Genomic DNA, 144,179 nt, shown 5'->3' with positions numbered 1-144,179 from the left:
ACAGAGTTTTTAACGGCAAAGCAGCATTCACATTGCCGATTCTAAAAAATCTGGTTGGCAGTCGGTTAAGCCCTATTCCTGGTACAGAGCGGAAAACGAGTTGTACCAACCCAGAATAACGCCTAACTAGAGTATAAGCATGAGATAGCTTAACCTGAAATGTCGGACCATTTAGCGAGTTTAAATGCAGACTAAGTTTTCACGATGGCACGAATAGTGATCAGTCAGACAGTGCTGATGAGATTTTGTCAGAATTATTTGTCGGAATGATACACCACCTCAATTACTTTAAAGAATATGACGATTCCGAGTTGATTTTTAGATCTCGTCTGTTCAAAGAAGACATAATTCGTCTTCTCGATCTCGTATAGTACATGGCAAACTGAAGCATATAATCAACAAGTGAGACCATTTCTGTTTTTCCTAGCGAATATTGTTTAATTGTAGTAATACATGTATGATATAAGTAATTCATGAATGATATACTGCCATTGCTATTACCATTACTATTACTAAGTCAACATCATTCACAGACCAGTACCGGACAGATTCTGTCACGTCTTAGCGATTATATAAAACTACAACTAAAAGTAAAATAACGGACAAAAAGCATTTCACAACACTAATATTACAAACACTGATAATAAACAACACTTTACAGCTATTAAGAGTTCCCAGTTTGTGGTTTCACATGTGATGGCATCTTGATGGTTAGTCTACAATTCCACTTGTAGAGGAAAATTCATTTACAGAATATAGTGCTGTTGCTTGTGCGCATATATCAGTCTACCACTGTAAATCCTCAGTGACAATGTTTGAACATCCAGTATTTGAATATCTACAGGGCTGCCGTGGGAAAGCTGTCCAGTGTTTTGCGCAGGTGACAGCTTAGAATATCAATGTTGGCCTAATTTCGTGTGTTGTAGTTGTGAATCTCTTTCTCCTTGCAAAAGGACCCTTGATTTTCTTTTATACAGACTAGAGAGTTGAAAACATACTTGCTAAATATTGTCATTGTTCTCAGTTACTTTTAGATGGCTCTACAGTGCTCAAATTTCTTGCTGGAAGATATTGCTCTTACGGTCATTTTTTCTAGGAGCAATAGGTTTCACTTACAAATAGAACTCCACAGCAGCAATCCATATGTCTTGCTGTTGTGAAATAGTGCGTGATACAATGTTAATAAGTACTGATCTGTAATCACACATTTGAGCTTCCAGGGATCTGAAACTATGAACATTTGCCATGAGTCTATAGTCACCAAGACAGCATAATATTTTCTGCATTTTATCTTCATTTAATTTATTTTGGTTTGCACTGAGGCACTTTTTGGTTGTTATTGTGGTCTACAGTCCTGAGACTGGTTTGGTGCAGCTCTCCACGCTACAATATCCTGTGCAAGCTTCTTCATCTCCGAGTACCTACTGCAACCTACATCTTTCTGAATCTGCGTAGTGTATTCATCTCTTGGTCTCCCTCTACGATTTTTACTCTCCACGCTGCGCTTCAATACTAAATTGGTGATCCCTTGATTACTCAGAACATGTCCTACCAACCGATCCCTTCTTCTAGTCAAGTTGTGCCACAAACTCCTCTTCTCCCCAATTCTATTCAATACCTCCTCATTAGTTGTGTGATCTACCCATCTAATCTTCAGCATTCTTCTGTAGCACCACATTTCGAAAGCTTCTATTCTCGTTTTGCCTAATCTATTTATCATCCATGTTTCACTTCCATACATGGCTACGCTCCATACAAATACTTTCAGAAACGACTTCCTGAACCTTAAATCTATACTCGATGTTAACATATTTCTCTTCTTCAGAAACGCTTTCCTTGCCATTGCCAGTCTACATTTTATATCCTCTCTAGTTCGACCATCATCAGGTATTTTGCTCCCCAAATAGCAAAACTCCTTTACTACTTTAAGTGTCTCATTTCCTAATCTAATTCCCTCAGCATCACCCGACTTAATTCGTTTACATTCCATTATCCTCGTTTTGCTTTTGTTGATGTTCATCTTATATCCTCCCTTCAAGACACCATCCATTCCGTTCAACTGCTCTTCCAAGTCCTTTGCTGTCTCTGACAGAATTACAATGTCATCCGCAAACCTCAAAGTTTTTATTTCTTCTCTATGGTTTTTAATACCTGCACCGAATTTTTCTTTTGTTTCCTTTACTGCTTGCTCAATATACAGATTGACTAACGTCAGGGAGAGGCTACAACCCTGTCTCACTCCCTTCACAACCACTGCTTCTCTTTCATGTCCCTTGATTCTTATAACTGCCATCTGGTTTCTGTACAAATTGTAAACAGCCTTTCACTCCCTGTATTTTATCCCTGCCACCTTCAGGATTTGAAAGAGAGTATTCCAGTCAAGGTTGTCAAACACTTTCTCTAAGTCTACAAATGCTATAAACATAGGTTTTATTTTTCTTAATCTATCTTTTAAGGTAAGTTGTAGGGTCAGTATTGCCTCACGTGTTCCAACATTTCTATGGAATCCAAACTGATCTTCCCTGAGGTCGGCTTCTACCAGTTTTTCCATTCGTCTGTATGGAATTTGTTGTAATATTTTGTAGCAGTGGCTTATTAAACTGATAGTCCGTTAATTTTCACATCTGTCAACACCTGCTTTCTTTGGGATTGGAATTATTATATTCTTCTTGAAGTTTGAGGGTACTTCTCCTGTCTCATACATCTTGCTCACCAAATGGTAGAGTTTTGTCAGGACTGGCTCTCCCAAGGCTGTCAGTAGTTCTAATGGAATGTTGTCTACTCCGGGGGCCTTGTTTCGACTCAGGACTTTCAGTGCTCTGTCAAACTCTTCATGCAGTATCGTATCTCCCATTTCATCTTCATCTACATACTCTTCCATTTCCATAATATTGTCCTCAAGTACATCGCCCTTGTATAGACCCTCTATATACTCCTTCCACCTTTCTGCTTCCCTTTCTTTAAGTTATTTCAAACAAAGTATTAGCATCCTTTAGTACATAAGCCGAATTTCTACCCTTAGTCATTAATGTCGGAATTAATGTCATTAATGTCCATCACAGCTTGGGCCATCAAGAAATTCATCATGTTATTTATGCAAACTGGGTGTTTGAAAACCATAATTCATGTCAAAGTAGTCTTATTTATCTAGTTCATTGGTTGTCAAACTGTGGCCTGCTGGACACATGCAGCCCAAATCAAGTATTCACGCAGCCCACAGTTCTCAGGTGTATTTCACAATAATACTAGCGACCTGCCCTGACTTCGCACAGGTAGAATGACTTGTCTGTCATAGCGCTAATTTTGTTGGCAGAGCACTGTGTAGAGTTATGATCAAAACTTGGAGAAGAAGATTAGGTACCTGAGTATTATAACTTTCATGCAAATAAACGATTTAAACAGCAAACACCAGTTGCCGGCGTACTATACTGCCTATAAATGCGTGAATAAACTGCCTGACCACAACTCCCAAACAATGTGAGCTGCACAACAAACATACATGGCCGCTCACTTGCTCGCAGGGCGGTCCCGCCAATTTGCCACGAGTATCAAGGATCCTACAATAGTTCCTGAGATTAGCCCCTCCGTTCAGACAGCAGTGAGCAGGTACGTTAATAATAATCTATTGCAGTTCTTTCAGTTGGACAGCACTTTGGCGACTTGCGTCGCCCTATCCAGTTGTGAACTAGGAAAAGGTGACCTACCGCTGAATGCAGAATCTGAAGCATGTTTCGTTTGTAGCGAATCTCCACCATGATTGAGAGGAGTTTGCTAGATTACAAAATAGAGATAGGAGTCTGTCGTTCAACCAGGATTCAATTCTATGACATTTTGGTTGTTAGACATGCCCTAAGCCAACAGACCTGACTCAGAAACTGCTCTAGCCTTGCTGTTATCTGGAGTTATGGCAGCTGTACCACTAGGTGGCAAAGCCAACTTTTTCACAGTGGCAGTGGAATTTAATTCATCATAGTTTAGCCAATTTCCATGAAATGCACTGATGGGAAAAAAATAGCAACACTAAAAAGCACTTGGTAGGCACATTTCTACATCTGAAACATAATGGCTGCTCGCATAACAGTGGTTGGTTGGTTAATTCGCTAGAGGGGACCAAACAGTGAGGTCATCAGTCCCATCGGACTAGGGAAGTATGGGGAAAAAGGTCGGCTGTGCCCTTTGAAGGGAACCATCTCGGCATTTGCCTGAAGCGATTTCGGGAAATCACAGAAAACCTAAATCAGGATGGCCGGATGCGGGTTTGAACCATCATCCTTCTGAAAGTGAGTCCAGTGTGTTAACCACTGCACCGCCTCGCTTGGTGCATAAGAGTGGTGCTAGTAACGCCACTGTGAGAAAGCAAATCAGATTTGCTTTTAATACATACTATAACGGTTGTGGGCGTTAGTTACCATTGAGATTGGATGTGGTGAGCTGATGTTAGTCAAGAATGCCATTCAAGGGACGAAGGCGCCATTATTATCACCACCTCACTAAGTTTGAATGAGGTCATGTTATAAGGCTAAGAGAAACTGGATGTTCATTCTATGATATTGCAGTAAGACCTGTCAGCAATTTAGCCATTGCACATATTTGCTGGCAGCATTGGTCACTAGAATGTATGCTTGCAAGAAGAATGTGCTCCAGATGGCCATGGGGCACTACCGAGAGGAAGATCATCGCATTCAGTATATGGTTCTGGGGCATCATACTGCATCTGCAGCAGCAATTTGAGCAGCAGTTGGCAGCACAGTGACACAAGGAACTGTTGGAAATGGGTTACCTCAAGGACAGCTCTGAGCAGGATGCCTTGTAGTCCTGTAACGTGCATTCAATTGATCCCAAACCTCCACCATTTACGACTTCAGTGGTGTCAAGTGAGAACTCATTGGAGGGAAGGGTGGAAGTCTGTTGTGTTTTCTGATGAAAGCCGGGTCTGTCTCAGTGCCAGTGATGGCTTGACTATATGTTGGTTAGGAGGAGGCCAGTTGAGGGTCTCCAATCAACCTGTCTGCGTCCTATACACACTGAACCTACTCATGGAGTTATGGTCTTTGGAGTGATTTTGTATGACAGCAGGAGCACTCTCGTGGTTATCTCACACACTCTGACAGAAAATCTGTATGTCAGTTTGGTGATTCGATGTGTTGTGCTGCCATTCATGAACAACATTCCAGGGGGTGTTTCCGAAAATGATAACGCCCACTCGCTACCGGTGTTGTAACCCAACATGCTCTAGAGAGTGTTGGCATGTTCTCTTGACCAGTTCAATCATCGGATCTGTCTCCAGTCGAGCACATATGGGACATCATTGGACGACAATCCAGCATCATCGACAGACAGCATTAACCACCCTTATATTGACTGAATAGGTCTAACAGGCATGAAACTGCACCCCACAAACTGACATCCACCACCTGTACAACACAGTGCATGCATATTTTCATGCTTGCATACAACATATTGACAGTTACACCAGTTAGTACCATACCAGCATTTCACAAATGCAATGGCTTATATCCTATTTGCATTAATCTGTGCTCTTGCAATGTAAATCACTTAAATATATTACCTAGAAAAATGTGTTCCTGAAATTTTACTACTCCACATTATTCTTTTTTTGAGGTTGTCATTATTTTTCCGTTAGCGTATTTGAAATTAATATACACGAACCCTGCTCATGAATCAATCTATTATTTGTCAAAACTGGATCAACATTTCTACTGTAGTTTCTGCAATTAGCCCATATGTACAGACAGAATCCAAAAACTTCAACCACGTCAAGATCTTCCTGCTCGGTTACAAATGTTTTAAGGTATGCTTAATTTTAAATGGCATTGCTGAATTTGGTCAGGAGCTAAGCAAAGCTATCCATTTAGCTCAGAGGCAGTGGGATTAGTAGTGTGAGGTGGGGTTAGAGGATATGAGAGGGGAATGGTTTTATTGTTTGCCTCCCCGTGCTGACAATTCATGGGCATGCTTGATCCATACCAGTCAGCTGCTGCAGTATAGATTTTCACACAGATGTAACATAGATTCATGAATGCACATTACAGAGATAGTATTTTGCAAGTTCAGTACCTACTGAAATGTGTCAGGCTGTAACCAGCCTCATGTTTCACTCGCCCTTTTACATAACACATTTAATCCATCAACAAGACATGTCTAATTAATCAATAAATTCCAATGTATATAAAAAAGGGAAGTATTACCATGGGAGTAGGTAGCGACTGTAGATGATTTCGCTTAATATTTCTTAATTTTAAATTGCATGCTAAATTAATTCTGGTTGTTAGCGGGGACTGAAAACTTGGCCTTAAGGTTTCCGCTCACCTTAGCCTGTCCTCAGCGGGTGACTCGACATGGGTATTACTGGCCACGTGAGTCTGGTGCACAGCCGCCTTGTTGCATTCACCACATCATAGGTTGGTGCGTGTCTCAGATAAAATTAATCGCACTTGGGAAGGAATGCACTTGTGTGCTGAGTTCAGCGAACTCACACTGTCCTCACCAGCTGGCGAATATAAGTCTAGATAGGTCGGAGTTTGGGATCTTCCTAAAGGCAACACAAAACGTCCTGAACAAATTTGTTGGAAGGTTTCACATTGGCGAAATAATGCACACTGTCTCAGATTGGTCCAAATGGCAGTTTTGGCAGGGTCATACCGAGTAAAAGCAGGGGAGAAAAGTATCAGGCAGTTCTTCGCTGGGAGCTGTAGTAAACACTTTTTCGCCAGGCACCTTAGGAGACGGGCTTGGTCCTCGCAAGGTGCTGAGAATGGTCTTTTTCACTGTGAGAGAAGAAGGCAATTTACGAGAGGATGGCCCGCATTACGCTAGCGTACGACCCCACCTACAACCTCATTGTTCCTCATCTCATGCATATCATTTAAATGTCGTAGCAACAGCGTACGAAATTGGTACAGAATGATAGGCGCATTGGTTCAGATTGGTCAATCAGTCACTGTGAAGTGACCCTTCAGCTACGATTTTACTCTTTGGGGTTCTGTTTTCTATACTCACTAACCTCGCCATGCCATTATCACTAATACTTCAATTCCGCCATTTACAGTCAGTTAAGAAGATTTCTTGTTCATTCGGTCTATTTTATAACTTTTCCAGTTGGTTCCCTCTGTAGATCCAAAATTATCACACGATCATTTGTGTACATGCACTCATTCTCTTGTGACGAATATTTGATCCTTATTTGTTCTGAGCAGTCTGTAAAGTCATAACAAGAAATGTACGTAATTTGTAAGCGTTTTTCCATTATAGTAGTTGACTGTCCCCACCACTTCTTAGTAATCATTGATGTTTAATCAGGGAACACAAGTACAGTGCCCATGTTAGGGCCAACTCTTTCCTTTCGTTTCCGCGCGTATCTGAGTGGATGCTCAGTGCACGTCAGTGGCAAAACAGATTGGCTATAACACTACCCCAGTGACGCCTTGTATTATTTGTAGCAAGTGACATTAAATTAACAGAGGCTGTTGTGATACAATGGAGAGAGCAAAGAAAACTGACATTTAAATCATTTATCAAACTTTTGTGATGGTGTCCGGCATTCACGAGTGTATTTAAATACTACAGATACCATTATTAAGCGTCATTCGCATACATGGTAAAACCAACAGCACTTCACTACACAACTACAGTGTCACAACTGTTGGATTGCTGTAGTTGGTAGCAATCAATCTGAGATCTGCAAAGCACATCGTAACTTAAATACACTCTAATGAGAATACTGTCTTATATGGTAGTCAAAGGTTCCACACACCGATCGAGGTGGCGCAGTGGTTAGACACTGGACTCGCATTCGGGAGGACGACGGTTCAATCCTGCGTCCGACCATCCTGATTTAGGTTTTCCGTGATTTCCCTAAATCGCTCCAGGCAAATGCCAGGATGGTTCCTTTCAAAGGGCATGGCCGACTTCCTTCACCGTCCTTCCCTAATCCGATGAGACCGATGGCCTCGCTGTCTGGTCTCCTTCCCCCCCCCCCCCCCCAAAAAAAACCAAACCATAGGTTCCACACTTAGAAGACACAGCTAGGATTATATGTAAGTGAGCAGGCGCAAAGACGGACGAGATAGCCAAGAAGTATATCACAGTAAACGTGTAGCTATTTTTACATAGCTCTTCACAATTGATGGGTATGGGAGCAGAATTTGGCCCTCATCTTCTTGGCATTTTCACTTGTAACTGCTTGGGTCATATTACTGAGGAAACTAAGGGCATGTCCCTATTTTTTGTAGAACTTAGTCCATTACTGACTATTGTCACGCTGACAAATTCGAATTCAGGGTTTCTCCTTATACTTCTTTCCCTTCATTTGTTTCTACTTTCATTAAAAAAATCATTCTCCAGTTGCGGAATATACTTTAGAAATTTTTTAAATATATCTACAACAATGCCAAAATATATGTGAATTGTTATGTTCCTTCATTCTTGCTGTTTTCGTTTCTTTCGTTAACTGCTCACATGAAGTATCTAATTCGAAACTTGAAGTCTGAATGCAAGCTTCCTCCATTATATAATTCTTAATCAGAGAACTTATTACCATTTTTATGAAGAACTACCCTAAAGCGACAGAAGTCATCAGAAAGTGATATGCACATATACAGATATCGGTAGTATCCTGTACACAAGGTATAAAAGGGCATTGCACTGACGGAGCTGTCATTTGTACTCAGGCATTCCATGTAAAAATGTTTCCGACGTGATTACAACTACACGACGGGAATTACCAGACGTTGAACACAGAATGGTAGTTGGAGCTAGGCGCATGGGACATTCCATTTAGAAAATTGTAAGGGAATTCAGTATTCTGAGATCCACAATGTCAAGAGTGTGTCGAGAATACCAAATTTCAGGCACTACCTCTCAGCACGGACAGTACAGTGGTCAATGGCCTTCACTTAAAGACCGAGAGTAGCGGCTTTTGCGTAGAGTTGTCAGTGCTACCAGACAAACAGCAGTCAGTGAGATGACCACAGAATGAATGTGAGATGTACGACGATCATATCCATTTGAACAGTGTAGTGAAATTTGGCATAATGGGCAATGACATCAGACGACCATAGCTTTGCTAACATAGTGACATCACATGCAGCGCCTGCCCTTGGCTCGTGACCATATCGGATGGATCCTAGATAAGGGGAAAACTGTGGTCCAGTCAGATGAGTCCCGATTTCAGTTGGTATGAGCTGATGGTAGAGTTCGAGTGTGGTGCTGGGCCCACGAAGCCGTGGAACGAGGCTGTCAGTAAGGCATTGTGTAAGCTGGTGGTTGTTCCATAATGGTGTGGACTGTGTTTACATGGAATGCACTGAGTTAGTAAAGGCCATTGGCCACTAAGCTGTCCGTGGTGAGAGGTAGTGCCTGAAATGTAGTATTCTCGGCACACTCTTGACATTGTGAATCTAGGAATACTGAATTCACTTACAATTTTCTGGGTTAGGCTAGTTGGACACCATTTGCAGCCACTCATGTACTTCATGTTCCCAAACAATGATGGAATTTGTATGGATGTCAATGCGCCATGTCACTGCACCACAACTATTCGTGATTGGTTGGAAGAACATTCTGGACACTTCGAGCGAAAAATTTGGCCACTCAGATTATCAAGCATGAATCCCATTGAACATTTATGAGATATAATCAAGAGGTCAGTTCGTGCACAAGATCCTGTACCAGTACACTTCCGCAATTATGGGTGGCTAAAGAGGCAGCGTGGCTCAATATCTCTGCAGGGGACTTCCTAGGACTTGTTGAGTCCATGCTATATTTAGTGCACTACGCCAGACAAAATGATGATGATGTTTGGTTTGTGGGACACTCAACAGCATGGTCATCAGCACCCATATAAAGTCTTAATTTTTATGCAATCCTATTTTTTTTACACAATCCTACCTAACCACTGTCACGAATGATGATGATGATGATGATGATAATGATGATGATGATGATGATGATGAAATAATGAGGACAACACAAACACCCGGTCTCTGGAGATTGTCGGACAAAATGAACTTCAACAGGATGTTAAGAGGTATCCCACGACTTTTTTCACCTCGGTGTAAATAGTTTGGAAGGTAGCTCTTCCAATTTTTCGAACAACAGGAGAGCTCTTAATGTTGCAAAAGTGCTCTGAGTGACAAAACCTGAGTTCAAATCACCACCACAGAAACTCGTTAACATCACAGGCATACCTTTAGAGAAGTGCGCAAGGGAAACGCCAAGGAAGGGGATCCATGTGCCTGACTCTCCACCACCTCAGATTTGTCATGTCGGTCATTGCCAATCGTGCACAAAGCTTTGGTTCTCCTGACCATTTGTCATGTTGTATATGTGCACCTATTTGTGGTGTGACTATATTGGAATAAATAATATGGTGTAGTATCTAAATTAGAGTCTAAGAGGAAGATAAGAGAACAGAAGTTTCCAAGAAATATGGGAAGAAAGATTTTGTTTTATAACTGGACACAAACAAAGTAGTGCTATTTGCTTAATATGTCAGGAAATGCTTGTGGATACAAAAGGATACAATTTATGTCACCACTACACAAGTAAGTATAATTCATTTACAGTAGCTTTTCCTTTACATTCAAGTGAAAGAAGGAAAAAATTGCTGATCTCAAATCAATAATTCATTGTTAACAAAACGTTATGTTAGCAATAGTTGGGCCAAACTTACACTTTAAAATCTACCTGTCGCTGGCTCATAGAAAATATTTCGAACTATATGTTTGATGAGGTAATTAATACACTAAAAACTTTCTAACAGGCTTCGAAAGGCCCAATGACATCGACTGACCGCCATGTCATCCTCAACTTTGCAACACTGGATGCAGATCTTGAAGGGCAAGTGGTTAGCACACTGCTCTCCCAGCCATTGTTAGTTGTCGTGACTGGATCAACTACTTCTCAGTCAGGTAGCTTCTCAATTGGCCTGACCAGAGCATCCTGTTTGCCAACAGCACTTGGCAGAGCCACACAGTCACACATCCAAGTGCTAGCCAAGCCTGACAGTTAAGTTCGGTGATATGGTGGGAACCGGTGTTACCTCTGTAACAAGGCTATTGGCATAATTAAAAAAAATTAAATCAACTTCATGAACAAAGTACACTGACCTCACACTCTTTTTTGTTAGTGATTCAAAATTATCACATTTATAATTTGTCCCTGCCTTTCCTGCACCCCTCATATGTACCAGTCAAGAGACATGAACATTATAAGACTACGCATGTCAAGTGAACTTTATTTTTAAAGGGATATGGTGTACTAAACTCAATTAGATGGGCGCACAGTATTCTTTGTTTTAATATGTTGAAAACTGAGCTGCAGCATTTTATGTTATTTTCTATACTTGTAGACATGGTGCAGTCAATCTGTGAAATTCTGTCTGTGGCGAATCTTGTCATTGGCTCATGCTACCACAGCCAGCATTACACATGCCTCCCACGAATACTCAGTAAACTTGTGATTGTTTTTAAAATTCCATGTGTCAGCTGCTGACTTCGATGAATACATTCCTCAAATCTGCGTATGGTGATTTAAAATTCTTATGCACTGCATTGTAGGATTTTAATATCATGAATATGGCTGATCACTGTCAGCAACTGCACAATAATTTAATTCAATGAAGGAATCACGTACAGCAAATGGTAAGTGCGTATTTATTCTTCGCCAGTTTCGAAAATACCTTTCTATTTGCTATAGGTGCTAGCATTTAGTACCTTCTTGAGAAGGTTAACTGATTCATATCAAAATCTGGTAAAGAATAATTAATACTTACCATTTTCAACTGTTGACTGTACCTGTCAGTTTAATAAAATGAAAAATATACAGGAGGAATTGCAGTAGACGAGTGGAAAGCTGTCTTATCGCCTCAGGGGCGAAACTTAGTACTGGGACAAATAGGTTTATCATTCCATGGTAAGGGGACATGATAGGGGAAATGTTTTCTTGTTTGTATTCCAATGGTGGCAACTCATGGAGGTGTGTGCCTTGTACCAATCACCTGCAGTGGTATAAAACTTTAATGAAAGTAATATCGATTAATGAACATGCATTATAGAGAAGATCACTTTCACATGCACTACTTAATTGTAGCAAAGAATATAAAATAAAGTTAAGGCTATTGTAGTACAACGCAATGAGTAGTAGAAGAATGACATTCAAAACATTCAGTAAATATTTGTGATGCTACATTTAAATGTAAGTACAATTACTGTTTAATCAATTAATCATCCTTTCACAAAGACAACAAAACACTACTTCATCAGTCAATTACAGTTTCATAATATTGGGGTTGGTGAGGTGGGTAGTAACCTGAAATACTGAACAGTTAACATGAAGTGTTCCGAATGGTGTCAACTTTTAACAATTATTACTTGGAGGACAGCGCCAAACTTGTCGCTCTCTTACTACAACTAGTCTACTGTTGGCTCATAACTCTCTAATTCTTATGGTTACATGTTAATGATAAGATAGGTATGTATCAGACCTGAAGTGCCACTCCACAATGTTAGTATTTGCTCATGAGCAAAAAAGTTTCACAGCCACTTATCTAGTGTGTATTACCATAGCTGCAATATTAGAAGAAACTACTTTGTTTCATTTAGCAAACAGTGCCAAAATAGACCTAACCAAATACAAAAACCGCACCAATCTAAGGTGTTGTATCTATTAACACCTTCTTCAGTATTAGACAACAACATAACGAATTTTAATGTAATAATAAGTTTGATAGTACACTAATGTCCCGAGTTCATTCGCCAACATTTTGTCGATAGCAGAAAAAACGTTTACCTCCCATTGGGGCATCATCCATTGTTTAGTGGAAATATTAGGACCACAGGCCTATTAATGCGTCAAACCAACAAAATTGTCTCCCACATAGCTTCATTGTTATAAACATACATAGTATTTGTGCTAACCCAAGGCAAGTTTAACACAGTAATGTTAACAGTAATGTCAGTATTTTTTAAGTTGTAAAATATAGTTGTTGTCTTGGTTATTAGTATTATCCACATAAGCACATCCATATTTATCATAACATAATAGTTATCTATGTGTTATAAGAGCATAGGTATTTGTTATTCAGCTAACAGGAATCTTTAGCTATTGAATCTACATAATCATAATAGAGGAAGGTGTGGCTGGCAAATTATATTTTTAAATTTCTGTTCAGTTGTCAAACAAATTGTCTCATTCAATTCTTTTCGTTATTTCAGAAATGACTCTGTCACATCAGTGAACTCACAACTACTTGCACCCAGATGCGTTGCCTCTGGTGATTTATTTCTGTCCCTAGGTGGCTTCATTGGTATCGACAAGGGAACAGCCAGCAGGATAATTGAAAAGATGTGTATACAAATATGGAATTCGCTCAAGAGAGAGTTTTGTTAATTACTTCAGTTCTCTGTTGTAATTATATGAAAATAAAATAAATTTTATTCTGAAGGCATTTGTTTTAACTTTCCTTTTGTAGTTCTAATATAGAGCTTCATGCTCCTTTTTAAAGTGTCACATCCACCCCTCTCTGGTTCTCCTTACACTACTTTTGAAGCAACAATATCTGCAACTCTGCTACTTGTTTCATATTTGGGAGCTGATATTTTTATTCTCAAAACGAAATTGACAGTTTTAAGCTGAAATGGTTGTAGAAAAGAAGGAAGAGCACAGTGAAGGTGTCTCATTTGCAGTTACTTCCACTTCCCTCTCAGATTACTTGTAGCTGCTAGAGTTTATTGCAAAAGCCAAAACTTTGTGTAAATATTTACTGTTTCTCAAACATTTAGCATGACATACGATAACAACAGGCTCTAGTTTGGATGTGTACCATAGGTACATTTCTACTCCATCAATACAAAAAAAAAATGTTTGCACACTGAGACGTGTTAATTCAGTAGCTGAATTAACACCTCTCAGAATTGACAGTTGATGTCTGTTAGGTGACAGTTTGTTGGATACTCTGAAAACACAAACTATTTCACAAAGCAGAGTGCATTTCACAGTTGCCACTTTAATGAAGTGACAAAAGGCATCAGCTCGATGTGGCATGGACTCAACAAGTTGCTGGAAATTCTCTCCAGAAATATTGAGCCATGTTGCCTCTACAGCTGTCCATAATTGCGAAAGTATTGTTAATGCACGATTTCGTGCACTTACTGAACTCTCTATTATGTTCCATAAATTTTTGATGGGATTCATGTAGGCGATCTGGTTGGCCAAATCATTCGCTCAAACTCTCTGGAATGTTCTTCAAACCAATCGCAAACAGATGTGGTCTGGTGATATGGCGCATTCTCATCCATAAAAATTCCATCGCTATTTGGGACCATGAAGTCCAGGAATGGCTGAAAATGGTCAATAATTGGCTCAGTTGGACCAGAGGATCCAGTCTATTCTATGCAAACGCAGCCTACTCCATTATTGAGCCACCTCTAGCTTGCACAGTGCCCTGTTGACAGCTTGGGTCCATGGCCTCGTGACGTCTGCGCCACACTCAAACGATTCCATCAGCTCTTACCAACTGGAAATGGGATTCAGTTTTCCAATCTTCTAGGATCCAATTGCCATACCCATGCAAGAGAGGCACTGCAGGTGAACTCGTTCTGTTGGCAAGGGCAGTCACATGAGTCATCAGCAACCATAGCCATTAACACCAAATTTCTCCGCATTGTCCTAATGGATACGTTCCTTGTATGTCCCACATCGATCGCTGCAGTTATTACATGCAGTTCACTTGTATGTTAGCCCTGACTACTCCATGCAAACACCAGTACTCAATGATTAAGTGAAGGCCTCGGCCACTGAGTTGTATCTGATGAAGAATAATGTCTGAAATTTCATGATTTCGGCACATTCTTGTTACTGTGGATCTCGGCGGAATATTGAATTCCTTAACGATTTTCGAAATGGAATATCCCACATGTCTAGCTCCAACCACCATTCCTCATTCAAAGCCTGTTAATTCCCATTGTGCAGTCACAGTCTCCTAGGAAACCTTTCCACACGAATCACCTGAGGGTGCAAACGACAGCTCCACCGATGAAATGCCCTTTTATACCTTGGGAACGTAATACACCATTATCTGTCTAAATGCATTTTGCTACACCACGACTTTTGTCATCTCTGTGTATATTAGGTGCTTCCTTAACAGTTCATCGTCTACCATCAAGCTATGTCTAAAGGAATATAATCTTGCCTAGAAATGTTGCATCTGAACTGAATTGACTGTGGTGTCCGTCTCTTGACAACTTTATCAGAGTGTTTGACAACTTTATCAAATTGTGTATTTTCTTGTACTCAATTGAGAACTTATATTCCACACAAGGGCAACAGTTAATCTGCAGCCTATGCTAAAATTTCTTGGCATAATATTTATGTGTTTCTTTCTTAAACAAAAAAAATCTTACGTTTGTTGTAGCTGCTCTATCAATGTATGTGAAGTTGTCTGTGAATTGAAACTTGCATATTTTTACCCTATGCATTATTTGGAAGTTTATAAAGGTCTCTTACTGCTCAAACTAAAAATACCTCATACTTTAATTAATTTCAAGATAGATTGTTATGTTATACATACAAATACCTTACGAGCATTGTTAAATTTTTAGCACCAATCTTGTCATTGCATGAGACTGTATCAATTTCAGTGTTTTCTCCTGGGCTCTTGAACTTTATTACAGCATTTATCTGTCTCAAAGTTTCCTAAAGCGAATAGTTTTGCAATCTTGAATGCTTTTAGACAAAGTTAAACACACTGTTTCTGCAGGTGACGATTAAGTAATTATGAAATGATGAATGTGTAAGTACCAAGCATACTCTTCAATTATTGTCAACTTCACTGGACAGGAACACTATTTCAGGAATAGCTGAGTGGGGAATAAAATTGTGTCATACAATGCACACTCCAAATTAACTCATGATCAGCCTACTCCTACGTTAGCTACCCCTAGGTTAATACCAAGATTGTATACCCGGTCCATAATGTATGTTTTTGACAATACTGTTGTGATATATTTTCCATAATGCTGAGAATGAAAATTTAGAAAGATGTGACTTCCATACATTTTATTACATAAAGTTTATTTATGCAAGAGTTTATTTACATACAAACACAACAAAATACAGTTAGAAGGTCATATATATATATGATTTTTACCTAATTCACTGTGGTATTTCTTTCTAAGCTTCAAATAACTCACAAAATAACCTATTTTTTCATTCAATTGAGCTAAATTTTCATTGGTAAAAAAGATTTTTCGCCCAAAACAGTTTTATCAATTTATGTTCTCATTAATGCATGGTCACACGCTATTTCTTTAAAAAATTATTTTTCGCTTTGAGATGTTTAACCTCGTTTGTGGAACATAGAATGATGGTAGGTGTGCTTTTAGGCCCTTACTTGTAGCCAGACAAGCTGGATGGAAGTTTGTATAGTAAGATTCTTTGCAATGCTTTGTCTGACGCATTAGAGAACGTTCCACTTTGTGTTTGGCAGCAGCTATTGTTTCAGCATGTTGGTGCACAGCCACACTTTAGAATTAATGTGCATAACTATTCAAACGAACCGTTTCCAGGAAATGGATTGGTTGTGGAGGACCAATGTTTTGGCCTTCACATTCCCTGAACCTTAACCATTAGATTTGTGGGAACACATAAAGAAACCAGTTTATAGTACTCCACCTGTGGATGTACATGCATGCTACTTTGGCAATGGTGGATGCAAGTGTGTTGTGTAGTGTCCACCAAAGTATGATCCAGAGAGTGATGAGGTGTATGCAAATGCATGGTGGTCCCTTTGAACATCTTCTTGAAAGTGAACATTATTTGTACGTGTAGATACAGTGAAGATAAGCCTGGATGTCAAGTGTTGAGAATGTAAATATTGTACCTAGCATAATGTGCAATCTACGAGTAGTGTACCTATCTATTGGGTTTTTTGTACCTCAGTGGATACAGACGCTGTTACTGTATCCACCATTATTTTCTATTGGCTTTATTTGTGTAATGGACGAAACAAAGTGGTCACCTACATCTGTAAGAATGTCATACGTAATAATTTTTAAATACAGCTAACAGTAACAGGAAGAAATACACTAGATACCGTACTGTGCAGGTGTAAAGTGGATACAATTTGATGCTTTAACTGAAAAAACAAGTTTGGCGTCAGTGTTACTCAAACATTGGCGAGTCTGCACGTCTATTTCCGATGGCATTGCCTCGTCCAACTCAGTAATGGAACAGCTCCAGCATAGTACAGAGTTCATGCTACTTCTTCTTAGACACCATGTACTTAGTTACTGCACTGCCAGAAAGTAATTTTTAAATCACTTTTCTATTAAACTTGTTGGTGGGACTAGATTTTGCTAGACTGACTTGAATTGGGGTGAAGAATCACATGCCGACATCAAAATTGGGCATTTTTCTTCTTCTTGTATAGGAATATGTATATATATAGGAGAACACTATGTATATTATTTTAAAAGACAAATAAGTTCTCTAATTATGCAGATCGATGGAACAGGCATGAAAAGGTGTCACAAATGGAAAATGTTGACAATAAAATCGCAATATTCTGCAAGTTGAAGTCAGATATAGTGAAAGTTTGTGAAGTGCAGAGCCATGAAGAACAGCACTTTTGATGTGATGAGTGCAGGGATGTAAATATAAAACCAATAGTGCTAATCCAGGAGTGTAACTAATAATGAATAAGAAAATAGTGGTTAGTTGTTATCAACAACAATGTGAATGCCTTATCATAGTCAAGATAAACGTGAAGCCAACATCCACAACAGTAATACAAGTTTATATACTAATCAGTTCCTCAGATGATGGATAGATTGAAAAAATATATGATGAGATATTCGAAATTATTCAGCTAGTTAAGGGAGACAAAAATTTAATCATGGTATTATTTATTTGTTGTTTATTACTATTCACAATTCTGACACCTAACATCTGGAATCTAATGCAGGTCATATTTTCACATATCTTCAGAAAGTTGCATACAACTATTGTTAACATTCACTTCAAGAATTGCAATTTTAATCATGTTTAATAATTAGTGAAATTAATTGGAAAGGAAATAGTATTTTTTTAAAAAATATGTTAAATGAAAAGGAAAAACTTCCAAAACCTTTAAACCATGATACTAGATTTGCTAATCACCTACACTACAATCAAAGCAGATTTAAGTGTGACAAGGGACTAAAATTTCTAGTAGGAAAAGGAATAGAAGCAAAAATAGTAGGAGAAAAGGGAATGGGGGGAAAATGGAAAAGGAGGCCAATTAGTATAATTCTGCACAGAACATAATTTAATCATTGCTAACACGTGGTTTAAAATCATATAAATTCAATGAACCAGAGGTTTTGAGAGTTTCAGAGGAAGAATTAGGTACTGATTAACTGAGACAAAGGAAAGGAGTGCAACAGAAGATGAATGGATAAATTTGATATGGTGGAGGCAGTGAAGAATAAAATAGATAAAAAGACTTGTCCTATTAGAACCCTTGGAAAACACAGGAGGTATTGAATTTAATCGATAAAAGGAGAAAATATAAAAATGCAATAAATGAAGCTGGTGAATGATAATGCGGATGTCTAAAATTGAGATTAACAGATAATGCAAAATGATTAAGTAGGAATGGTTAGAGGGCAAGTACAAGGCTGTAGATGCCTGCATAACCGGAGTAAAGGTAGATGTTTAGGAAAATTATAGGGTCTGTTGGAGAAAGGAGAAGCTGCTGTATGAATATCAAAAGCTGTGATGGAAAGCCAGAACTATTCAAAAAAGGCTGAAAACTTGGAGGAACATGCAGAAGTGCTGTGCAGGAAAATGAACTTGAGTATATTATGGAAAGAGAAAACGAATTAAACGAACAGCAGGTGGGGAATATGATATCATGTTAATAATTTGACGGAACACTGAAATATCAAAGTGGAAACAAGGCCCCTGGACTAGATAACATTCTCTCAGAATTATGAGGATCCTTGGAACGGCCAAAAAATGACGATATTACTCTACCTGGTGTGCAAGAAATGTGAGTCAGACAGGTGAAATGCTCTCAGATGTTAAGAAGAAAGCAGTAATTCCAATTCAAAAGATTGCATGTGCTGAAACGTGTGAATAATACAAAACAATCAGTTTAATAAATCGTTATTGTAAAATCTAACATGAATTGTTTACACAAGAATGGAAAAACTTTCAGAAATCATGCTCAGTTTGGGTTCCAGGGAAATGTAGGAACATGCGAGATACTACTTATCTTTAAGACAGGTTAAAGTGAGGTAAACTTACGTTTATATCATGTGTAGATTTAGAGAATTCCTTTGACGATGTTGACTAGAATACATTCTTTGAAATTCTGAAAGTATCAGGGATAAAATAGGGGGAGCAAAAGGTTATTTACTTATAATCTGTATAGAACACAGACTACAGTTATGAGAGCAGAAGGTCGTGAAAGGCAAGCAGTGGTAAAGAATGTACTAAGACATGATTCTTGTAAAACCCCAATGATATGCAATCTGTAAACTGTCAAGTAGTAAACGAATCCAGCAGAAATCTGGAAATGAAATTAAAGTTTAGGGAGAAGATACAAAATCCTTGACATTTCCCATTGATATTGTAATTCTGTTGGAAATAGCAAACGACTTGGAGGGCACGTGAATGGAATGGTCGTGGAATGTAGGCCAATTAAATCAGAAGATGATGAGGGAATTAGACTAGGACATGAGACACTAAAAGTAGTAAATCGATTTTCTGTTTGGGCAGTAAAATAATTGATGATGGTCTATGTATATGATGAGCAATTATGTGCTGCCCAGAAACAAATAAGATATTTTGACTCCAAGTATAACTAATTCAGATATTATTAATAGCAGAAACATAGTGGCGGAAATAAATAATAATTGCAAGAGCATCTTTCAGCAATTGACTAAATGCAGTTAAGAAGTCTACTGTAAGTAAGACGAAAGCAGTTGATATTGGCAAGGCAACTCTATGTAAAGAATTGATGAACAATTGTGAGATCTGTATATATTCCGACAGCCAAAAAAGCGGAATCACAAACATTTTACGAAACGATCAATGAGTAAATGCCACTAATTTCGTTAACTAGGAACTGCTCTCTGTGAACTCGTTAAGAACTGCTTCAATAACAAATGGTGCATGGTGTTAGTAGCAATGCCAATGACGTTTATAAAAATGATCTCACATGAGACAGAAGATGTTTAAGGAAAACAATGACGTTACTTGACAAACAAGCAATGATTGCTATAGGAATTCTGTACAGATAAAACCTTCCAAATATTTTCTGTGCAAACAAAGAGATCGAGATCTGCCAAGCCTTTCAGATCACATTCTTTCTCCACACACAGGGTATGAACCATGAACTCTTCACCAGGCATGGTATGCATCTTAATGGGATGGAAAAAACTGTTGTTTGTAAAACATTGTGTAGCTATGAAGGGTGCTCATTGCATAGCTAGTTCAATTTCCGTTCCTGTATCTCAGTCCCAAAAGTTTCAGAAAGTGCTAACCATTTTCATGCAAAGTGTAGTGAAGCGTTTCAAACCTCAGGACCAGCAACAGAAGATTGCTCTCAGCCTGACAATACACAAACAATGTCAACACCAGATACCTTTCAAGAAATATGCTCTAGGAAAAGTTATGCCAGAGCTCTGAATATAGTGGCAGCAGTACCAACCTCTCCCACGGAAATGAATACTGAGAAAACAGCTCCAGCAGCAGTGTCCAGTGAAGTGAGCAGAAGTAAAAAAGTGCCTTCTTCCCATCTGAATGAAATTTTAGTAGAAAGCAGACCAAAGAAGAGTAACACAAGATAAAGAGAGACAGGATGTTAAATGATGTAAGTGGTTCATCAGAAATGACAAAAGTAGTAGTAACAGTAAGCAAAACAAAATTGATTTTTCCTATTCATATAATGCAACACAACGTCCAGTCTCTAATGAATAAGTTACAAGACCTAGAAATGATGCTAGATTCTGATGTAAAAATTGATGATTTTTGGACAACAGAACACTGGCTGATTAGCAGCGAATTTAAAATGTAAAGATCCCTGGTTTTCTTCTAGGCAGTTTGTTCTGCAGATCTCATTATAAACATGGTGGGACAGCATCGCTATACAGCAGAATTTAAGGTATAAAGAAATCCGAAAATATTGTAATTTGATTGAAGAAAAAGTACTTGAAATGGCAGCTGTTAAACTTACTGACAGTCACCTCACCATTGTAACTGTATCCAGATCCCCTAATGATAACTTTGAAGACTTCCTGCAGAAATTTGAAATGATGTTAAACAGTCTAGATCCAACAAAAAAGAAAATCAACTGTGCTGCCTTTAAAACTGGTTTTTTGAAACTTTCGAACTTCAGAGATGAATTACTGTATATGGCAAAGAGTTTAAATTTAATACTCACAGTAAATGCACAATGAAGAATTGCTGCATTAGACCAAATTTTAATTCGTGAAACCTGCTCTCCATACAATGCTAAATATGGACTAGAGTGATCATGAGGCTCTGTTGATAACATTTGAATTATGGACAGAGAAAATAGCACCCAACAAAGTTATTGAGTGCAGGATCTCAGTGATGGTAATACAGGAAACTTCTGCTGCCTGTTAAGCAGGGAAACATGGGATGAAGTGTTCAATAAAACACATGTAAATATAGCGTTCAATTACATTCAAGGAACATATCAATATCGTTTTTACACTGCCTTCTCGCTTTAGCAATGCAAATTAAAACCTGCTTGACACAAAAGTTGCATTGCTGCAGGTATAAAAATCTCTAGTGCAAAGAAAAGATTTCTGCACTCACATAAAAAACGAAATACTGTATCGTTATAAATGAAAAATATATAAAGGAAGACAATATGATCTACCACAAAGTTATTAAAGATGCAGAAAAGGAGTACTACATCTACAAATCAGATACAAGACATGGGCCACATGGAACATCATCAGATCTGAAACAGGAACCAAGCTAGTATCAAAAAAAGTATTAGCCTAAACTGGAAAACGGTCAAGTACCTGATACATCAGCAGCTAATACCTTTAATGAGAACTTTAACAAAGTAGCAAATGATGTTATCCAAATCAACTTTCAGTCTCTTAATATGCACTACACAGAAAACCACAAATCCATCTGTTATACGCCATAAGCTGTAACAGAGGAACAGTGATACAGACATATCATAAACATTTCTAGTCATCAGTGAATTATGGAATAATATTCTGGGGCAATGCACCTTAGAGTTGGGCCGTATTCAAAAAAATAAGAGTGCTGCTAAAATAATATGCAACAGAAAGAGACAAGATTCATGTTGCACACTTTCCCCAACATTAAAGACATTGAACCATCACTGCCTGTGCATATGTGAAAAGATAGCCTTTAGAAGAGAATACATAGCAATCTCCACTGCAAGTCAGCAAAACAGGTCTGTGCAAAGCCATTAAACAAGAAATGTCAGTAACTTCCCCGTCTCCTATGCCTGGACATCAACCCATAAGAAAAGTGTATCATAGAAGCGTACAGTTGTATAATCACCTCCATAACAACACCAAATCGTTAAAGAAAGAAAGCTTGATAAAAAAAGCTGAAGTCATTTCTGATGGACCACTGTTTCTATTCTGTAAATGAATTCCTCACCAATTCAAGATAAATCTTATAAGGAAAACACCACCATTTGGCCGTATATTTCTGTATATTCCCATGTATATCTACAGTTCGGCTTTCGCGCCATTACTGAGTACAATGATCTTAGACCATTAACGTATTTTTTGGATACTGTGCAAATGACACATTATCGAGTACAATGCTTTAGCTGTTGATATTTGAATAAACGCTTGAATGACTGACTAGGCAGGTTGGTAAAAAGTTTTCACTGGTACTGAGCCACACGCACACAATGTTTTTTGGAAAGAATACACCGCTGTTTGACTATATTTTATGTGTACGATCTAGGTTTTGGCTTTCACACCATAGTGAAGACAACAGTCTTAGCCTATTAATGTGTTTTGCTCAGTACACAGCAACATAGAATCTGCGTGGGCTAATTCAGACAGGAAAACTTGCCATAGTAGAAAGAGAAATGGACCTGCATGACCTGGATATTCTTGGGCTTAGTGAGACTCACTGGAGAGGAAGTGACCATTTCATGACTCAAGGAAGGAACACTGTGTAGTTTTCAGGGAGTAGTGACCAAAGTAAGAATGGTGTTGTGATGGTTGTTCCGAGAAATCTGACCAACTGTTTTGTAGGTTACGAAGCCATTAATGTCAGGATCATCTCTATCTAACTGAATGCTTCCCCATGCAGACTCAGCATAATTCAGATCTTTGCTCCTACAGCTAGAGCGTCAGATGAGGAGATTGAGAAGCTCTATGACCAACTGGAGCAAGTCCTTAGTAATATACCTACCAAAGAACAGACAGTAATCCAAGGCGACTTCAATGCTAAAGTTGGAGATACTACCCAAGACTCGCATTTACGATCCGTCGTTGGACTTTATGGTCTTGGTGAGAGAAATGAACGAGACAGGAACTTACTGGAATTCTGTGTGACTAAAGATGTGTCCATTTGTAACACAATGTTCCAACATCACCCAAGGCGACTGTACACTTGGATATCACCTGGTGATAGATTTAGAAACCAAATTGACTGCATCATAGTGCGAAGACGTTGGAGGACTTGAGTTCTAGATTGTAAAACCTTTCCTGGAGCTGACTGTGGTAGTGATCACATTCTGCTATCTATGAAAATGCGCATTTAGCTTAAATCTACCAAGAAGAGTGAAGAAAGACAGCTAAGACTCGCAACAAGGAATCTATACGCATATTTGGTGAACTTGTAAGACCAAAACTTCACAAGATCTGTTTTGATAAGGAAACACAAGCATCACATATGTGGGACCGACTTAAAAATGTTGTTTCGTCGTCACTTCCGACATCAGAACACTCGCAGAGTGCTAAACATACCTGGATGTCGCAGACCGCACTACAGTTAATTGAAGAGAAATGACATCTGAAGAAAACTTGTATCCACACTACCCAGGATCAAGACAGATACAAGAACCTGTGCAGAGTAATACAACGGAATTGTAGAAAGGACAAAGGACATTTCATTAATGGTATCTGTAATGAAATAGAACAGCATCATAATCACAGTCAGGTATGTGATCTCTTCAAGAAAATCAGCAGTATCTACAGTGGATTTAATCCTCGTACATGGATGATAGATGATGAGAAGAATAACCCTATTGGAGACAAGGAAGATGTTGTTGAGATGTGTAAACAGTTCTGTGAAAAGATGTACTCTGGAATGAACAACAGTATGGACAACCAAGCACTTGAGCTACTTACTTTGGAACCTACAATTTTATGCACCGAAATAGAGATTGCGATTCAACATCTGAAGAATTATAAAGCCCCTGGTGTAGACAGTATATCTACAGAACCAATCAAAGAAATGGGACAGGAAGGTATTGATGCGCTGCATTCATTGTGTAAAAGAATATGTGAAACTGGGGGTGGCCGGATGACTGGTCAAAGTCTCTCATCATCCCCTTACATAAGTAAGGGTCTATCAGGAACTGCTCCAACTACCGAACTATTGCCCTCATCCTCACGCAAATAAAATTTTTCTCTGTATCCTGAACCAACGTTTGAAACCGTACATTCAGCCTCACATATCCACAGAACAAGCAGGTTTTGTTGAAGGGAAAGGAACAGATCCTCAACATGAGACAAAATATAGAAAAATCGCGAGTGTTCTGTGTTCCTGCGTTCATCTGGTTCCTTGACTATAGGAAAGCCTTTGACTGTGTTATCTGGGGAAAGTTGTGGCTGGTGCTTGCAGAGTTCAGTGTCTCACCCCACTTGACAGCATTGATCAAAAGTCTATATAGTAATCACTTCTCAGTTGTAAAGACAAGTGCTAGCACATCTGATTCCTTCAGAGTAACAAAAGGTGTGAGACAGGGTTGTGTCCTATCCCACAACTGTACAACATCTATGCAGAACATGTCATTAGGAAAACTCTTGATGGTTGGACCATAGGCATCTCAACTGGTGGGAGAACTATCAACAATGTCCATTTTGCTGATGACACTGTGCCTTTAGCCAACAGCAAAGATGACCTTTCTGAGGTACTAACAATAATAAAGGACATTAGTCTAGCATACAGATTAGACGTCAACCTCAGCAAGTCCGAACTTATGATAATTAATGGAGAAGAACAGATTAAGATCACAGATCGATTAGAGGAACTCGAAGTCGTGCATTCCTTCATTTATCTTGGGTCAACCATCTGCAGCATGGGAAGTTGTGAATATGAGATAAGAAGACGTATGACACTAGGGCGAGAAGCTATGAAGAAGCACGCATAAAATGGACTGAAAGAAGAACAAATGTGTCTATTATTGAACAACTCGCTATCTCCAGACCCCTTTCCTTTCGGGTCACCGAAAAAATTCTCCAGTTCTTTGGCCATATTGTGAGAAGAGATGGAGAAAATCTCGAGAAAATAATCTTGTAAGGAAAGATCGAGGGCACGAGACCAAGAGGAAGAACAGAGAGCAGATTGATAGATCATATCAAGAAAATCTCCTGTCTACCGCTTCGGCAGGCACTAAGAGAAGCTGGCAACCGTCCAGGATGGAGATGCTTGGTTCATGAGGTCACTCAGCAGTGAGCGCAATGACTTACGATGATAACAGCAAAATACTTCTATGGTCTAAGGTCAATGTAATCGACAATGGCGTGAAAGCCGAAATCTAGATTGTACACAGGATATATACAGAAATGACAGTCAAATGGTGGTATGTTCCTGAAAAAACTAGTCACTTGGATTTACATCAAACTTGTCCAAAGCGGTCACTTGTGATAAATTCCACTATTGATATTAAATATTACATCCATATATATGTATATATATTCATGTACATCAAACTTGTCAAAAGGAATCCCTTGTGAAAAATTTCATTATCAGTGTTACATACATGTAATTTTTATCTTTGTGTATTTTTATTGACTTGTCCTATATATGTACAAGAAGTCACAGGATCAAAACTAAATAAATAAATAAACAGATGATATAAAAGCAGACTGGTTGTAGGACAAGAAGCATTTCTGCAAAAGAAGAATTCGATACCATCTGATATAAATTTAAGTGTTGGGAAATCTTTTCTCAAGGTACTTGTCTGGAGTGTAGGCTTGTGTTAAGGTGAAATTTGGATGATCAATAGCTCAGATAAGAAAGCAATAGTGGCACTGAATCGAATTACGAAAAAATCAATATATAAATTTATGTCAGAACTGGAGTAAAAGATGGGATTGGTAGGACACATCTAAAACAACAAGGAAATGTCAAATTGGTAATGGAGGGGAGGAAGGGGACAATAATCGTAGAGGGAAACCAAGAGATGGATGCAATACTTGGTTCAAATTGATGCAGATTGCAACAGTTATTCAGAGATGAAGAGGCTTGCACAGGATAGATTGGAATGGAAAGCTGCATCAGACTCTTTGGACAACAACAATTCCAAAAATTACCATTCCCATAATCTACATGTTTTACATGATTCAAAAATAACGAGATACTTCATATAACGATGCTTTTATGAACCCTCTATGGTCCCTTAAAATTCATATAGATGTAGGTGTATATTATCAAAATTTCCCAAATCGTGTAAACATCAAACTGGCACTGTAGCCTTCAACAATTCCCTTTTGTCAATAGTATTTATATAATACCTGCTGCAGACACACACTCTTTAAACTTTGCATGAACATGCAAATATTCACACTCCAGAGAAATTGTCAATATGTACAATGTTTCCAACACAGCAGACATAAATTTTCTTTCGAGCGCTGCCATAAGCTTTGTAACTAACTACCCTCCTACACAACCCTAAGAAATACAGGGTGTTTCAAAAAGGTATGGCCAAACTTTCAGGAAACATTCCTCAGACACAAAGAAAGATAATATGTTATGTGGACATGTGTCCAGAAATGCTTACTTTCCATGCTAGAGCTCATTTTATTATTTCTCTTCAAATCACATTAATCATGGTATGGAAACACACAGCAACAGAACGTACCAGCGTGACTTCAAACACTTTGTTACAGGAAATGTTCAAAATGTCCTCCGTTAGCGAGGATACATGGATCCACCCTCCGTCGCATGAAATCCCTGATACGCTAATGCAGCCCTGGAGAATGGCGTATTGTATCACAGCCGTCCACAATACCAGCACTAAGGGTCTCTACATTTGGTACCGGGGTTGCGTAGACAAGAGCTTCCAAATGCCCCCATAAATGAAAGTCAAGAGGGTTGAGGTCAGGAGAGCGTGGAGGCCATGGAATTGATCCGCCTCTACCAATCCATTGGTCACCGAATCTGTTGTTGAGAAGCGTACGAACACTTCGACTGAAATGTGCAGGAGCTCCATCGTGCATGAACCACATGTTGTGTCGTAAAGGCACATGTTCTAGCAGCACAGGTAGAGTATCCCGTACGAAATCATGATAACGTGCTCCACTGAGCGTAGGTGGAAGAACATGGGGTCCAATCAAGACATCACCAACAATGCCTGCCCAAACGTTCACAGAAAAACTGTGTTGATGACGTCATTGCACAATTGCATGCGGATTTTCGCCAGCCCACACATGTTGATTGCGAAAATTTACAATTTGATCACGTTGGAATGACGAAACTAAAATGAACTCTAACATGGAAATTAAGCGTTTCCGGACACATCTCCACATAACATCTTTTCTTTATTTGTGTGTGAGGAATGTTTCCTGAAAGTTTGGCCGTGCCTTTTGTAACACCCTGTATTAAACTACTCTTCACATGCATATAAATTTAACATTAACAAAAGGCACTGAAAGTCAATTTAAAAATAAAGTTCCTGATTTCGAAAACATATAAGTTATTTTCGTTACTGTAACACAATATTTTATGACTATTCGATACCCATATATTGTTTCAATGAGAAATCGATAGCCTCACTAATAATTCATGTATCTCTTTCTCCTTTGTCCATGCTTTCCTCAACATACTGACACACACCACAATAAGTTCAAGTAACACTACACTGGGTCTTCCGCTACCAGACATTCAGATCCATACATGCTGTAGAGGCAGAGTCAGCAAATAAGGTGGCGAGAGTATGCATTTGTAATTTTTCAATATACACAAAAGCTCAGCTTTACTTGCACACATACGTGTTTACTGATGTGGTGTTTAAAAACGTTTCACTTTCATGAATCAAAGCTACAAAGCCTGCTACTGCTACATGACTGTCACCTGGTAAATGCAGCTGTCTGCTAGTCTGATGCTGTTTATCTCTTCTTGGTCATCGTATAATACATTGTTTTATATCTTTTATTATAACAGGCATATATATGATTAATGAGTGATGACCCCAGGGTGGATTTAAGTGTATCTTTATCACAGCATTCCAACAAAGCTGAGTTCAACATAAGGCAGAATAACAATTGAAATGGTCGCCCTTGGTCAGATATGAGTAACAGAATCAAAGTCCGTAGTGAAATTTGGCACATGAGCACAAGTACACAGTTACTACATTTACATGTGACGCATCTTCATACTATTTATTCGGATGAAGTAAAGAAGTTAGAAGCAGCAAATATAGGACTGAAAGACACTGCTTATTTCTTTGAAGATGTGAGGATTAGCCAGCACTTTGCTCACCAATATGTCTTGTGGAACTTGATTAACCACAGGTCGCTAGGTGGGGAGGTTGGTGGGGATGCATGGTATGAACAATGAAAGGTTGTTTCAGTTAGGTTCTGAGAAAATCACTAAATAGAAGCCGCCATCAATTCTCGACCAATCGTGTATGGGGGATCAAAAGCACTGACTCATCAGTTGTTGTGAGGGGACAGGTGTTATGGGACTCATCTGCCAACGATCTCGTTCCTTGAAACTTTATAATCAGTTTCCTGACGATGGCGGATACCAAGATGGCGGACACCTCTTGCAGGTTATCCCAAACGTTTTCCCCCATGCCCTTTGTTAATATCCAATCCACCCTATCCCTGATTCTTATCGTTTTTGCCATATTTAGCCCGTTTCCGACTTTTGGTATACTTTGTAGCTCAACAAATAGACAATTGTGCAATTGCCAGTGATCAAGGTTCTGCCAGAGAACTAGAGTATGCGTCAGGACAATCGTGATGGGATCTTTCTGTTTCTTCAGACTTAGATTAGGCAGGATCAGCCACGCAGAAAGAATATTACCACAGGAAGAATTGTTTAAGTGATCAAGGGATCTTTCACGAAGCCGATTTTCAAGGACATTGAGGTACAATATTGTTTTGCAGCTTCCTGGTCTTTTTCTTGCAGGCAGCGCTCTCGAGGATAACGTATGGTCAGAAGAAATTTGGAATTTACTGATTGATAACACAGTGTCATATAAAATACTAAGATTCACACATCTCAAATTTAAATGTGAACAAGTACAGTGGAAAATAGCAGTTGCCACAGATATGAGAAATTGGATATGACTAAACTAAAAGAACTCTTTGGCTTCCTCACCTATAATCTGTGGGACGAAGAGACATTTTTCCTTGTGTTACGAGCTGAAACAGATTCAACATCCCCTTTAGGACCTCTGTTTCAATGAGTGTCAAGAGAGAGCTTAACGTGTGGCGGTGTAACCCCCAGCAGCTATGTCTGAAATTTTTGCAAAATTTGTAAAAAATCACCAGATAGCTTACAGTATTCGTAAGCAAGAAAAGCTGGTGCCCTTCAGACGGAAGTGTAGATGCAGGATCTACATGCCCTAGAATCTTTGCAGATACAGAATAAAAATTCAGAGCCTAGTTAACTCCAAAATACATTATTTTCTGAGTGGCTATGTTCACACACGCAAGGGTTTAAATGGAAGGACTCTCGCAGCAGAGGATAAAGACTATTCATTCCCACAGAAACCGACTTCTTACATCAGTCAAAAGTTTGTATCAAAATGTAGCTAGTGGCAATTGATATCCTCTGTGGAACATGCCCAAGCGATGGAAAAATGGGCTTTCATCAGTTGTGATAGTAAGAAAACCTAACAGAACAATTGGTGTAGCTTCAATAAATATGGGTTCACAAAAAATATGAAACACTTTCGTACATTCCGAAGAAAAACAGAGATGTCGTGCTGCTCAACAGTATGCGCCATGGACTGGACACAAATATTGGAACAAAAAAACCTGGAAATTATTAAATTTTATTCTGAAACTAAAGGGGAGAGCAGACAGCCTTGATGAAAAGTGTCGTGTTTATTGTTCAGGAAGGGAAACTCGTTGATGGCCCAAGGCAATATTTTACAGAACTATATGTATTAGTTATTCCATTGCATAAGTATTGTACAAGAGGTACACAGATAACGAGCTTGTAAGCTAGCTGAAATTTATGAAGAAATTCGCTAAGCAGCTTTTTACTTCTGAAATGGAAAGAAGAATTCGAACTATCCACCTTACACATGAAATGAGGGCTTCTATTGGGAGAGTGTTGGGTGTTAGTACAGAAACTGTATCAGTTAATGCAGCAAATGACCGTCTTGAAAAGAAGAACATGTGTATACTCTATGATCCACAGAAAAGGAAGGAAATTGCATTCGTATGTAAATTGTGCAAGACTCTATATTGGCTGGATATATATGCACCAAAAACTGTTTTCCCAGAAACGCACAGACGTAGATGTGTGAGTGTTAAGAAAGTGGTGGCAGCTCTGGAACATTGAATTCGTATTAATGTCTTTCAGTTCAGTGTGCTGCTTGGTAGTTTGCCTTTTCTCCCAATGTCATACAACAATGTTGGCATGAATGCGGCGGCTATTCTCTCTTCACGTTGACTTCGTCTCATATAGGAAAGTAAGACATAGCTCAGCAGTAGAACGGAAACTTGCGACTTTTACTTAACACAATATTGATACAGTGTAATCACGTACGTCTTTCTCGCGCCAGCTCAAAACACCGACAGACACCGAAATCGGTGAAAAAGTCAAATGAGGTACAAAAAATAATTTTATTTTTGTTTAATTTAATTTAATTTTAATTTTGTTCTTCAATTTTCTGTCAGCGTAGATATAATCTACGTCTTCATCTGTACTCTGCGCACCACCGTGAGGTGCATGGCAGAGGGTATGTCCCATTGTACCAGTTGTTTAGGTTTCTTCCTGTTCTGTTCACGTATGGAGAGTGAGAAAAATGATTGTTTGGATGCCTCTGTGCATGCAGTAATTATCATCCTCACGATTCCTGTGCGAGCGATACATAGGGGGTTGTGGTATATCCCTAGAGTAATCATTAAAACCAGCTCTCGAAACTTTATTTATACACTTTCTCGGCATAGTTTAGCTCTGTCTTCAAGAGTCTGCCATTTCAGTTACTTCAATATCTGTGAGACACTCTCCCATGGATTAAACAAACCTGTGACCATTCGTGCTGCCTCTCCTGTACAAATTCAATATCCCCTGTCAGTCCTGTCTGGCATGGGTCCAACACATTTGAGCAATATTCTTAGATAGGTATCAAGAGTGTTTTGCAATCTCATTAGCAGACTGATTGCACTTACTGAGCATTCTAACAATAAACCGAGGTCCGCCACCTGCTTTACCCACATCTGAACCTATGTGATTATTCCATTTCATATCCTTACAGACTGCTATACCCAGGTATTTGTATGAGTTGGCCGATTCCAACAGAGACTCATTGATATTATAGTCATAGGATATTACATTTATTCGATTTGTTAAGTGCACAATTTCACATTTCTGAATAATTAGAACAAGTTGCCAATCTCAGCATCGCACTGAAATCTTATCAAGATCCGCAGCTTCTCTCAGATAGTATGTCATTATAGATAACTGTATCATCTGCAAAATACCTGATTTTACTACTAATATTGACTGCAAGGTCATTAAGATACAATATGAACAGCAAGGGACCCAATTCACTTCTCTGGAGCACATGCAAAGTTACTTCTACATCTGACAATGACTCTCCATCCAAGACAGCATGCTGTGTCCTCCCTACCAAAAGTCCTCAATCCAGTCACAAATTTCACTTAATACACATATGGTCATACTTTTGTCAAAAAGCGTAGATGTGATACTAAGTCAAATGCTTGTTGGAAATCATTTACCTGTTTGCCTTGATCCACAGATTTCCATATGTCATGTGAGAAAAGTGCGAGTTGGGTTTCAGATGATCAATATTTTCGAAATCCATGCTGTTGACGCTGAGGAGGTCATTCTGTTCAAGATACCTCATTGTTTGAGCTCGGAATATGTCCTAAGATTCCACAACAATTTGATGTGAAGGACGCTGGATGGTAGTTTTGTGGTTTACTTCTCCTACCCCTCTCGAAGGTGGATGTGACCTATGCTATTTTCCAAGAACTGGGCACGGTTTTTTGTTCGAGGGATTTACGATAGATTATAGTTATTAGAGGGGCTAACTCAACTGTAGTATAGAATCTGAGAGGGATTCCACAGTTGCCTGGAGCTTTGTTCAATTTTAATTATTTCAGCTGTTTCTCTGCACCACTGACACTAATACACGTTTCATTCATCTTTTCAGTGGTGCAAGGAATAAATTGGGGCAATTTCCCTGGGTTTTCCTTTGTAAAGGAACATCTGGAGAAAGGAGTTCAGCATTTCAGATTTTCCTTTACTACCCTCAGTTTCAGTTTCTGTCTCATTCGCCCCCTGGATACTATCTTTGGTGCCACTGACAGCTTTTACATATGTCAAGAATTTCTTTGGATTTTGTGAAATGTCATTTCACAATATTCTGCTACAGTAGTCATTGAACAATCGCGCATTGTTCTCTTGACAATGAAACACATTTCATTCAGCATCTCTCTATCTATAGCCCTATGCTTTTTTTTTACACCTATTATGCAGTAGTCTCTGTTTCTTTAGAAGTTTCTTTATAGTGAATGTATACCATGGAGGTTCCCTCCCTTTATGAACTGTTCTACTGAATGCATATCTGTGGCTTTACGAGGTAATACATCCCTAGAATATCTTTGCCGATGGTGCGAATATTTATTTATAAATGTAGCTACACAAATGCCACCCCTCCCCACCCCCCCATCGTATAATGGCATGATCCATATCACCGGACGTCAGTATACAGTGATGGTGCATTATATGCTGAAGAAACAAAGAAACTCGTACACCTGATTTATATCGTGTAAGGCCCCGCGAGCATGCAGAAGTGCCACAACACAATGTGGCATGGACATGACAAATGTCTGAAGTAGTGCTGGAGTGAAGTGAAACAATGAATCCTGCAGGGCTGTCCATAAATCCGTAAGAATACGAGGGGGTGGAGGTCTCTTCTGAACAGCACATTCCAAGACATCCCAAATATGCTCAATAATGTTCATGTCTGGGGCGTTTGGTGGCTATCAGAATAGATCAGAAGTGTTTAAACTCGGAAGAGTGTTCTGGGAGCCACTATGTAGCAATTCTGGACTTGTCGGGTGTCGCATTGTCCTGCCGTAAAAGCCCAAGTCCGCCGGAATGCACAATGGACATGGATGGATGCAGGTGATCAGACAGGATGCTAACATACGTGTCACCTGTCAGAGTTGTAGCTAGACGTGTCAGGGGTCCCAGATCACTCCAGCTGCACACGCCCCACACTATTACACAGCCTCCACCAGCTTGAACAGTCCCCTGCTGACAAGCCCATCTCGATTATGTTTTGTTGAATGGTTCGCTTGCTGACACTTGTTGATGGCCCAGCATTGAAATCTGCAGGAATTTGTGGAAATGTAGCACTTCTGTCACGTTGAACGATTCTCTTCAGTCGTCGTTGGTCCCATTCTTGTAGGATCTTTTTCCAGCTGCAGCGATGTCGAGATTTGGTGTTTTACCAGATTCCTGATATTCACGATGCACTAGTGAAATGTATGTAGGAGAAAATCCGCACTTCATCGCTACCTTGGAGATACTGTGTCCCATCACTCATGCGTCGATTTTAACACCACGTTCAAACTCAACTACATCTTGATAACTTGCCATTGTAGCAAGAGTAACCGATCTAACAACTGCACCAGACACTTGTTGTCTTATATAGGCGTTGCCGACCGCATCGCCGTTTTCTGCTTGCTTATATATTTCTCTGTATTTGAATTTGCGTGCCTATACCAGTTTCTTAGTTCACCTCGTTTACTCCTGGAACATGTCATTATATATATATTACAAATTATTTCTACAACTATTTACAAAAATCTTTTTAACGGTGGCGCCAACAGGCGCATTTGAATTCTGAGACTTTACTGTATAACAATATCTCATTTAATTTAAGTACGACATAGGTGTCGTATGTAATATTGAGAAATATTCCGTCTTTCGCGACTGTAATAAAAGTTTTATTTACACCGGACGCGCTTGGCTTTATTTTAAAGCACTTCAATCAATGAAAGGTATGGCACATACACAATGGTACTCATGTTCTCTTTCATGTTTTTGTTCCACAGTCGCAGTTTTACCAATGGTACTGAAATATATTCCTCTTCTGCAACTGTAATAAGCGACTTATTTAGACCAGACGCGTTTCTCTCTTTTGAAGCATCTTCAGTGGACAGTATTTTGTCTCCTCCATTGCCAAGTCACCTTTCGTAGTTTTGTGCTGCAGTAACACAATATTCAACGTTTGTGTTGGCTGAACAGTGTTTTAGCAAATAAATGATGCTTGTGTGTGCCACACACAAAAATTATATTTGACATATCTCAGAGCACTTCACTGATAGACGGTATATTCAAGTCCTAATGTTTTTGTAAGTCCACAGTTTTGTTTAATGTATTTTGTCTACTCCCATTTGATTGATTGAAGTGCTTTAAAATAAAGCCAAACGTGCTCAGTGTAAATAAAACTTTTGTTACAGTCGCGAAAGACGGAATATTTCTCAATATTACATACGACACCTATGTGGTACTTAAATGAGATATTGTTATACAGTAAATTTTATATGAAATTTAGGTATCTAGTCCACATTTCATTCTCAACATTGTGGCAACTAAAATCGACCATACGGGAAGTATACTCTATGGACTTTTACCTCTGCAAACTCTTCAAAATTTCGTGCAATGGTTTACTATATTTAATGCTGCATAATAACTGCGTTGAACATCGAAACAAAATCAAGTCATTTATGGGGGGAAGGTATCAGTCAAGAAGATGTGTAAAAATCTAATTTTTGGGCCAAATAGTTTTTGTGAAATCGAATGATAAGAGTGTCAAAGCAGTCGGAACACGATGTGTCTTCACAGGCGAGCAGTGCAGTGACAAAATTGCGCACAGCGCGGAATGCAGGGAGCACGTCTTTCTGGCAGCGAAAGGGTTAATGCGGTCTTGGTGGCTTTACTTCATGAACTGCGCGCTCCCCCCTAAACGTAAGGAGGAGGAGATTAGTGTTTAACGTCCTGTCGACAACGAGGTCATTAAGGCCAGTCCACACGCAACGATCTGTCTGCACAAATGTCTGCGCACATCACATCTGCACAGACAGATCGTTGCGTGTGGACAGAAGATTTGCACCAACCTGAGGTGTGTGCAAACCTGGAAGTTGGAGTTGAAGGTTTGAGCGAAACCTCTCAAATCTGTGGGTTCAAACAACATCTGCGCAGACAAGTTGGAGCGTGTGGACAGGAGATCGCCGCAAATCTGGCGCGAAACAGCTGTTTGCTCAGTCTAGTGTTTGTATTTGTGCGCACAGGGCATTAAAGTGGCTGATACTCGTCAGTGTTCTCGAGAGTTTGTTAGTGAATTCATTGAAATATATAGAAACCACCCATGTTTGTGGAAGATTAAAAGTAAAGAGTATAGTGACCGAGACAAAAAGACAGCTCCATACAATGCTCTAATTGAAAAATTGCGGGCAGTTGACGCCTCGGCAAACAGAGAAACACTAATAAAGAAAATCGTTGCGAACTGTTTACCGAAAAGAGTTATCCAAAGTTCAGAAATCTAGAAGATCTGGTGTAGGAGTAGATCAAGCATACCAGCCAACGTTATGGTATTTTGATCTGCTTGGCCTTCTTAAGGTTCGCCCTGTAAATCTCGCAGTAAATTTACACGAGAAAACTGCTTTCGCTTTAGCAGCCACTGTCTACACCATTTTGACCGCTTTGTCTGTTTCCTGCGGTTGGTCTGAATGTTTTTTGCAAAACAAGTTGCGAACACAGTCTACAACAGAACTTCCTCCATTTCTATATTTCAAAATAAATGAATTAAATTTTTGACGTTTACGGGGAGCGTAGTCGCTTGCCACTGATATTTCTTTTCTACACCGACAGATGGCGGGCGAGTAGTAGATTGGGGTTTGTGTCGTGTGAACACACCACATTTGCAGCGATCTTTTGCATGTACACTACAGACATCTGCGCCAATGTCTGCGCAGACAGATCGTTGCGTGTTTATTGAATTTCAATTCCCCCCGAAGGGGGCGGGCTGGCAGCAGCTTAGTATGCCGCTCTTCAGCCGACAGATTTTGTGACAAAGATCAAGAGAACAAATAATAAAAAACAGGCGATAAAATCGGAGACTTAGAGAGTAACAAGGCGAAAAGAAATCGTGGAACGTAAAACAACAACACAGGGATGATGACGCTAATAAAAATACATACGAAGCAGACAGGGAAAACAATAGACAATTAAAAAAACACGGCGACAGTCTGGATTCTGTTCGCAAAGGACATAAAATTCACACCTAGCGACAGCACGGTTTCTGTTCGCAACACGAGAAAGGCAAACAACACTGAATAGTCACTGGAACACTGCACTAAAAAGTTGGCAAATGTGACACCACAGTCGAGAGCAGGTGGGGGGAAACTGGACAGAAGATGGGAAAACAAAAAAGGGGGGAAAGGAGAGTAAAAGCGAAGGGGGGAGCTGGGAAAGGAGCTGAAGGAGGATGAGGACCCATAAGAGGGGTGGGGGGCAGACGCGACAGGGAGTGGGGTAGGCAGAGGAGGGGAATACAAAAGGACTGGGAGGGAGAAGGGAGGTAGGGAGAGGTTTAGTGGGGAGAAAACAGGTCGGAAGGGGGGGGGAGAGGGAGCCCAGGGAAAGGACAGAGGAAAGGAGGGGGATTGAGGATCAGAGTTGATAGGAAGGATAAATGGAGGGAGAGAGGGCATCATCCGGGAGGGGGAGTTGACGGAAGCCACCTTGGGAAAGGAGATGGAGGGTGTAGAGATGGTGGGTAGGGGGGACACAACGGTGAAGACGTGGCAGGGGGGCGGGGATGGGAGAGGAGAGGAGCAACCAGGGGGTGAGGGGGTTCAAGACGGCGGGAGGTGTACAGATCGTTGTTTTTTTTTTTTTTTTACTTTATTGTTATTTTAAAGCCTGTACAGCAGGCAGGCTGTCAGCAGCATACTACGCTGCTCTTCAGCCATAGAAGGTACAATCAGCAAAAACAGGAGAAAAACATAAAAGTTACAAAATGGTGGGCAATAAAACAGGAGACACAGAGAAACAAACACGGAGCCGTTCACACTCGACGATAAGCCACACTGCAAACTGTTGAGACGACGCACAAACACTGAAGGAGACGATGGCACTGGTGAACGATGGAGTGTGACGGTAAACACTGAACACTAAACATGACGGCACACACGATACACTGATGGCGGTGATCTCCGGCGCGCGAATGTCCACTGAGCGTGTGCGAGTCCGGGGACCTGCCAAGAGGGCAACAGGGATGAGGAGGGGGAGAGGGGAGGAAAAGAGGATGCCATGGCTTAGGAGACGGGGACAGGAGGATAGGGACAGGGGAGGGGGGGTCCCGGGGGACGAGGGACGAGAAAAGGAGGAGGGAGGGAAAAGGGAGAGAAGGGATGGAGGGTGCCCCGAGGAGCAAGCACAGGAGGAGGGTGGGAGGATCAAAGTTGGTAGGAGGGGTAGATGGAGGGGAGGAGGGCATCATCAGGGAGGGGGAGCTGGCTGAAGCCACCTTGGGAGAGGGTAAGGAGGGTGGAGAGATGGAGACCGGGTGGGACGTGGGAGTACAGGCGTGGCAGCGGGCGGGGGTGGGAGAGGATTGGGGAGACGAGCGGGTGAGGAGGATCGAGTTTACGGGAGGTGTATAGGATTCGTATCCTTTCGAGGAAGAGGAGGAGGTGGGGGAAGGGGATAAGGTCATACAGGATCCGCGTGGGGGAAGGGAGACGGATGCGATAGGCAAGGCGGAGAGCATGGCGTTCAAGGATTTGGAGGGATTTATAAAAGGAAGGGGGGGCGGAGATCCAGGCGGGATGGGCGTAACAGAGGATAGGGCGGATGAGGGACTTATAGGTGTGGAGGATGGTGGAGGGGTCCAGACCCCACGTTCGGCCGGAAAGGAGCTTGAGGAGACGGAGTCGGGAACGTGCCTTGGCTTGGATTGTCTGGAGATGGGGAGTCCAGGAGAGGCGACGGTCGAGGGTGACGCCAAGGTACTTAAGGGTGGGGGTGAGAGCGATGGGACGGCCATAAACGGTGAGATAGAAATCAAGGAGGCGGAAGGACGGAGTGGTTTTGCCTACAATGATCGCCTGGGTTTTGGAAGGATTGACCTTGAGCAACCACTGGTTGCACCAAGCGGTGAACCGGTCAAGATGGGATTGGAGAAGGTGTTGGGAGCGTCGCAGGGTGGGGGCAAGGGCAAGGAAGGCGGTGTCATCGGCAAACTGGAGAAGGTGGACGGGGGGTGACGGCGGCGGCATGTCCGCCGTGTACAACAAGTACAGAAGGGGGGAGAGGACGGAGCCTTGGGGCACACCGGCGGAGGGGAAAAAGGTGTAGGAATCGGTGTTATGGATGGTGACATAGGAAGGACGGCGGGAGAGAAAGGAACCGATCAGACGAACGTAGTTAATGGGAAGGGCGAAGGTTTGGAGCTTGAAGAGGAGACCGGAATGCCATACGCGGTCATATGCGCGTTCGAGGTCAAGAGAGAGGAAGATTGCGGAGCGACGGGAATTGAGCTGTTCGGAAAGGAGATGAGTGAGGTGAAGGAGAAGATCGTCGGAAGAGAAGGACGGCCGAAAGCCACACTGGGTAACGGGGAGGAGGCGGTGCTGGCGGAGATGCTGGTGGATGCGGCGGGTGAGGATAGATTCCAGGACCTTGCTGAAGACCGAGGTAAGGCTGATGGGACGGTAGGAGGAGACGGCGGACGGCGGTTTGCCAGGTTTGAGGAACATGAGGATACGGGAGGTTTTCCACAGGTCGGGGTAGTAACCAGTGGACAGGACTACATTGTAGAGCCTGGCCAGGGTGGAGAGAAAAGAGACAGGAGCTTCACGAAGGTGACGGTAGGTGACACAATCGTGACCAGGAGCGGTGTTACGTTTGGTGCGGAGTGTATTGATGAGATCCTGTGTGGTGATGGGGGCATTAAGGTCCGTGTGTGGAATGTTGTCCAAGTACTGGAAACCAGGAGCGAGGGGAGGGATAGAGGTGTCAGTTCGATCGCGGATATCTGGGAAGAGGGAGTAATCGAACTGGGGATCATCAGGGATGGAAAACACATCGGACAGGTAGGAGGCAAAGTGATTGGCCTTACTAAGGGCGTCAGGGAAGGGGTGATCATCGTGGAGAAGAGGATAGTAGGGGGAGGGTTTAGTTCCGGTACGGCGACGGAAAGCGGTCCAGAACTTGGACGAGTTTATAGGGAGGGTAGCAGTTAAACGGGTGCATGTCTGTCGCCAGTCCCGGCGTTTCTTGGCCGCGAGCAAATTTCGAATGTGACAGATCGTTGCGTGTGGACGGGCCTTTATAGCACTTCATTTCTGTTCTCGCTGCGATTTATCGATAGATCGCCCACCCTGGTGACGTCGATCCATCGCTCGTATTTGTTGCAATTAGAGTAGATATTTCTTTTCGCCGAAAGGTTTCCGTAGTTTGTTGGTGAAGTTCTTTGTCAAAAAATGTTTCTGAGTAGAGTTGTGAGTTATAGTGGTGTGTATGAGTCACTTCAGCTGTGTAAAAGAGGTATATCTTTACAGGTAATTGATAGATGTCGTGTTTTTGTTAGTGAACGTGTTCCTAACGGTTAGTAAGTTACGTTGCAATAATGATCGCCGCCAATGTCAAAGAAGTGCATAGTGTTTGAATGAGGCCGAGTACTAGATTCTATATCTCCCGTGAAACAAAATGGATCATTTTCACAGTTTTCCAGCGTTTGTTACTTCTTGACGAATTGCCGTTGTGTGACAGAGGTGTTTCAAAGAGCTACGTTTTTTTTTTTATCCATTCGACCTCTAGCGTTGGAACAACTCGGCGGTTTTCTTAGCTAAGCTGCCAAATCTGAGCTTGGCTCGGCCTCGAATAACCACGCAGTCGATGGGATACTAAACATAATCTTCCTTTCTTTATTATTTGGAATTGTGAGTTAGTTACAAGATGATATTTGCCTAATGCCTGACAAGAACTACTTTGGTCAGTTTCGTACTTATGTTTACATCAGCAACACGCCCTGAATTTAATGAATTGTCGACTTCACTCCATGATGTACTTAATGATGTGCTATGGTACCTCATACATCTACAAACGTTAGGAGTACGTAGCGCTAACAATATATTTTGTGTTTGTTTTGTTGTTTGGAATGAAGGATGTAATGACACTGATATCTAGTGTGGTCCAAGGTATAGGTTAGGTTGAAAGGTGACAATTTGATTCAGAGTTGGCAAAGTCAACAAACTTGAAATGTGAGCTATAGTGAAGTGGAGTAGCTTGAGACCCTATTTAGATTGAAATGTGACAGTTTGATATTTTGTTGAAGTGGTAGCGTATAGAAGGCTTCAGTTATTCATTTTGCTTGAGTTAAATTTTCAGCCAGAAACTTTCTTTTGCTACAGTGTGATTGGCAAGGGGAACAGTTGGAATTTCAATAGTGTTCATCTCTCCATGCATACCACACAGATTAACATTTTATTTTCAGAATGGGGAGTTCCTCCAACTCTGTTGGGAATTAGAGACTTGATGGATGGCATTGTGGCTCCAACACTGAGAGAACAATTGAAATGTTTTTGTAATTCTTGACCCACTCAGTGCACTTGCTGTGTGTAAGTGGATCATTAGGATAGTTTTTGAAAATAGGGTTGATAGATTTGGTTTATGAATGATTGCAGAACATATGATCCAGGGAATTGCATATAATTAAAACATGGTATTCTAGTGGCCTAGTTAAGGACGAGCTGAGCTCCATCAACTTCTAGGTGCACAATCTCATCTTCTCTTTGTGTAAGAGGAAGGTTAACACTTTGTTTCTGTATTACATGCTTGTGATATGTATGGAAACATGACACACACAACTCCAACCAAGAAAAAAGCATTAATGAAGAAAGACACCCCCAGCCAAACTGCATGGGTTAGTCTGCTGTTGTGTCTGTCAAAGGGTACCCAGAGAATCATAAAGTTGTAACTTAGGTGATTTCTACAGTTTAGCTGTTTAATAACATATCCATCAATCTGAATTCGAAAAGTATTACTGTTCTCGAATCATCTGTGTGCAGTTCAAATCGCTTTGCAAGCCTTTAAAGATATATTTGCAGATACAACTTCTCTAAATACTCATGTGAATGGTATACTTACAAAGTTTTTATGGTCACACTGCCTTGTTTAACTCGCTGCCACTGAGAAAAAGTTATGAAGTGCTACAGACATTCTTTCAGTGTTACAGATTGAGCAACAATAATAATTTGCCTGTTTTTGTGTGTGTGGTATGAGTTGCAGTTTCCATTCATTGAAAGGAGCTTACTAAGATTGCGATGCCACCCATTGCCTTTGACCCATGACGTCATAGAGATGGCAGACATACCTTTTTCAAGCTTACACAGTGGCAACCATGCCATCACACATTACACACATGAACACACGGTAATACAAAAAGTGTCTAATTGCAGAAGTAACATGAAGTTAACAGGACACTCTTTCGAATAGGGGGTTTTGGGCAGGGGCAAACTAAATATACAATGCTCCTAATAATGAAGACATAACAATCATCTTCGGGATTTCCTTCCAACGAGCCGGCTAGGAACTAGGTGAACAATATGCCTCCATTGGTTTCTGTTCTGGTATAGCTTTTCCCTCTCCACTACATCCTCTCCTCTTGAGATCTTCCTTAACTTGGTCTGTCCATATCTTTCTAGGTGATCCAACTAGTTTTCTTCCTGGTACCTCCATCCAAATACTGACATCGAGTTGGAGTCAGGTGTATTCACTTCACACGACCAAACCACTTCAATCACAAAGCACCCACCCTCTCCTCTGTAGTCAATGTCACATGCAGGTTTCTCCTTACACAATCATTCCTGACTCTCCCTAGTTTTTTGTAGAGCTGACCTAAGGAACTTCATTTCACATGCTTGTATTTGACTCTCTTATTGATTACAGAGGCCTCTAGAATATACATCATGATTGGCAGGAGATACGTTTTATACATGGTCTGTTTGGCTCTTTGAGGGACTTCCTTGTACCAGATTAGATTTCATACTTGGTGGAAGAAGCTAGATCCTTTTCTTATTCTGTTGAAGACTTCTCGTTTGGAACTCCCATCGCGTGAAATGATGCTACCCATATAATTGAAGCTTTTCACACATTCAACCTTCTCCCCCTCCCGTATGATGTTACAAGGTATGGGTGTCCTCCTAATCTTCATTGCCACTGTCATGTTTCTACTCACAGTTAACTTGAATTTTTTAAATTATGTGTTTCAGTAATCTAGTCTCCTCTGAACCTCCATTTCCGTATCTCCCCAAATGGCGATGTCATCAGCAAAAACAAAAGCATTGATTTCTTTCATGGTTCTGTCCACAAGTGTAATGAAGAGTAAACGGGAGAGTGAACTGCCTTGTGTAACACCACATTTTGTCGTAAGCCATTTTGATCTTCTACCTCCTACTTGTACACTGCTCTCACAACCATCATACAGCATCTGGACTTTTTTAATTAATGAAACAGGAATATTATGTTTTCTCAAGCTTTCCCATATTTTATCCCTTGATACACTGTCATATGCTTTTCCCAAGTCCACAAATACTACTATCAAGTCCTTTCCTTTTTCCCAGTACTACTCCATTAACTGACCGACGGAGAAAATGAAATCTGTTGTTCCCCCTATTACTTCTGAACCCATGCTGTTGTTCCTCCAATTGGTGGTTTAGAATTTTCCCCATCTTTTTTTCTATGACCTTTTCCATTGTCTTTAGGCAGTGTGATAACAGTGTGATGCCTCGGTAGTTGATGCATTTCTTTCTTCTGCCTTTCTTGAACAATGGTATTATAATTCCTTTTTTCCATTCATCCGGCACTTTTTCTTTCCGAATCACCCCCAGCACCCCGTGTAACCATTGTATTCCATGGATTCCGATGGCTTTTATCATAACCGCTATCAGCTCATCTACTCCAGCCGCCTTCCCACTTTTCACCTGTTTCAGAGAATTCTTAGTTTCTAACCATGAGACTGGATTCTGCTCCTCTGATTCAATGACTTCGGTGTCACTTTCTTGTGCACCTCCCCCATTCAGTAAGATTTCAAAATAATTCATCATCTCTTCTCTGACCCCCCCATGAACCATGGACCTTGCCGTTGGTGGGGAGGCTTGCGTGCCTCAGCGATACAGATGGCCGTACCGTAGGTGCAACCACAACGGAGGGGTATCTGTTGAGAGGCCAGACAAACATGTGGTTCCTGAAGAGGGGCAGCAGCCTTTTCAGTAGTTGCAGGGGCAACAGTCTGGATGATTGACTGATCTGGCCTTGTAACATTAACCAAAACGGCCTTGCTGTGCTGGTACTGCGAACGGCTGAAAGCAAGGGGAAACTACAGCCGTAATTTTTCCCGAGGACATGCAGCTTTACTGTATGATTAAATGATGATGGCGTCCTCTTGGGTAAAATATTCCGGAGGTAAAATAGTCTCCCATTCGGATCTCCGGGCGGGGACTACTCAAGAGGACGTCGTTATCAGGAGAAAGAAAACTGGCATTCTACGGATCGGAGCGTGGAATGTCAGATCCCTTAATCGGGCAGGTCGGTTAGAAAATTTAAAAAGGGAAATGGATAGGTTAAAGTTAGATATAGTGGGAATTAGTGAAGTTCGGTGGCAGGAGGAACAAGACTTTTGGTCAGGTGATTACAGGGTTATAAATACAAAATCAAATAGGGGTAATGCAGGAGTAGGTTTAATAATGAATAAAAAATAGGAGTGCGGGTTAGCTACTACAAACAGCATAGTGAACGCATTATTGTGGCCAAGATAGACACAAAGCCCATGCGTACTACAGTAGTACAAGTTTATATGCCAACTAGCTCTGCAGATGATGAAGAAATTGATGAAATATATGACGAGATAAAAGAAATTATTCAGGTAGTGAAGGGAGACGAAAATTTAATAGTCATGGGTGACTGGAATTTGTCAGTAGGAAAAGGGAGAGAAGGAAACATAGTAGGTGAATATGGATTGGGGGGAAGAAATGAAAGAGGAAGCCGCCTTGTAGAATTTTGCACAGAGCATAACTTAATCATAGCTAACACTTGGTTCAAGAATCATAAAAGAAGGTTGTATACCTGGAAGACTCCTGGAGATACTAATAGGTATCAGATAGATTATATAATGGTAAGACAGAGATTTAGAAACCAGGTTTTAAATTGTAAGACATTCCCAGGGGCAGATGTGGATTCTGACCACAATCTATTGGTTATGAACTGCAGATTGAAACTGAAGAAACTGCAAAAAGGTGGGAATTTAAGGAGATGGGACCTGGATAAACTGAAAGAACCAGAGGTTGTAGAGAGTTTCAGGGAGAGCATAAGGGAACAATTGACAGGAATGGGGGAAAAATACAGTAGAAGAAGAATGGGTAGCTCTGAGGGATGAAGTAGTGAAGGCAGCAGAGGATCAAGTAGGTAAAAAGACGGGGGCTAATAGAAATCCTTGGGTAACAGAAGAAATATTGAATTTAATTGATGAAAGGAGAAAATATAAAAATGCAGTAAATGAAGCAGGCAAAATGGAATACAAACGTCTCAAAAATGAGATCGACAGAAAGTGCAAAATGGCTAAGCAGGGATGGCTAGAGGACAAATGTAAGGATGTAGAGGCTTGTCTCACTAGGGGTAAGATAGATACTGCCTACAGGAAAATTAAAGAGACCTTTGGAGAGAAGAGAACCACTTGTATGAATATCAAGAGCTCAGATGGCAACCCAGTTCTAAGCAAAGAAGGGAAGGCAGAAAGGTGGAAGGAGTATATAGAGGGTTTATACAAGGGCGATGTACTTGAGGACAATATTATGGAAACGGAAGAGGATGTAGATGAAGATGAAATGGGAGATAAGATACTGCGTGAAGAGTTTGACAGAACACTGAAAGACCTCAGTCAAAACAAGGCCCCTGGAGTAGACAACATTCCATTAGAACTACTGACAGCCTTAGGAGAGCCAGTCCTGACAAAACTCTACCATCTGGTGAGCAAGATGTATGAGACAGGCGAAATACCCACAGACTTCAAGAAGAATATAATAATTCCAATACCAAAGAAAGCAGGTGTTGACAGATGTGAAAATTACCGAACTATCAGTTTAATAAGTCACAGCTGCAAAATACTAACACGAATTCTTTATAGACGAATGGAAAAACTGGTAGAAGCGGACCTTGGGGAAGATCAGTTTGGATTCCTTAGAAATGTTGGAACACGTGAGGCAATACTAACCTTACGACTTATCTTAGAAGAAAGATTAAGAAAAGGCAAACCTACGTTTCTAGCATTTGTAGACTTGGAGAAAGCTTTTGACAACGTTAACTGGAATACTCTCTTTCAAATTCTGAAGGTGGCAGGGGTAAAATACAGGGAGCGAAAGGCTATTTACAATTTGTACAGAAACCAGATGGCAGTTATAAGAGTTGAGGGGCATGAAGGGGAAGCAGTGGTTGGGAAAGGAGTGAGACAGGGTTGTAGCCTCTCCCCGATGTTATTCAATCTGTATATTGAGCAAGCAGTAAAGGAAACAAAAGAAAAATTCGGAGTAGGTATTAAAATTCATGGAGAAGAAGTAAAAACTTTGAGGTTCGCCGATGACATTGTAATTCTGTCAGAGACAGCAAAGGACTTGGAAGAGCAGTTGAACAGAATGGACAGTGTCTTGAAAGGAGGATATAATATGAACATCAACAAAAGCAAAACGAGGATAATGGAATGTAGTCAAATTAAATCGGGTGATGCTGAGGGGATTAGATTAGGAAATGAGACACTTAAAGTAGTAAAGGAGTTTTGCTATTTGGGGAGTAAAATAACGGATGATGGTCGAAGCAGAGAGGATATAAAATGTAGACTGGCAATGGCAAGGAAATCGTTTCTGAAGAAGAGAAATTTGTTAACATCGAGTATAGATTTAAGTGTCAGGAAGTCGTTTCTGAAAGTATTTGTATGGAGTGTAGCCATGTATGGAAGTGAAACATGGACGATAACCAGTTTGGACAAGAAGAGAATAGAAGCTTTCGAAATGTGGTGCTACAGAAGAATGCTGAAGATAAGGTGGGTAGATCACGTAACTAATGAGGAGGTATTGAATAGGATTGGGGAGAAGAGAAGTTTGTGGCACAACTTGACTAGAAGAAGGGATCGGTTGGTAGGACATGTTTTGAGGCATCAAGGGATCACAAATTTAGCATTGGAGGGCAGCGTGGAGGGTAAAAATCGTAGAGGGAGACCAAGAGATGAATACACTAAGCAGATTCAGAAGGATGTAGGTTGCAGTAGGTACTGGGAGATGAAGAAGCTTGCACAGGATAGAGTAGCATGGAGAGCTGCATCAAACCAGTCTCAGGACTGAAGACCACAACAACAACACTTCTCTGACACCTTCCATGTCCCTGATAATATCTCCATCCTCTGTTTCAATCGCTTTTATGTCTTCTCTATCATATCTTTTACTTTTCAATAACCCATATAGCCGTTTTTGGTTCCCTTTGCTATCCTGCTCTAGTTTCTGGGTGAATATTTCCCAACTCTTCTCCTTTCCTTCTTTCACAATCGTCTTTGCTTAGAGTTTCTTTTGCCAGTATTCCGTCTCCAGTGTTGTCACCTTGTGTTCACCTTTTGGCACCAGCCCCTGCTTCTGATTTCTTTTTTCAAACTCCATGTTTTTCTTTGCCATATTACATTTTTTAAACTGCGTCTTTTACTCTATCATTGCACCAGTTGGTTTCTTTGTCTTTCAATTTACCCTTTGGTTTGCCACATGTCTGTGCAGCACTGTTTACTTTCGATGTTTTAAATAAATATAAATGAAGACATAACTTAAGCAAAAATCAAGGGGGAAAAACTGGTATTTGAAATTTCACTTGGCCTACACAACTCATAAAGTAAGTTCATGATAGCATGAACCCATATATATAGCTTCAAAAACTGGTACTGGAAATTTCTATTGCTTTTGTACCTCAACCAAAATCCTCACTACTGCAAAACCACACACAGCTTGACAAATCTGGTGTTGAAATCATTTCACTTGACCTTTGGAACTAAAACGAGGTCCACAGTATGAAGACACTAAAACTCGCTTGTGTGGACCTACATAATATTGAAAACCTAACCTTGTCAGTATTAGTAAAACAAATTCTGCCATACCTACCAATCACAATCCAACATACTGACCTATTGACAAGCAATAGCAAATATAATGTAGTCAACACAGTCTGTCGAATGGCCAACATAAAATTCTCGAACCAATTCCTCCGGATAGAATGCCAGAACAGCTGTAAGAATTTAGTTGTGGTCAACGCATCATCTCTCATTGTGGCTTGCTGCGACCTATTCATGAACCATGTTGCCATATCCATAAATACCAAAAAAGAAACGTAAAATATAAATATTCAATGGTAAACAACATACTGCACTAATAGTTTGAAACCCAAAAACTAATTCTGTTCCCAAAACTGCCTCATCTAAATAATTCACAAATTTCCATAACGCTTCCATTATTCTTACAAACGGTATTGATGCAGCCCAGTGAATCACTCAAATAATTTAAAAACATAAACATCCCGCACTTAGTGACATTGCATCCTGTACAAACTTGGAACCACTTTGAATACACCATGTCACATAAAACAATTACGTCACAGGTCAAAGATGGTTGGTGCTGTGAGCTTCACTTGACCTATTGAAAGTTTTAAGGCAATATGCTGTTAAATTTGTAAAACACCTCTGTAATGTCATTCTTGTGTTCTAGGGAGCCTTTAGGCAGAAACTTTCTTCCGGAGAAAGTGCTGAAGAAATAACAAATGACATAGTTACAGAACAGAAGCATGCTTCAAAAGACAGGACAAGAGAAATTCCTGTTGAAACAAGCATAAAGTACATAGAAAGCAAAGGTAAATAATAATGTAGACTACTGTTTCTTACCACTGGAGCTCTTTATCAATAATTCTTAGATTGTAAAGACCTGCCCATGTATTGCATGGCACTCTGTACAGAAACTTAAGTTTCTTTTCTCTCTGAGTGAATCTGTTCTGTTGGAAACCCATAGTGTGAGCTATCAGGATTGCTCGCTATAACATAATGTAACCTCTTGCCACCACCACTTTCTAGTTATATATTACTTATACTCAAGATGTACTTCAGGGGCTTAATTAATAACATGCACTTCCTCCTCAGGTGTTACATTGTTCAAAATACATGCATGCTCTTCGTTTTTATTTTGCTGTAAAACTGACAGTTTTCTGCAGCACTATGATAATATTTACAAAATATGTTGGTATCCCTCTTCAGTGAATATCAAATTCTAACAAATATGGCGTACGGCTATGGGCACCTGCATGGCACCATCCTTTGCTAACCTATTCATGGGCCATCTAGAGGAATCCTTCCTAAAAACTCAATCCTAAACCCCTTATCTGGTTAAGATTCATTGATGACATCTTTGCTATCTGGATTGAAGGTGAGGGCACCTTATTCACATTCCCCCACAACCTCAACAACTTCTCCCCCATTTGCTTCACCTGGTCCTACTCAACCCAACAAGCCACCTACCTAGATGCTGACCTTCACCTGGGAGATGGCTATATCAGTACCTCCGTCCATATCAAACCTACTAGCCACCAGCAATACCTCCACTTCGACAGCTGCCACCCATTCCATACTAAGAAGTCCCTTCTGTACAGCCTAGCTACTCGTGGTCGTCGCATCTGCAGTGACCCTTTCAAGATATACTGAGGGTCTCACTGAACCCTTCACTGACCGTAATTATCCTCCCATCTTGTACAAAAACAAATCTCCCGTGCCTTGTCTTTCCAGTCTCCCACTACCTCCCAACGTCCCACAGTCCGGCCACAGAGGAGCATTCCCCTCGTAACTCAGTACCATCCGGGACTGGAGAAACTGAATTACATTCTCCGCCAGGGTTTCGATTACCTCTCGTCGTGTCCTGAAATGAGAAATGTCCTGCCCACTATCCTTCCCACCCCTCCTACCCTGGTTTTCCACCGTCCACCGAACCTACACAATATACTTGTCCATCCTTACACAATCCCAGCTCCTGACCCCTTACCTCATGGCTCATTCCCCCGTAATAGGCCTAGATGCAAGACCCGTCCCATACATCCTCCCACCACTACCTACTCCAGTCCAGTCACAAACATCACCTATCTCATCAAAGGGAGGGCTACCTGTGAAACCAGTCATGTGATCTACAAGCTAAGGTGCAACCTCTGTGCTGCATTCTATGTAGGCATGACAACCAACAAGCTGTTTGTCTGCATGAACGGCCACCGCCAAACTGTGGCCAAGAAACAAGTGGACCACCCTGTTGCTGAAAATGCCAAACACGATATCCCTCATCTCAATGACTGCTTAACAGCCTGTGCCATATGGATCCGTCCCACCAACACCAACTTTTCTGAATTGTGCAGGTGAGAACTTTCCCTGCAATACATCCTACATTCCCGTAACCCTCCTGGCCTCAACCTTCGTTAGTCACTGTCCTCACCCATCCAGCCCTCTCCCTGTTCCCATTCCAGCACTACACAGCTGTCATTTCACCACCACACCCAGTCTTTTAATTTCTTTTATTTCTCTCCTTTCCGCTACTTACCCCTCCCTTCTCCGCACCTTCTCTCCTGCCCTCCATGTAAACTGCAACACTTTGCTGTCCGCCACTCCCACCATACTATCCCTCCCCGCCCCAGCCTCCTCCTTATCTCCACACAGTCGGCACTTCCATCATGCGCTGGTGCTGCTGTTCGCAGTGTGGTCTCAGCTCTCTGAGACTGCAGACGTGTGCAAATTTTGTTAGTTAGTTAGTTGGAGTTAGTTAGTTAGTTTGTTCGTTTGTTTGTGTCTACTGCTGACAAAGGCCTTAATGGCCGAAAGCTTTGTGTGAATCTTTTTATTGTGCTTATCGCGACTCAGCTTTTCCTAAAATGATGATTTTACGAAAATAGGGATTTAATTTGCTGAAGTGACCCAGGATCAGAACTGATAATTTTTTTGGGCCTGTAAATACACAGAACAGAATATTTTGTTCATGTTTCAGTATTTTTCATACAGTTGGCTTCATTAAAGTTTACAGTGGATCAAGCTTTATAAAATAATAAATTACATATTCAGAAAAAACTACTGCAGCTTGTTTTATAATTAAAAGATATTTCTTTATCACCTTGGAGAAACATATGTTATGATGATTAGTTTCTAGGAATTTGTTGGTTGAATATAATTCAATGTGCTTTAGGCAAGTTTAAAATTCATTCTTATATTTATTTAGTGGTACTGTATGAGCTGAGTATGGTAACTTATTGAAATATTTTATGCTCATGTATTTATAGTTATTATAGGCTATAGCCAGTCTTTAGGGAGACAAATCCATCAAGTGACTATCTCTGGTATTGTGTACACGCACATCACAATTTTTCCAGATTTTCCGTAGTGTATGTTAATGCTAGGTGCTGTCATTATACGAAGACATTTAAAATTGTTTCTGTAGGACACTCTGTGGTAAGCCTTCTAAACATCAGATTGTTTTCTTCCGTTCTCTGAAAATATGTTTAGCTCCTGGGGAACTGTCCCAGACCAATATTCTATACTGCTGATGGGAATGGAAGTAAACAAAATATGAGTGGAGCAACAACGGTTTTCTCACACTTCCCCTTAATTTATACAGTAAAAGAAAGTTTGCTGCACACGTAATTTGTGTGTTCTTCCCAAGAGCCTTTTTGGTCTATGAACAGTCCAAGTAATTTTACTGTTTAATTTTAATTGTTGGTTCCCTTTAGATTAAAAATTATTTCTTCTATTTTTGTTTGGTTTATGCACAGCTGATTGGCCTGACACCAGTGATCAGTCATTTGCATCATTTCTCTGTTAGCTAATACACTTTGTAAATTCTTGCCTGTGGTTATTAATGTCATGTCATCAGCATATAATATAGTCTTATGTGGTATCTAGTGCAAAAGCTATTAAAATAGACAATAAACTCTATAGTCACAAATTCATCATATGTTGGGAACTAAAATACAGAAAATTCTGAATGGAATTGATAGTGTTGATGAACTAAAACACAACTTCGTTTTCCAGGTGAAGGGTTGATTGAAACCCTTCCTGAAACTGAGGGAAGAATGATATCAACATTGGCTCATGGGTAGTATAAACTCTTTATCGTGCCAGAACAGAGGATTTGGAACATTTATGCTTGTCCTTTTTTCATTCATCACATAGATGAATGCCATCAAGAAGGAGAACTCACAATGTGGAATGAGTCAAGTTATACATTAACGTAAGGAAAAAAAACTCCTAGAAAATTACCCTCGGGCTCAGCATTTATTTGCTGACTACGGGCTTGGCGACCCTAGAGTCGCTCAGCTGGGGACTGGTAAGCACTGCCAATCCTCTTCCACCATAAGTTCTGAGTGTACTTCAGTGACCACTGTGTGTCACAGGGGCAGGGGATCTTGGCCTGACCATCCAGATCAGAAGGATGGTAAAAACCTCTATAAAAACCCCTCAACCTCAAGGTGTGCTGGATGCCAATGAGATGCGTGGCTGTTGAGGTGGAACAATTGTTAGTGGGCAACCTATGAGGAAATGGCTGAACCTCAGTTGTGGAAGGCTTATCTAGGCACACAGGACCCTTGTCTATAGGACTTCTCCCTAGCTCCTCATAGGATCAAGATGGAACCCTCGAAATTCACTCCTCCTCTTTCCAGCAGAAAGGGTTAGCTGCTGGTAGGTACTAACACCCAATCAAGAGGGCCTTTGTAGCCAGTCCTCCAGACTTGAGGATTACACAGTCTTTAACAGACTTGTGGATTACACATTGTCTTCCAGACACTAGTAACAGACCACATTCTGGTGGCCAGAATCCGTTTCTTATAGTTAAATGGAAATAGGGCATCTTTGAGAAAGTTTCATCTTGCACTTGCGAAATGGGATCCTTTTGGTAGAAACGTCTTAATTCTCAAAGTGTGAAGGACATGAAGAAAGTTCAAAGCTTCGGGGGGTATGCAGTAGAAAGTGAACTGCACAACACCTTGAACTATAGCTAAAGTGTTGTGACATGGAGGGATCTGGTTGACATTTTCTGAGAAGAACTGAAAGCTGAATGGTCCCAGGAAGGCAATGTTAGTGTGCAAAACAGTGGATGGTGATCTAGTGAAATTGGACTTGTTTATAGTGACTATCAACAGCAAAAAACTTCCAGAGCACGTTAAGGAAGGTTTCTGTCACCTCAGCGTGCAGCCTTATGTCCCCAACTCATAGTGCTGTTTTACATGCCAGTGCTTTTAGCACACCACATCAGGTTGTAAAGGAGAAGCCACGTGGCAAATGTGGTAAGGCTGCCCATAAAGCAGTTGGTTGTTCGTCTCCCGTGAATTGTGTAAACAGCTCTGGGGCCCAGCCTGTCTGGAACAGGGGATGCAGTGTCTTCCATGAATAAAACAAGATAGAGGAGAGTAAAACAACTAAATGTGTCTCATATGGTGAGGCCACAAGATCTGTAAGGCCATGCAGCCCCCCTACAGTCCTACCTTCGTTGCATCTCTTCTCAAACAGCCAGTTCAGAAGACTGAAGCTGCTACACAACCTGAGATTGCTAGTGTTAGCACTATTACCTGCATTTGTCAATCGATTTGTGCTGCTACAGCCTGTGCTTAGCACTAGTACCTGTGTTTGTCAATGCATTTCTGCTGCAGCAGTTATTTCACAGCCTGTGCCTCTACCCAGAACATTAGACAAGGCTTTGATTACCACTGTTGTGGAGCTCCCTGCGCCTCCAGAGGTTCAGAGTGGTCTGCTGTCCAGTGCTGCCAGTACAACCTCCATAGCTGTGGCTCCAAAGCCTCTCCAGAAAATTGAAGCCCCAGTGAAAGAATCAGCTGGCAGTGGCTACAGGAAGCAAGCAATCTGATTTGTCAACATCACTCTGACCTCTCTCATAACTCATCTACAGAGCCAGTGGACCTTGAGGTTAGCCGGAAACACATCTGGTCACACCACGGAACCTACACCCACTAAAGGCTACCCTCCAAGATGGAAAGACAGGGTGAAAGTGCAACCCCCATGATAGATGGCTCCCATATTACAATGGAACATTAATGGGTTCAGGGGACATGTGGAGAAATGGAAACTACATAGATATTAAAATTGTGTGCCAGACTGAGACTTGAACACAGGACCTCTGAATTTTGCACGCAAGTGCTCTATCGGCTGAGCTACCCAAGCGTGACTCATGACCCCCTAGCCCTGGAAGTTTTACAGGAGAACTTCTGTGAAGTGAAGTGTGGAAGGTAGGAGATGAGGTATTGGCAGAAGTAAAACTGTGAGTGTGGATCATGAGGTTGTGCTTGGTTGGTTGGTTTGGTGAGTGAAAGAACTAAACTGCTGGGTTATCGGTTCCAGTTGTGCATGGGTTGCTCAATCAGTAGACTACTTACTTGTGAAAGGCAGTGGTCCAAGTCAAAGTCTCAGTCCAGCATAGTTTTAATCTGCCAGGAAGTTTCAAACGACAACATGTTTATGTTTAGGCATTTTATAATGCTAGTTTACTTTATACAGCAATTCAGCATTGGTATGTGGAGGGGGGGAGGGGAAGAACGTAGTGGAGCAAGGGTAGCATGGACAAGCGGATAACAGTTCGGTTAAGTGGTCGTTCAGTTGACCGTATATTCAGTCACCACTTTACTGGAGCTAACATAGTCTCAATACAGGGAATATTTGGAATAGATCAAAGGTTTATCAGAATCAAAGGAAACAGAAGTGAAAGTTTTATTCTTAGAAAGCACATAGGAAACGTCTTCCAGTGATGTAGAGTTAGATACAGCTTTGAGGACAATGCTTCAGATTTACAACTGAAGAAGACACTGAATGCATGTTCTGTTGTGGTAGTTGGTATGGAGACTAAGAGAGAAGCGGACACTAGTGCATGGGATGCTGTCCTTGGGCTGCTAAAGAATGGTAACTGTGACACCCCCCCATGGACCTTGCCGTTGGTGGGGAGGCTTGCGTGCCTCAGCGATACAGATGGCCATACTGTAGGTGCAACCACAATGGAAGGGTATTTGTTTAGAAGCCAGACAAACGTGTGGTTCCTGAATAGGGGCAGCAGCCTTTTCAGTAGTTGCAGGGGCAACAGTCTGGATGATCGACTGATGATGTGGTCTCGTAACACTAACCAAAACGGCGTTGCTGTGCTGGTACTGCGAACGGCTGAAAGCAAGGGGAAACTACAGCTGTAATTTCTCCTGAGGGCATGCAGCTTTACTGTATGATTAATTGATGATGGCGTCCTCTTGGGTAAAATATTCCGGAGGTAAAATAGTCCCCCATTCGGTTCTCCGGGCGGGGACTACTCAGGAGGACGTCGTTATCAGGAGAAAGAAAACTGGCGTTCTACGGATCGGAGTATGGAATGTCAGATCCCTTAATCGGGCAGGTAGGTTAGAAGATTTAAAAAGGGAAATGGATAGGTTAAAGTTAGATATAGTGGGAAATAGTGAAGCTCGGTGGCAGGAGGAACAAGACTTCTGGTCAGGTGAATACAGGGTTATAAGTACAAAATCAAATAGGGGTAATGCAGGAGTAGGTTTAATAATTAATAAAAAAGTAGGAATGCGGGTAAGCTACTACAAACAGCATAGTGAACGCATTATTGTGGCCAAGATAGACACGAAGCCCACACCTACTACAATAGTACAAGTTTATTTGCCAACTAGCTCTGCAGATGATGAAGAAATTGATGAAATGTATGATGAGATAAAAGAGATTATTCAGGTAGTGAAGGGAGACGAAAATTTAATAGTCATGGGTGACTGGAATTCAAGAGTAGGAAAAGGGAGAGAAGGAAACATGGTAGGTGAATATGGATTGGGGGGAAGACGTCTGGTAGAATTTTGCACAGAGCACAATTTAATCATACCTAACACTTGGTTCAAGAATCATAAAAGAAGACTGTATACGTGGAAGAAGCCTGGAGGTACTGACAGCTTTCAGACAGAGTATATAATGGTAAGGCAGAGATTTAGGAACCAGGTTTTCAATTCTAAGACATTTCCAGGAGCAGATGTGGACTCTGACCACAATCTATTGGTTACAAACTGTAGATTAAAACTGAAGAAACTGCAAAAAGGTGGGAAGTTAAGGAGATGGGACCTGGATAAACTCACTAAACCAGAGGTTGTACAGAGTTTCAGGGAGAGCATAAGGGAACAATTGCAAAACTAATTGGAAAATTGAGAGGTTACTGTGTTATTTTATCCTCTACAGCTCCTTCTAGTACCATGGAATCATTCCCTAATGTCTTAACAGGTTTCCTATCACCTGGTTCCTTTTTCTTGTTGTCAGTGTTTTCCATATATTCCTTTCCTTGCCATTTCTGTGGAGAACCTCTTCATTCCTTTTCTTATCAACCCAGACATTCTCAGAAAATTCTTCCTCAAATTAAGGCCAATGTTTGATGGTAGTAGACTGGGACAGGAATACCCTCTTTGCCAATGCTAGTTGCTAAAGACACCCAGAATTTATTTGATAGCAATATCTCTTGTATTTGGCATCAGTTTGAATTATCTGATTTAATGAACGTAGTCCTCAATTCACAAATTGCTAATGATAAAAGAATGTCAGCAGAGCTCATTGTTGTGGTAATTACGATTAATTATGGAGATAGTTCCATAACAAATATTATCACCTGCTGTACAACGGAAATGACAATCCCTACACAGGTTCTATATGTTATAGTTAGTTGATGTGCTTGCTGTTCCACTGTTTAGAAATGTATTTATTGTTATTTTTTGAAGTTACAGGTGCTGAATTCTGATTCACATATATGCTATAACCTAGCTAATGGTGACCACTGTTAAAATGAAATGGTGATAGCTTGGCATCAAGAGTCAGCAGCATACGGATACACTCTGCAAATTCTAGAGTGATCTGGCCATCTGTGGCATCACATAACATTTCAGTAGGTCTCATACGAATATTGTGGTAGCCTAAAGGCATCATTTATATGAGACTATCAGGAGCTAAATTAATAACACTAGTGCTGACTGTGAGGCACTATATGGATAATAAACACCACACTCAGCTTTGTGAACCTATTGTTATGTGAGGTTCTCACTGTCTTTAGCATACTGCCAATTGGAAAGCTCTTCAGCAAAGCACTTATCACTTTTGTCAACAAGCATCAGCAGCAGTTATATTGCAATAATTAAGAGTGGATGGTAATTGTCATTCTTTCACTATTTATAGACTTGTGTGTAAATGAAATTTGTTTATGCATACAACATTAATTACAGAGAGCAACTGAAAATTGTAAGGCAGGAAGGAGCATTTGTATCTGTATTTTCTTTTGCTCAGACCAGCATGGAGAATCAAAGAGTTTACATGGCTCACATGAAATATTTGCAAATGATTTACATCGCTCTGTAAATCACTGCCTCCCAAGTGTCAGCAATATTTGGGGTTGAAATAGAGACTTGAAAGCATGGGTGCTGATGGTGGAGAAATAGGTGTGTTGGGTGTCCTTGTAGAGCTGCACATAGATAGCATCTCAGCTGTCCAGAGACCTAGTGAAACAGTAGGGAGTCTGTCAGTCCAATGCTTGGTGGCATGGCATCTGAGCGAAGTCTTTAATTGGTGATGAAGCCATTCCACAAGACTATTAGTTGCAGATTCATGCCAAGCAGTGCTGAGAGAGCTTTAAAAAGATATGACTTGGATTGCTTGTCCTGATCTGTAGTGACAAAGAGAGGAATGTCGAAGCATGGGAGCCACCTGCAGAAAAAGTCATGGCTACAATTGCTGCTGTTGTCTTTTAATAAGATACATGTCAGGCCATTGTAAGAAACAGTCATTTTCTGTCAGGCAATATTGATACCCTTGTCACAGCGGCAGAGGACCAGTAATGTCATTTGGACGTGTTTGAAGCATTGACTTCATGGATTGAAGGTACTGAGCAGAGCTGTTACTTGCCGAGTTGCTTAGCTGCACTCGCAAGCATTGCACTGGCGAACGAATGCCTTACAATTATTCTCAATATTTGTCCAGGTAAACGCCTTCTTCACCAGTTCTACAGTAGTCCTTACTCCTGGATGTGAGAGGCTGTGAAGAGACGAAATTGCTTGTTTGTGAAAATCTGTAGTAATAAATGATCACATTGATATGTCACAGTATAGTTCTGCATTTGAGCTCAGTATCTGGATCGTTGAAGCTGTAAACCTGATGATGCTTCAAGGTATGCCTTCAATTCATTATGACCTTCGTGGGTGTTGGCAAGTGCTACGAAGTCAAGTTTCTTCACAATGATGTCTATATGAGATACTGCAGCTGCTGGTCCATTCTGCTCACCATCAACATGCTAAATGTCCATATTAAAACGCAAAATGAAGTCCATGTGTTGTAACTGGCCTAGTGATGCATTTTCTAGCTTCTGCTGGAAAGTGAACACTAATGGCTTATGGTCTGTGAGAACATAATGTCTACCTTCATGCATGTGCTTGAACTTTTTGATTGAGTCATATGCTGCATAGAGCTCATGATCATATGTTGACCAATTTGCTTCTGAAGGCGATAATTTCTTGTTAAGGAAAGCTAGAGATTGCCAGTCGTGTTGAACATGTTGTTGTAACACAGCTCCAGTTGCAGTTATTGATGCGTCTCCTGTAACAGAGAGAGGTGCATCATGAAGGGGATGATCTAACAATGCCAACTCTGCAATAGCATCTTTCACTTTGGCCAAAGATTTTGCAGTGGGTCTCCATTTTTTAGGTGAACATTTCAGTGAGAGGTGCTGCCAACAATGGATGATCAGATGCAAAATGTCCATAAAAATTGATCAACCCCAAGAAACAACATGTCTCATATTGTAGTGACCTGGGGAAGCTGAGAAATAGCTTCCTCTCTGTCTTGGGGTGGAAGTATCCCATGTGCATTGATAAGGTATTCTTCTGTCACTCCAAAGACACTTTTTGCAGATTAATCACTAAACCATGTTTTTGTAGCATAGTGAATAGTTGATGTAGGTGTGCTAGATGCTCTGACTCGCTAGATGGATTACAAGCAGGTCATCAGTATAGACATAACAAAAATCTAAATATCCAGTTACTTCATCCATAAAGCCCGAATAGAGTACAAAGAGTGGTTTAGGGCACATATTTTATTGAAACTGATGTATTGTAAAAAGCACTGACGAGTCTATTGTGGAGAAAACTGTCTTACCGTGAATGTACATAACAAAGTCTTCAATATGTAGCCCAGGATAACAATAAGGTATTGTTCTTGCTTTCAGCTGACAGTAGTCACCACTTGGGCGCTACCTGTTATTCTTTTTAGGAACTATGTGGAGTGTAGATGCCCATTTACTGTTTGAGGGGTGACAAATCCCGTGTGCTAATATAAAATATAAATCTTGCTTTGTCGTCTTTAGTTTTTCTGGATGCAGACATTGAGGCCGTGCATGAACTGGCAGTCCCGGCATAGTGACAGTGTGGTGTACCATTAAGACTCTTCCCAGTGTTGTAGTAGGCGGCAGATGACTGACTGCGGGGAACTGATGAAGTAGTTCATTGTATGGTGAATCACCTGTAATCACTTTCATGCCAGCATGATTGGCATTATGTAGGTGCCTATGACTGGACAACTGTGTTTTAGAATCAAGCTGGCACTGATTGCGAAGGTCTGCGAGGAGACTATAAAAAGATAAGAAGACTGCTCCAACAGTTTTGTACAACACATCAAGCAACAATGAATCTTGAAATTTAGATCTACTTATGTAGCCATAAGTATTAATGGGAAGTCCATCTACAGTATACAGATAATTACTATTGGTTTTCCGCCGTGGAAGATGAGAAGAAGGGTAAGATAAGAGAGATGCACCTGTGTCAACAAGAAGTTGTAGCTTAGCACAGTGCACTGTTATAAAATGTCATTGGCTGTTTGGCTTGAAATCAGTTGCTGTTGCTATTGATTCCTGGTGGCATTTCTCTTGTCATGGTATGTGACGATCATGTGACGTGGTTGTTCGCATGGCATGGTTGACGTGTGTATGATACATTTAGTCAGTCCAGCATGTGGTTTAATGTTTTGGTGTGCGATGCAACGATTCTGGCATGTAATTTGGAAACTTGGGCTCCCCAAATGTTGTGTGTAAATGCAATTTATTTGTGCAGACAATAGCCGGCCGGTGTGGCCGTGCGGTTCTAGGCGCTTTAGTCTGGAACCGCGTGACCGCTACGGTCACAGGTTCAAATCCTGCCTCGGGCATGGATGTGTGTGATGTCCTTAGGTTAGTTAGGTTTAAGTAGTTCTAAGTTCTAGGGGACTGATGACCACAGATGCTAAGTCCCATAGTGCTCAGAGCCATTTGAACCATTTGTGCAGACAATATAACAACATAATAATTACATCGAGCAGCCGAAAATTCTAAGACTGAAAGCAGCATTTACATCTATATTTTCTTCTGAATGACAGTTTTGCTGAAGGACGACTTAATCTAGACATTACTGTTAACATTTTGTGTTTCTTGGTCTATGTTATGATAACTGTTTCTCCTTTCATGTTACTAGAAGCTGGAATCATACCTGCTGGTTTTATTATCATCACAGCTTTTGAGGCCACTTTTTTTTGTTATGTTACATGGTTTCCTTGCACATTAGGCTTTCCCAGTTGGGAAATTTGTTGTTTGTAGCTTGTGAAGTATATCCACAGATGCTCATATTTTGCACTCCATACTGCATTGTTATCTTTTCATTTGCGTTCCTGGATATACTCCAAGAATGTTAATTGAGTCTGTTGAATGAGCTTTCCAGTTTTTCAGTATGTGTAACAAAAATAAATGTGATAGATACTGATTTCTGATGTTTTTTAATAACTATACTCTAATCCCTAAACCTAGTTACAGAAATGGGAATAAAAGTCATGGGCTAATATTTTTGGTATTCTGGCCCTTTGGCAGCCACATCTGAGATGCAAACTGTACTCACTTCTGAGCCTGCTCCAGGAACACATCAGCTTGGATACATATTCTTTCTGCTGTGGTACAGTTGAAACTTGGCAACAGAGAATTTGTTTAGCAACTGTGTGATCAAGTAGTTGCTTCCTGGATGGAACACAGTTATCCTGTTAAATTCACATGGTACTTTCTTGTGATTTCTATTGAATAATCTGAATGAAGGTGCGGCATCAGGTTATCAATTTATGGTTACATATGGAAATTGCAATTAATCTCGTCTTTCACATTGTGATACAGCTGTCCTAGCCACCAATAAAGCAGTTAGGAGACAAATGCCACAGCTATTCCCTAGCTCCACGGTAATGGGGCTGCTGCGTAATGTGAAGGCTGCATTGGCTCTCAGTTCCAATTTCACTGAAGGCCAGCTTCATATGAATTCTGTGGTAGAGCTACCAAGCAGCCAGACCAAAATGAAAAAGGAAATCTTATGAACACTTCTCCAGCATGTTTTCTTGCTACCTCCAGTACCCCATAGTGTAAGGGCGAAAAGCTTACAATACCATTGGTAGCCGCTTTTTCTCCTTCTCCTAATATAATTCTTAATATTTATAAGTACATGATTTTATTCGTGATTGCGGCACTTAGTAATTCACTAAATGGGTTTCTATGCCATACTTCCATACTACTTGAGCATGACATAGTACAGAGCACAAACACAGGCTGTTCCGAAGTCCGAAGTGGGTACCAATTTATGCCGACTTCCAGGCACTCTCGTGTTACAGATGCTTCGCGTTCTATTAAAGTAGGCTTTCGTTGTGAGATATTGTGGTAACTTTTAATCTTTTGTTACTAACACAGCCCATATTTTAGTAGTGTTTTTCCATTTGTTCATTGAACATAGCAATAAATGTAAGAGGTAAACTAATCATCAATGAGATATTATCTCACAACATCAAACCCAGTCTTTTGATGCTCAGGTAAATTATTAATTACTGCCAATATTTTATATCACCCCTTGCTTCCTAGTACATAACTTTTGTTGGGATTCAGCCATTAATTTCTTCTTAAGAAGTTAATATAAAGGCATTACAACTTGTCATCAGTAATAATATTGCATAGGAATGCTCAATGAGCAAACTGTTGATGATCAGACAAAAAAAGCCAGTAACAGTCACAACTTTGATTTTTCTTGTTTTGAATAAAGAATACTGTAGTCCTACACTCAGCTTCTGAACTTACTTATTGAATGCAGCTGTTGCACAAGTATTAATGATCACAGTTCTCATATTACTGAGGCTTCCTGAATGAGGAAAATCATTCACGCCAAGACAAATCTTTCTTCAAACAAGAAAATACTTTTCTAGTGTGTTGGCCTGCTGGCATTCTCCCCCATACACAATAGTTTTTTTGAGCTGCTTCTGCTGGCTTCATCCCACTATTAAGCCTAAAGCAAACAACATATCACAAGTATTAAATCTTCTTCCACTTGCGACTCTATTGTCTAAACCACATTCATTAAATTCAGTTATGCAGAATCCAGTATGTAACTACAAGACAAACGCTTGAACTTCAAATAGGAAAAGACCATTGATTAATAAACTCTCAGGAATCTATGTACGTTGTGCTGCTGCCTGATGTTCACTCATTTTATCGAAGTTATTTTGTGCAGAAAATCAAAGTATAATAATACGGTTGTTTGCTTGGCAATGTGAGAGCAGAAATGTGTCAAAGATGTGCTATGCTGTGGTCAGCTGGTCGGATGGCGGCTAGTGTCAGATAGCCAGTGGCCACCATAGGGTGAGGAAATTCGTTAGCATGAACTGTTCTGATCTTGATACAGCCCCATGTTCTTTCACAGAAATGTTTCGAGAAGTTATTGCTAGTACTGGTGGGTTAGAAAGCGAAGTATAGTATCTTTGAGATTCCATCAGACTGATACCTTTAGCAGACAACTAAAATGCATTTTAAAAAATGAAGGACGGCATACACTCAAATTTGCAACTATGTGTCTACATTGTGTGGTGTTTACCAGTAGGCCAGGAGCAAATACAGCACTGCAACAGATTGAGTAGAAGACAACATTTCCTCCGGACAATTCTGCCTCCTACAGTGTTGCCAGAATGTGCAGATGGCTGAACTTAGAATTCTGTAGGGCAGCCAGTTGTATTGGTCCTTTAAGTGAATGTCTTGAACTTAGCCTCTGCAGTGGCATGCTAGTGGCCAGGTTTTATATCAAAGGGGGTACATTGAAATTATTCCTACTCAACAAATGGTTTATCCAGAGGCTGAAACGTGACCTAACTTCTTGCTTGCTTCCTTCCTTCCCACCACCCTTGGCTACCCCTACAATCGTCATCCAATGGAGCTGTAATGCATATTTTCACCACCTAGTAGAATTTAGACACCTGCTTTCATTTAGTCCAGCAGTATTTTTTAGCTCTCCAGGAAACTCCAGCAAACATATACCTATCCTATGTAATCACAATTGCTGTTTCAAAAATCGATTTTGCCCTGTAGTGGCACCAGATGGTGTCTGCACAATGGTGCTTGTAAACATTTTTAGTAATCAAGCTCCATTCATTACATTTAATGGGGGTAGGAGGTCAAACGGGCCGACTTGGAGCAGGAGAGGCACCACAGGACATTTTAATTTCCACTGTCTGTACTTTTACAAATAAATTCATAAAACTTTGTCAGCATGACCAGGAAGGATTCAGAATTCACTCTCTTAGCAGTGGAACTTCGAAATTTTTTTTACGTGTCAAATTTCATCATTTTTTTTCACTTATTAATGGCAGCATTTGTTGCTATAGGTACACTTTTTTTTTTCATAAGTAAGAGAGATCTTTCGATGAATTTTGCACAGCATACAAACCATACTTAAAGGTGTATGAAACTCTAGGATTTTCCAAATCTATTAAAAACTGTGGTAAGAATTGAGGTAAATAACTATAAAATTTGTGTTTTTCCTAACCATGAAGTTTAAAATATAACAGCTCATTCGTTTTTTCATAAGTTAAATAAATTGTAGAGTTTCATACACCTGTAAGTATGGTGTGTATGCTGTGCAAAATTCATTGAAGAATCTCTCCAACTTATGAAGAAAAGTGTACCTATAGCAACAAATGCAGCCATTAGTAAGTGAAAAAATGATGAAATTTCACAAGTAAAAAAAATTATTTTGTTGTATTTTCGAACTTCCAATGCAATGAGTGTGAATCCTGAATCCTTCCTGGCGATGCTGACAAAGTTTTATGAATTTATTTGTAAAAGTATAGACACTGAAAATTAAAATGCCCTGAGATCCCTCTCCTGCTCCAAGTCGGCCCGTTTGACATCCTACCACCCCAACCCCCCCCCTTAAGAATTGTAGCTGTTGGCACACAGACAATTAGAGATTTTACTCTCCCTAATGCGTTTTCAGGGTTTCCACTTATTCTGGAAATCAGGAAATATTGGGGAATTTCAGACACGTCAGGGAAATCAGGAAAATATCAGGGAAATTTTTTTTTTTTTCAAACACTGGAAAAATCTCGTTTATGTCTCACTAGGTGAAATAGATTGTTTACTGAGATGTCACGCATCATCGCTGGTTGGGTGCAGCTGAATACATTCCTCATTCCTACTGCTTCTCTCCTTTCTACCACTCCCTCACCTTGCAGTCAGTGCTGCCACCACTTCTTGCCATTAGCCTAGCAGCTGCTGATAGAGGCGGGGCGGCATGAGGAGTGGTTTGTATGGCTGAAAATTTAGTTGTGAGTCATCTTCAACTTTTGTGATCCTGTCCTCCTCAGTTGCGCGTAATACTACGGTATATTGATAAGTTTCACTTATGGACCGTCTGACAGCAACTGAATAAAACACAATTTTAGTGCCATACGCGTTTTGCCTTTATTTTCTGCAAGGCATCATCAGTGGCCTGGAATATGTTCATATGTTAGCTATTACATTTTTGTCACTGTGCCTATTGGTTATAAACAGTTCTGGTGGTTGGTATTTCCTATTAAGTAGCAATGTTTTGAACTGTACTTACAGGTTGCGTAGACAGTTTCTTACATATTACGCTCCTGTTGCATTTTTGGTGTTGTTCTTCTTCCTATGAGCGCCAATTTGCTGTTTTTTCCACATTCCACAGCACTATGCACTGAACGCTTGTTTTACTGCAATGTTTTGGTTTCTGTTGCCGACTGTCAAATGTTTTTGCCAAAGATCGAATATTACTGCCAAACTTACGAGTGTAACTATGAAGTATCTGTGGTCTGTTCCTGTATTTTGTGTGTGTGTGTGTGTGTGTGTGTGTGTGTGTGTGTGTGTGTGTGTGTGTGTGTATATATATATATATATATATGAATATAATAGGGGAAACATTCCACGTGGGAAAAATATATCTAAAAAGAAAGATGATGAAACTTACCAAACAAAAGCGCTGGCAGGTCGATAGACACACAAACAAACACAAACATACACACAAAATTCTAGCTTTCGCAACCAATGGTTGCCTCGTCAGGAAAGAGGGAAGGAGAAGGAAAGACAAAAGGATATGGGTTTTAAGGGAGAGGGTAAGGAGTCATTCCAATCCCGGGAGCGGAAAGACTTACCTTAGGGGGAAAAAAGGACAGGTATACACTCGCACACACACACATATCCATCCACACATACACAGACACAAGCAGACATTTGTAAAGGCAAAGAGTGTGAGTGTGTGATTGTCTTTTCTACATGCTTGTCGGCAGCTCAGCAGTAATCTTTATGGTTAATTGCTGTCTATCCTCATTATAATTGATTCTCAGAGTATTTGAATAAGTTATCTGTTGCATGAAATTGATCACTGTGGTCTAATTTCATCAACATGGTGTCTATGGCTCATGAATAGCTGGCCACACGAATGGATTTCCGCGACTGGCCAAAACCGGAGGCCGTTTCTGCGAGTATCTGTAATGGATCAGGTCAGTCGATCAGAAGCCATTCGGTTTCCACTAATATGCAGGCCCTGCCCATTGGATCTGGTCTCACCGATCTGTCGGCAGGTTGGGTCTGTTTGTGTGTGGGGTAATGCAGTAGATTTTCATGGTTTATCTGTGGACCCAGGACTGCGTTGCTCCTCAGCAGGCCAGAAGCCGTGAGTAATTGATTTCAGGAATTGCGTCTCACCGCAAGTACGTTGTACAGTGTGGTGTTTTATGGATACTTATTTGCTCTAGTACATTTTGGCACTTCAAAAGTAGTTTATATGTTAAAAAGTATGGGTGATAAGAAGAAGAAAATTGTCCGTCGCTGGTGGTTTGTATGCTATGTACTCATATATTTCTCGAAAGAAAAATCACACAATACCTGAAAATGATAGATATAACACAGTGGGTAGTAATCGACAATAACAAACATAGTAGAATCAACGTTTTTTTGGCAGTCACCTACAGTGTTGCTTTACACAATTCTTCCCTACCTTATACACTTCTTTCAAGAGGCCTGCTTTTTTCTGAGGTCACTTCTGAAATCAGTGAAGGTTCTTTAAACCTGTTTTGCAGCTCCAAGGAGATGTGTATTTTTGTCACCAAATGTGTTTCGTTTTGTTGAAATAAAATTAGTGGTATTAATGAAACACTCATTCCATTTCTCTTGCATTCTCCATCTGAAAACAGTTCATTAAAAAAGATGTCGATGTTAGTGCTTAAGATTCTTGCGTACATCAGGAAACGCTATCTGCTTGCAAGTTTTTAGATATTTCCTCGTTTGCATTATTGTTTCCTATACCGTAGCTGCAAAGACAAGATTGTCAACATATGTCTTAACTTACCCTTGAGATCTCAAAATTTGTCAGGGAAAAATGTTAAAATTGGCTGGAAATCAGGTAATATCACCTGTGGAAACATGGGGCAACCCTGCTATTTCCCCAGAGGAGGAGCTGACATGTCAGGAGGTGGCTTACCTGATCTGTCAGCTGCTTGGGCGCTGATGACCACGCTGTTTAGCGCCCGAAAACCTCAAACCACACACACACACACCTTCCTCCTCCTCCTGGATGATTTCATTGCCCACAACCCATTGTGGAGGAATGTTAAAACATTTAACGTAAGTATACTAATGTAACAAGTGATCATGGATCGTGACGTACGTTTACTTAACACAGCAACTCATTTCATTGCGGCACATTGAACGTGTACAGCCACCAGGCTCTCGGTCTGTAGCTGCAGCTTCCTCCTCTCAATCCACTGGAGGGTACATGATGCCCTCTGCAAAAATTATTGCCTGGTTACCATGACCCTGATTCTTTGGACATCCGGAGGTTTATATTTTAATTTTACAAGGATATTGTATTATTTCACACATTGTATATCAAGAAGGAGGAAACATTGAATCGGTGTTTCACAACTGAGAGCCCTGGACAATGGGCTTTCAAGAAAACCAATCTGGCATGCTTTCCCTACTAGAGCAGAACTTAATACAGAACACAACTACTTCAATACTAAAATAAGGAGGCATCTTGCAAACAAAGGGACGCATACCTTTTTCTATATAGCTATAGGCCAAGTCACATCCTATCTATGGTCACCAGGTAGTAACCTGTACTTCTGGTAACCTCTTAGATGGTAATATTCATTCTGATCATCACTAAGTGGCACAATGTGCTTAAGCATCTGCATCTGACAACCATTCCTCAGCCTTCTATCTACCCATAAGCCTGGTAGACTTTAAGAACCTGTCCTCCACTTCTCATGCCTGGAACCATATAAACTTTGTTTCAATGAATAATGAGAACTCCTCAGGCTCTGGCCCTTGGCCACAACACAGCACTCAATCCAAACGGAATCAACACTGAAATGCCACAACATCTAACTGCACATTTCAACGCCACATATTGTATTGGTGCATAAGTTTGTAGTGTTTTAGTTCTGCATGTTGGTACAGTGGAATCTTGTAAACAAGTACCTTCTATAATGTGCAATTTGCGTAACAAGCAAAACAAATTGTAAAAAACTGACACTCTTAATGAGTGATGTTCTGCATGACGAGTGATGACGATTTAGTGTGACGTCACCAGCCATTTGCTTGCAGCATGGGAAACGTTCAGCAGTATGAACACCTTTCATTCCCAGCAGCAGCTATGTACAATCTCTTTAGTATGTACTGCAGTCTGGGTTTAGCACCCTTTCCGCTACCCTCTTAGGTGCAGCTTTTGATCAGATTTCTCTTAACTTGATTCACACAGTGTTTTTTTGTGTGCAGATTTTAATAATCTTCATAGAAATGCCCCCGAAGGTAAAGCTGCAAGATGATGACCATAAGAGAAAGAAAATTGCCTGAGAAATGAAACATAAAATCAGTGAAGAACACAGATGCGTGAGCATTGCTGATTTAGCATGTACTTACAGTCAGTCTACGTCAACTATTTGCACCATCCTCAAGAAAAAGGACAAGATTAAGGAGATAGATACTTCAAAGAGAGTGACGAGTATCTAAACAACAGTTTCATATTCTGGATTATGTTAGAAAGTTGCTCCTTATGTGGATAAATGAAAAGCAATTGCAAGGTGACACTGTTAAAGAGAACATTAATTGTGAGAAGGTGAGAATGATTTTTGCCAGCCTCATTAAGAAAATACCAGGATCATCAACGGCCCAAGAAGTGTTTAAGGGAAGTCGTGGGTGGTTCGAGAACTTCAAGAGAAGAATTGGCATCCACAGTGTTGAGAGGCACAGTGAAGCAGCCAGCACCAACACAAAAGCAGCAGAGAACTTCATCAGTCACTACAAGATGCTCCTAGATTCTGAGGGTTACGTGCTGCAACAGGTTTCAAATTGTAATGAGATGGGTTTATTCTGGTAAAAGATGCTGAAGCACACCTTTATAACGTCAGAGGAGAAGGCACTGTCTGGTCACAAGCCAGTCGAAGACTGTCTCTCAGTGCTAATCTATACCAGTGCAATCAGTGGTTTGAAAATTAAACTACTGCTTGTGTACCATTCAGAAACTCCACAAGCCTTCAAGAAGTGCGAAGTCCTGAAGAGCAGGTTAAATGTGATGTGGAGGTCCAGGTGTGAGTGACACACAATCTTTTTTTGTAATTGCAACTATGAAGTGTTTGGTCCTTCATTGAAAAAGTATTTGCTTGAGATGAGATGAATCTGCCATTCCTTGTCTTGTTTGTTATGGGCAACACTCTTGCCCATTTTCAGGCCTACAAGACCACGTCCTTGAAGAATTTCAATTCATCAATATCCAATTTCTGCCTCCCAACACCACTTCGTTACTCCAGCCTATGGAGCAAAAGATCAGTTCTAATTTTAAGAAGCTCTGAACTAAAGCGCTCATCGAGCATTGCTTTGAGTTGACTGAAGCTTCCAATCTCACTCTGAGAGTTTTGGAAATATTACTTCAAATTGGTGTGTGCAGCAAGGTGAACAAAAAGGCATGGGAACTTTCACTTTTGTTTGGAAGAAGCTTTGGCCGAAGTGCTTTATCAAATGTGACTATGGGGCATTTGAGTTAGTACCTGTGGAGCCTGTAGTCAATGAGATTGTGTCTTTGGCCAAGAGCATAGGACTAAAAGTGGATAACAATGATATTGGTGAGCTTGTGGAAGATCACAGCCAAGATATGACCACCAAAGAGCTTATGAAGTTGCAATGCGTTTCACAGCAGGAAGTTGTAGAGAGGAGTTCTTCAGAGGAGGAGGAAGAGACGGTAACAGCAAAGCAGCAGTCTTGTGGCGCAATAGGAGACATTCTGAAAACTTGTGAATAGGTTGCATTGTACAGTGAAAATCATCACCTGACTAAAGCAGTGGTTACACTTGCTAAAAATTTATATTATTATTATTATGATGATGATGATGATGATGATGATGATGATGATGGTCACATTTTCGCCAAGAGTTAAAGCCTCTGCAGAAACAAATGACTATAGCTCCCTAGTAAGAGAGAATTAGCTATGTATCGTGAATAATAAAGCACGTAATACTGTGTGTATAATTCTCTTTGAATAAATGGCACAAATAAGATAAAACTTTTAGTACTTTTTCTGGATGAAACGGATTATCATATTTTACAAGGGATGAATTGTTTCCCTTAACGAATGTTTTGCACTACGAGTAAGATACTGGAACATGCGAGGTTCCACTGTAGCCTGATTGCTATGAATTTATTTATTGATTGTCGTTTGAGTTTACATTTTGTTATTTGGAGAGTGAGTGGTGTAGCTGTGGATATTAGAAAATGGAGTGCCAAGTGGAGGAATTAAAATGTTTGACATGTTGTTCTGTCTGAGTTCAGTGTAGGGGTGACAGCAGCGGAGGTAGCCAACAGAGACATTTGTGTCGTGTGTGGGGATAATGATGTTGGACAGAGCACCTTATTTTAAGAAGGATCATTTTAACATTAGGGACTCTCCACATTCAGATTGACCTTTGGGGGTCTTTTAAACTCATTGAGCCACAGTGATCAACGTCACTCTACTCGAGAACTAGCAAATACAGTGAATGTGATCATCCCACCATTGTGCGACATTTGCATGCAATGGGGAGGGTTAAAAAATTGCGTGTTTGGTACTGCATGCTGTAAGCCAAAATCACAGAAATCAGCAGGTAGCCATACGTGCATCTGTACTTGAACCTCATCAATTGGCTCAACAGCAACACAGGCCGTTCCTATCCTTTACTGTTGCTGATGATGAGAAATGGTATCTTTATGCTAACACAAGGAAAATAAGAGTTTCTGAGCCTTATGTATCTGGTGCAACATTGCTTCCTGAAGGTGTAACCATCACTGCTGACATTTATTGTCAACAACTGAGATGTCTTGCAGACACAATCCAAGAACAATGACTAGGAAGCCTGTGTGAAGTGATGCTGTTCCTTGATAAAGCCTGCCAGCATTCTGCTGGACTCATGAAAAACACTATACTGGAGTTGGGTTGGGAAGTCATTCCGCACTCACCTTATTCACCTGATCGTGCACCCTCTGATTTTCAGCTTTTCCTCTCTCTAACAAACAACCTTCAAGGAACTTCCTTTGTAGGTGAAAATGTGCTGTTGATGAGTTCTTCTCTTCAAAACCCTGTGATTTCTACAATTGCGGAATCAAAAAGTTAATCCAGAATTGGCAGACTTGTAAATAGTGAAGGAGAATATATATTGCTGATGACTAAAGTCTCATGTGTATCTGTTGTGTTTATTAAACTTATGGAAAAACACTGTGAATTTATGCACGAACCAAATACTTTACTGTTGCTCTCATTTGAATCAGAGTAGTAGTTGTGGTTTTCAGTCCAAACACTGGCTTGATGCAGCTCTTCGTGCTACTCTATCCTGTGCAAGCCTCTTCATCTCCGATTAACTGCTGCAGCCTACATCCCTCTGAATCTACTTACTGTATTCATCTCTTGGCCTCCTCTCCGAATTTTACTGTCCACGCTTCCCTCCAGTACTAAATTGGTGACCCCTTGATGCCTCAGAATGTGTCCTATGAACCGATCCCTTCTTTTAGTCAGGTTGTCGCACAAAGTTCTCTTCTCCACAGTTCTGTTCAGTTCCTCCTCATTAGTTATGTGATCTACCCATCTGATCTTCAATCTGTTTATCGTCCATGTTTCAAATCCATACGTGGCTCCATACAAATACTTTCAGAGAGGACTTCCCAACACTTAAATCTATAATCAATGTCAACAAATTTCTCTTCTTCAGAAACACTTTCCTTGCCATTGCTTGTCTACATTTTATATCCTCTCTACTTCGACCATCATCAGTTTTTTTGCTCCCCAAATAGCAAAACTCCTTTACTACTTTAAGTGTGTCATTTCCTAATCTAATTCCCTCTTCATAACCTGATTTAATTCGACTACATTCCATTATCCTTCTTTTTCTTTTGTTGACGTTCATCCTGTATCCTCCTTTCAAGACACAGTCTATTCTGTTCAACAGCTCTTCAAAGTCCTTTGCTGTCTCTGGCAGAATTACAGTGTCACCACCTCAAAGTTCTCATTTCTTCTCCCTGGACTTTAGTTTCTACTCCAAATTTTTCTTTTGTTTCCTTTACTGCTTGTTCAGTATACAGACTGAATAACACCGGAGATAGACTACAACCCTATTCCACTACTTCTCAATCACTGCTTCCCTTTCATGTCCCTCGATTATTATAACTGTCATCTGGGTTCTGTACAAATTGTAAATAGGCTTTTACTCCCTGTATTTTACCCCTGACACCTTTAGAATTGGAAGGAGAGTATTCTAGTCAACAAAGTCAAAAGCTTTTTCTAAGCCTACAAATGCTATAAATGTAGGTTTGCCTTTCCTTCCATGAGAAGTCATAGGGTCAGTATTACATTGTGTGTTCCTATATTTCTCCAGAAACCAAACTGATCTTCCCCGAAGTCCACTTCTACCAGTTTTTCCATTCTTCTGTAAAGGATTGCTGTTGCTGTTTTGCAGCTGTGACTTATTAAACTGATAGTTCGGTAATTTTCACTCCTGTCAGCACCAACTTTCTTTGGAATTGGAATTATTATATTCTTCATGGAGATGAGGGCATTTCGCCTGTCTCGTACATCTTTCTCACCTGATGGCTGGCTCTCCCAGTGTTATCAGCAGCTCTAATGGAAGTTTTCTACTCACAGGGTCTGGTTTCGACTTAAGTCTGTCAGTGCTCTGTCAAACTCTTCACGCAGTATCATATCTCCCATTTCATCTTCATCTACATCCTATTCCATTTCCATAACATTGACCTCAAGTACAGCTCCCTTGTGTGGACCCTCTATATTCTCCTTCCACCTTCCTGCTTTCCTTTTTTTTTTTTTTTTTTCTCCACCTGATCTCTTGATATTCATGCAAGTGGTTCTCTTTTCTCCAAAGGTCTTTCTAAGTTTCCTGTAGGCAGTATCTATTTTACCCCCAGTGATATATGCTTCTATAGCCCTATATTTGTCCTCTTGCCATTCCTGCTTAGTTATTTTTCAGTTCCTGTCAATATCATTTTTTTGACATTTGTATTCCGTTTCGCCTGCTTCATTTATTGGAGTTTTGTATTTGCTCCTTTCATTGGTTAAATTCAATATCTCTTGTGCACCCAAGGATTTCTACTAACACTCATCTTTTTGCCTACTTGATCCTCTGCTGGCTTCAGTATTTCGTCTCTCAAAGCTACCCATTCTTCTTCTACTGTATTCCTTTCTCATGTTCTTGTCAATCGTTCTCTAATGCTGCTTCTAAAACCCTCTACAACCTCTGGTTCTTTCAGTTTATACAGGTCTCATCTTCTTAAATTCCTACCTTTTTGCAGCTTTTTCAGTTTCCTGCCTTTTTGCAGCTTCTTCAGTTTTAATCTGCAGATCATAACCAATAAAGTGCATTCAGAGTATGGAAATGTATTACAATTTAAAATCTGGTTCCTAAACGTCAGTCTATTACATAATCAACCTGAAACCTTCCAGTGTCTCCAGGCCTCTTCAGTATATACAACCTTCTCTCATGATTCTTAAACGAAGTATTAATTACGCTCTGTGAAAAATTCTGCCAGGCATCTTCATCTTTCATTCCTTTCCCCAGTTGATATTCATCTACTACTTTTCTTTCTCTTCCTTTTCTACTTTTGAATTCCAGTTCTCCTATTCATATTTTTGGATCCTGTAACAATTTGAATAATTTCTTTTATCTCTTTGTACATTTCCTCAATCTCCACCTCCACCTCATATGCATAGCTAGTTGGCGTATAAACTTGTACTACCGTGGTGGGTGTGGGCTTCATGTCTATTTTGCCCACAGTAATGTGTTCCCTATGCTGTTCATAATAGCTTATCTGCGTTCCTGTATTTTTACTCATTATTAAACCTACTCCTGCATTACCCTATTTGATATTGTATTTATAACCCTGTATTCACCTGACCGGAAGACCAGTTCCTCCTGCCACCGAACTCCTGTAATTCCCGATGTATCTTACTTTAACGTATCCATTCCTATTTTGAAATTTTGTAACCTACCTGCTCCATTAAGTAATCCAACATTCCACTTTCTGATCCGTAGAATGCCAGTTTCGTTTCTCCTGATAACGACTTCCTTCTGAGGAGTCCCCACCTGGAAATCTGAATGGGGGACTATTTTGCCTCCGGAATATCATACCCAAGAGGATGCCATCATCATTTGACCATATAGTAGAGCTGCATGCCCTCAGGAAAAATTACAGCTGTAGTTTCCTCTTGCTTTCAGCCATTTTCAGTACCAACACAGCAAGGCTGTTTTGACTGATGCTACAAGGCCAGATCAGTGAATCATCCAGACTGTTGCCTCTGCAACTACTAAAAAGGCTGCTGCCCCTCTTCAGGAACCCAACGTTTGTTGGGGCTCTCAACAGATACCCGTCCATTGTGTTTGCACCTACAGTATGGCCAGATATATGTATCGCTGAGGCACGCAAGCCTCCCCACCGACTACAAGATCCATGGTTTATTGGGGAGGGGGGGGGGGGGAGATTTGAATCAGGACTGAATTAAATTTCAGTTGAACGTAGAAAAAAGTATTGTCTCCTTGTTGCTTCCATGCACTGACCTGTTAAAAAATTTGTTTTGTATCCATTATTTTTTGAGGATACTCTTCTCAAAAACACTACAATTTCCAAATCCATTAGAACTTAAGTTGTTTTGTGTGTGATTGCACAGAACACTCTCACACTTCATAAATATTGTCCAGCATCCCCATGACAAAATTATTCCTACATAATGATAAGATACAGGTTGATAGCTGTTGTCACCTAAAACTGGTTTTGACACAGGTCCCTGATTGAACAGGGTGAATGTAAAGCATGCAAGACTTCCTGCTTTTAACAGTTGTAAGGATATAACAGCCATTAACGTGGTGTCAAAACTTATAGCTTGTGTTTTCATATCACATTTTAATTCAGATTTCATATGTTCAGCATTGCTAGTTGTTCCACTCCCTCTCATATCCTCCCTTGTAATCTCCTTGATTGTTTCCAACTTGGTAGAAGACATGTTTTTTGATGTCTGAAAACATATATAACTTCCCACCATCCATCATTTGTGCTGCTTTAAATTCTCCTGAATTTGTCATTTAACCTCTAAACTTCTTTTCAAAATTAGTTCTTATTCCCAAATTTATTTTCAAACTTAAAATTAAAATTACCAGTATGTGAAAATAAATCTTCCAATTTGTTTTAAAATTGTGAGTTTAATTCTCCTAACGGAAATGCCAAAATAAGATCCAGTGGATTAGCTTCTGCTGGCACTTCTGCCTGTGGCCTAGGATGTACTAGCTTCCTGCTCTGAACCACAATCACTGGTGATTTCGTTGTCAGATCTGCCATGGCTGACGTCACAACTCACAATACCCAGAAATCCGGTAGCAGTTGTTCTTAACTTATTGAGGTGCTCTAGAGATCACTTGTGGTGTGTGTTGACACAAAACTCTAAACTTGCATGTTGGTGTGGTCATGGCACTGGTTCAGTGACTTGCAATGTCTTCATCAGTGATTGTAGACAGGAAACAACATGAACTTGCGGATGCTTGTAGGAGCAAAATGTGGCAAAGTGCTGTGAAAGTGATGACTGGCCATGTGCAGTCTTGAACAGCCAACGACTTGCTTGCAGCATTTATCATTGTTTGTCACTCATTTTTTTCTCTAAAGTCATCCTAACACATGAAGCTACCATCCATGAGTCTGCCTACTAAATTTCAAAAAAATCCCAGACCCAGGCACCCTACTTTAACTGCCACCATGTTTTCATAAATATGTCTTGGGAGGGGAACATTAATGCGCGATTAGTGTTATCTGTATTAATTTTGGTCAATCAGTCATAGTTGAGAGACTGATCACACACCACTGCAAAGCAGTCCTTAGAGTTAAAAAATTACAGGTTTGTTATGTCTTTACAGAGTAGATAGCTTCAGTATAAATAAATGAATCTAGTGGGAGTTGATTATATCAGATGAGCTAGACAACACAAAGCATACTCTCCAATAGAGAAAAGAAATTTAATGTTACATATAAGGGGTATCTGATGACTGAATTCACTGTCATGAATGAATGGAGTGTAAACTGTTCTATAGGATCTGCAGCTACTTTCTCAATGGTTCTGACACCTATCTGAATAATTACATGTATAAATAGAAGTTGCGGTATTTAATTTGTGTGTGTCATGTTTACCAATAGATCTCCGATTTTAATTACAGCTTACAGTCAAACATACGGAAATGATCCAGTTTGGGTGCACTACAGACGAAACCATAAAGGAATGTACGCTCCCAAGAAAACGCGAAAAACATGCATTGTGAGTACAATTACTTGCTTCTAATACTTACATTTCTCATTTATAATGCTGTTGTACACACTGATATATTACCATTTACCTTTGTGTCCTGTAATGCTGAGAAATTTCTGAATTATCTAATGTAGTATCTTACATTCAGAATTGTTAAAAACCTGATGAGTAATTGTGAAGAGAACTGCTTCCTTTATAAAGCAGTGGATTGCCTCAGATTTTGGAGTAATGCTCGTATACAAATGGTTGATTATCACTTTCAGTTTTTGTCTGTGAATTAATGTCTGTTAATTATTTATTTTTCCTTTATTTTACATTACAAAAAAGTGAAATTTAAAGCTTTATTAAATATAAATGGAATGATATCATGCATTACATTACACTTGCGTATCCGTCTGTTATCATTTTCTTAAATTCCATGCTGTTTAGTCCATCATATTGGTCTTTTCTTATCTCTTGGAATCTGCCAGAAAGCTGTTTTGGTTCATCTACCATCCATTGACCTAGTAAAAGTCCTGCCCATCTTAATTTCATTTTCAGTACAATTATAATTAAGTTTTCTCCTTCATTCCATTCCCTGAACTCAGAGAGCACCTATTAGTTTTTAAATGGTTTGCATATACTAATTCTCTCACAATCATAAGTCAAAACTTTCAAAACGCACAGATTATAAAGTTTTTGTTCCACAAATAACAGAATAATTTTGAAAACTCTGTTTAATTTATCAGAACACTTCTGACCATTCCTCCTTGTCTGTTTCTTCTGCTACCCATAAAATTGTCAGTCAGTGTAATTCAAGCTGATCAACTTAATATTTCTGATTAGTCCAACACCAAAGGGTTACACTCAACAGGAAACTCTTTATTTAGTGAGAGCAGAAGGCTAATTGAACTGTAACTTAGAGCGACAATACTGAACATAAAAACATGGAACATAAAAGCACAGGAATAAATATCGTACATGGAGAAGGCACAAGCACAGCTGAAAAAATAAACCAGCACCCCTGGTGACTGGGTGCGGAACCCTTTAACAGCCGCAACTCAATTATTGCACTCACAAACACAGTGCCACATGGCACTGCACATACATACACTATACGAGCTACATGGCTGAACTGACAAAGAGAGCAGTTAACACTGTTCACTTGACTGCAAAAGTCAATGATTTATGGTCTGTGAATGTTGTGAACACTCACACTTCAACTTGAGGGCAGAAGTTTTTGACTGCTTCATATACTCCCAGGTGTTCAGTCATAGGCATTCCACTTTTTTGAGATTATAACAGTTTTCGTGAAAACTGCCAGTCCACTGCAGTAGCACTGGGCTGAAAGCCATCGGGCTTGCATCCGCTACTAATGCAAGAAATGTGTCAAGCTTAGGATGAGTTAGAAGCACTGTGTCAGCTATGCTCTGTTTCTCAGCCTCAAATGTGGGACACACAGCGTCAGTGTGTGCACTGGGGAGTTGCCTTTCATTCTAGGACCAGTCAGCGCCACAGTCAATTGTTCCTGCAGTTCTGCCGCGTGAGGTGGTGATAAAGATTCAGCATACCAAAGAACCACTGCAATCCCTTGATTGTGGTTAAGCTAGGTAACTGTAAAATCAAGTCAACCTTCTCTGTCAGAGTTAGGGAGCCCACAGCAGAGATTCTATGTTTCAAGAAGGTCATTTCAGATAGTCTGAAAATGTTTGTTGCCGTGTGTTATGTGACCCTGTAATGCTTGAAAACTTGTATATGTTGTCAGTAATGTTCCCCAGTCTCTGAGAACACAAGCACATCATCCAGGTAGGCAAAACAGAATGGGACAACTTGAAGAACCGAATCAGTGAATCTTTGCCACACCTGTACTGGATTTTGTAATCCAAATGTCATACACATACCCTCAAACAGGCCTAACAGTATTAAAATTGAGAGGTCTTTGGAATGCCGTCTTTAGCCACAGGTATCTGAATATAGGCTTTAGAGCAGTCTAAGACATTGAATATCATTATAATCTCTTAGTAATGGCAAAGTATATCAGTCAGACACTGTTCTCGCATTAAGCACACAATAGTGTCTGTACGGGTGCCAGCCTCCACCTTTCTTTGGCACCAGATGTAAGACAGAGGACCACGGACTGTTCAACAGTATAATGATGCACCTTGCAGCATGGTGTCAGATTCAGCTTTCACAATTGCAAGACAGTCCAGTGTTAAACATCTAGGTCAGCACGACACTGGTGGTCCATCCATTGTCTCGATGTGAGGGACTGTATTATGCAGAATCTATTTAGGTGCACCGGGTCGCCTGGTCAGGTTCGGAAACTGCTTTAACAGCAAAGCATATTCACCTTCAGGTGTCTGCACAAGTATAGCACTGTGAAAGGTTGCACTGTGATGAAAACCGGTGACAGTTAAACCAGTAATGCTTTCCAATAATCATGCATTTGCCACAACTGGCGGAAGTTTATTTTCATTGATTTCACTGTTACAGTCATCGCAGTAGCATTAATCAGTGCAGATCAGCCTTTCCGTCTAACAGCTGCCAATAATTTGATTATTGCACCTATGGAGCCCAGTGAATGGAGCTGACCTTAGGCGTAAGTCATCCATTCCCATAGAATTTCACTTTTGCCGGTGTCACAGAAGCGATCATTAAAAAAATTTGAAATATTCACATTTTCTTTAATAGTTGTCTGGCTTCTCTAAAAGTGCTGGATCTCACCTTTTTGCTAAAGTGCTGCTGTTACATAATTTTTCTCTCCACTCTGTCTACATAAAGTACATTTTTGAATACACTTAACTTGTTGCTCGTACACTTTCTTAATGTCTTGATATCTTGCTTGGGGAGTTTTACTTCTAGCATGATGAGATTTTTTTTCCCCGCTTTCCAGCTTTGTCGATATTTTTTCTTGACATTTAGAGCCTCTGATCACATGATTTGAAAATGATTCAGCCCTATCGCATCCTGTACAGTTTTTTTACTAATGTGATGTTGGAAAGGTGTGGGTGGAGTAAACAAGACAAACTTGATGTTTCAGCTACATTTTTGTATGACACATGCATATCTCATTTTCATTTGTGTCCTGTACATATTTAAGCTATTCCATTTTCCTGAATACCTTCACAAGTATTCTTGAGTACTGCGACATTTTCAAACTTGTGAAAGAGAAGGGAATCTAGTTTACATTAGTTGAATATGGACCCAATTTTCTTGAAAAACATGTAAGAAAAGTGTATTAGCCCAAGCCAGTCACAGGTACCAGTAACATTGAAGCAGAATATTAACTGTTTACACCGTTCTTAGTAAAGTTCTGTATTAATGGAACTTTGTCGTAAAAGAAAAGGAAAAAGTTACAGAAGAATAAATGTATTCCAAGTGACATATTTTAAAGAAATCATAAAATTTGACTTATTTTCATGATTAATTTGAGAGGTAGAATAAAGTTGAATATCAACAACCAAAAAGTCTCTGTTGTTTCCAAAGTAGTGAGCTTAAGGTTAAAGAGAACAAAAAAATTCTTTTTATGTAGCTTGAGTCAGATAGAGAATTTTGCTACAGTTGTAAATGACAGTTAATGTGATAACAAAAATAATTTACAACTGAAGCAAAATTGTCAGTCTTGTCAACATCATCCTCAGTTGTGGATGTTCATCAAATCATACTTTGTGTAGCTTGAATAAGTTGTGATCTGTAATGCAAAGACCAAGCTGAGATAAAACCATTCATTTATATATGCTTTGCTTGTCATACAAGAGGTGAGGAAGACAGACATATTTGGGTTTGTTATTTTACTGGTTTCCAGTGGATATCCCTAAAGTAGAATACTGTTCTGTGTCCTGCAAGTATGAGTGAACACAGTATGGTATGTGTGTTTATTTGAATGGTGCCACTAATAAAAAACTCGTTTCATGTTCCCTTTCATTATGAAAAGATGAGAAGTACTGATATAATAATTGCTGAAATTGTGTTCAGTTTAATGTCAGTGGGTGCTCCCTAAATAAAAAATAAATGAACTAGAGCAAAAATCATTCAGTGAATTTTAGTGTCTGTCTCTTAGATTTGATCTTTCTTTGGATTCACTGGAGAATGGTGGTGTTCATATCATAGAAATGTATTTCTTGCTGTAGATTCCATTCAGTCTGTAAGTGGTGGAGAATGATTACTTAACAACATAACAGAAACAAAATGTGTTTGATATCAGTGCTGTCTTTACGCCAATTAGATAAATTTTCCATTTCCCCTCACACATTGCTCTCTTGTGATTGTCAAATGATGGCTGCCACTGATAAATTATTTAGTCTTTGGCAAGTAGTAACCTTCATTACCAAACCAAGAAATCTCTACCAGAAAGCTGCAATCCTATGCCCAACTGACTGCATGCACAATATAGCAATGTATGGGCAGTTTTTGGATAAGATCGAAGGCAAAATAGATAAAGAAAAGACCTGAGCTTGGCTGACCAATGGAACCCTAAAGTAGGTAACTGAAGGGCCGATATTTGCTGCACAGGAACAAACCATCAGAACTAATGCTATTAAAGCCAGAATAAAGAAAGCAAACCATGAAGTGCAGACCCTACAGTGAAGCTGAAGAAACAATTATCTGTATATTGAGCTGTTGCAGAATGATTGCTGAGACTAATTAAAACAGGTGTACAAATTATCCACTGGACCTTCTGCCAAACTTACCAAATGGTAGTCGCAAAGCACTGGTGGAATCACAAGCCAGATATAGTTGTTGGAAATGAAAATGACAAATTTCTGTGCAACTTCAGACTCTAGACAGATCGAATGTTGGAATACAGTACACTAGACATCATAGTTTTGGATGAAAAGGAAGTGGGGATCATTCACATTTCCATTCCAGGTGGTAGCAGAGTCGACAAGAAACAGGTGGAAAAACTTACGAGAAATGATAACTGAAAAATAAAGCTGCAACAACTGGTATAAACCAGTGAATGTGCTCCCAGTTATTTTCGGTGTGCTGGGAGTAGTTCCAAAAGATTAATGGGCACTTGAAAACCACGGCATTGATATAAATCCATATTCCAACCACAACATCCATTTCAGTGGAATTTGCACAGATTATCTGCCGATACATCCAGCAGCCTTAGACCCTTGAAGTGTCAGATTACTGATACATCATCTGGCGTAGTGACTCATTTGCTATGTTGATTGTAATAATGATGTTTGTTTGTTTCATTTCTCGAGTGTTTAGAAGAGATATTTGGATTATATTTCCGTAATTACTGAAAGTTGTGTGCACACTTCTTCAGGAAGACTGATGTTTTTGTGTCCAAATACATGTGAGTTTATACCTTACTTTTTGTCTGCTCTGCTGTTTAGTAAATAACATCATATTTAAACTCCCTAATGTTTGCTGTGAAATCAGGTTTAATATACAGGGTGTCTCAAAAAATTCTGAAACTAATAAACATATACAATGAATTTGTTTTTTGATGAATGGGAAACTCAAAAAGTTTTTTTCATTCTTTCTCATACTTGCACAATATGCCCCCCTCAAGATGCATGGCATATGTCAATGTGGTATTCAAATTATTTCCACACTGCAGCGAGCATGTCTTGAGTTACAGCTTCCACAGCTGCTGTTATGCGATGTCTCAGTTCATTCGTTGTTGTTGGTAATGGAGGCACATAAACACAGTCTTTTATAAACCCCCACGAGAAATAATCACATGCAGTCAGGTCTGCTCACCTTGCAGGCCGGTAATATAAGGCTGAATCACTTGGTCCAGTGCAACTTGTATACATTTTCCCGTGAAACTAAACAAAACACATTAAATTTTGGAGAGTCCATCTCATGTTGTACATCATAAAGTGGTTGTTATGTATCCCATTTTATCTCATTATGATGGTTCATGTTTCCATTTAAATGGAATGTTGCCTATCACTAAACACTAAATGTGGAAGAAAACCATCATCCTCCATCTTGCCAAGATCGAAATTACAGTACTTAACACGTTATTGTTTGTCACCTTCACGAAGAGCTTGCAGTAGCTGAGTTTTTAAGGTTTCGTGTGTGAACGTCGACGCAACACAGGCCAGACAGACATCGGGGGCATGTTGAGCTGCACGGTGAACAGATTTCTGTGGACCGCTTGTGAAACTATGGCAGATGCGTTCGACGTATGTGTCACTCAGGGGTGGCCCGGCAATTTGCCTTTACACAACCAACCTGTTTCTCAGAATTTTCGATGCCATTGTCTAATGCTAACCTAGTACAAAAGTCAGGCAAAATCGTATTACTGACCCGCACTGCACAAAACATAAAACATGAAATGTTTCTGTTGTCCCAACACCTTTTTGATAGAACTGAAGTGGGCGCACACTGCTGCTGTGTAGCAGGAACCGTGAAAACCTTGAGTGTTTGCTCTTTCCTGTGGTACATTGTTCCCGCACATATCTTAAATAGCATAATAGTTCTGATTTTTTTAATTAGATGATTCTTTTTGGCACACCCTGTATTTCAGCTAGTATGATTGTTTGTACTAGCTGATATGTAATGTTCTAATGTATAGCAGCACCACCACACTTTTTGCAATGCCATGCACTTAACTACTTCTTCCTCTTGAGTAGCACATAACACACCTTTTTGTGGCGTTCTTTTTCTTCTCAGTGGGAGGCATGTGCATTGGGAAATGAGCACTTTATTATGCCCGAAGTGTCGTAATGGTGATGACTGGGTGTTGTGTGATGTCCTTAGGTTAGTTAGATTTAAGTAGTTCTAAGTTCTAGGGGACTGATGACCATAGATGTTTAAGTCCCATAGTGCTCAGAGCCATTTGTCGTAATGGTGATACTTGTTGATGGTCACCTGCGAACACAGTACTCTGGGAATTGTGCTCTCTCTGGCAGTTGCTTGAAACTCTCATGATCACCATGAAGTACCATGTTGGTTGTTTACTAAGACAGGCTACCACATTGTACATTGGTCCTGTACTTCATTTTAGAATACTTTTAAGGGACATCTATTAGCTAGAAAATGAACTGCATGCATTCATATAGTGAAGCATGCATTTTTGAGCTGAGCTCATCATATGATTTAACTGCCATAGCAATTTCATGCAACCACAGCTTGTCATTTTGTATGGCTGCATTAAAAATCTTCCAAATGCTACTTGTTTAGTTAGCTGGATTTTTAACTCTTGAAATAGTCACCTAAAAACAAATTTTTGTATGATTTGATTAACTATTCATCTGTATGTAAGCTGTAATCATGAGACAAAAGTGACAACTAAGAATTACTTCCTTCATCATCTTTAGTAATACTCTTTTTATTTATCATTTAATGCAACTCTTCATAGAGATCTTCTACCTCTTCATGAGAATGTATGCATCATGATGTGTCTACTTCAATTAAAGATATTACATTTTAATGATTCTTTTTAACAAGTCTTATATGTCTGAGGTTCCTTCAGTATCTTTAATAAAGAAATCAGAAAGTTTTGCATCAATCAGTTGAATTACATGGTTAGGTTTTTAGTCAGAACTGCTTTATAATACTCCTCTGATCATAGAAAATTGCTTTGTACAGCCACCTGTATAATACAAGTAACAGTATTCCTGCATTCTCAGTGCAGTTCAGTGGAACACACTGCATCTCTGATCACAAATGGAACAGTGCAGCTTGTAAGTTTGTCAACATGCATCAGTCATTTTAAGCATAGTTTTCACTTTAGGGCAAGAAGGGTTGCCAGTACAGGAAGTTGCCCACCAAATTGGCGTGCACCATAGTGATGTCATTTGAACATTAAACTTCTGTCGTGAGGCACAAAATATTGAAGATCTGTCACATTGTAGTTGCCTGTGGTCAACAAACCAGCTGATGATACACACACTTACTACAGGGTGAATCATGTAAAACTTGCCCTGCAGATACAATGGAAATGGAAAGTGCTATTTCGTGCTGTTTTTCACAGAACGGATTGGTAATCAGGGGCTTGTATTGTTACCCAATATACAGATTGTAATAATACTTAGAAAGTGTATTTTTTGTGCAAAAATACATGTTTTTAAATGGAACAGTGCCTATTGACATAAACAAACTAAAAGTAGGTTAAATTAGAATGTCAGTGATGGTTGTCATAGAATTCTGTGGTGAGCCCTTTACCAGATATCATCTTTTGAAAAGTTCCCACACTGACACTTGTACAATACCTGTAATAGCGCACACTGAAGAACAACACGTCATATACTAGTCATATGGATTCTAACCAGTAATGAGACAATTGACCATCACAGGTTGGTTCAAAATGACTATTGGTGACTGCAACATGCCTCCAGTATGATATGGAATTACTACTGTACGTATGCTAGCATTTCAGCGGAGATGTACGAGCTAGTTGGAATGTCCTTGCAGACAGTGTCTTTAGCTTTCCCCACGGAAAAACGTCTACAGACATCAAATCTAGGGAAGGGGCCAGGCAAGGTACAGGTCCTCTGCATCCATTTCAGCAATTTGGAAACAATTTGTGAAGACATACTGGAATATTTCGTGCACTGTGAGCTGGACAGCCATCATGTTGGTATCACAAGCTCATCCCAATCTGCAGAGGAACATCATCTAGTATCTGTGGAAGGTGATCTGTTAACAGTCTGCAATATATGTGTGCATTCAGTGTTCCGTCTATGAAAAATGGGCATATGAGCTTACACCGGTAACAAATCTAGCAGTCTGCCTCTGAATTGCTTAGATGTCTTCTTTTAATCTGACCTGATGCAGATCCGAAACACTCAAGCAGTACTCAAGAACAGGTCGCATTAGCTGCCAAATGTTCTCTCTTTACAGGTGAACCACACTATCCCAAAATCTCCAAATAAACTGAAGTCAACCATTCGCCTTCCCCACCACAATCCCAACATCCTTGTTTCATTTCATATCACTTTGCAACATTATGCCCAGATATTTAATTGACATGACTGTGTCAAGTGGGACACTGCTAATGCTGTATGGAAACATTACAGGCTTGTTTTTCTTACTGATCTGCATTAACTTTCATTTTCCTTCATTTAGAGCTAGCTGTAATTCATTAAATGGACTAGAAATTTTATCTAAGTCATCTTGTATCCTTCTACAGTCACTCTGCTTTGACTCCTTCTCATACACCTCATCATCAGCAAACCATTGTAGGTAGCTGCGTACCGTGTGCACCACATCATTCACGTATATAGAAAATAATAGTCGTCCTTTCACACTTCCCAGGGACATTCCTGATGATACCCTTGTCTTTTATGGACTCACCATCGAGAATAATTGACTGGGTTCTATTACTTAAGAAGTATTTGAGCCACACTCGTATATGGAAACCTATTTGACATGCTTCTACTTTTGTAAACAGTCCACAGTGGGAGACCATATCAAATGCTTTTCGAAAATCTATGGAATGTGCCAGTTGCCCTTCGTCCATACTCCACAGTGTGAGAAAAGGGCAAGCCGAGTTCAATGCTTTCTAAAACTAAGCTAATTTGTGGACATTAAAGCTTTTCGGGCTCAATGTAATTTATGATATTCGAACTCAGAAAATGTTCAAGAATTCTGCATCAAGGTGGACCATTATTTTTTATGTATTTTTGTAATTTTTTATATTCTTTGATAGTTCTAGTACATGTTCATTAATTTATTCCTACATCAAAGCTTTTTGCCTTTTTTTCCAGAGGCAAGGTGTAATTTCAACTGGAAACCCTTGTCCCATTTGCAGAGATGAATATTTGGTGTTACATCACAAAAATATTAATTTGCTGAAGCAATTCATTTCACCACACAATGGTGAAATATTAAGTTTCATGTAAGTATTGTTTATCATTATCTGGAGGTTTAATAAAGCAAGATTGGTGGATCATTATAAACTGATACCATGTAAAATAATAACTACATATTTTAAATAGTCACATACATATTTTAAATTTCAATTCTCCTTAGTAACATGTAATTGTGGACTTCGTTGTGCAGAAAGTCTTATAAAAAATTATTTGACTGCAAAGTGGTATGCTATGTCTGAAAAATGTACTTTAATCATAATAATAAGTTATTAAATATACCTCCACATTTATTATTTTCCATTAGCCTCACATATTTGAGTATGCTGCATGTAAAACTTATCTTATTATAATCATTAGAAATGCTCCTTATATAGATTATTACAACAGTGTCCTGTGTTAATTTTCATATGCCTTTCACCGCATGGTCTGAGGTGCCTTGCCACAGTTCGCATGGCTCCACCCCCACTGTAAGTTTCGAGTCCTCCCTCAGGCATGGAAGTGTGTGTTGTCTGTAGTGCAAGTTAGACTAAGTAGTGCATAGTAAGTCTAGGGACCAATGATGTTAGCAGTTTGGTTCCATAGGAACCTACCACCAAAAAAAAAAAAAAAAATTTCATATGCTTTTCCTAGTGGCAGATTAGTATTCTCATTGCACACTCACTCGCTACACACTGTTAAAAAAGACAGATCACTAGAGACTAATCATTCATAGCTTTCGTCTTCCTCTGCAGAAAGGGGAAAAACAAAAGAAGGTAGGCAGTGATATGCACACTGCGTTATCTATGGCTAACGTTAGCTCAGACAGATATTAATTGTGGAATTAGTACTTAACATTTTATTAAAAATTTTAAGAAACTTAATTCCTACCTGAAATGGAAGGCGTAAAGGATATGAGGTGCTACAATATTAAGAACTCCAGATGAAAGTAAGTATCCTAATTTTCAGTGCAAAGAAAGGGGATTTTGCTTTACTATACATTAATTACCTGGTGTTACTCAATTACTTATTTTCAGGACTCCCTATTCCCACTCGTACCCCATCAATAGGGATGACAGAAATGTCACTGGAACTGTCACCAAACAGCCAGTGATCACATAGGCCTTTGGATGTGACACTAATACATCATTTTTGTAATTTGCAATGTCACAAACTTCCATCTCTGCATTTGTGGGTTCTAGGCATGTCTTACCCCCGTGCGAGTCGTGTTTCTTTTCTTTTTTTTTTCCACGTTGTAAGCACCATATGTACCAAGTTAACTGCTCCATGCATTCTGCACCACTTACTTTTTACACAGCACCCTATCCCACCCCTGTTGGTCAGTTGTAATTAAGGCTGTTACCATTCTGCGTACGTAGAAGCTAAGTACGGAAAGCCATGGAGAACAGAGGAGTAGCAAAACAGATTATTTGGAGGATAAGGGAAATGTACCATGGAGGTGTCAGCTGTGTGAAAGTGGGAGGAGAGAGATCAGCTTGGATTGAACAGAAGAATGGCTTGAAACGGGAAGTGCACTTTCACCATTATTCTTCGTTGTAGTGATGGATGATATAACAAGTACAGTAGCACAAGTAATTGGTGAAGGAAATATGAAAGCTATGTTGTTTGCAGATGATCTGATGATTTAGTGGAATAAGGAGGAGGATGTATGGGAATGAACAGTACAAGAATATGGGATGAAAATTAGTATAAGTAAGAGTTAGATGATTATTGCAACAAGAATGAAGGAGAGAGGAACAACTGGAATAACAATTGGTGGGGACCGATTGAGGAGAGTGGAGAGTTTAAAGTACCTAGGAAGCCTGATACAAGAAGATGGAAATATGACAGAGAAATAAACAAGTGGGGGAGAAAACCAGAAGCATTTCGGAAGTGTGTCTGAAGTCTGATATGGAGCAAGGATGTACCCATACCAACATCTACGTGGTTACTTTGCAATTCACACTTAAGTGCCTAGCAGGGGCTTCATCGAACCATTTTCATACTTCTTCTCTACCATGTTGAGTAAAATGGTTGTATACCAGTCATACTATGTCCCAATCCTGACATGTGCATGAGATAGCTGAGTTATGAAAGGAAGAGAGAAAAGCAAAGTACAACCTAGTGAGATGAAATTCTTGAGGAACAGTATTGGAGTGGCGAAGATAGACAGGTTAAGAAATGAGAGGATCGGAGAGTTAATGAAGGTGGAACCATTACAGGAGGAGATAGAGAAATCAAGGCTGAGATGGTACGGGCATGTTGAGTGAATGGAGGAGAAGAGGATACCCAGGGGGATACATGAGATGAAACTGGAAGAGAAGAGACGAAGAGACAGATGACTGAAAGAAGTGGAGGAATGTGTCCATAAGACCAAGGTGAAGATTGAGAGATGGTGGCAAGACAGAAGACAATGGAGAGGCTTATTTTCCAACCAGACCTGGCCAGCAGCTGGAAAATGTCTAAGATGATGATAACTATTCTGCCTAACCACCTCTGGTGACAGTGAACTTGACACTAATATTTGTTATTTTTGTCCCCCGTAACCACTCTTCCCTAATTCACATCAAACATCTATGTGTGAAAAATCTACTGAAATGGGTGCCCTCTGTGCACTCCTCTCCCACCCCCCACCTCACCTATACACTGCTATCCCTTCCTTTTTCCCTGCACTCTCCAGATTTCTGTTTCCGTTCCACATGATAGTTGCATTCTGGTCCAAGCTGCCAGAGTTGGTGGTCATGTGTGCATGTGGTGTGCTTGCTTGTGTGAATGAATGGTGTGTGTTTCTCTTTCTTTTTCTGACAAAAACTGTGGCCAAACGCTTATGTGTAAATGTATTTTAATTGTGCCTGTCTGCAACTTAATGTGTTATCTTTATGGTAAGTAGCAATCTATCTTTTCCTACACTGTCGATATTCCAGTCTGGATTTTCCATTGTTAGGCATATCGAACCTTCCCACACAAGTCATTCTGTTTTAAGTTCGTGGATATTAATTAAACAGTGAGCTGGCGTAGTTAGACACTTGCTCAGTGTAAAATTGTAGGCATAACCTTTCCCCACATTTGTCTCTCTCTGTCCCAGACTTTTAAAAGCTGATGAATGTCAAATGAGGCCACAAATCGTAAAGACTGCTGTCAAAGTAGTGTGTAAAAGCAGGTTGAACTGCATTTAAGTACAATAGCAAGGTTTGTCTATATAGCCTATAAGTACTGAAGATGTAGAATAAACATGATTTTTTTTAAAAAGAGGAACAGCCACACATTGCTTTTTGGTCATCTCCTTCCAGGGGAGAGGGGTATTACACAAGGGTATCATGTGGGCATGAGGAAGTACTTTCATGCATAGTATTATGGAAAAAATGACAAGTAGAGATCAGAAAATAAGTATGTATAGTGGTACACTCCTGTAAGTAGACTGTAACAGAAATTTGTCTTGTAGTGGAGTTACAGAATTATTCTAATTAGCATGTAAAAATAATTTGTATTATTGTCAAAATTACAATGTATATATGTTTGAAGATTCTTCATAGTATTTAATTCAGTCAGTGTGAAATGGAAAGAGAAGGCAATTGTACTGAAATGATTCATTTGTATGCTACAGGTAGTGTATTTTTCCCTTGTTCTTATAGACTGTCTCATTACAGGAAAACTGGTTTGTGTCAAAAGCGCCACGCGGAACTCTTGGTTGCAGTTGAGAAAGCTAGAGACTATGGGCTTTTAGTATTTGATGTACCTCTACGGACTTACGATTACTCTCGTTACTACAAGTGTTGATGCAGTCTGAGCCCATCTTTGAAGATTTAATTGCTCTGAATTGTAAAATTTAAGGTAAAGCTGGAAGATATGGAGGAACCAACATATGTGATAGTTGGAGGTGGAATAGCAGGTGTTTCATGTGCAGAAAGCCTGTCCTTTTACTCTCCTGGAGAAAAGTGCTTATTAATAACTGCATCTCCTGTGATTAAAGCAGCAGCAAATGTAACTGCACTCACCAAAACTTTAACAGAATTTGAAGTTGAAGAAAGGGATGTACACACTCTCATAGAAACATACCCTTCTATCTCTGTGATTGAAGACATAGTTGTAGATGTTGATGCTGAATCCCACAGAGTTCACACCAAGCAAGGACGCACTGTAGAATACAAGAAGCTTTGCATCTGTTCTGGGGGATATCCAAAACTAATAGATAAAAATAATCCTTATGTGATTGGTATCAGGGACACAGAATCAGTTGAACAGTTTGAAAAACGTGTAAAAAATTCGAGACGAATTTTAGTTGTAGGAAATGGTGGCATTGCAACTGAAATAGTACATGAAATAAAAGGTCTAGAAAAAATTTGGGTCATAAGAGACAATCATATATCAGCTCCATTTATTGACCCGGGAGCTGCTGCATTCTTTCAAGAAGAGATAAACAAAAAGGGCAAAAATAATCAAGAAAAGTCAGTAGTGAAGAGGATGAAGTACACATTGTCAAAAATGAAACTAACTGATGAAAGGGGTGCAGCTTTAGGTCCAGACTGGCATTTAAATTTCAACATATCAGGAAGCCAGCTGGAGAACTCAAAAGTTACTGTAGAGTACAATTGTGAAATAAAGCAAATTCTTACAGCAGATGAGTATCATTTGAAGTACAATTCAGAGGAAAGTGATTGGCCAGTCTTTGCTGAACTGACAAATGGAATTATCTATGGCTGTGACTTCATTGTATCTGCGACTGGTGTGATCCCAAATACCTCTTTTGTGAAAGATTTGAAAGACATAGACTTTGCTTCTGACGGTGGCTTAAAGGTTGATTGGAAAATGGAAACATCTGTTCCGGATATTTTTGCTGCTGGAGACGTTTGTACAGCATCATGGCCCCATGCATTTCACTGGTTTCAGATGCGGCTCTGGACACAGGCTAGGCAAATGGGATCTTATGCTGGAAAATGTATGGCAGCTTCAATAACAAATGAGGAAATTATGCAAGATTTTTGTTTTGAACTATTTTCTCATGTGACAAAATTCTTTGGCTATAAAGTGATTCTGTTGGGTCTTTTCAATGGTCAGAAACTGAACAGTGATTATGAACTTTTGGTAAGAGTAACGAAAGGAAATGAGTACATAAAGTTGGTAATAAAAGATGGTAAGGTACACGGTGCAGTCTTGATTGGTGAAACTGACTTGGAAGAAATGTGTGAAAATTTAATACTTAATCAGCTAGATGTCAGTGTGTATGGGGAGGATCTTCTTAATCCTGACATTGACATAGAAGACTACTTTGATTAAACAACAGAATTACAAGCTTTTGTTAATTGTATGCAACCTAGTTGTATTTTTGCTGGTGTTACTTATGTCTTTCAAAGCTATTACTATTGTGGCTTGATAACTATGTTACTGATTCTGTTAAGGAAATAAATTTTTGATTAGGTATTCAGTATGTTGGAATTTAATGATATCGTACCTGTGTTTGAGAGTTGATGAGGCAAAATTTTTTATAGGAGCCGATTAAGTTATGTCAGATGTAATTTTATTTCTGTGACAGTGAAATTTGCTGGTCATAAAATTGTGTTTGAATTTCAGTATTTTTTCTAGCTCACTTTAAATTACATGCAAATAAATTAAAAAGTGACTGTGGCCTTAGATTTGTTTATTTTTTGACAATCTGTGTTTGCGTAACAAAACAATTTTATTTCTACACCTGTACATTATCTGAAATATGTTTCATGTTATAAATGTGTGTTGTGGTTAATACTGTTCATGCTTATCTGATGGACAGAACTATGCTTGTGCTGCTGATTTCTGTCCATTTTTATGAAACTTTTGTGACATATAATAATATATTGCACTGGATCACTCATTAATGCATTGAGACCTGATTTTTGTAATTATAAACCTAATTATTTTGTTTCTCCACTGTACTTATATTTGAATAATACATCATACACATTTTTTGTTCCCCATTATAATCAAAGAGCATGATGCAGAAAGTAAATAAAACACCCACTTTGCTTTTCTTCACAATAATTTCAAATGCAATATTGTGTAGACCATCAAATTGAACTGGTCCTTCTGGCTTCAGCTGCCAGAGACTGTGGTCGTGTGTGTGTGTGTGTGTGTGTGTGTGTGTGTGTGTGTGTGTGTGTGTTTATTTTTTATGAAGGCCTTATTGGCCGACAGATCACTTTCCAACAGTCTTTTGTGCCTGTCTCCGATTTGGCATATGATGAGCAGCAACTATCCTTTTCATAATATTGTTACATTCCACCCTGAATTTTCCACTGTTTTAAACTGGCTCTTCCATTTTTCCTGCTATTCAAATGTCCACAGGGAACTGCAAAACAAATTTATGAAATAAATAAAAGATGATGCAATATTGACTTGTCTGAATAAATGATCATCCCCTTAGTTTGATTTTGCTTCAGATGTAATTAGATTGACACAATACATGAAGCAACCTGCAGATGGCACCTCTTGCTGTTTAACCAGCCAAATGGCACTGTAGTTAGACACTGGACACTAATTTGAGAGGACTGTGCTTCAAATCCCCTGTGGCCATTCAGATTTAGTTTTCCATGGTATTTGCTAAATACTGTAGGATGATTGTAAAGTCAATGTTTATTTTGGTCCCCTAACTTGAGGTTTCACTCGGTATCATTGTAGTGTTTTGCAGTGCATTGCAATATCTGCTTGCCTGCAGCTCTATTTGTTACTATATAATGCATGACTAAGTTCTAATTATAGTGGATGCTAGACAGTACATACGCATACTATGTCATACATGCGGAAATGCTGATATTTATGTGCTCCAGTATTGTCTTAATTACATTGCTGTTCTGCTGTAGACTTGTGGTTATTTAGATTAATTTGATTATCTGAATATGCAGTTGAAGTGTGTGTTTTATGCGGGTGTTAAAAGAATATTTGAAATAAATGAACACATCAGTAAGTGGCTGGTTCAGTGTAAAACCAGTGTATTATTATGGTTTTCAGTTCAAAGGCTAGTTTGAAGCAGCTCTCCATGCCAGCCTCTCCATCTCAATTTTTTCGTGCTACAAGATGTCCTATCAGCCATTCACTTATCAAGTTATGCCATAAATTTGTTTTTCCCCCAGTTTGATTCAATATCTCCGCATTAGTTAAATCTAACCTTCAACATTCTTTTGTAATGCCACATTTCAAAAGCTTCTATTCTCTTCTTGTCTGAAGTTTCACTTCTGTACAAGATTAGATTCCATACAAAAAAGCTTCAGAAAATACCTTGTAACACTTAATATATATTAAATGTTTACAAATTACTCTTTCTTAAAAATGCTTTTCATGTTATAGTCAGTCTGAGTTCTATATTCTCTCCACTTTGTGCATTGTAAGCAGTGGTGGCTGCTTTGTAAGAGCCCAAGAACTTATGAGCACTCTCACTTTTGACACCTTGCAGATTTATTTGTTGTTTTTCTTTGAGTAGCCACAAGCACATCTGCAGTCGTTCACATTTTAAGGAGCTCGTGTGCATGCACTGCTGGCGTGACTTAATTGCCTTATGGGTGATATACATACAGATCTGATGAACAATGTGCATGGTTCACAGCATGCACAGCTAGCCCCTACCAATCGACTACAAGTTTACATCTGTGCCACCTGGTGGTAGCACACTGCAGCAGACTTTTATCCTCCTCTGCTTGGCATAAATCCTCAGATATGTCAATTCACTTACTATATAGCAAAATGTATTGTTGGTTTCTGAATGCTTTACAGTATATAAAATTTTGGATTTTATCATACAGAAATCCGTTTGAGGCACTGGAACCAGAAGAACCTAAAGCATCAATGTTGATTGAGAGATTGTAGCATTTGTTCATGCTTCTGACATCTGTTGATCTGATAGTGAGTCTGGTTGTCTGTGGTATGGAGGTGCATTCATTATATGTACGCGTATGAATGTTAACACTTTCAACACTGCCCTCTTTACACCCGGCACTTGGCTGTGAACTGGCATATTTAATGAATGTTTGAAATTAGATTGCAAAGAACAGGAAAATGATAGGAATATGGTTCTTGTATCATTTAAAAGGAAAAACTAAGAGCTTTACATGATAGTGAGTTTATTTTACAATATAAAATACAAATGGGTGTTATAATTAAAAAAGAAAACAAAAATATTGTGGATAAAAACGTTTTACATGATCTCTCTCTTGAGTAATGCCATGCCGGTACCTGTAAACTAGAGTATTTTAATAGTTCAGATGTAGTTAGCCTTCGTGTGAAAATCCTGGAAACACTGTGGGATGCAAAGACCAATGCCACAGTCCTTGCACCACCATCTACTTCCTTCCTGATGCGCTTACCCGTCTCTTTCCTCCCCCTGTCTGAACATACTTTGCAATACCTAGTAGTATTCACCTTGTTTGCAGTGGGTGGGACCTTCTCTGGAAAGTGCCTTGCAAATGTCCTCTCAATTTGTGAGGATGAAGCGGCTTGTTGCTGAAAAATATTTCCGCCCTTCTCAGACAATTTCTTCCCCACTCTGTGAATAAAGTCTACTAGGAATACATTCTACCTAGTGTTCTCTTTACATAAAATAAAACTGTTGACAGTTGACACTATAAACAAATGGAAAAACACCTTTTACCACCATTCAAAAGTTTTTCGGGCAAACGGGCTCTTCACTTTATGAACAATTGAGACATACACATACCTGAATCGTCACTTGTACTTTCGTCTGGAGAGTACGAATCCTCTTTGTCAGAATCATCAACTTCAGATCCTTCATCTCCACAAAGAATATCTAAGATCTCTGCCTCCGCCAACTCGCTGCTCGATATTTTCACAATCGTAAACACTTGTGAATGAACTGCAGGTAACTTCGACTTTGCAGTGCTCACAGGCGCTCCCAGGATGAGATAGCCGATACGTGCTTGCCTCTTGCGGAAAAAGAACGAAATACGTCCATATTAGTTGACGAAACTGCTTCGGAGACGCGCTTATGGAGCCAAATAAAGGCTCGCCCGTACGGTATATACGGGTGCCGTCGCCAACGTCAGGGCGGCCGCGTCCGTATGGTGTACGGGCACCGTACTGTAAGTGTCAACAAAAAGCTGTCTCAGTTTCTCTGATATTCAGTTAAATATGGGATCGATAACAGAGAGAGAGAGAGAGAGAGAGAGAGTGTGTGTGTGTGTGTGTGTGTGTGTGTGTGTGTGTGTGGGCGCGCACGCGATTCCATACAAAAAAGCTTCAGAAAAGACTTTGTAACACTTAATATATATTAAATGTTTACAAATTCCTCTTTCTCAAAAATGCTTTTCATGTTATAGTCAGTCTGAGTTCTATATTATCTCCACTTTGACCATTGTAAGCAGTGGTGGTGCGCGCGCGCGCGCGCGCGCGCACACACACACACACACACACACACACACATTGCTGTCAAGCAGGTATGATTTCAATTTGTGTATGAAGTTAATTTTATTATCCATCGAGTTCTTTCTATCATTGGGTAGTTGACAAAAGATTTTTGTGGCTGAATATCTTGCTCTTTTCTGTGCCACACCAAGGCTGAGTGATGGGTGATGCAAACCACTTCTTTTCTAGTGTTGATGAATGTTACTGTTTTTGAATGGGAATATATTGTTGACAATAAGGGAGGCTGTTGTCTGCTTCCTTTACTGTTTAAAGAGCTGTCTACAAGATGTTCTGAAGTTCACATCACACATTATCCTTATCACACACTTCTGTGCAATAATCAGATTTTTCATCAGTGACGACGTACCCCATAATATGGTGCCATAAGACATAGTGAATGGAAATAGGACAAGCAGTTCAACTTTCACACATTTTCATCTCCAAAATCTGATATAATCTGTAATGCAAAAGTTTGAGCTAAGATGAACTGTAACAGTATGGAATTGCATGTATCATGTTTCATCTAAATTTAGTGACAGTCCATTTGCAGAGAATTAGTTATTAATTTTCAAGAATAATGTTATCTTCATTTTCAAAAGCGTTGAAGTTACTCCATTAGACTTGATTATAATATATGCATTGTCAGAAAACAGAACTATTTATGCTCTTGGATATATGGAGGAAGATCATTTATACAAGTTGTTAAAAAAGTGTCAAATATTTCGAGAGATTTTAAAAATCATCAAAACATGCGCTCTAAAATGTCTTAAGAGCTATGAGCATTTGGATAATTGCTACTGTGAAACACGTCTTTTATTGAACAAGTGCTCATACTTCTTAAGGTATGCACTTTAGAGCCCATAAAATTGGCTTCTTTTCCTTGTCATGATGGTTACTATCATCTCTCAAAATATTAGGCACTTTTCTTTTAACAGACTGTATATAACAAGAACAATACCAGATTATGCTTGTCCATTATGGATATTTTAGAACCCGTGACTGTTAATTGAACGTAAAAATAAAAGTGCAGCCAATAAATTTTTTTAATAATTATGTTTTATTCCATGAACTGGTTTTTGAACCTTCTCAGGTTCATCTTCAGATGATTTCTCCAAGATACATAATTATTTCTAGCAAGATGCTGGGTGCTGGCTTGCGATGGTATGCCCATATTGTCGCAAGCAATGGAGGATGACTGCGTTGGAGAATTGAAGGTCACAATGAAGATGGCAGTCTCCTCGATTTCTCTATTATTCCTTCACATCCTCTGCTCCACATCAGCTATCCTCTGTGCTGCCTGTTCTTGGTTAAGTTTGGTGATGTTGAGGCCCACAATATCATGACACTTGACCACACCTTTGTTTGATTTGAGGGAGTTATGCAACTCAACAATTACTTCAGTCACCCAATATTTGTAACTCCTAAAGAAGATCCATCCGTTTTGCCATTAGTCTCAATCAGTAAGGAACTACTTTATAATCATTTAATAAATTTTAAGCTACTAGCAAGCCCTTCTAGCTTTTGTGAATACATAAGGACAGCAATTTTTCAGATATCCCCTCCTTCCAATTGATCACTACAACTACATTCTGATTTATGTCCTTGAGCCCCGTTATGAAATACAATTTGATTACCAGGAGGTCGATGCCATGTACAGGGTTCAGACCCCAGAATATCTATTAGTCTTTGGAGGACTGCCTTTCAGTGACAGCACAAGCTAGGCTGGTTACCAGCTAATCCAGCACATAAGTGAAATAAAAAGAAAACATTGGGTTAAGTTGATGGAAGAATTAGACATGGCAAAAAACATCAGAGAAGCCTGGAATCTACTGAGATGTTTGTATAATGACCACACAAAAAGGCCCCCTAGTCAGGAACATTACAGCTAGAACTTTTCATCTCCAAATAAATGGCAAAACAAATAATTGAAAATGACCGCCAAAGTTTCAAATAAATACCAAAGAAGAAACACACTGTCCCTCCAATTCCTTCAGTACAGAAGAACTGGAAGATGCAGTGAGAATAAGTAAGTACAGGTAAGCCAGCAGGATTAGACAATATCTGTATTGAGAACATTCACCACTTCAGAAATGTTACAGACAATGGACCCTGCAGCTTTTCAGTAATTGTCTGGAACTGTGTCAAATCCTTAAAATCTGGAAGAAGAGTAAATGTGTGCAATATTGAAACATGCTAAAAACAGACCCACATTCATCTTACTCCTGTGTCATCTGTATAAAATTTTTCAAAGAATGCCGAGTCATATAATACCAGTTGCTGAACCTTGTCTGATTCCGGAGCAGGCAGGATTCTGACCAGTAAAGAGCTGCTGTACACAGATTCTTGACCTGACACAGCACAAAGAAGATGGGTTTCAATGTGGTGATATTGGGGTAGCTTCTGTTGATCTCTCCTGTATATGGCACTGTACATCATCAGAAAGTTTTAATGGCGCTCTACCATCTTACTATGGACTTCTAGCTCACAAAAATTATTGCCACCCTACTGCACGACTGACCTTTCTTTGCCGAATTTAAAGGCCAGCAGAGAAGATGAAAAATACAGAAAAATGGTCTTTCACAAGTCCATGTTCTAGCACCAGTGGTGTTTAATGTATATCCCAATAACCATCCCCTTGCACCTCATACAGAGACTTGTCTCAATGCAGAGGACTTGGTCATTGCTGATAACCTCACTGTTGAGCCCTTGTAAGCTCCGACATGGTCCTGCCGACTTCTGAGTAAAAACTTAGAGACTGTGGAATGAAACCTCACTAATGCTATGAAAACTTTCACTATTATGAGGAAAATCATCTCCACCCAAATCCAGTGAAAACTAAGAACAAAGATGCCCCAGGGAAGCTATCTTGTGAAACAAGAAAGGAGTATAGTTGGAACATAGGACTCCAGCTTATCTGTTACCTTATACTGCTCTCTAACCTTCAAAGTATATTGTAACAACATCAAGGCAAAGGTTTCATTAGATAAGTCTGCTGTGTACAGTGGATGGATCTGGCAGGGGCCTGGGGTGCCCATCCTCAGATGTAAGGACAAGAGCTGTAGCACTCTGCTGCAGAATATGGTAGTTATGCATGGTACAAATCTCATACCAATATTGCCCTGAATGAAATCTGCAGGCTAATCAACAGGTTGTTCAAAACAAACATGTACACAGAAATTGTACTGAATTACAGACATAGCCCTGCCTGATAGAAGAGTGGCAAAATATTTGTAACATCTCAGCCAATCCCCTTCATGAACATCAGTTTGCCTGAGTCCAGGAAGTGCTCCATTTCAGTAAGGCACATGAAATGCCAGGACTGAACTCTGGAAACAGAGGTATACTGATCATCCGGAATGTATCAAAGTTGAAGAATTGCTGCCTGGTCATGAGGAAGGATGATGTGCGTGGAAGTCATTAAACATACTGTGCCCAGGCATTATAAGACCCATGGACAGCCCCAAGAAATGGGGCATTACGCAAGATGGTGAATCGCTGTGTGAATGTGGGCCTAGTCATCTCGTGAAGTTCCGCCTGTGTCCCAGTTTGTGATCTGTGTTGGAAATGGTGATGGGTAAAAGCAACGCGATCAGTGTATTCAAATACTGGCCACAACTTGTATAAATACTGCATATAGTTTAAACATTTGACTATGGACATTTATGTTCTGTGTAGTGCTTTAAAACTTTCCATTTTAAATCCTATACCAGGACAAAGTCTGCGAATTTCATTCCGTGCCCTCAGTTGCCTAATAACTAGACCACGGTTTTTTAAGTCGTAAAAAAGTGTGTTTTGGGCACCTAAAATAGGCTCCTTCGGTAGTTCATTTAGGCTATATAAAACCTAAAATAGGCTCTAATAAAAATGATGCAGAGAAAATAAAAATAAATTAAAATACACAGTGTTGACAGTATGAACATCTTATTAGTCATTAAAACCAGGAGAATGAATATTTATACAGTTACAGAGCACAGCAATCTACAACATTAATGTTTAACATAACTCCAAATATTTTTGAGTTCCTGCAAGATAAAGATCTCCGTAAAAATGATGTGGCAATGGTTTAATTAATACATTCGTAGTTTCACATATTCTGACCATAGTTGGCTTCACAATAAATAACCAAAATCTTTTCTAGGTTTTCTAGTGAAAAACTGTGGCGCTTGTCAGTCAGAAACAATTTATACGCTGAAAGAGTACGTTCTACATCAACAGACGTGACAGGGGCGTACTTTATTTTCGGCACATGTTGGACAGGAATGCTGGAATCAGGAGTGCTGGATTTTCCACTAAGCATGTCGGCAGCTGCACACAACTCCTTCAGGCCAGTGTTGTTCTGCAAAACCGTTTGCATTTTTGCCCGTACTTTTTCCCCTATTTCACCTGGCACTTCATTAATTTTCATTTTGACTTCTTCAAGCAAAGATATATTGTCGTAAATAGGTCTCCCTGAGCCTTCTAACTGTGAAATTATTCTTGCCATAAATGTGTAGTGGGCCCCAATGTAAGATAAGTCCTGTTTTAAAGAAGAATCTTTCAGTAACTCCATTGCTGCAGTTACGGATGCAGCATCATCCAGTATATTTCAACCACCTTCTGGACAGCTGAGAGATGCGTATTATAGTATTCTGCTGCTATCAGCCACGTGCCCCAGCGGGTGACAACTGGCTCTGGCGGCAATGGGATATCTGGAAGCTGTTCTTTGAATGCCTGTATTCTTGATGGTGCCTTAACAAAAATTTTCTTCACCATAGATATTACTTTATTTACTTTAGGAAATTGTAGCCTTACTTGCTCTGCTATGCGGTTGATACCATGCACTACACAAGTTACGTGCAGCATCAATGGGTAGAATACTTGTAATAGTTGAAACGCTGCGATCATATATACGGCAGCATATATGGCCAGAAGCACCTTATTCTCATCCACTCCGTTTGGGTGTGGCTAGCACCTTAAGCCCATTGTTCACAAACTGTGCTATTTTTTGCTGGTTAGTTTTTGCAAGCTGTTTTGAGTAAATCAAATGAGCCCTGGATGGAGCATCTGGATCTAGCTTACCAATAACCAGGTTTAAAATGTAACGGCAAAGACTGTCAGTAGTTTCATCCACAGAAATCCATATACATGATTCTCCAACATCTTCTCGGATTCTGTGCAATGCAGCATTGTAAGCTGAATCCTCATAATTCTTACGTAAAGTTGACTCTGCAGGAATACACTGATGGCAGTACTTCTCAAGAGAACCTCTGAAAATAGGGTTTTCTAGTTTCCGAAAGAGGATGTTTGCTGCCTCAAGTACATGACACAAATCACTGCAGAACTTGTTTTTTTTTTTCGGAGTCACCAGATTTATTGGTTAAAAGAGTTTGCTTCAATTTTGACTTTCGTTCAACATTAGCTTTATGTGCGATTCCATCTGCATGCTGAGTTAAGTGAAGATTTCTTAACACTCGAAACCTAATACAAGAGAAAAGGGAAATGAAGTTTAGAATCGCATATAAAGAGTATTTTGTATTACTAAAGGATAGCAATAAAAAAGAATCCTAAGTGACAGGAAAATAAGAAGTCTAAGAAAAACATTAACTAACCTCCTTGTTGCATGCCTGGCAGAAAATAATTTTCCCATCTGTTGTATAATGCAGAAAATCTTGCAGCCACTGCCTTGTATGAGTAGACTTTGAAGTAGTTTTCGGCATGGCGTAGTATTCTCACACAGAAACTAGAATTTATTTTGCACATAGAACGTCAGTAACACTTAACTCGTCAGTCGCTACACAATGTACCGATTTGTTTTCGCTGGGAAAAAGTGAATGATGACCTGTCTTTTTTTCCTTTTACTGCGGTGCATGGGAACGATAGGGGGTGTAGAGTACTCGTTGCTGGACATATGACACCTGACAGATGGCCGCCCCTTCTGAACAAGCGAATGGAATCTACCGGTGCTTCAGATGAAAACATCTCACTACTGGCAAATTATTTTTCGAACCGGAAACTTCACGTATAATACCTTTCACGAAACAGAGTAGTTTGATAGGACTGCCTGTAGACAGCAGCGAGAAAATGCACAAAGGGCAGTAATTTAGCTATAGAGGGCGTCTACGATTGACATTGTTCTTTTTTAACCCGTGCTCAGCTTGAGGCCTATGAAACCGTTTCTTTGCGAAAATACATATCTGGCCAGAATCCTACGAACGAAATATCTTAAAATATAACATTTAGTACTCCCACGTTCGATTCTAATGTGTAACTCAAATCTTTGACCAGTTCCCATTCGCTCACCGAAGTTAAGCACTGTCGCGCTCGGCGTGTACTTGGATGGATGACCATTCAACCGTGCCGAGTGCTGTTGGTAGTAAGGCAAGCAAAGGAATTGTAAACAGTCTCTAACGACCTTCGCCTTCAACGAGACGTAAAGCCCTAAGTTTTCTTCGTTTTTCTAATTTTTGAAAACACAAGAACTCTATATGTCAGATTAACGAAATAGGTACTTTTTAGGATTTTGATGCCGAAATAGGCAAAATTATGCGTCAACGTCGAAATACGCAATTTTAGGTCCTATAGAACTAACGGTATTCAGTTTAGTTAGTCATAAAACGCAAAAGTACCAACATATATACAAATTGGAGCTTAGGAAAAAAAAAATAGGTTTTAACCTAAAGATCCGTGATCTACTTTTTACATATGAATAATAAAACACCTATAAAGAGTATTTGGTATAAACAGGGATAGTGATGTAAAAAAAGAAAAAAAGACCGAAGTATTAGGCAAATACGGAGCATGAGCGCATATCAACTAGCCACCTTGCTGCACGCTGGGAAGAAAATATTTTTTTTTCCATCTGTCGTATAGTGTGGAAAAACTTGGAGCCACTGTCTTATATGATGAAATAGGCACTTTTTTGGATATTAAAGCTGAAATAGGCAAAAATAGGCACTAACGTCGAAATAGGCTTTTTTAGGTCCTATAGAATTAACGCTATTAAGTGTAAATAGTCACGAAACGCATAAGTACACATTTTTATGCAAATAGGAACTCAGGAACAAAATAGGTTTTTGCCTAAAATCCGCGGTCTACTAATAACTATGCCTCACAGACAGGCGAATGAACAATATACACACAGACGTAGGCAGTTAAAAGAGGTGTGCAGTTGTACTCAAAGAAGCTGTTTGGAGCAACTAGCAAATAACTTGATGTTTGATTAGGATCGATACCACTATTTCGTGGTGGTGGCAGGAATGGATGAACCATGGCCGAACAGAATGTCAAGACAGAAGCAGTCAACCTACAGTGACAACAGAATGGGAGGACCAAGCAATAATCAGAGGGGCACTCAAGAGCCCCAGTTCCATTATTATCATAGATCCAACATGCAACTGGTGCTTCAGTGCGCACAAGGACCATTAATAGTCAGCTTAAAGAAAGGGGGCTGGAGCTCAAGACGCCCCTTGCACTGACCTCTGTGTGCCAACAAGCCCATTTGCGGTGGTGTCAGGGACATCCAACAACTCTATCAACCAGTGTTAAGACGAAGAACAGCTTGCCTCTTTTGAATAAATCATCTAATTTTTCTCTGTACATGTACATCATATCCATGATTTTTCCATCCCGTAAGGGTAATTTCTTCATAGTGTGTCTTTTTTTGTCTTAGTGTATTCAGAAGAGTAAAAAACCTATTACCTTGTCAAAAATATGACGTAAAATATAGTGCACCAAATTGCATCACGTCTGACTCAAAAGTAATAAATTTAATTGGCTACTAGGAGCAACAATAGAGAAATACACTCCTGGAAATGGAAAAAAGAACACATTGACACCGGTGTGTCAGACCCACCATACTTGCTCCGGACACTGCGAGAGGGCTGTACAAGCAATGATCACACGCACGGCACAACGGACACACCAGGAACCGCGGTGTTGGCCGTCGAATGGCGCTAGCTGCGCAGCATTTGTGCACCGCCGCCGTCAGTGTCAGCCAGTTTGCCGTGGCATACGGAGCTCCATCGCAGCCTTTAACACTGGTAGCATGCCGCTACAGCGTGGACGTGAACCGTATGTGCAGTTGACGGACTTTGAGCGAGGGCGTATAGTGGGCATGCGGGAGGCCGGGTGGATGTACCGCCGAATTGCTCAACACGTGGGGCGTGAGGTCTCCACAGTACATCGATGTTGTCGCCAGTGGTCGGCGGAAGGTGCACGTGCCTGTCGACCTGGGACCGGACCGCAGCGACGCACGGATGCACGCCAAGACCGTAGGATCCTACGCAGTGCCGTAGGGGACCGCACCGCCACTTCCCAGCAAATTAGGGACACTGTTGCTCCTGGGGTATCGGCGAGGACCATTCGCAACCGTCTCCATGAAGCTGGGCTACGGTCCCGCACACCGTTAGGCCGTCTTCCGCTCACGCCCCAACATCGTGCAGCCCGCTTCCAGTGGTGTCGCGACAGGCGTGAATGGAGGGACGAATGGAGACGTGTCGTCTTCAGCGATGAGAGTCGCTTCTGCCTTGGTGCCAATGATGGTCGTATGCGTGTTTTGCGCCGTGCAGGTGAGCGCCACAATCAGGACTGCATACGACCGAGGCACACAGGGCCAACACCCGGCATCATGGTGTGGGGAGCGATCTCCTACACTGGCCGTACACCACTGGTGATCGTCGAGGGGACACTGAATAGTGCACGGTACATCCAAACCGTCATCGAACCCATCGTTCTACCATTCCTAGACCGGCAAGGGAACTTGCTGTTCCAACAGGACAATGCACGTCCGCATGTATCCCGTGCCACCCAACGTGCTGTAGAAGGTGTAAGTCAACTACCCTGGCCAGCAAGATCTCCGGATCTGTCCCCCATTGAGCATGTTTGGGACTGGATGAAGCGTCGTCTCACGCGGTCTGCACGTCCAGCACGAACGCTGGTCCAACTGAGGCGCCAGGTGGAAATGGCATGGCAAGCCGTTCCACAGGACTACATCCAGCATCTCTACGATCGTCTCCATGGGAGAATAGCAGCCTGCATTGCTGCGAAAGGTGGATATACACTGTACTAGTGCCGACATTGTGCATGCTCTGTTGCCTGTGTCTATGTGCCTGTGGTTCTGTCAGTGTGATCATGTGATGTATCTGACCCCAGGAATGTGTCAATAAAGTTTCCCCTTCCTGGGACAATGAATTCACAGTGTTCTTATTTCAATTTCCAGGAGTGTATTTTGGCTTGTTTGAATGGTGGTGGTTGTCAACTGCACAGCCAGCCCCTGAATCTGGCACCTCTGAGCTTTCACATAAATCACTAGATTGCTAATGCTGTTGTTAGTAGTGAGGAGCGGGCATGGTAATTACGATGATAAATAATCACTCACATTCCTGTCACTTACTATGAATACTTTTATTCTTGCAGCATATACACAATGTGTGTAGCATAGAGCGCATAAAACAGAAAACTGATCTGGCAAAGATACAGTTCGTGCTGCGGCAGGGCAGCAATGTTATTGGGGGGAGGGGGGGGGGGGAGGGGTGAGCCATTGGTTCTACATCCCCAAAGAGACGCCCCACAAGTGTGGAGTACGGTGACTGGTATAAGTCGTGTTGTCCCACCGGCGAGGGCAAGGGCAGACATATCATAGTCTGCCAGGTGCATGGGCGGCATGCCTGTGACATCAGTGGCAGTGCTGATGGGGTGCTGGTGGTGTATCATCCGGTCTTGGTGAGGCTGTTGGTCCATCAGCAGTGGTGTCCAGGATGTCAGTCGTCATGAGGTGCTGTGGGGCTGACAAGAGGAGGTAGCCGCCTGAAGAAAGAGTGGATTTCTGACTTGCTGTGTCGATCATAAGTAGAAGGGGTATTGAGTGCTCCAATGACCTCAAGACCGTGCTGTAGCCTGGCTGTCTGTTGTCAGATTTGGCCCTAACCATGAGTAGTGAGTCTTGCAGTGTTATGGATATATCTAGGCTGACTGTAAATTGGCTTGAGGGGCCTGGAGCTGGGGCTGGTTGAAGGTTGACACCAGGTGTGTCCGCTTTAGTCCATGCCTCTTTTAGGCAGTTGAGTGACACTGTTGTCATTTTTCCAGCTTGCAAGATATCAAAAGTGTTCGGCCCTTGTTTCAACACCTTGTACGGACCACTGTATGCAGGGTGGAGGGCGGGTTTGATGGCGTCAGTCTTGAACATTTTGTGTGTACACAATTGCAGGTCCTTGTTCACAAAGATGGTCAGTTTGGCGTGGTGGGATGGTGGAGGGACGCAGATGTGATGGATGTTGTCCCTGACACATGTTACTAGGTCCAGCAGGTTGACGTCCACGGGGTCAGTGGTTTGTGATACTAAATCTGTTGGAAGGGTGAACAGTTCCCTGTAGAGCACCTCTGCCAGTGTGGCATCCAGATCTTCTTTGTAGGCAGCTCATATGCCCAGCGGCACCCAGGGGAGGGCCTCTGTCCACTCCTGGTCATGGCATATGAGTGCTGTCTTGAGGGTGCAGTGCCATCGTTCCACAAGTCCATTGGATTGAGAATAGTATACTGTCGTGTGGAACGGGTAGCTCCCACAAAGGGGGCAGAGTCTGGAGAACAGGGCCGACTCGAACTACTTACCCTGGTCAGTTGTCAGAGACTCTGGACAGCCGAAAGCGTGCAATCCATAGTGCAATGAAAGCTCGGGCGATGATGTCAGCCGAGATGTCAGTCAGAGGTGTGGCCTCCACCCATTGAGTTGTCCCGTCTATATCTGACAGGATGTACTTGTATCTGATTGAATCTGGGAGTGGCCCCACCAGGTCTATGTGGACATGTTGGAAACGGCCCTTCAGGATGGGGAATTTCCCAAAGGGCAGTTGGTCTTGATGATCTGTCTTGGCCTGTTGGTGTTGGATGCAGGCTGTCATCCACGCAGCAGAGTCCTGTTTAATGTTAGTCCAAACGAAATGTTCCTTTACGAGTTTCCGTGTCGGGTGTACTCCGGGGTGAGACAAGTTGTGGAGGGAGTTGAAAACTGTCTTCCTGGAGTGAAACTTCCTGGCAGATTAAAACTGTGTGCCGGACCGAGACTCGAACTCGGGACCTTTGCCTTTCGCGGGAGAGTGCTCTACCAACTGAGCTACCCAAGCACGACTCACGCCCCGCCCTCACAGCTTTACTTCTGCCAGTACCTCGTCTCCTACCTTCCAAACTTTACAGAAGCTCTCCTGCGAACCTTCTGTAAAGTTTGGAAGGTAGGTGACGAGGTACTGGCAGAAGTAAAGCTGTGAGGGCAGGGTGTGAGTCGTGCTTGGGTAGCTCAGTTGGTAGAGCACTCTCCCGCGAAAGGCAAAGGTCCCGAGTTCGAGTTTCGGTCCGGCACACAGTTTTAATCTGCCAGGAAGTTTCATATCAGTGCACACTCCGCTGCAGAGTGAAAATCTCATTCTGGAAGTATCTTCCTGGAGTTCTGTGGGATGACTGGTCATTGCCTACCATGGGATATGTCACTCCAAACTAGTTTGGTTGTGCCTGCGATGGTGCGCTGCTTGAGCTGGAGGCCAATTATGTGTCCAGATAGCAGGTTTTGAAGGTTGGTGTCATTGCTTGTGCCTGAGCTAGTTGGTCGAAGTCAAGATGTGTGGATTTGGCGGAGAGTTGAGAGAGGCAGTCATCCACCATGTTTCCTGCTCCCTGTACGTAGCGGGCATTCATAGTATTTTGTGAAATCAAGTCCAGGTGGCAGAATCATCGAGGGGAGGTATTGGCTGGCGGGTTTTTCCTAGTGTCAGTCAGAGGGCGGTGGTCTGTGTAGATAGTAAGCGGTTTGCCCTCAATGTCATCTCGGGAGTACCGAAACACCTTGTATATTGCTAAAAGCTCACAGTCGAAGGTTGACCACATTTTTTGGGAGTTGCTAAGGTTCCATGAGAAAAACCGTAGGGGTTGTGTTACACCAGGGACTTCCTGTTGTAGCACCATCCCAATCGTCCAGTCGCTGGCATCGGCTGATATAACCACGTGGGCATCAGGCGATGGGAGTGTCAGGGTGGTGTTCTGAGTGAGCTCAGTTTTGATGTTCTCAAAAGCTGCTTGCATATAAGGAGTCCAAGTGAACTTACGTTTGGCTGGCGTGTTCTTGCTGTGGAATGACTCTGTGAGTGGCAGAAGTGTTTCTGTGGCATGGGGAAGGTTTTGTTGGTAAAAATTAATTACCCCCTTAAAAATGGCGCATCTCTTGATAGTCCGTTGGGGATGGTAGGTTATGGATTTGATCTATCTTTTTCGGGGTGGGGCGGATGCTCTTAAGTGTCTACGAGGTGGCCTACGAATGTAATAGATTTTTGCCAGAATTGGCATTTGTCCTTGTTGACCACAACACCATGCTCTGCTGCTTTGTCGAATACCACTTGAAGGTATTTCTCATGATCTTGAATTGTTTGTGAGAAGATAATTACAGTCTCCAAGTAACAACAGCAGAAGCGTGTGGTTGCTAAAAAAAAAAAAAAAAAAAAAAAAAAAAAAAAAAAAAAAAAAAAAAAAAAAAAAAAAAGAAGACAACCATCAATGAAATGTCGCCAAGTCTGGGCTGTGTTCTTTAGTCCGAAGGGCATAAAGAGGAATTCAAATAGGCCAAAAGGTGTAATTATTGCCGTCTTTGGGATCTACGAATAAGCGCTTTTTGCAGTCAATCACGCACCAGCCAGTTCCTGGGAGACGTCCTGAATATTGGTCACGGGGAAACTCTCAGTGATGGGGCACGAATTCAAATGTCTATAGTCCACACACAGGTGCCACGTTTTATCTTTTTTTTCATTCTCATAGTAATTGATGAAGTCCACACACTGTATGATGGCCTGGTGGTGCCCTCGCGTATCAGTTCCTCGATTGCGACCTTGACCGCCTTTGGTTCGTGAGGGTGAGGCAATGGGGCCAGGGGGTAGTATTAATTCTGTGTATAGTACCGTCGCCTACAATGTTAATCTTTTTATGGGGCTCACATGGAGTAGTACGTGAGGCATATGATCTGCTCATGGAGGTGGTGTCACCGTTTACATTTGGCCTGGTCATGAGAGTAGTATCACCGTTTTTGCACAGCACGCTTGCGGGAGCATCATCACCAGAAGTAAGAGGCACTGGAATGACCTGTGGTTCTGAAGACCTGGCGGCGTCTCGGGCATGTGGCTCCCGTTGTTGCTGGTGCGACAACAGCGGTTGCTATGTGATATGCAATTGTGCCGTGAGCTCGGAGCAGCGGTTGCATAGGTGTTCGTTAGCTGCTCATGAGCTGGCATTGGTGAGACCAAGGTTGGTGTATGCAGCAGTCATGGTTTTAAGCTTCTCGAACAATGTCTGGCAGTTTAGCATGAGGTCCAGTATTGTTTGAGAGGTAGGAGTAGTGGGCAGTGGAGTCTCAACTGTCGGTAGGTGGTAACTGTTTACTCTGCACTGATCGGCGTGTGACTTGTCGCGATGTGGTAGTAATGACTTACCCAGGTATGGTAGAAGATTATAATGCCTCAAAAAATCTGTGCCCAACACCACCTCTACGGTGGTGGCCACGAGAAACATCCGTGGGCGAAGGGTGTGGTTGTTCAGATGAACTGGGACAGAGGCTGTGCTATCACGGGAATCACTGAATCGTTCGTGGAACGTTGTTGTATAGCGAATGGTGTACGAGGTGCCAGTGTACTAACCTCGGCACCTGTGTTGACTAGGAAGTACGCTCTAAGACGGTTGTTGTAGACAAAGAGCTGCACGCTGTTGGAATGTAGACATGGGATATGATCAGTGTTGTCATGTTTTGTAGTGAGGTGGCTTGAAGCCGGGGACCGAGCTGATGTGCCTGTGTTAGGCCACTGTACTAGTTTGGGTAGCTGTAGGATTGATGACAGTGGTGCGCATTGGCACCAAAGCGTGCGTGGAACCATCAGGGGTGGTGCGGCTGAGTAGATGCAGCATCCTGGCCAAGTGAGTAGTTGTGAAGATTAGGTGTGGGTTGACAGCTGGGTTTGAATGTGGTGGCAGTTGGTTGTTTACATTCCGATACAAACATAGCACTTAGATCTGTTGTGGTATCTGATTGCTGGTGCCTCGCTACAGCGGAGTCTTGCAAGGCTGCTGTGGGCGCGGCGTGGAAGGGCTCGGCTGAGGTTGGAGCAGATCGGCACCTGATGGTTGGCCAGGCACTGCACAGTAAAACCTGTGTGCAGACTGGCTGTAGATGCAACCAGAGTTGATGTCGGTGCCGGGAGCCAATGTGAGTGTTTATCAAGGTGTGATGTTGCGCGAGAGCAAACATCTCGTCAGCAAGGCTTAACTGGGTTTCCAGCAGTTTGTCCTCATGCATTAGCATGGACCTATGTACGTCTTGTGGCAGGGAAGAGGTTCGTGTCAATTCAGAGGCGTAACCTACGGCAGAGCGCCAATGGGGTATTGTGGCTCTGTGATGTCTCAGCGATGGCTAGGTGAAGATGGTGTTCAGGTGAACGTGACGTGCTGTGGTATGAGCATCTTCACTGTCCTGTATCTGTCAGTGGTTTGTGTGTGGAATAGGACACCACTGATAAGATCAGTGTTAGCGTGGAGGTGGCTCAAAAGCACCAAAAACTTGTCATGGTCGTCTGTGATCCCGGCCGACTGCATCATGCACTCACAGAATGTGAATCATACTTGTGGAGAATCAACTAGCAGTGGCGGCAGATGTAACTTGGTATGTGGCCTGTGCTAATCCGCCTGGTAGCGAGGGGCTGGAACCAGTATGAGATGGTTGTAATTGTGCAATGTACATGGTGTGAGTTCGTGAATACCATCTGGTGGTGCTGATAGAGGCGGCAGCTGGCATCATGGCACAGTAGTCGCGGTAGGTGTGCCGGTAACGTGGGTGTCATTACCGATTATCACGGGAGGCGGCACGAGTGTCGCGGCTTGTGCGTTGGCGAGGAATGCAGCGCTGTGGTCTGATCCTGGTTGGTGCCAATTGTGGTGGATGGCACAAGGGTGTAGGTCACCCAATGTGGTGGCTGTTGTAGGTACACTTTGTGTACTTGTCATAGTTGCACTCAGATTTGCCATATGGATATGCTGTGGTCACTAGGTGTGAAAATACTGCTTGCTTGCATGTAGACACAGTGTGCCTGCTTGTTGAGTGATGTCTTGTGGCAGGTGTGGCCTGGACCGGCAGCACGGCTGTTGTCAGTGTGACATCATTGCAATGACGTGATGAGGATCAAGGAGTGTTACGTCATCCGGGTGGATGTATGGTATCGCGCGGAATGTAAAGTTGAGGTGTAGGCCATGGAAAAACATGGTCTGGCTTAGGAAGGTAACTTGTAGGGCAGATTTGTTCACAATAACTCGTAAATATTGGTTCTCTGCAGTGGAAGGTGGTCGTATATGGTGGCGATGTTTGTCAACAAATGCGGTACTCTGAAGGGTGTCCATAATTTGGTACATTGCACACAGAATGTTGATACACGCTGAGTCGTTAGAATAAAAATAAGTGCGATGTAGTACATTAACAGTGTCATCGATCAGTATATTATTAGCACTGGTTAGGTGGGAGGCGGGGACAGCGGCATGTGGCCATTGTTCACTATGTATGGTCACTGCTGGTGTAGCACCGTTAATTAAGGGAGTGGCAGGTTTTATTCCACCACCTTCACTGATAACATTGTGCTTGATTTGCGATTTAGTATGTTCATCCGTTTGGAGAGAGGTAACGATGCCCTTGTTTGGCGGTTGTTGAAATAATGGGAACATTGTCGACCATTTGAGAAAAACAGTTGCACTGGTTATATCATCTAGGAATCAGTAAGAACACCAAATAGATGCACAAATAAATCATCTATAGTTATGCCAGGTGATGAAGCACCATCATGGGGCGTATTCTTCGTAGCATGAAGTTTTGTATCCCATGGTGATCGGCGGCATTCCGGTGTGAGTATAACTCGGTATTTCGTGGCGTGGTTGAAAAGAAAATAATGGGGTCACCACTGTAGGTAGCGGGGAACAGGCATGGTAATTACGATGATAATCACTCGCTCTCCCGTCTCTTTCTATGAATACTTTTATTCTTGCAGCTTATGCACAATGTGTGTACTACAGAGAACTGATCTGGCAAAGATACAGTTGTTCTTACTACGGTAGGGCAGCAATCTTATTGGGGGCGGGGGGTAGAGCCAGTGGTTCTACGTCCCCACACTGTGGTTCTGTGACACTTAAAATGCCAAACTGCTGCACAACTTTAAGTGGTGCAAAAGACTTCGAGAAATGAGTGCAGAAACACTTGAAAAAAATGTTAGGGCAAGCCTATCAAGCATCCAGTGACAGAAGACCTGCAAAGTTTCATTAGATGATGAATATTCTGGATGCCACTCATTAACAGAGGGGCAAAATTTGTGAAATGTGGAGAAAGTGTTCCACTTAGATCAGAATGAGTACGGATGCTGCTGGACTGCCTACATTGGGGGTGTATATGCGGAAGAGAAAAAAAATCCTGGATTTTTCCTGAATTTCCCAGTTAAAAATACACCTTTTCCCAGATGAAAGTACATTTCTTCTGTATTAAGTGACTATATACTTTCCCTCTGAGTTGTAAAACTTACCATTCCTTTGAATGACGAATGTTTTATACACCTGCGTAGAACTTCCTTACACTTTAGGAATCTAATCCCAGGAGAGGAAAAAAAAGGACATTTTGGAAATATCTTGCATGTGCAGTGATATTTATACTGCATATTTTCATATCAGCAAAAGTATAAACACTAATTACACCAAATGTAGCACAGAAGCTTCCGAAACACTGATTCCAATTGTGATTTGCTCCTGTCAGCCAATCATAGCTCATGACATGTGATCTTGCCAGCCAATGATAGTAAAGATACACAGCATAGGACATGTGATTTAGTCAGTCAATAGCAACATCATTGTTAAGTAAAGCGAATACACAAGTAAGAAGGGATGAATGCTTATTTCTCTAAACTAAAATACATTCCATTCTAAAGATATGTGCTCCATTTCACAGTCACCCTATGACAGAGGTTACAATCAGTCAATGAAAGCATTCTGATACGAGTAGCATTTTGTGTAGATTATATTGGTTCAAGTGGTTTAAATACTGATCAAATGTGTAGTTTGCTAACCACAGTGACAGTATCCTATTCTTCCACTGACAGTAGTACTTGCAAAGATGAAAAAACCAACACGTGTAAAAATGTAGAACTTTTATTACGTAACTGAGGTACTCCAGGCCAATATTACGCATGTATTCTTATTTTTTTGCTAGCGCAAGTATCCTATCCTTCGGTTGACGTATGTAGCAACAAGGCTTTTCTACTGTGAAAGAAGTGATATACATAACATTATGTTCAAAGATTGGATGTATGTGATATCTCCATGATCTGTTCTCTCTGTACTATAATGTTTTTTTCCCAACATATGTCTACGCTTTTAAATCTTTGCAATGCATCATATGTGGTAACGTGTGACTTCAGTAGTCAAAGCCATTGGGTTGTATCTCATTCTGCAGTATTACTTTAAGGAAAGTATTCAATATAATATGATTTACTGTAATGTTGTGCATATATGTATGACAGTTTCTTTTGCTTTATGAAAATGCTTACCACATACCCCGTTTCTTTTTTAAAATGTAGTGCACAGAGTGTGCAACTTACACATGCATAAAATGACAGGAATTAAGACCCATCTCTAAAGTTTACACGGGAAAGAAACCGGAATTTTTTGCCTATGGCAGATAGGGAAACACATTTACAGCATATGTTGTTGTATTTGTAATTGATTGTACCTTTGCGGCAGGAAACTTCAACGTGAGGCTAGCCTGTAAATAAATCCTACTTCAATCGCATTCACAGACTGTAAACAGACAGCCACATATAAACCTAACTTAGACCACAGGATACGCTAAAGGAAGTCTGCCACTTCAGGCAATACTTACTCGAGCCATATTTTATAGAATAAAAGAAAGGCAAGAACAATATGTGCAGATACAAGTAATTAACTGTTTGTTTCTTGCATGTAGTTTATTTCATTGCTTTCAATCAATGGTGGTGTAAATTTTTTCTCCCCGTTTGTGAGTCAGTGTGGTACTGCCAGCACACTGCCCCACCACCACAACAAAGGAGTTGATTCAGGAACAGTTGTTAGGTTGAAGAATCAAACTCACGTTCTCATTATGGTGTAAAGTCTTTGCTCAGTAATCGTGTGCGATTACGTTGATTTTAGTTCGGGGTTAAATGTATTTTCTTAAGTAAGGCAATTTTACAAAATTGTTAAGTGATTGTTAAATAATCACAAATGGTATCTATATATTTAGAGTTGCAGGCAGAACACTGGACATTACAGCAGGCAGAACCTGGGATCACCATGGATGGCAGCGCATGCTCTGCATTGTGCTCACTTGCTGGCCACAAGTTTGGTATGTAGTTCTTGTGGTAGGGCTTTCCATTCACCAGCACAGTTGACAATTGCAGGGTGGTGGTTGGTGCATGTGGATGTGGATAAGCCGCAGTATGTCGTGCCAACATACCCAACTGTGCTAGGTGGGAATTAATGCTGGGGAATGGGCAGGCCAGCCCATTCGTCAAATATATTCTCATTCTGAGAGCTCTTGAACCTGCGCTGTTCGATGCAGACATGCATTGTCATACACAATAAAGATGTCAGGGCTTAATGTACTACTGAAAAGACAAAGATCTGGTAGAAGTAGTGTCACAATGATGTCGACCTAAAAGTGAACTATGTTCCATGATTTGGAGACAGTACATTCTTGCAACATTACAGCTCTCCACACCATAACACCTAGACTAGTAAAATGAACATGTTTGACAATGTTCCTGGGTGCATTACTTGTGGGCTTATGGTGGGAGCACATACATACATACATACACATACATACACACAAAATTCAAGCTTTCGCAACAAACTGTTGCCTCATCAGGAAAGAGGGAAGGAGAGGGAAAGACGAAAGGATGTGGGTTTTAAGGGAGAGGGTAAGGAGTCATTCCAAACCCGGGAGCGGAAAGACTTACCTTAGGGGGAAAAAAGGACGGGTATACACACACACACACACACACACACACACACACACACACACACACACACATATCCATCCCCACATATACAGACACAAGCAGACAAGATGTCTAGACGAGCTACCCCAGAACATAATTTCATACGACATTATTGAATATGTTAACTTACTGATTTGTCTCTCCACAAGATTTGCAATGATTCTAAGAGCCAATGTGGCTGAACTGAGTTGTTTTAGGAGTTCCAAAATCTGCTTTCTATGGAAACCTAAGAATTTTTAAGTTTCCACCCCATTTATTATTTCATCACCATGTGTTACATGTGTCACTGGAGTAGTACTCCTGCATGAGCAAAACTGAATATGCCATGCCTTCTTAAAATTGAGGGTTAGACCAGTTACAGAAAATGTCAATGTTACTTTTAAGAACATTGTTTACCATTTCTTCTGTTGCTGTATGTATGCTTGGACTGATTAAAATACTAGTGTCATCTGCAAAAACAACTAATTCTGTTTGTTGCATATTAGATGGAAGATTGCTTTCATAAATTAGGAACAACAGCAGACCTAAGATTGAGTCTTAGGGAACCCCAAATGCGATTTCTCCCCAGTTGGAATAATGTCTCTGGGCTGTAATGGTTAAATTTCTGTGTATGAGTTTTTGCATTCTTGTAGTTAGATATGAAATTATCCACTGGATGGCTATGCCAACAATCCCATGAAACTTCAGTTTACCTAGGAGAGGTCGCAAAAAATACCAATTGGTGAGTGAACATGTAAATGGCACCCTCATTTGAGCAACTCTTCTGGAATCCAAACTGAGATTTACAGAGGATGTTGTTGCTCAGGTGAGATAGTACTCTAGAATAAAACACGTTCTAAAAAAGTTTGGAAAATGATGTCAGTAGTGAAACAGGTCAATAGTTATTGACATCTATCCTGTCACTTTTCTTAAGGAAGGGTTTGACAACTGCTTATTTCAGTCTCTTTGGAAAAAATTCCTTGAGTTAGTGATGCATTACATATCTCGTTTAAGGCAGGACTTATTATATGGGAACAAATCTTTATGACTCTACTGGAAACACCATCAAATCCAGATGAACTCTTATTTTTGAGAGAATACATAATTTTCTTAATTTCATAAGGATGTGATACATTCATATGATTGGATTTTATAAGAATTACATTTTTAATATACTACTGTGAGTCTTCTCTAACTATTTGGCCCTATATTTTCTACTATATTTAAGAAATGGTTATTAAATGTATTTTCTATCTGTGACTCATCATTTATAGTCCTTCCATTCAGTTCAACAGTGATATTATTCTGTTACTTTCTGTAAGCAGTAGTGCAGAAAACATAATCCCTCCCCTTCCTCTGCATAATTTAAGTACGGGTAATAGCAAAAGCTGTAAACCTATTATGTGTATTTTTGTTACATACTGTTTGTGGTCCTGCCACAAATTGTGACTGACTAAGGCTGATGTTGAGAATTTGATCAGCAATTACAGTCCCTGCATGCAACCTTTAGGATGTTGGACATCATCTTAGAATAAGCCCATTCAAATAATTTTAAGGTTTTATTCAAATTGTGTTAAAATATGATTTTTTCTTTCATGATAAAATATTGTACGCCATGTAATGTTGTTCTGGCAAGAAAATTATTGTGAGATATTGGACATCACCGTAGGATAAGCCCATTCAAGTAATTTTGTTGTTTTATTGAAACTGTGTTAAAATAAGATTTTTTTCTGTTCATGATTAAAATAATGTCTCATGTACTGTTCTTTGGCAAGAAGATTATTGTGAAAGTTGTTTAATGAATGGTTTTGTGTGAACAATCACTGCAAGATGATACTTTACTTACTGAAAGAATTTCGAGTTATGACGATGGAGGGAAAGTAATACCATATTGTGGGAACTTGCCATTTCAGACGAAATGAAAAAAAGCATAAGTGAAACACTTTCCATAAAGTACATGGCAACATACAAAGAAAATATGGCTTACAATAAAACAAGTATTTTCAAAAAAGTTGGACACATTACTGTGCTTTTTCTCAGATCCCTCACTTCTATACTTCATATTCTCTGCCATCAACTATTTTAACATCCATCTTCACCTTGCACTATCTTTTCAGTTTGTAGGGCTTTATTTTTTGTCTATGAATGACTAACATCAAGAATATGAATTTATACTTTTACAGGCCACTGTTCCATGTGACACACCTGTGTGCTCACGGATGCATGCATACCTGATGATCCAAAAAGTGGTGCAACTTTTTTCGAAGCATAATATTTACTTCCTTAATTTCCCTGTTTCTCAAATGCCTTTTCTATCATTAAAGGATTGGCTTAAAAGTCTATCAAGATGAGAGTCTGATGCTGTTTTGTGTTTTTTAAGTAGACACTTCTGGTCTTCACCATATAGCATTAAAGACAGTAAAACAACAATATACATCAACATCAATCACGATGAGATATGTCGCCACATGAGAAGCTTAGTTCAGCTTCCTTTTTTTTCTTTCTTTATCCTAGCACTTATTCCATGTAGTATGAGCTCCCCTTTCCCAGGATGTGGCAAAGTAGCTTCCTTTTACTTAATTATGCCAAAATGTATCATCGGAGCCTTCATCTGCTTTGAAACTCAGCTCATTTACTGGACTGACAGATCTATATCAGAAGAAGGCAATATTATGATTTAACATCCCTTCAATGACAAGGTAGTTTGAGAAGGAATACAAGCTTATATTAAAAAAAGATGGAAAGGAAATTGACACGAGTCCTTCTCAAAGGGACTGTCCTGGGACTTGACAAGCAATTTAGGGAAACCACATAAACCTTAGTCTGGATAGTATTTTAATGACATTCCTTCCAAATGCAAGTTCAGTGCCTTCACCACTGCAACACCAACACTATACTACTTCAGATTTCAATTTTGGTCATTCATTTCATCTGGTATTTATACAGTGAAAAAAATAATGTATACACACACTCTGACAAATACCCACCTTGAGCACTGTGTTGAATGATTCAAAGGTGCTAGATACAAGACTTTTATCACTAAATAAAAAGCTCAAATATTGTTTTGCACCACCTACATATCTAAGAATGTGATGAGCTTAGATTCAAGGGAAGCAGAGAATGTAAGAAAAAGCCTTATGTGGAAAACAGACTAACTTGACAGTAAAATGAAAAACACTACTATAACGAGAATATAGCCAGTGTGTTTGAAAGTGTGCACCTGTGAATAAAAACCTGCTGCAGGTAACATTCAATGATATGCTGCTCTAACTTTGCCTCTCTTTCTTCTGAACTACTACTCCCCTTTAATGTTATTTGACTCATAGTTGCAAGCTGGGTTCTCTACAGGTTTTATCTAACCTTTTGCTCCTTTTATTTGATGTCTAATACTGTCAGAATTCCAAAGATTGTACTCCAGTCAAAGTATCATAGAGTTTCTCTAACTCTACAAATGCTATAAATGTAGGTTTTGCTTTCTTTAGTCTATCTTATAAGGTAAGTCATAGAGTCAGTATTAACTTAGGTGTTCCTACAGTTTTCCAGAACCCAAACTGATTTTCAGTAGGTCAGATTCTACCAGTCTTTCCATACCTTTTTAAGTATAGTATTTTGCAACCACGACTTATTAAACTTATGTTTCCATAATATTTACATATTTTAGCAGCTGCATTCTTTGAAGTTGGGATTATTACATTCTTTTGTAAGTATGAGAGTTTTTAATTTGTCTCTCATATCTTGCATACCAGGTGGAACAGTTTTGTCATGGTACATTCTCCCAAGGACCTTAATGAGTCTGAGGGAATTTCACCTACCCCAGGGACTGTGTTTCAACTTAGCTCTTTCAAAGCTCTGTCAAAAATAGACAATCAACAGTAAAGCAAATATTTAAGAATGAAAGTAATTAAAAGAATATTTTTATTTGTACATTTTATACAAAGTCACTGATGGGGAAAATCTGTCCCAGATCTACCAGAAGATATGCACACAAAAATAACACTCTGCAGTTGAGTTAAGAAAAATAAGTTACGACTGTTTTAACTTTATCACTTTCAATGCTGTACAGTCCTCCTGACAGTTAAAACTACAAGCATGACAGTTATCTGATATGTGCAAATTTTCAGTTAACAATACAGGCCAGGAATTTATCAGCTATCTTCTATTTGCTGTTGGCTGTCCGTAAAGATGAATCTTACCGACTTTTTTACTCTTACATGGTGATGCCTATCATATTTCCTTTCTGTTCTCCATGTCTCTGAAGGACTCATTGATGTATCTATTTTCTCTAACTGATTTTCAACCTTTATCACAGTATTTGACATGGAAGAATCCTGCCAGAAATTTTCACCATCACTAATCATCAGAAGTGACTTCAGCTTTGCCACAGTGTTACTCAAGAGATTAACATTTTCTTCAACATCTTTGTTTACTGTATCTCTAAACAGCTGTTTTAAATTGGATACAGCTTGATCAATCTGTTGCAAATTGTTGCTTACATCTTCAAAGACGTCATAATTACTGCTGCCAGCTGAAACAGAAATTAAAAATAAAATGAAAGAATTATTATTAAACACAATATTCAGCTGCTTCACTTTTACTTTGGAAGCCACCTAAAAAGTTTTCATCTCTTCAATAGCATTTCACTATTTTGCTAGAAATATTCATACTTAACCTTCTTCAGCTATTGTCTTCATTCATTCATGTACCCTAGTGCATTCAAATCTCATATTATTTGCATACCTTCATGGTTTGTACTAAATCAGAGGTGTCCAACCTGCAACCCGCATGCTGCCGAAAGCAAGTACCAATGTGGCCCAATAAGTCACATGATCAGGAGAGAAAAAAAATTTACATTTATGTAAAGTTACAATGAATTGAATATTTTCAATCTGAAACTCACACCACATGGTATTGTTCTCTCATTGGTCCAACTCCCCCCCCCCCCCCCCCCCCCCTCCCCCAGCAGTTATTGTTAGTGTTAAGTATATTATGTGCGGCCAAAAATACTCATCTTCTTCCTGTGAGGTCCAAGCATACTAAAAGGTTGGACACCCCTGCACCATATGTTACTGATGAGCTTACAGTACATTACTAAAAGTTCTGAAACACTTCAATAAATGTCAGTACTGACAGTACAAGACAAATAGAATGAAGTGGCACTATTTTTACAAGGGATGTTTCATAAATAATTCACACGGTGGTTTTAATGTGTGTTGTTTGATGCAACACTGATGAAAATCAAGTCATACGTAGCTGGGAGCTTGAGGAAGAAGCACTTGTTTTTGTTTTTTTGCTGTGTACTCTAACATAAAATTGACAAGACGTAGAAATGGACCCTGCAAGGGTCTCGGGTACTGTGACTGTTGAAGATCAGAGGTCGTACATCAAGATCGAAACTTTATGCGGCAAAAACCTGACAGAAATCCACAGTGTGTTAAGTAGAGTTTGTGATGAGTTTAGAGTGGACCACCGAACATTTTCAAACATTGGGTTAATCATTTTCATGGTGGCCGTATGAGCATACACAATAATTCAAGACCCAAAAAGGTCAAAACTGTCAACAGATGAATGAAGTGTGAGACTTGTGGCATATGTTGCAGAAGATCGCAATGTGACTTGTGAGGAATTCTCTGAAGCCACAGAAATTCCTCCATCAGTATTCCATATTCTGAATAATGACTTTTAGAAAAGAAAAATTTCTGCGAGATGGGTCCCACACGTTTTGACTGCTGAAGAGAAGCAGAAAGCTCTGAAGTGGATTAGAGATGTTGGTATGGTGTGTACGGCAGCAAGGTCTTCAGTGTCCGCCCAAAAACCGATTGAGATGAGTGTTGGTAAAATACACAAAGCAGGAAGATAAAATAGCACAGAAAACAAAGGTAACAAAGAAGGCAATCCTGAGAAAGAATCCCATAGGGCCTTGCTGCCTAATGCCAGTTACAAAAAAGCCTTTCCAGTGGAGTCTGAGCAATGGTATGCTAGGCGGGTGTGTATAGAATGGACAGTATTTTATACGCCTGGTGCATCGTAAGTAACCATCGCCTGATGTGAAGTGGCGGTTCACCAACCTCGGCACAGGTGTTTGGTATGGGGCTTGTTCTGAATGCCCCAGTGGACAAACGAATCCCTTCAAAATTTAAAATGAAACGAGAACAGTTAAAAAGAACACATACAGACTTCCAGAATGAAATTTTCACTCTGCAGTGGAGTGTGCGCTGATATGAAACTTCCTGGCAGATTAAAACTATGTGCCGGACCGAGACTCAAACTCGGGACCTTTGCCTTTCGCAGGCAAATGCTCTACCAACTGAGCTATCCAAGCACGACTCACGTCCTGTCCTCACAGCTTTAATTCCACCAGGTAGAGCACTTGCCTGCAAAAGGCAGAAGTCCCGAGTTCGAGTCCCGGTCTGGCACACAGTTTTAATCTGCCAGGAAGTTTCACACACAGACTTCTCAGTGGAAAACTTAAAACCACTCTTCTGCCCCCATTCATACAAATGTCAAAGAGTTGGTTGCAACTGATATGTTGTCACTGCGAGGCTTGAAGAAGAGCAAAACACAGAGCAGTCAGCCACAAACAAAGAACACTGGACAGGAATTTTCACTATGGATGTAATGCTATTAACAACTATGGCAAAGAGAGTCACACTTAAAACACTACCTTGATTGACACCATTCTCCTACTCAAAGCGATCAGACAGGACATCACTGACTCAGTATCTAAAATATCATGGTGAGAGGAAGGACTGAATAAAAATGGGAAGACAATCACGGAAACCCCATTCGTGAAGCTGCTAAATGATAAGATGTCTCCAAGTAGCATCATAACGGGGACACACTGAAAGTGATAAGGAGGTGCCTGGATTCTAAGGTCCAGGCAAAGCAGAGGTTGACCATCCGCTCCAAGGTCTTTCCTACACAACTAGTGAGGCCAAAACTACAGCTTTTAAGAGAGAAATTAAAATTGCCTCATGCCACAAGTTGGGAAAGTGACCTGATGCCCAAACAGCATTAAAAAGTGCGAGGAAGATATCTTTGTTTCACCTTTTGAGGTGCCACAGCATGCTGTAATGGATTCTGTCATGACCAGGGGATGTGTCACGAGCTGCAGACAATGCAGAATCCAGCTCCCACATGGAGAATGGGCAGTAGTAATCTTCATCAGATATGGACCAGAAGTCAAAACTGCACCTCTCAGCAACTGCTCTATGTTGCTGGAAATCTGGATCCTGACTGGTGGTTGCTGTAACTGTGGTAAAATAGGCTATCATCATCTGGGCAATGTCCCTTGGATTTGTTTAGAGAGTGCTGTTCCCCATCACAGCAGCCAAGAGGCACCTCCCTCCTCTCCCAGAAATTTTCCTGACATTCTCCCATACAACAGAACTCTTCATAGAACTATTAATGATGTTCAGGAACTGTTGCCACGACCTCTTATTGCTCTCTCGAGTAATTTGGCGACACTTTGCCCTCACCACCTGATAGACTGCAAAATTCTCTATATTTGGCTGACACTTGAACCAACCCAGAGCTGCACGCCTAGTCCTGACTCCAGAATGGGATTTGTCACTCCACCAAGGAACAGGTTGCCTCTTCTGTCGTCCCGTGGTCTGTGGAATGGATGCTGCGGCGATGTGGTGGATCACTTTGGTAATGTGATCCCCCCATGCCTCGACATTGGCACAATGTTCAAACTGAGTATAAAGTGTCCAGTCTGCTCTACCGAGCACTCATCGCGGTGGTTTCCTTTAGAATTCCTCTCCATCTGGCAGATGAATCCAGATCGGAAAGTGATCACTTCCGTACAAGTCATCGACCACTTCCAATTGAGCAGTGTGAGCAAGAGCTGGAGAACAAAGTGAGAGACCAATGACAGAACGACCCAGTTGATGTGCAGAAATGTGTGCTCTGTCCTGTATTTAGCAAGTACACACATGATGACACGAGAAGCCTCTCAATTGCTTTACATCTGTGGCAGGTAGTTGCAGAGCTCCAAAGCACATTGAGTGCATTAAAATCATCACAGAGGATGAAAGGGGAGGGGGGGGGGGGGTGAGCTTAGGTAACAAGGTTGGTTAGAGCCTTTTCATTGAGCACATCACATGGGGGCAAGTAAAGGGAACAAATTGTCAATGGATGATGTATGTGCAACTGATATGGCAACTACTTGAAAGTCGTCGTGAGAGAGAGTGAGGTGAGGAGTGGTAGTCAGTACTAATGAAAATACCTAAGCCTTTTCTTCTCCACTCAGGTCATCCTTTTTGTGTAGGATACAGCCTCTTAGCTCAGGGGTGTACGATTGATGGAAATTAGTCTCCTGGAGACACAGACACAGTGGTCTATCTTCAGATAAGAGACGAGTTCCTCCACATGCATCTTGAACCCCTTTAAGCTCCACTGTAGGATGGGAGCCATTTCATCAAAGTGGTTTTAATTTACTGCTACCTTTGCACTGCGGAGGTGAAACACTTTTAGAATGAGGGCGAGTGGAGGGGCTGCCTGGATCGAAGGCATCTAACTCCTATGATTTCCTCCTCATCAGTCAGACAGGTAAGAATGATGTCTGATGGCATTTGAGACAGCTTTCGTTACGAACGTCATGAGCCTTTCCCTGTACCCTGTCCCTTCGAAGATAAGAGGGGAAAGGGGGAGCTGAGAGGCACTCTGCTTTTCTCATACCTTCTGGATGCTCACTGTGGAACTGTTGTTGGTCTCTCCTGGCACAGCTGCCCTGGATTGCTTTGTTCCGAGTCTTTTCCCCTTCACATGTACACATGCAAGTACAGGTGCTTGTGGTGGATCCAGGCACACCAGACATCGTCTGCTTAGAAGTGTCCCCCTTGGGAAGGCTTCTGCACCATGGAAGAATATGAGGCAGCAAAGACAGGGGGATTTCATTGTATTATATTTATTTTTGGCTTTGGCATAGTGGGTCCTCTTGTTCACTTTTATTTCCTGTAATTTATGTTCCTCAGCAAAGGCAGGGCAGTCTTGGCTCCAGACTGGGTGGTGCCCAGAGCTGCTGACGTAGATCGCTGGAGCAGTCAGTCCCAATGTCATGAGCGGCTTTTCTGCGCTTCCCACAGATTGCTTCACCTCTGCAACTCATGGTTGAATGGCCGAAATGCTGGCATTTATAGCACTGCATAGGATTTGGAACGTAAGGCCAAACATTAAGTCGAAGGAGCCCTGTCATAATATGTTCAGGTAGTGTTGGAGATTTGAATGTGACTGTCTCTTTAGTTTCTCCGTTATTCCTTCGCGTTTGTTGTTCCACATCAATTATCCCCTGGGATGCCCATTCTTGCTTTAGTTCTGCTATCTTGATGTCCTTGATATCTCGGCATGTGACAATGCCCCTACTGGAGTTGAGAGAGATGTGCATCTCAATAGTGATATCATATTCACACAGTTTCTGAAATTTCTGAAGAAGTTCCACATGCTTTGACCTGTTAGTTTCAACCAACAATGAGCCATTATGAAGTCATTTTATAGATTTTGAAGTGCCAGTAAGGCCTTCCAAACCCTTGTATATATAGACGGGGGACACTTTTTCAAATGTTGCCTCCTTCCTCTTTATCACCAGAAACACATTGTTATACATGACTCCATGTGCCCTGTTACTGAAGCCTAAAGTATTCTTACTATCAGGAGAACTAGCCTCTCTCATTCTCTCGTATAAATGGGTGTGAATACTCCCAGGCAGTAAACTCTTCGCACTTGGAGGAGAAGAAGACGATTTCCAGGGTTCCATCTTGGCCCCACGAGCAGCCTAAGGAAACAAGGGTCTACTCAGACAGACCCCCATCTGCCTGAGTACGCCTTATGCAACTGAGGTGTGGCAGGTTCCCCTGTGGTTGCCCGCTAACGACTTTTCCACCTCAACAGCCATGCATCCCATCAGTGCACAGCACATCTTGAGATTGAGGTGTTTTTTTTATAGCAGTTTTTACTATTCTCACGATCCGAGCGGTCTAGCCAGTATCTCCATTCCCTGAGACACACAATGTACCACCGCCGTGCTGCATGGTGGTCGCTGATGCACGCCCAGAGCTTATGGTGAAAGGGGACTCGTGGCTCTTACCAGTCCCCAGCTCAGGAACCCAGGGGTTGTCAAGCCTGTACCCAGCACACAAATGCTGAGCCCCTGAGGGCAGAAACATTTGGACAATGCAAACTTGCTAAAACAACGATTCGACCATGAAGGTCAAGGATTCTTCTGTCAAATTGTTGCTATTGACGAAAAATGCATCAGAGACTGTGAACCAGCGTTGAAATCACAATCCGGTGAGTGAAGAGCTTCAGATTATCCATGTCCAAAGACAGTTTCGAAATGCTCAATCAAATGATGATTTTTGCTTATGATCACCCAGGAATCATCACGACATAAGAGCCCCATGTTGAAAAAGTGTCACAGCAGTGTATTATTGTAACTTCATGCAAAATGTGCAGAAAAATGTACAAAACCCAACCTCAGTTGCCCGAGGCTGGGCCACTCATTCTCCCAATGACAATGGTCGCCAGCATATCGGCAATGTTGTAGCCCCAAAACTGTGTGAATATGGATGGAAAGTGTTGCCACATCCACCACCATTAATTGAGCCATTTGTCAGATGAACAGAAGTGGAGTCCTGGACAGAATAATAGTCTCTCCAAGACATTGGGATGCAGTCACAGAAAAGTAGGGACACTATACTGAAGAACAGTAAAAGGATATTGAAAAGAAAAAAAATAAATGTGTGTGTGTGTGTGTGTGTGTGTGTGTGTGTGTGTGTGTGTGTGTGTGTGTGTGTGTGTGTGTTTTCTTCCTCACATCACCGCAACAGCATGAGATTTTATTAACTGTCCCTTGTATAAGCTATTAAAAATATTTCTCAAGTAGTAAGGGAGTTTTGCTATTTGGGGAGCAAAATAACTGATGATGGTCGAAGTAGAGAGGATATAAAATGTAGACTGGCAATGACAAGGAAAGCGTTTCTGAAGAAGAGAAATTTGTTAACATCGAGTATAGTTTTAAGTGTCAGGAAGTCGTTTCTGAAAGTATTTGTATGGAGTGTAGCCATGTATGGAAGTGAAATATGGACGATAACCAGTTTGGACAAGAAGAGAATAGAAGCTTTCGAAATGTGGTGCTACAGAAGAATGCTGAAGATAAGGTGGGTAGATCACGTAACTAATGAGGAGGTATTGAATAGGATTGGGGAGAAGAGAAGTTTGTGGCACAACTTGACAAGAAGAAGGGACTGGTTGGTAGGACATGTTCTGAGGCATCAAGGGATCACAAATCTAGCATTGGAGGGCAGCATGGTGGGTAAAAATCGTAGAGGGAGACCGAGAGATGAATACACTAAGCAGATTCAGAAGGATGTAGGCTGCAGTAGGTACTGGGAGATGAAGAAGCTTGCACAGGATAGAGTAGCATGGAGAGCTGCATCAAACCAGTCTCAGGACTGAAAACCACAACAACAACAACAACTCTCCTGTTCTAGAGAACTTTAAATTTCCACTATGGAGAATGCACTGCAAGTTCATAGGCCCTTATCAGATATAGTTCTACCTGAACAAAGAGGATATAAAAGTCTCCATCTTCAGAGAGTATTGTGGAGGCTGGAAGCATATCTCTGGTGTGTCAACAGAGAACACTAATTAATCATAAATGCACACAATGCAGAACTGGCAAACAAGTGATATAAAAGTGCAATGAAAATAAAACTCCATTTCACATGAGTGGCTGTTCCTAAGTAGTTCACAAAATGATTGCACATCTGTGTGTACAAAAAAATACATTCTGCTGAAACTAAAACTGAGGAAGTAATAGGGTCGTAGACCAAAATGCTATCATCAGAGTTGCAGCAATTCAACAGACAACTTTGACACATTTTATGATTTTTTTACAAACCTACATTGTGTATGTTTGGAACATTAAATATTTTTAATGATGAAGACTTGAGCACCTGATGACTTAAGGCAGAGCTAATCTCAACATTTGTTGTAAATCATAACAATATCCTGTTTCCTATGTGTCGTATAAGAGTGGTTACCCATCTTTGGCTGTCCAGGTAAACTTTTCTGTCTCAAACTACATTCGTTCCACCTCTAGGTATCTTGCTTTTAAGTTCCTTTTTGAGCCATTCTCTTGAACCTTTTGGTAAAAGGGAGTTATTTTCTCATTTCTGCTGGTGCAATCTGTGAAGGCTTGGTGTCTCAAGGTACAGTACTCCCGGGTACGAACTTAGAGCGATCAACATTTTCTAGTTTTTCTCCCTCCAGAATATTGTTCACATGCAACCTTTGTCTGCTGACAGACCTCACAATTGTTTTTGGGTGGCAGATTTTTAAGATAAACTGCTTCAGTTGGTGGTTCCACTTAGTTAATTTCTGTTGTACCTTTGCTTCCCCACATCGCCACAGCTTGTGATTTTATTTTCATTATCATTACTGTGATGAACATCACAGCAATGAATAGGAGTGGAGACAATACGTTACTCTGTTTCACTCCTCTATTATATCAAACCAGTGAGAGAAACCATCTCCTATCTGAACCCATGTTCCTGCTCACCATAATATTCCCTCAATTTGTCTCTTGGCAAGCTGCCATATGCCTTTTCTAAATCTAGGAAGACAAAGATATCTCTTCCTTTCTCCCAGTGTTTTTCCATTATCATTCCAACAGAAAAAAAGGTCATTGCTCTGTTATTTTCACACCGATACAATACTTTCTGAAGGAGTGGTTCAATTACCTTTCTTAAACAGCTTTCAGTAATTTTCTTCATCAACTTTAAGTCCATGGGACAAGAGTGAAATTCCTCGATATTTGCCACTGCTTCCTGATTTGATGATAGATACAATGATTCCAACTGTCCAATGTATCGGGACTTTCAATTCTATCCAAATTGTGCATACCATTACATGACTGTTTCCTTTTGGTAAGCACATATATGCAGGCTGCTTTACATAGTGAACCTACAGTGTATGTTCTCCTCCAGCAGAACTATGCCCTCTACCCCAAACATTAAGCATACCATGGCTCTAGTTATATTATTTACAGGTGACTGGGTAAGGAAAAGGTAGGCTGTAGGGTAATTCTCTCTCTTTGCCTGGTATCACACTATTGGATTTCTTTTTGTAGACTACAACAAGCCCTGTTCAGATAGTTCCACTTGCTCAGCCCAGCCATATAAATGTCACTACACTCGTGAAACCTGCATGACCTGCCTATGCCATCCAGTGCTGTGTGAAAGGAAGACAACATTCCATTCTGGAGTGTTTGTTGTAGACAAATTGTATCTGCTAAAGCTGTGAGAGTTTAAAACAATGTCAACTATGGATACTGCAGAACACGAACGGAGACATGTGGAAAGTTTGGACACTTTCAATCAGACAATGCAATTCAGAATCCAGAAAAATGCAAAAAGTAACTCGACAGATTTTAAAGTTCAGCCTGATGAATTCCAAGCTAATGCTGAGTCCTTACTTGGAACACAGAAGATACTATCCTGAAAAAATTTCTATACGCAAGAGGAACTGGAAAGTAACTTTTTTTTTTTTTGTTGCCACAGGAGAATCCTTTTAGATCAGGCTGTTGCAGCGTAAGTGCAACCCTTTGGGCAGAGACGGGCAAAGAGCTGATGTGCGGGCAGTCAGTATGCCGACTGTAGCCCGTGCAACTTTATGCCCTCACCAAGTGCTTGCGGCCGAGAATGGCCAAACGGGCCACGCATGTAATAGAACGTGCATGAATGCAATGGAATAGGGCCACATGATCAGTGGCCTGTAGTATGTATACCATGCATACTGGTGAAGCTACTGGTGCTAGAAAGCATCCGAGGGTTGGAACAGTCTTCCTTAGATCAGTAAAAGACATACAGAATATCAAAATGCACTGTCACAATGAAAAAATGCATGATGTGGAGTGGTGTGTATATCTGTGTCTTCTTACCAGCAAATGATGCTCGCAACTAAAAGTTACACAGGTATTGTGCTGGGGTGTTTTTAATTTGCATGTGGTTAGGGACAACTTGTGTCTGGCATGGGATGGTGACTGCAGCGACAGGAAATAAATATTCCTTGAATCTCAGGCCTGTCTTGGAGATGCATGGATTTCCAAATCATAGGTATATGAACAATGGTAACTTATTACCAGAAAAGTAAAAAGAACTATCATTGTCATTCATATTCTGGGTGCTGAACCAAGACGATAATGTAATATGTGTTGATGTATGCAACAATGATGAGAATACAGAAGAGGCTAACTGAACAGGGTTCTCATGACTTATTATGTAGAAATGTGGTGGAGCTGTTCCGATTTTACAGCAACTATACTGACTGACATAAATTGCAACACCAAAAAATAATTAATATAGAGTAATCATATTTTGGGAATACATTTGTCTAGGTAATATATGTAAGTGATTAGCATTGCAAGATCACAGCTAAATGTGCACAAGATAAGCTATAGCAAATGTGAAATGCCAGTACATTAATAACTAGTGTAACTGCCAGGCTGAGGAATGCAAGCATGCAAACATGCATGCATTGTGTTGTACGGGTGCTGGATGTCTGTTTCTGAAATGAGTTCCATGCCTGTTGCACTTGGGCAGTCAATCCAGAGGTGGTTAATACTTTTTGTGGATGACGCTGGAGTAGTTGTCCAATGCTGTCCCTTATGTTCATGACTGTAGACATATCTTGGGATCGAGTGAGCTAAAGCAACATGTTGACGCACTGTAGAGCATGTTGGGTTACAACAGCAGCATGTGGACAAGCATTATCCTGTTCAGGAGGGGAGGGGGGACGTCCTGGGATGCTGCTCATGAATGGCAGCCCAACAGGCTGAATAGCCAATTTGACACACACATTTGCAGTAAGGGTTCTTGCGATAAGCGCAAGAGTGCTCCAGCTGTCATACAAAATTGAACTGCATACCATAACTCAATGTGTAGGCCCAGAATGTTTAGCACACAGACAGGTTGGTTGCAAGTCCTCAACTGGACTTCTCTTAACTGACACACAGCCATCACTGGCACTGATAAAGAACCAGCTTTTATCAGACATCAACCCTGCATTCCAATGATCTCCCACTTGACACTACTAAAGACGCAAAAGGTGGTGGTTTGGAGTCAGTGGAAGGCATGCTAGAGGGATCCTAGCTCTGAGCTGTCCTCGAAGAAATTGATCTGTAACAGTTCGTTGTCTCACTGGTGCCAACTGCTGCGCAAATTGCTGCTGAAGATGCAGTACGATGCATCAGAGCCATACACTGAACACGATGTCTTTCCTTCTCGGTAGTACCAGGTGAGTATCCGGAGCCCAGTCTTCTTGCAGCTGTACATTCTCATGGCCACTGCCGCCAGCGATCTTGTACAGTGGCTACATTCCTGCAAAGTCTTTCTGCATTATCACAGATGGAACACCCAGCTTCTCGTAGTCTTATTAAGCAAGTCTTATTAAGCCAGTAGAGTCAGTGTCATCGTAACTGCCGTCTGCTTCACGTCTGCTGTGCAGCGAGCTACCTTAATTTAAGTATTAACTGTATTTTTCTTACTTTTCACTTCTTCTTCCGTGTGCATTTGCTTTTAGGAAGCTTTAATTGTCGAGTGCTATTAATAGTTCCATAGATTTCGTGTTTGTTTTGAATACAGTCAGAGAGAGTCCCTTTAGTCAAGTGCTAGTCAGTAGTGCTAGTGTTTGTTTGCAATACAGTCCAGAGACAGGTAGTGCTATTTTCATTGTTTCTACAAGAAGTGCCTAGCAACCACAGTTTAGTGAATAAACAGCTGCCTTTAGTGAATTAGCAGTCTAGTTAAAGGTTGATTAACTCTCTTCAGTAAATTGATACCTTAGGATGGATAGGATGTGTGACTGCTGTGTACGGACGCAGGAGAAGCTGGCCACTGTTCGCGAACAGCTGAGTGTGTTGATGGCCGCGGTCAGCCGTCTTCAGGCTGCTGCCTCGGAGTGTAGCGGCAGTGGGGAGTCTGGTGTGTCGCAAGGTACACCCCAGGTGTTACATCCTTCACCCACTGTCCCTGCTGTCGAGACATCTTCGCGTGTACTGGGCGCGGTTGGGCCACCCTCTCCCCAAGGCGAGTGGCGGGTTCAGCGGCGTTCGCGGCGCACGAGGCGGAGGGTCAATGTGGAGGCTGGCCGTGTGGCATAGCCCGCTCTGCCTGTGAGTGGACATGTGGCTGCTTCTTCAGCAAGGTCCGAGCAGGCACACGGGGGGAGGGGTTTGTTAGTTATTGGGAGCTCCAACGTTAGGCGGGTGATGGATCCCCTTAGGGAAATAGCGGGAAGGTCGGGGAAGAAGGCCAGTGTTCACTCTGTCTGCTTGCCGGGGGGTCTCATCCGAGATGTGGAGGAGGCCCTACCGGCAGCGATAGAGAGCACTGGGTGCACCCGACTACAAATTGTTGCTCATGTCGGCACCAATGACTCCTGCCGTCTGGGTTCAGAGGTCATCCTCAGTTCGTACAGGCGGTTGGCGAAATTGGTGAAGGCGGAAAGCCTCGCTCGCGGGGTGAAATCAGAGCTAACTATCTGTAGTATCGTTCCCAGAACCGATCGCGGTCCTCTGGTTTGGAGTCGAGTGGAAGGCTTAAACCAGAGGCTCAGACGATTCTGCGGAGATCTAGGGTGCAAATTTCTCGACCTCCGCTATCGGGTGGAGAAATGTAGGGTCCCCCTGAATAGGTCAGGCGTGCACTACACGCCGAAGCGGCTACAAGGGTAGCGGAGTACGTGTGGAGTGCACATGGGGGTTTTTTAGGTTAGAGAATACCCTCCCTAGGCCCGACAAGATGCCTCCTGAGACGCAGCAAGGTAGGAGTAGCCAAAATGCAACAGGGAATAACAATATTAATGTGCTAATAGTAAACTGCAGGAGCGTCTACAGAAAGGTCCCAGAACGGCTCTCATTAATAAACGGTCACAACACTCATATAGTACTAGGGACAGAAAGTTGGCTGAAACCAGACGTAAATAGTAATGAAGTCCTAAACTCAGATTGGAATGTATACCGCAGAGACAGGCTGGACAGTGAAGGGGGAGGCGTGTTTATAGCGATAAGAAGTGCAATAGTATCGAAGGAAATTGACGGAGATCCGAAATGTGAAATGATTTGGGTGAAGGTCACGGTTAAAGCAGGCTCAGACATGGTTGTTGTGGCTGAGCACCTGAAGGATAATTTGGAAAATATTTCGAGTAGATTTCCCCACCATGTTATAGTTCTGGGTGGAGATTTTAATTTGCCGGATATAGACTGGGAGACTCAGACGTTCATAACGGGTGGCAAGGACAAAGAATCTAGTGAAATTTTTTTAAGTGCTTTATCTGAAAACTACCTTGAGCAGTTAAACAGAGAACCGACTCGTGGCGATAACATATTAGACCTTCTGGTGACAAACAGACCCGAACTATTTGAAAAAGTTAACGCAGAACAGGGAATCAGCGATCATAAAGCGGTTACGGCATCAATGATTTCAGCTGTAAATAGGAATATTAAAAAGGGTAGGAAGATTTTTCTGTTTAGAAAAAGTGACAAAAAGCAGATTTCAGACTACCTGTTGGCTCAACACAAAAGTTTTGTCTCAAGTACAGATAGTGTTGAGGATCAGTGGACAAAGTTCAAAACCGTCGTACATAATGCGTTAGATGAGTATGTGCCAAGCAAGATCGTAAGAGATGGAAAAGAGCCACCGTGGTGCAACAACCGAGTTAGAAAACTGCTGCGGAAGCAAAGGGAACTTCACAGCAAACATAAATATAGCCAAAGCCTTGCAGACAAACAAAAATTATGCGAAGCGAAATGTAGTGAGAGGAGGGCTATGCGAGAGGCGTTCAATGAATTCGAAAGTAAAGTTCTATGTACTGACTTGGCAGAAAATTCTAAGAAATTTTGGTCTTATGTCAAAGCGGTAGGTGGATCAAAACAAAATGTCCAGACACTCTGTGACCAAAGTGGTACTGAAACAGAGGATGACAGACTAAAGGCCGAAATACTAAATGTCTTTTTCCAAAGTTGTTTCACAGAGGAAGACTGCACTGTAGTTCCTTCTCTAGATTGTCACACAGATGACAAAATGGTAGATATCGAAATAGACGACAGAGGGATAGAGAAACAATTAAAATCGCTCAAAAGAGGAAAGGCCTCTGGACCTGATGGGATACCAGTTCAATTTTACACAGAGTACACGAAGGAACTTGTCCCCCTTCTTGCAGCGGTGTACCGTAGGTCTCTAGAAGAGCGTAGCGTTCCAAAGGATTGGAAAAGGGCACAGGTCATCCCTGTTTTCAAGAAGGGACGTCGAGCAGATGTGCAGAACTATAGACCTATATCTCTAACGTCGATCAGTTGTAGAATTTTGGAACACGTATTGTGTTCGAGTATAATGACTTTTCTGGAGACTAGAAATCTACTCTGTAGGAATCAGGATGGGTTTCGAAAAAGACGGTCATGTGAAACCCAGCTCGCACTATTCGTCCATGAGACTCAGAGGGCCATAAACACGGGTTCACAGGTAGATGCCGTGTTTCTTGACTTCCGCAAGGCGTTCGATACAGTTCCCCACAGTCGTTTAATGAACAAAGTAAGAGCATATGGACTATCAGACCAATTGTGTGATTGGATTGAGGAGTTCCTAGATAACAGGACGCAGCATGTCATTCTCAATGGAGAGAAGTCTTCCGAAGTAAGAGTGATTTCAGGTGTGCTGCAGGGGAGTGTCATATGACCGTTGCTATTCACAATATACATAAATGACCTTGTGGATGACATCGGAAGTTCACTGAGGCTTTTTGCAGATGATGCTGTGGTGTATCGAGAGGTTGTAACAATGGAAAATTGTGCTGAAATGCAGGAGGATCTGCAGCGAATTGACGCATGGTGCAGGGAATGGCAATTGAATCTCAATGTAGACAAGTGTAATGTGCTGCGAATACACAGAAAGATAGATCCTTTATCATTTAGCTATAAAATAGCAGGTCAGCAACTGGAAGCAGTTAATACCATAAATTATCTGGGAGTACGCATTAGGAGTGATTTAAAATGGAATGATCATATAATGTTGATCGTCGGTAAAGCAGATGCCAGACTGAGATTCATTGGAAGAATCCTAAGGAAATGCAATCCGAAAACAAAGGAAGTAGGTTACAGTACGCTTGTTCGCCCACTGCTTGAATACTGCTCAGCAGTGTGGGATCCGTACCAGATAGGGTTGATAGAAGAGATAGAGAAGATCCAATGGAGAGCAGCGCGCTTCGTTACAGGATCATTTAGTAATCGCAAAAGCGTTACGGAGATGATAGATAAACTCCAGTGGAAGACTCTGCAGGAGAGACGCTCAGTAGCTCGGTACGGACTTTTGTCAAAGTTTTGAGAACATACCTTCACCGAAGAGTCAAGCAGTATATTGCTCCCTCCTACGTGTATCTCGCGAAGAGACCATGAGGATAAAATCAGAGAGATTAGAGCCCGCACAGAGGCATACCGACAATCCTTCTTTCCACGAACAATACAAGACTGGAACAGAAGGGAGAACCGATAGAGGTACTCAAGGTACACTCCGCCACACACCGTCAGGTGGCTTGCGGAGTATGGATGTAGATGAAGCAAAAAGTAACTAACGCTCACGACTGTTACAGCGTGTATTTAAAGTAAACCTGATTTGCATCCTCATAGTGGTCTACTAGGGCCACTCTTACATGACTTGTGCAAAATTTGAATAGAAGCATGCACAGCAACTTTGATTTATGTCGTGGAACTCCTCCTCTGTGTTGCAAATTTGTCTTTTTCCATCAGTGTATAATCAGATAAGAAATTTGAGAGAAGTTCACTGGAATAATGGTCGCACAAAAAGTGAAGAAGATCATTATCACATTGAACATTACCATGTATTTCGGGTGCCCACTGGACGACATGGATAACATTATAACTGACTGTTTCTGAAAGTAAAGTAAAAACTTCAAGTTAACAACAGAATATTAGAGTACAAAGTGTGATAAGGAAGAACACTGGAAGAAAGTATATATGGAAAAAAGTCTGTCTCCTCTCCCCCCCCCCCCCCCCCCCCTCCACCTTCTTCCCCTTGAAGAATTGTCATAGAAATGATGTGTTGTCAATAGCAATCGAATAAATAACAGATCGAAGAAACAAACTGTACACGTTAACCTTCATGCTTATACATTACACTTAAAATTCACAGCATTTTATTTAACAAAGATTTTTTTAAAAGATGACTTAACAGAACGAAGATGCCTGATTGCTTTACAACCATCAACTGACTGCAGTAAAGGACTGTTGGCTTACAGTGATTTCCAGTTTAAGACACAGCTGTGCAACTACCACACAGCTTCTCCAAGAGCAACAGAGACAAGTGCAATACACATCACACTGTAGCAATAAGCTCAACACATCCAGCTGAGCTGTGTGAATATTGAAATATTTTTATGTCCTGTTTATTTTTCTTTGTGGGTATGGTGGACGAGGATGGAATTTAGTTTAAATAGCAAGTTCTTAGGCCTGTGTCAGAAACTGATGTGAATTAGGAAGGTGTTGTGCAAATATTATTGTTTAAATTACGTGACAGTATTAAAAATATTATTTAATGAGCTATTTCTGACTAAGTACTGGTCTGAAAGCAGCGATGGGATAAACCAGTGTTAAAGTTGTTGAGACAAATGTCAACTAAGATACAACTAATGAGAAGACTGACCAACAAGCCAATGTGTTAGAGCAGTGGTATTCAACCTGTGTGCTGCAACACCCTGGAGTGTCATGAATGCCCGCCTGGGCACCCTGCATTTGTTTTGTAGTTAGTGGCAAAGAAGACAGTTCTGGGAAAATTTGTTTCTCGTATCAACCTACGTGGCCTCGGAGGAATTCCATTGTAGATGCCAGCAGCTTCTGCAAGCAGTCATAACCTCAAAGCTGAACCTTCGTGTGTTACACTTAGCATCAGCAGTGATTGTTACATTCTAAATCATTTTTTATTGTTTTGTGACTTTCTTGTAAAGTTGATGAAGGTAATAAACTGTGGAAAAGTTTTCTAATTTGTCAAGTGGATGTAAAAAGTGAGGATTTCCAAGGACAACAAGGAAAGTGGCAGTGAAGATAGGAAATGCAAGTACAGAAAATACGACAGTAGCAACTCAGATTTTGGTTTCATGTGCGCTGTTGTCGACAATGAACAGAGTTCACAGAGTCTTTTGTGTTTGACAGTACTTTCTGTTTAATGTTGGCTACCTAGGAAATTATAGTGTCATTTGGAAAGTGTTCATAAGAATGACATGGTCCAACCAAACAGGCAAAAATCTCGAATAAAGCACTTCTCGTGTCCCTCAAAGTAGTTTACCAAGCAGCAAATTGTAAGAAAGCCCGCATAATTTCAGAAGAATTAATTTTGCTATGTGCTATTACAATGGTGTCCATTATGCTTGGAGACTCCAAAGGAAAACAGAATTTGCCCATTCTTCTGTCTGACGCCACAATTAGTTGTCACATTCAAGATTTAGGAGAGGACCTTCATGAATAAATTACAGAAAAAGTTATAGGGAGAGATTTTGGTTTGCACATGATGAGGCCTTTGATAGCAACAGAGGTGCTCATTTGATTTGCTGATGAAAGAAATAACAAAATGATGTAAGATCTCTTTTGTACAGAAATAAACACAGGTATGAGAGACAATAATCTGTTCGAAATAGAGGACAACTTCACGACAGAAAATCAAATTAACTGATTCCACTGTTGATGGGTGTACTGATGGTTCATGATGCATGTTGAGGCATTAGTGGTCTACAAGCTCCTGGTATTGTCGGCCCATTTTATTATTCATAGACAAGTATTTGCTTCACAACATCTGAATGTTGATTGAATCAAGTGCTGCAAACTGTCATAAATGTGGTGAACTTTATTAAAAATCATCATCAGAAAGCTATATTTTTTAGACAAATGAGTCACAATATGGCTGCTGAACATAAATCTCTTATTTTATAGCAGCACTTGATGGTTATCCAGGGGAAATGTATTACGGCACATTTTTGAACTTCGGCGAGATGTCTATTCTTACCTGGAAGAAGAAAATCATTTCATTGCTAAGCGCTTTGTCGACACTTACATTCTGTTACAGAATGGATACTTACTTATTTTAGAATTTTAACTAATTGAATAAGTCTCCCCAAGGAAGTGAAACCCATTTCATTCAGCTAATTGATGAAGTTTCAGCCTTAAAAAAGAAGCTGCTGCTTTTGAAGATAAGAATGAATGATGGAGGAGAAATGGATTACTTTCTACGCCTTCGACATTCTATAAAAGGCATAGAGATTGGTCTTAGTGCAGATATTTATTCTATAATTGAAGGACATTTGTCTGAACTTCATGTTTATTTTGAAAAATACTTCCTGAAGCCTGTGACTGGTTTCTGCGAGTTCAAAATTCCTTCAGTTACTGAATTCAATACTGCAGAAGAGGAAGAGTTGATAGAAGTTTCATCAGATTCTTCACTACAAGTTAAGTTCTCATCAATGGCATTGTAACATTTTGGTATTCAGTAATGAAAGAGTTTCTTAACTTGAGCAAGAAAGCATTAAAAGTATTAATTTATTTTGCAACCTCCTATCTTTGCAAGAGTGGGTTTTGGCAGTCACTGTCACTAAAACAAAATATAAATCAAGGCTCTATGTGGAGAAGAAAATGAGGGTGCCAAAATTTAACAAGTTGTGTAAGAAGAAGCAAGATCTAGTGTTGCACTGAGGTGAGCAATACTTTATTCGTAACTTTTTTTTAAATTAATTATTTCAGTTTTTACAAGGTATCTTACAGGGGAGTCACAGAAACAACATAATTGGTCAGGAAAGCCACGAACTCAAAAAGGTTGAAAACCATTGCATTAGAGTAACATATTTCTTAGTCATATCAGGAAAAGAATCGGATAAATAAAAAAGTAAGAATTAAAAACAACTATACTAAATTTAAAATGTCAGTTACTTTCTGAGATTACTACGATTTATTTAAGAATGAGGTAAAAGTATAGTGAACATGGATCTAAAACAAACAGTCTATCAAAGTGCAAAAAACTAATTTCAAACATTAACATGTAGAGAACAATGAGAGCTTCAGGTGAAATAACTATCTCAGCTTCCACTTTCATAACATTGGAGGAACATGTGAATGATTTGGTTGAACAGAAAGTTCAAGAAAATATAGTCATCCCTTAGTACACCTCAATTGCTAGCTGATCTCAAAAAAACAGAGGTGGAATTTCAAAAACTTTGGGAGGAGCTAGCAAAAATTAAGGAATTAGTTAAAACAAAGAAATATAATGAGAGTTGTAGGCTTGCAATAGAATTATTAGAAGAATTTTGTTTAGAACTGGGGACAAACTTAAATAAACAATTTCCAAAATTTAAACCGAAAGAGACTGTCCATCCTATGTATTTTTAGGAGCATTTTCAAAGTCATTGTCAAAGTGTTGGTATGACACAAAAAACATATTTTTCTCATTTATTTAGCAGAGGATGCTGCCAAGTGAAAAATAGTACATTCGAAAGAATGCACTTTGTGAAACGGCTTCCAAGAAAAGTTTAAAAAGATATATTGGTCATCAAGTGCACATGAAAATTAGCACTTGAGTTTTTAGATCCTATTCATGATATTAGTAGTTGGGATTTTTGTAAGATGTATATGGAATTGCACATAGCAAGGTCAAAATATTCATATAACCCCTCAGAGGAAAGTCACTTGGTGATATCAGTTTATTGTCTACTTTACCAGGCAGACAAGGAGACACTGTATTGTAGTTGGGCAAATGTTACTGAATTACCAACTCTTATAGGAGGATTAGATAGCTTAAATAGAAGCCCAGGAGAGTATACTTAAGATGAAAACCACAGATAAAATTGAAGAATAGTACGGCAAATCTTCATCGGTTACCTAGTCATCAGGAACCAACAAATTCATAAATCAAAATTTCTGCAGAATGTACCCCTAGACACAAGAACTGGCGCCAACAACAAAAGAAAAAATGAAAATAAGTAAAAAGTTTTTCTTTTGTACATCTTACCCCTCACGAAGCTTTCAAAACTTGTGCAGAGAGAGAGAGAGAGAGAGAGAGAGAGAGAGAGAGAGAGAGAGAATTTTAATAGTGATGTGTGGGAGGGTAAGATTACAACAGTATACACCTTTTCTGTTTGAAGGTAATGGTAATAATAACAACAACAATAATAATAATAATAATAATACTGGCAGCAACAAATCAACAACTCAACCAATTACTAAAGATAACAGAAGTATTCAGCAATGATATAAATATGGCTTTTGGAACAGACAAATGTAAGAAAAATAGCATTGTCAAGGGAAAACACACTAAACAAGAAGATCAAATATTGGATAACCACAGCGACTGCATAGAAGCGATGGTAAAAACAGATGCCTATAAATATCTAGGATACAGACAAAAAATAGGAATAGATAAAACAAATATTAAAGAAGAACTAAAAGAAAAATATAGACAAAGACTAACAAAAATACTGAAAACAGAATTGACAGCAAGAAACAAGACAAAAGCTATAAATACCTATGCTATACCAATATTGACCTACTCATTTGGAGTAGTGAAATGGAGTAATACAGACCTAGAAGCACTCAATACGCTTACACGATCACAATGTCACAAATATAGAATACATCACATACACTCGCAACAGAAAGATTCACATTAAGCAGAAAGGAAGGAGGAAGGGGATTTATCGACATAAGAAACCTATATTATGGACAGGTAGACAATTTAAGAAAATTCTTTATAGAACGAGCAGAAACTAGCAAAATACACAAAGCAATCACTCATATAAATACATCGGCTACACCATTGCAATTTCATAACCACTTCTACAACCCTTCAGATCACATAACATCAACAGATACGAAGAAAGTAAATTGGAAAAAGAAAACACTACATGGCAAGCACCCGTATCATCTAACACAGCTACACATCGATCAAGACGCATCCAACACATGGCTAAGAAAAGGCAATATATACAGTGAGACGGAAGGATTCATGATTGCAATACAGGATCAAACAATAAACGCCAGATATTACAGCAAGCATATTATTAAAGATTCCAATACCACAACAGTTAAATGCAGACTTTGCAAACAACAAATAGAAACAGTAGAGCACATCACAAGCATATGTACAATACTAGCAAATACAGAATACCCCAGAAGACATGACAATGTAGCAAAAATAATACATCAACAACTTGCCATACAATATAAACTAATAAAACAACACTTTCCCACATACAAGTATGCACCACAAAATGTACTGGAGAATGATGAATACAAATTATACTGGAACAGAACCATTATAACAGATAAAACAACGCCACATAACAAACCTGACATCATACTCACCATTAAAAAGAAGAAATTAACACAACTAATCGAAATATCCATACCCAATACAACAAATATACAAAAGAAAACAGGAGAAAAAATTGAAAAATACATCCAACTGGCTGAGGAAGTCAAAGATATGTGGCATCAGGATAAAGTTGACATCATACCAATTATACTATCAACTACAGGGGTCATACCACACAATATCCACCAGTACATCAACGCAATACAGCTACATCCAAACGTATGTATACAACTACAGAAATCTGTAATTATTGATACATGTTCAATTACCCGAAAGTCCCTAAATGTAATGTAACATATACCGTACAGTTAAAAGGAAGTCACGCTTGATCAAGGTCCGCGTCACTTTCCATTTTTAACCAGACATAACGTCTGAGACAGGAAAGAGAAATAATAATAATAGTATTACTAGTAATAATAGATAACGGTATCCTCCACAGTTTCAATGTAAAAGCATAAATGTTCTAAAATTAAGAAACATCACAGTAATAGAGACTTTTATTCAAGCTTTTGATGACCCTTTAGGCAGCGCGTTGGTACAGGATTTAATAATGTATGTAGATGATTTACTTTTAACAAAAAGTTCTTGGGTTTACAGCCACATCAAGAGTTAAAATTACAGAAGCTTTCAGTCAAGCACTCCTTTGCCATTGTAAAGTGATATGACTGCCATTGGGCAGCTGGTACAACACTTACATACATTATCTGTTGGCTGTGACGTCACTGGTGCTCGTGGCATCGCACATATGGGCATACGTTGACTCAGAGTTTGATGTGCTCACATCAACTGCACAATTGCTGGATCCACACCTTGCTGAGCTGCATGCCACTGTTCTATGCAGTGTGTTACTGGTGATTTTTATTTCAATGGCTTCTTTAATTGTGCAGTCCCAGAAGCAGTCATGCAGGCCATGTTGAAGGTTCATCAAATTTTATCCAGTGACAGTTTTCTAAAGCATACTCAGCTAAAGCAGATTTCTCGGGGTAGCGCAGGTGATAAAACCTTTTGAGCTCCTTCCTGCATTGTTCTACAGTGCGTATTATTTGTCCAACATAAGACTGGCCGCACTCATAAGGTATCTTGTAGACCCCAGATCCTCTGATATCTCTTACTTCTTTAACTGGTCTCATTAATTGACGGATTTTTGTCGCAGGCCTGAAGACTGATCTGATCTTGTGTCATTTCAGCATGTAGCTTATTCTGCCCGAAACAGAGCTGCAGAATGACTAAAAAAGCAAGTTTCTTTTCCTGCCCCTCATTTATGGCCTTATTACAATTCTTGCTTGAAATTGCTTGATTTATTTGAAGAAGGTTATAGCCACTGTTCGTGAAGACTTAGCATAGGTGGTTCAGCTCATGGGGCAGGTTATCAGTACCTAATATCATTCTCGCACATTGCAGCAATGTTTGTAGCACATTACATGTCTGCACTGAATGATGATAGCTGACAGCATGCATGTACAGGTTGGTATGGGTAGGTCTTCTGTAGATGGTGTGGCCAAGGTACCCATTTCATTTGCTGTGAATGTGGATGTTGAGGAAAGACAATGCACTGTCTTTTTGTATCTCCACGGTGAACTGCATGTTGCCGTTAATAACACTGAAGTGTTGCAAGAACTAATCAAGTTTCTCACAGCCATGGGGCCACATTACAAATGAGTCATCAACATATTGAATGAAACAAGTTTGTTTTAATGGTGCTGCGTCTGAGGTAATATCCTCAAAATTCTCACTGAAGATGTTTGCAACAGCAGGAGCTAACAGCTACCCATTGCAGTGCCGTCTGTCTGATCATAATACTGGCCTTTGTATAGAAAATAAGAACATATGAAGACGTGCCTAAATAGCTCGACCACATCACTTACGAAGAGCTGGGACACTAGGCCCAAATAGTATTTAGTAGGCACATTCGTAAACAGCGCCACCACATCACAACAATGGCCAATGAGTGCTTGGCTGAGAGATCACGTAATTTTGTCCTCTTGACATGGCTAGAAACTCGAGAACTTCTTATTGAACATTATTGCCACAAGACTCTGCCTTCTTATGATTTACTTTTAGTTACTAACCCGTGGAAGATCATTGTCAATTACTGATACAAAACTTAAGTTGATTAGAAGAACAGGGAGTAACAATAAAACTTTTTAAATAGCATTTTGCAAAGTAAGAATTAAAATTTTCAGGCTATATTATAGAAACTGCAGTAATACAGCCTGATCCTGAATGAATACAAGCCAATAAAGACTGCCCCAAACTCAAAAAGTGAACAGTTACTAACATTTTTAGGTTTAGTTGGTTTCTACAGGAGTTTGTACAAGATCAGGACATGAATGATCCTACATTGTTGAACTTATTAGAGAGCTAAATGGCTATGGGGTGATGGTACAGCTGAACCATTCAATAATATTAAGCAAACATCACTTAAAACTAGAACTTTGATTCATCCTAAAATGAGCCAATACGCATCAGATTACGGTCTTAGGGTGGGAACTGTTACAGGAAGAATGGGATCCAGAAAAAGGTGAACATCAAACTATACATTTGCTAGTCACTGTCTCAATACACATGAGCCTGAATTATTCGGCAACAGAAAATGAACTTCTGTCTAGTGTCTGGCGTCTACAAAAATTACCAACTTCAATATGGGGCACTAAATAACATACACAGACAATCAGGCTTTGACATACTTGTTGGAAAGTACATTATTATATTGTCGATTTAAGAGATGGATATAATTTTTACTTCCCCCCCCCCCCTCCCCCATGAACCATGGACCTTGCCGTTGGTGGGGAGGCTTGCGCGCCTCAACGATACAGATAGCTGGACCGTAGGTGCAACCACAACCGAGGGGTATCTGTTGAGAGGCCAGACACACATGTGGTTCCTGAAGAGGGGCAGCAGCCTTTTCAGTAGTTGCAGGGGCAACAGTCTGGATGATTGACTGACGTGGTCTCGTAACACTAACCAAAACGGCCTTGCTGTGCTGGTACTGCGAACAGCTGAAAGCAAGGGGAAACTACAGCCGTAATTTTTCCCGAGGACATGCAGCTTTACTGTATGATTAAATGATGATGGCGTCCTCTTGGGTAAAATATTCCGGAGGTAAAATAGTCCCCCATTCGGATCTCCGGGCGGGGACTACTCAGGAGGACGTCGTTATCAGGAGAAAGAAAACTGGCGTTCTACGGATCGGAGCGTGGAATGTCAGATCCCTTAATCGGGAAGCTAGGTTAGAAAATTTAAAAAGGGAAATGGATAGGTTAAAGTTAGATATAGTGGGAATTAGTGAAGTTCGGTGGCAGGAGGAACAAGACTTCTGGTCAGGTGAATACAGGGTTATAAATACAAAATCAAATAGGGGTAATGCAGGAGTAGGTTTAATAATGAATAAAAAAAATAGGAGCTCGGGTAAGCTACTACAAAGAACATAGTGCACGTATTATTGTGGCCAAGATAAGACACGAAGCCCATGCCTACTACAGTAGTACAAGTTTATATGCCAACTAGCTCTGCAGATGATGAAGAAATTGATGAAATGTATGATGAGATAAAAGAGATTATTCAGGTAGTGAAGGGAGACGAAAATTTAATAGTCATGGGTGACTGGAATTCAAGAGTAGGAAAAGGAAGAGAAGTAAACGTAATAGGTGAATACGGATTGGGGATAAGAAATGCAAGGGGAAGCCGCCTGGTAGAATTTTGCACAGAGTATAACTTAATTATAGCTAACACTTGGTTCAAGAATCATGAAAGAAGGTTCTATACATGGAAGAACCCTGGAGATACTAAAAGGTTTCCAGACAGAGTATATAATGGTAAGACAGAGATTTAGGAACGAGACTTTAAATTGTAAGACATTTCCAGGGGCAGATGTGGACTCTGACCATGAACTATTGGTTATGAAATGTAGATTAAAACTGAAGAAACTGCAAAAACGTGGGAATTTAAGGAGATGGGACCTGGATAAACTGACTAAACCAGAGGTTGTACAGTGTTTCAGGGAGAGCATAAGGGAACAATTGACAGGAATGGGGAAAGAACTACAGTAGAAGAAGAATGGGTAGCTTTGAGGAATGAAATAGTGAAGGCAGCAGAAGATCAATACGTAAAAAGACGAGGGCTAGTAGAAATCCTTGGGTAACAGAAGAAATACTGAATTTAATTGATGAAAGGAGAAAATATAAAAATGCAGTAAATGAAGCAGGCAAAAAGGAATACAAACGCCTAAAAATGAGATCGACATGAAGTGCAAAATGGCTAAGCAGGAATGACTATAGGACAAATGTAAGAATGTAGAGGCTTATCCCACAAGGGTAAGATAGATACTGCCTACAGGAAAATTAAAGAGACCTTTGGAGAAAAGAGTACCACTTGCATGAATATCAAGAGCTCAAATGGAAACCCAGTTCTAAGCAAAGAAGGTAAAGCAGAAAGGTGGAAGGAGTATATAGAGGGTCTATACAGGGGCAATGTTCTTGAGGAAAATATCATGGAAATGGAAGAGGAGGTAGATGAAGATGAAATGGGAGATATGATACTGCGTGAAGAGTTTGACAGAGCACTGAAAGACCTAAGTCGAAACAAGGCCCCCGGAGTAGACAACATTCCATTAGAACTACTGATGGCCTTGGGAGAGCCAGTCCTGACAAAACTATACCATCTGGTGAGCAAGATGTATGAGACAGGCGAAATTCCCTCAGACTTCAAGAAGAATATAATAATTCCACTCCCTAAGAAAGCAGCTGTTGACAGATGAGAAAATTACCGAACTATCAGTTTAATAAGTCACAGCTGCAAAATACTAATGCGAATTCTTTACAGACGAATGGAAAAACTGGTAGAAGCTGACCTCGGGGAAGATCAGTTTGGATTCCGTA

At 40.6% G+C, this 144,179-nt stretch overlaps 3 protein-coding genes across 5 annotated transcripts in view; 2 read left to right on the top strand and 1 right to left on the bottom strand.

Moving 5' to 3' along the window:
- The first annotated feature begins 39,901 nt into the window (after positions 1-39,901).
- Positions 39,902-89,270, top strand: LOC124797813 (28S ribosomal protein S18b, mitochondrial). 3 transcript variants are annotated; one of them, XM_047260839.1, is made up of 5 exons: positions 39,902-40,055; positions 48,282-48,423; positions 75,659-75,756; positions 85,404-85,534; positions 89,132-89,270. In XM_047260839.1, the coding sequence occupies exons 1-5, from the start codon at positions 39,978-39,980 to the stop codon at positions 89,259-89,261; spliced, it is 579 nt and encodes a 192-aa protein (XP_047116795.1). In that variant the 5' UTR covers positions 39,902-39,977; the 3' UTR covers positions 89,262-89,270. The 3 variants fall into 3 exon arrangements, with proteins under 3 accessions (XP_047116795.1, XP_047116796.1, XP_047116794.1); XM_047260840.1 differs by having other exon boundaries at positions 39,920-40,041; XM_047260838.1 differs by lacking the exon at positions 39,902-40,055 and adding an exon at positions 40,489-40,608.
- Positions 89,271-89,330: 60 nt separating this feature from the next.
- Positions 89,331-91,333, top strand: LOC124797811 (pyridine nucleotide-disulfide oxidoreductase domain-containing protein 1). Its single transcript, XM_047260837.1, has one exon. It carries the CDS (start codon positions 89,331-89,333, stop codon positions 90,756-90,758), a length of 1,428 nt encoding a protein of 475 aa, XP_047116793.1. The 3' UTR covers positions 90,759-91,333.
- A 26,449-nt stretch (positions 91,334-117,782) lies between these two features.
- LOC124797840 (kinesin-like protein KIF14) overlaps positions 117,783-144,179 on the bottom strand; it is a 258,591-nt gene continuing 232,194 nt past the window's right edge. Inside the window, exon 17 of the mRNA XM_047260886.1 lies at positions 117,783-118,409. Coding sequence (XP_047116842.1) covers positions 118,030-118,409 — 380 coding nt within the window. The 3' untranslated portion in view covers positions 117,783-118,029. The remainder of the gene's footprint in view (positions 118,410-144,179) is intronic.

The sequence above is a fragment of the Schistocerca piceifrons genome, chromosome 5 (assembly GCF_021461385.2).
Source record: "Schistocerca piceifrons isolate TAMUIC-IGC-003096 chromosome 5, iqSchPice1.1, whole genome shotgun sequence".
Taxonomy (NCBI): domain Eukaryota; kingdom Metazoa; phylum Arthropoda; class Insecta; order Orthoptera; family Acrididae; genus Schistocerca; species Schistocerca piceifrons.
This window is presented reverse-complemented; position numbering and strand designations above follow the sequence as displayed.

What these genes read in the sequence shown, in the direction of transcription:
- LOC124797813 (XM_047260838.1), top strand. Translation starts at nt 40,504, where the DNA reads ATGTTTACATCAGCAACACGCCCTGAATTTAATGAATTGTCGACTTCA. An exon ending in AAACGCGAAAAACATGCATT is followed by an intron (nt 75,757 to 85,403) that starts GTGAGTACAATT and finishes CTTTTTTTCCAG; the next exon opens with AGGCAAGGTGTAATTTCAAC. An exon ending in GGTGAAATATTAAGTTTCAT is followed by an intron (nt 85,535 to 89,131) that starts GTAAGTATTGTT and finishes GTCTCATTACAG; the next exon opens with GAAAACTGGTTTGTGTCAAA.
- LOC124797811 (XM_047260837.1), top strand. Translation starts at nt 89,331, where the DNA reads ATGGAGGAACCAACATATGTGATAGTTGGAGGTGGAATAGCAGGTGTT.